Raw genomic sequence first — 144,179 nt, forward strand, 5'->3', positions numbered from 1 at the left:
AACACAACATGGTCCCTGTCCTCTTGAAGTCTAGAATGTTGTGTGGAAACACAGACTTAAACAGTAATCACAAATCTGATCATTGTGCCAAAAAGAGAAACACATTTTGTTTAGGTGATTGTCAGGAGCTTTTGCTAATTGCTCCAGAGCCAAAAAGACCAAAGAGAAACAAAGGTGACAATGTAATAATCTAAAACATGAGAAAAATATTGGTCTTTTTATAATTTTAAAATATAGGTGAAAAGAAACTCTTTGAAAGACAAAAGTAAGCAAGACCATTTAAAAATGCTTATATAGTATAGGAATTTGGAAGCATAAATTGGTTAATATAATGTTGGCTATTTTCATAAAATATTGAAAATGTAATTAAGATGCTAACATGAAGCTTTAATTTTTATGGATTTTAATAATTTTAGCTGACTATGTTATACCAGATTTTACACTTGGATGTCCAGGTTTTTCTGGAATGAAAAGGTTAATTGTTAATATAATAACAGTATTAAGTGATACACTGTACTGACAATGATGTTTTTCTTCTCTTATTTTCAGTAAACACCTTAGAGATTTGGGTTTATCATTATCATTTAAAATGAGTCAACATTAAGGATAATAAAGTAAGAGATTAAACATATTTGAGGGTATGATAATAGTTTATGATCGGATTATCTGCTCCTTAGCATTTAGTTCAGGACACTACACCTCTGTATGACATGCAAAATATGTTGGATGATGATGAAGTATTTACTTATTTAAATTTTATCAAGGAATGCAGCTTAGAAAATAACAATTTATACTATGTACAACAGATGGTTGTAATGCATTAAAAAATCTTTTGGGACTTAATTGGAAAGATGGGTTGCTCTATATTATATATTACATTAATAGATGTTCTTACTGTATTTAAAATGATATTCAACTTTTTTCTTTGTGTTTTTAACAACTTCTCTATTTTACATTTCTGACTTTAATCCATATGTAGGGGCAAATGCCAGCATAAAATTAGTATAAAATTAATGATAATCATAGAATCTTAATTGAGGGAAAACTGCTGCTACTTGAAGGCTGTTTTAGAGATTGTATTTATTATGTAGGAGAGAAACTAGAGTAAAAATGACATTTCACTTACAGACCTATAACTTGTTCATAAAATAGAACAAGCAGCCATACCGGGGTATAATGGGAAAAATATTACTGTAGAGACATTAATTTAAAATTAAATTAGATTGTTATACATTGGTTACGAAAAATAACAAATGAAATAGACATCTTTCTTTTGCTCCGCTCAAATATGGATTACAGGGCAATTTCAGATGAGAGGATTTTTCAATTCGAGGTCATTTTATATACTTTGTGTTTATTAATTCATTTTCTTTTCTTCCCCTTATGTATTTATTTAAACAAGGTCAACAATCTATCTATAGTGTTCAATAACCACCCATTTATTTTGAGGAACAAATCTTTGCAATTTGTAAGATACTATCTTGTCTTTCTTCTTCTTACCTGTTGTTGTTGTGTGTGCATCCAAATAACAGATGGCCTATTTCCTCCAACTCTTTCATGAGTCAGCAGGCTGGAATCAGTTAATTGATAAAGTATTATTTTTGACTTTCAAAATACATGCCTCATCTCTTCATTATTAGGTGGCTGATGCAACCATGAAAAGTGAATCCTGACCCAGGTTGAATAATTTACTGTTAGGTGGGTAATAATAAATGCAATATTTTCCTATTGCTAGGAATTTTTCTAAGTAATAAAACATTATAGAACATATAAAATTTCTATTGGATTTCAGCATCTTAAATAGGTTCATAAAGGAGGAAGAAGTAGATAATTTATCTGTGAATGAGAGGACAGGAAAAGAAAACTAAAAGTTTTGTGTGGAATAAAATAAAAACTGAAAATCTAATTGAAGTTTCATAGAAAGGAAAATATTCCAGAAATAAGTATGATACTGAAGAGATTGCTATGTGGCCAATTGTCTTTTTTTTTTTAATCTGTTGTATAAGGTACTTGTTTTGTAAAGAAAGATCTTCACAGAAATTTTGTCTCAAATACTCCTTTGATTCTAAATATTCTGATGCCAGCAATTGTAACTTATACCCCTTCAAGTCCTTTACACTGTTTAGCACTGTGTATATGCTGATAATATATGAATTGATTGGCATGATGTTTTATGCTGAGAAGTCCTCTAAAACACATATGCCAGGTTTCAGAGACACGTAACTTCTAAAAGCATTTTCTTTCCACAAAAAGTCCTGCTCCTCTGGATCTGTTCAGTAGCCAAAAAGCCATGTCTTTGTGATGTACTATAGGAAGTTTATACCAAGCACTGATCATTTGCCTACAGCAAAATCGTAGGAAAGCCAAAGGAAACGTGTCCAGGAGCAACATGTGTTTACAAAATGTAATTTCTGGATAAAAACGATTTCATAAGCCAAAAAATGCAGAAATGTGTAAATGACCCAGTCTATCCTTATTCTAACTCAACTGTCCCAAGTATAGGAGTGTCCTTTCAAAATCATAGCTCTGACCATATCATTTCTCTATATAAATCCTCTGATGACAAATTATTTCATTAAAGGTAAACCACAAATTCAAATCAATAAGCATTGGTGTATTTCAGGATTTTCCCCTCAGCATTTTACCCAACTACTCTTCATTTATGTTTCCTGCACAGTTATATCCTCTTTCATGCCAAGATATTTGTAGATATCTCTTATATACACTTCAGTGTTGTGAATCCAGCTCTCTAAATCTGATGCTTGCCAATATAGTCACAATGTTTACTTCCCCTGTCTATAATTAACCTATGATCTTCCCTGCAAATCCTTCTATTTCTAATTTAATTTTCACTATTATCTTACTGTCTTAGTATTAACAAGGTAATAGAAGAAGAAGAAGATGAAGGAGAAGGAGAAGGAGAAGGAGAAGAAGGAGAAGAAGAACTCAGTGGCTTACAGAAAAGTAAAGGAATTTGTTTCTTAATCATACAAGTCTGTGTAGTATGGCTGGAGATTTTGTTTTGCATAATCATCAGTAGAGAATCCAGATGGTTGGAGAAGCCACCATCCTGTACATTGCTGGCCACTGTGGTAAAGGGAAATGAAGAGTATGGATCACAGTCTAGTTTCTAAAGCTTACATTTGGAAGTAGATATATAACTGCTTGTATTTAATTAACTATAGCAAGTCATGTGACCACATCTTCCCATGTTCTTAGAGGATGGTCATAAACATCATGGTATAATAAAACAAATGGAGTGGCAGACTTGGCCCAGTGGTTAGGGCGTCTGTCTACCACATGGGAGGTCCGCAGTTCAAACCCCGGGCCTCCTTGACCCGTGTGGAGCTTGCCCACGCGCAGTGCTGATGCGCACAAGGAGTGGCATGCCACGCAGGGGTGTCCCCCGCATAGGGGAGCCCCACATGCAAGAAGTGCACCCCGTAAGGAGAGCTGCCCAGCGCGAAAGAAAGTGCAGCCTGCCCAGGAATGGCACTGCACACACGGAGAGTTGGCACAGCAAGATAACGCAACAAAAAGAAACACAGATTCCCGTGCCGCTGACAACAACAGAAAAAGACAAAGAAGAGGCAGCAAATAGACACAGAGAACAGACAACCAGGGGGAGAAATAAATAAATAAATCTTAAAAAAATAAAAAATAAAACAGATGACTAGTATTTCCAACTTCTTGCCCACGCAATAAGCTAGCTAGTCTTTTAATTTCTTCACTAGCTTTTATCATCCATAACCTATCTATCACCAAATCTTATTTCCAGTTTCTAAATATCACTAAAATCTGTTTCCTCATCTCTAAACCAACTGCTACTACTATATATTCAGAGCTCATCATTTTTTCCTGAGTATTGCATTAGCTTTCTTATTCTTTGACTCCAGTTTCCCACACTTTAATTTATTATCCTCCATACTGTAGCCAGAAGATATTCTAAAATGTGATTCTAATTTTATCTCTCCTGTTCTAAAAATCCCTCAGTACTTTGATTTTAATTCAAATTATAGGTTAAACTTTAAGTTTTCTAGCATTGAACACAAGGTGCTTCATTGTCAGATCTAGTCTACTTCTCTGTTCCTCAACACATGCCACTCTTTGCTGACACTTTTAGTGTTCCTAACATAATTCACTTGTTATTTCTCTCAATCCTTTCTCATATTTAAACATTGTATATACACATTCTTTTCCAAAATGTCCTTCTTCTCAAACCATACTTATAGTTCAAAATTAATTTCAAACATAAGTCCTTTCTTGGTGCTTCCTTTCAAATGGCAGAATTAATTTTCTGAGTCTCTATGTCTTAATGCATAGCTCTGTTAATCCATTTATCTAGTTACATTCAACTATGCATGTGTTTGTAAGTTCCGTCAGGACAGAGCTATACTTTATTTATGTGTCTATTTTCAGCACCTTTCACAGTCCATGGCAAGAAATAGGCACTCAATAAATATATATATTTTTAATTTAATTAAATACTTTTAATTTTTACTCCACTGGAGCCATTTTGCCAAGTGTTAGCTTAATATGTTTACCTCAGATAAAAAGAGAGGGAAGATCTTAGAAATTAAATTCAATTGTTTTCAATAATTTTTTTGGACTTATCTAAGTAGCTTTGTTTCAAAAATACTATAATGTGGGCAACATTTATGAACTATATATAAGAATTTCTCATTTATAAAATGGATTGGCTAAGTGATGTAGCTTAAACTGCAAATTTTAATGTTTAAATTACTAATCTGAATTTGAATTATAGTACTCTAGAGAATACCCTAGTCATATGGTCTTTTAGGTGGTGGTCCACTGAAATCTAAAACAATAGAACCTCCTTTTTCCTAAGTTATGTATACTACAAATAAAAGTGTTGGTGGAATATATACAAGTGGATAGACCTAAAAATTGTGTGCTTTAATACATCAACACTTTTTCCACCTAAGATAAATATATTTTTCTCAGCTAAATATTAATAAATGATACAAAAATAATTTTAAATTTGCCTGTAGACCATATTTACTCTCATTAAACTGAAGTTGTATATATGGCTTCTGGCTAAGAGTAATCTCTGCATATCTCTGAGAGATACAACTTTAAGATAAATCCTAGGCATTTGGAATTAGTCACCTGCAGAAAACAAGAAGAGAACATCAAAATGGAGAACCATTTCTGCAAAGGAAAGAAAAGGCACTAGTCACTCTACAGGAATATAATGTTGAGACTGATGGGGCCACACATAGACCAAGAGGGTATGAAAAGATTTATTATCACTTAATGAGACTTTCCAGGGAGATCAGGGTGACTGCCAACAGGTCTGAAAATGACTTGAGAGAGTAGTAGGTATAGAACACTAGCTGGGGCTTTATTTTGGTTTGGGGTGGGGCTTTTCCCAAATGTGATTTCAATTTCTAACCTGCACCCGAGGAGAGAGCATCTGACCTTTATTATCAGCTTGCACAGGTATTTATCAGAAGGGGAGGCTTAAAAGCTATCGGCAGGCTGAGCAAGTGTAGCTTAGTCTTTGAGGACATACTTCAAATGTATAGGTCCTGGGTTCAATACCCAGTACCTCCTTTAAAAAGAAAGAATGTGTGTGTGTGTGTGTGTGTGTGTGTGTGTGTGTGTATATATATATATATATATATATATATATATATATATATATAAAAGCAGGCAAACATCAGATGAAGGAATCATATCCTTTATTGCAGATACATTTTTCATTTTACCCTAGAATGTCATCCCTTTATAAGTTTAAGGCTACCTGATTTTCAGCCTACGTATTACAGAGTTAGAATTTTGTATCCAGACCAGCAACCCAAAGTTTAATGGGGAAAGTTAGATACAAGGCAAATTCATCTGGTTCCCATCTAAGAAGAATTAGAAAATGAAGTACTAAAGTAAATCAGTTTTCCAATTGCTAACAAGTAACTCATTGATCCTGAGAGCAGAGAGCACCATCATTTGCTTATGATGTACCTTTTCTTTTTCTAATTTTGAATCAAACATAATCCTTAGCATATTAACATTTAAGGATTTAGATTTATTAGCAATTTTCCTTATAGGTTTAACTATGCTAAATTACAGTATTGCTATATGTGATTATGAATTTAACTTATGATCTAATATGAGACATTTAAACATAACCACTGAAAGGACTTCTAAACAGTTCTTATCATTGCTTTCCCCGCCCCCATCAATGTGTAATTGGAGTGCCACTTAAAGAAAAGGAATAAGCTCAAATGAGTAATTCTATTTTGGAATTTTAAAAATATACTTTAGTTTTTTTGTATGTTGAAGGTTTGAAATTCTTCATAACTGAGAGTGGTAAAATCATAGCGAGGATGTAAATCAATGCATTGACAATAAATTCACTATATAATCAATTTTAAAGTTAATTGATTACCCTATTAATTGCTTTAAATTGGGGACATTCTTTTAATTTGTATTACATTAATTGCCATTTTAAATACTTGTCAATATGAGAACATACTTATAATCTATCTTTTATTTTCATTCCAACATTTGCTGTAACTTAAATTTAAAAGAAGGCTTTATATTGTTCTGGGGAAAAGTCTAATGAATTTTAGAGTGCAGTATATGTATGTATTTATAATAATAGTTCATTTCACATGAAAGTAAAGTAAATGAGTTTTTGGACATGAACCATTATTTTCATAAATTCAGAAAAATTATCTCCATTTGCATATTTCAATTAGAACTCATAGATTAAAATAAACTATGATTTAAAAATAACTCATAGAATGTATTATTTTAAAAACCTATTTTTTGGACCCAAATATGAATTTAATATAGAGTTACATTGATTTAGAAAACTTGTGCTCTGCCAACAAATTATATTAGGTTAAAATCACTGAAACCAGCTATAAGTCATTTAAACCAGCTAACCTACTTAATCCCAACATAAAATGTAGGTGGCTAGGTCTCTATTCTTTTGCTTATTTATTCCCTGAGATGTGGCCTTTAAAACATCTTGAGAAATACCTTAAAAATTTCTATGCCAGAATAGCTATTATCTGTCTTATTATTAATAATCAATAGTCCATTGTTCATTAGAGGAATCCAGTCATACAATGAAATATTTCATGAAGGTTGAACTTATAAAGATGATGAAACAGTAGAAATAGTTGCAGACTGAATTTTTATTTTTATTTTTAAAATTTTTACTCTTTTTGCCTGAAATCTCCTTCTTATATAGGACCATAGCACAAACCTCAGAAATAATGGTTACATAATGGAAGGATTTAAAACACTGATGCAAATATTTTCTTACTATTAAAAGTTTCTTCTGCTGGTTCTAATAAATCATACTCCAAAGTTTCTAACTTTATTCTCTTTGTGGTAATTTAAAGCCTTATAAAGGTATCTATGATCACTCTATTAATTTTCCTATCTCTGATGGATGATGCATGGTCCATGAGAATATACTATAATATATGAATGATCAGTACTGTACTTATTTTATGATCTATGATTAATTAAATCATATTAAGTAGCTTTCTGATACTGAAAGAAACTTCTCAGAATATATACAAGAAAAGTGATAACTAAATACATTTAGTAAAGATTTGCCTCCAAAGATTTAGATTTTCTCCAAAAAACCACAATTGGCCTTTGCAATTTTCAAAGTAATTTTACATCCACTATCTTATTTGATTTTCACTAAATCTCAGTGGGGTAGATATTGCCGTCATTATACTAGTTTCGCAATTATGAAAACCAAGCCTTAGAGGGGTTAAGTATCTTTTTGAACATATGGATTTAAATATTCATCCTTGCAATAGTTATTTATTGAGCAATCACCATATGCTGGGCATGCTCCGAGCACAAAGGATGTAGACATAAACAGATTTAATTCTTTAGACCTAATGGAGTAGAAAAGGCAGCCACATAATACATAAATAAACATATAGCATTATGTATTGGTAAAGATGGTGTAGAAAAGGAATCTGGAATGGAGAACAGAGGATAATATGGGGAAGGGTATAATTTATTTAGGATGAATAGGGAAAGCCTCAAAGAGAAGGTGGAATTTGAGCAAATAACCTAATTTAGGGATGTGAGACTTGAACATATGGGAGAAGAGTAATCATATCAAAGGAAAAACAAAGGCTAAAGGGATTGAATTTGGAGAATGTTTAGTTTAAGCATCAGTATCTCATAGGCTGTAGAAATGGGTCTAGATTTTATTCTCAGTGAGAAGGGAAGTCTAATGTATTTTATATTTTAAAATTTAGGTAGAGAGTTTGCATAGACAAACATCTCTGAATTGACTTCATGCAACTGTCTTCCCTTAACTTAATGTTTCTAATTATTTGACTAGGAGTGGAAACAAAATTTTCATTTACATTTACTAAAATGTATTAGTGTCTCTATCAATTTAGAGTTTAGAGTTTTAGGTTTTATGCCAATTATTTTCACAGAATATATGTTTAATATTATCTTGCCTCAACAATTTCTCAATGACACAACGTTTTCTCCTTTTAAAGTCATATATTTAAATTTTGCCTATCAACTCTTGAAGTACTTAATTTAAAATAAGGATGTATCTAATAAAACATATAAACAAATGGAGAATAAAATATAAGTAGATTTTATATTTATAAATAGAGTTAATTTCTTTAACTTTAAAATTCATGAATGTATGTATATAATTCCAAAGAAATGTAATAAATGAATGCGCTTTTGATCTTACAAGTAAGCATGAATCTATCAAGATTTATTTCTGATAATTTCATTCTTTAACATTTCTGATGCCATAAAATATAGATCATCATGAAATACTCAAATACCATAGCATAAAATTTCTTTATAATAGAATACTTTTAGACAGAATTAATAAGCAATGGGCAAGTTATAAGGTTAATGTAGCCTTTAAGGTATTTTGAAAAGAGAATTCCTCATAAACAAGTTACCTCAAAATGAATTATTACTTTTAACTCTGCATATCCACATAATTACTCTGTTAAATTTCATAAAATGTAAATAATTTGATAGTCCCTAAAACTTAACATCATGCCTATAAATTTCTAAAGCTCCTATAGTAGCTTAATTCTTTGATGGACTCCAAAGATATAAGAAATCCTGTATATTCATGGAATTTGGGAAAGAGATAAACAATGTAAAAAATGCCTGTTATGGGTCAATTTTGACTATTTCATAGAAATAAATTTGTCACTTTTGTTTAACACTGTTTTAAGTGAGATTATACAAGGAAATATAATTGTATGCTTAACACTAATGAGAAAAAGTTGTATTATGGAAATATATCAGAGAAAGGGTGAAGGACAATGGACAATTAGAGATAAAAAGGTATAGAAAAAAATACTTTGTGCAGATTGAGGAGAAAACATAGAATTGAGAAGGCCAAAAATCAACAGTAAAACAGCTTAACTTCTCTCCACCTCCCCTCTCTCTTCAGAAATCAGGAAAAGATTAATAACTATGAGCCACAGGTTTTCAAGAAGCCTGCAAGTGACCAAGACAATGTCCAGAGTCTCTGAAAGCAGAAAAGTAACAAAGAATAGCTGGCAGCTTCATGAATTAGACTTGATATAATTATTGTTTCTGTCTTGCACCTGTATCTCTGTCTACACCCAACTTCCAATAATGGAATCCTCCCTTTTGTTTATCTCAATGAGCATGGGACATTGGGCATTGGGGGCAATGATTGTGTGCATGACCCAAATAGGGTCAATCTGAGGAACTTTTCTATGTGGAGTTGATAGGAAAACATCTTTTCTTTAGACTAGTTATGCTGGAATGACTTGAGGGCTAGCCTTTCGGCCCAGAAAAAAAGGAGGTCAATTGCAGAAAATGAGAAAGATATGCTTTAAAGAGAAAGAGAGGTTTCTGTTTAAGTTCAAGTCTTAGATTCCAAATCCTCAAGTTCTCAACTTCATGTCCATATTTCCAAGGGCTGAGTCAATGAACAGATAGGCAAACTGTGAACTCTTAAAGATCCCAAGACTTAACTATGCATAGCTTTAGGGTGGGAACAGAGATTGAAAGGTTAAGGTGGTTGGAGTTGTCCTGGGTGGTGCTGCAGGGACAGTTACTGGACATTGTATGCCCTCCCATGGCCCACTGGGTGGACTGTGGGAGAGTGTGGGCTATGGTGTGGACCATTGACCATGAGGTGCAGCGGTGCTCAGAGATGTATTCACCAAATGCAATGAATGTCTCATGATGATGGAGGAGGTTGTTGTTACGGGTGGAGGAGTGGGGTGAGGGGTTTGGGCGGTATATGGGAACCTCATTTTTTTTAATTTAACATTAAAAAAATAAAGACAAAAAAAAAAAGCCCAGTAGATAAAAATAAGCTGATACTTAACAAGTAAGAAGGGACATAAAAATGGGTAAACTCTGTTCTGGATTTGTTCCTGGTATCCTAGAGTGCATTTATTATTTGAATATTCATGTGATTATTACCAGTGCAGGTAAACTGATGTTTAATGATCCCTTTATGTTCTTCATGGTTACACTTGCAGTACTTGTCATCCTTTACAAAAACATATTGTGTCCTGGTCATGGCTCTGCTTAGAATATTTCCTTTTAACCTCAGTATAGAAGGAACTTTTATATAAAGCTGTGCACAAAGTCCAAAAATACTCTTCTACATTTTGATTAGCAAAAACAGTAGACAAGGGGTACACATTATATCTAAGAACCACTGGGAAGGATTTTGCAATGAGATTTTTGCAGCTATTGTGGGAGAATAGACGAATACATAAAGAAAGTGATGATTGCATCTATACAAAAATCTTACAGTGTCCAGGTATGCTATTCCTAGTGATTACATTGTAGTAGAAAGACAATTAGAGAGGGCAAACATAAGTTACATATATGAAGCAATGAGGAATGAACATTAAAACACTGAAAACTGATTTGAAAAAAATAATTTATAAGTGCTACTACCAATTTTATAGCATTATTGTAAAATCTGCTCTTTTATTCATATAATGACTGATTTATTCCAGGAAAGCAGACACAATGAGCTTATTAGTGGAACCAAACATGAAAGTGAAACAATCCATTCCCAAATAAGTTAGAGAAACTGTTAAAAATAGCTAAGAGGTAATAAATAGAATTTCTACAATAGAGAAGGTATCATTTCAGAAACAAATCCCCAGCACATTTTCTATTATTTTTCCTTTAAACGTTGATCTACAGTTCTTCCAGCTACAGTGCTTGGAGGTATTTACCCTCTACAGTTGTTCTAATTATATCTATCAAATGTGATGCATGTTTAATTGGATTTTAATAGGACTGTAGCTCCTAGTTTAGCAGCAAATTTAACAGGAGAGTAATTTATTGCTGATAAGGTATGGGATCTTCAGTTCTTCCTACTAAGTAAGAATTGGAAATGCATTTGAAAACCACTGTCTTGGGCGAGGTTCCTGTTCTGAAAGCAAATCTTATAAATCAAAGCAGGTGATTATTTTGTCCATGTTCTGAAAGAGTCGAGAACAGATATTATAAAGTTTAATAGCCCTGCCTATAAAAATATTGCTTAAGGAAGTGCTGCCTAAAATTTTCTTCAACTTAATCAGATACTGGGTACACAATTTTTATGATAATATTATAACAACAGGTACATTTCTGGCTTGAGGGAAGTATAATACAATAACAAATTCTGTGAAAACATGAACATGCCAGCTGACCAAAAGTTGTATTCATCAAAAGAAATAACATTGACAGACATGTAAAGAAGGTATAGAATTTTAAAATAGCAGTTGCAAGGCAATTGAATCCATTACTGCATGAAATTTTTTTCCCTTTATGTTCTAGGGGTTCTTATGTATTATTTTTTTATTAGACTGTATTAAAGGTATTTATACTAACACAGCATTGGTACTTCGTGAGCTGAAACTTAATCATAATCCCTACTCACATATTTTATCTATCTCGGGTGAGTTGGTTTCCATTTTGATAGTGATGACAGTACAATAAGTAGGTGCTAATCGTTACACTGTCAGAAGAGTCCCCTGAATGTTTGAATAGTAATTTAAGGCATATTTGGAAAAGGAGAGACACTTTAGGAAACAAGAGGGAATATGGCTTCAGTAATAATGTGCCTTTATCATTAATGAATTTATAATGCCTCTCAGGAATCATCATGCTCATCCTTTCAAAATTCAGGATAATGGAAAGTGACTAAAGTTAAGGCACATTTAGATAAGTTGATGAAATGAACTTTGAATATTTCAGTTGAATCACAGAATCATTATATATGTCTATTTGTTACTAACAACTTATTTCTCATACTGTTTATTCCACAAAATATGTAAAGCTACTTTGCAAATACCTCATTAATCCTTATCAACCTTCTGTGCTAACCTGTATGGAGGAGGGAAATAATGGTACATTCTATCATGAAAACAAAATTCATTATATGAGGTGAAGGTGCAGGCAAACTAAGAAAAACCAGGGCTCTCAAAAATATCAATTATCAAGACATTTAAAACTATCTGTTCTAGAACTTTATATAAAAAATCATCAGGATCAGTTCATATCTATCCAGTTAGATTTTGAATAGAGGTATGAAAATATATTCACTCTATATGACAGCTGGCTACACCTTGAGTTTCACCATGATTCTGAGGCCAGCAAAGCATGAGTACCTGGCATTCATCTTTTCTCAGAGTGTTTATGTCTAGGGCATGGCATGAACTAATTTCTGTAACCTCCTGTATCAATAGTGTAAATCAAGGAGCTACATGGTAGGATGCAAAAACGAATGAATGAACCCTGTCCTTAATCAGACCAGCTGCTACTTGCAAAGAAAGATTCTATACATAAAACATAACTCTATGAGATAGAATATGAAAATGTCAGTTGAATTTGGATCTACTTTTAAGCTCTGCAGGGAACAGATTTCTAGCCAAATTCTATATTCGTAATTTTTTACAGGAAAATTTTCACTGTTTTGCCATTCACCTTCACTTGTGCTTATAAATTCCCAGCACTCCCAGTATCTCCAGTGAAACCTATCTTTTTCCATCTGTGCATGAAACCATCCAGAACTCACATCATTTATAAAAGTGTGTGTACATGGCATGGTAAACACAAGAATATATTTGAATTCAGGAGCTTTGGATTTCAGCTGAGCTCTGCCAATTGCAAGTTGTGTGACTTGAATAAGTAACTCAATACTTCTAAGACTTGCTATCCACACCACAAAATGTGGATTATAATGGTGCCTAACAGTGTTGCTGTATTAAATGAGGTAAAATAGTCAAGGCACTTAACACATTGCCTGCCTCATAGAAATTGTCCAAATTTTGGTTGGTGATGGCAGTAGTGGATAGGTAGTTATATATCTAAACGATTTTGCTTTGAGCTGAATCTGGGGTCAGTGTACACCTAACACCTCTAACAGATTAAGCCCGAGTTGTAACCATGGATTTTCTTGGGCAGATACACTCTTGCAGAATTGCTGACTGCACTTTGAAGGTAGGATGGTTTGATAAGAGAACATAATGAAAACCATACACTTTTAATGTTCAATATTTTTTCTCAGTAATTGTAAATATGGAGTTGAAAAGGATAACAGTACAGATGCTTTTACTTAGGATTATGGCAGATATTAATTCGGTCTCCTTTGCAATGTGTTCTATGGTCAAATAATATAAGCTGGTGTATCTTTGTTAACTATTAATGAGAAACAAGTATTAGCATCTTATTTTTATTTTTTATTTTACTAAGTAGACTATCAAATTTATATTTAAAAAGCAAAATATATATAACCTATCACAATTCTAAAAGAATAGCATTAATTTTGCTATGTTTTGTTTAAATATAATTGAGTACTTTAGTATGGCAGTTGTGAAGGTGTGCTCAGAAGTCAAATGTCCTAAATTCAAATATTATCCTTCCATTTACTGGTCATGTAATCTTGGTGATTAACCTCTTTGTACCTCAGTTTACTCATTTTTAAAAAGGGAAAATTTATTGTACATCCCTTAAAATATTATTGTGCAGTTTAAATAAGATTATTTGTAAAGCACCTAGCATGGCACTTGGCAAATGGTAAGAGCTCAATAAATGTCTGCTGATGTTATTTATTTATTTTTGATTCAAATAGATTCTGTTAGAAGAGTACTATGTAGGACAAAAGAGGGTGCTAACAGAATGCATAACAGAAGTCTAAACTTGTTGGGGTAGTTAGCTAGGTGAAAACACAGTGGGCACAGTATTAGTGATCCAGGTTAAAGAAATAGCATGAACAAGTTCCCCAAGACAGGAAAAGAACACGGTGCTTTTGAGCAAATGAAAGGACAATGTGGTTGGATAGTTGAGAATGACAAGGAGCATGGTAGGATATGAGGCTGCAGAATTACAGAATTATACCTATTCTTTTAAATCATGCATAAGTTTTGAGTCTTAAGTGCAGAGGATTAAGCATAGGTCTTACATGATCAGATATGCTTTTAAAAAATTCCTGCTGAAATAAGAAGAAACAAGAGTGAAAGGGAGATGCCTCCTTAAGATGCTATTACTGTCATCCAATCATCCAATTAAAATGATGATTTTAATTTGGATTAAGGTGTGAATATTGGAATATACAGAACAAAGTGAATTATAGAGGTGGTTCTAAATAACAATGGTTACATAGTAGAATTTCCTGAGTATTTAATATTAATTTTATTAATCCATTACCTGGGATCTATAAAAGACCAACTGTATCAGAATTGGTTAGGGACTAAGGCAAATGTATTTTACTGAAGCACTTCCCAGCCTCTTCCAATATGCAGACAGAGGTAGAAACCACTAGATTAGAAAAATTTCTAGAACACTAGACAAAACTTGATTGATACAATGTGGAGAGTTAGAAGAGGTAGTAGTAAAGGATAAATTACCAGGTTTCTTATTTTTTTATGATGGTGAGGAAGGTGGTTGCATTTATGGAGGCAGGGATGTAGATAGACAGCAAGTTTTTGGGAATAAGATCAATCAGGTTGGAAATCATGAGTTCATGAGATCTTATTCAGCCAAATGCAGATGCATGGCAGGCAGTTGGATTTGAGATCTGGGACTCAGAAGAAATATTTCATATGGAGGTGTGAATCTGGGAAATACTGAATATAGATGAATGGTACCTGATTTTATGGCACCATTTATGGAAGTGGATATATTCCACAGAAATAGTTTACAGGGAAAAGAGTATATAGGTTTAAATCATGAAGAATTCCAACATCTAATATTTGGATAGAGTAAAGAGAGCTAGGAAGGATGAACACCACATTGTTTTCAAAGCCAAGTGTTTTCAAAGGCAAGGGAACAGATTGTACAGAGAAGGTACGTTTGGTTAAATATATTGACTAGACAAAATATATAGTAAGGGAGTACTGAATGTGTTTGTTGAACTTAACAACAAAATATGTTTTGGTGACTATTAGAAGAACACTTAAATTGGAGCGTTTTGAAGATTATGTGAGATGTGGGGTAATGGTGGCAACCAGTGCAAACAATTACTTAAAGATTTGTGACAGGGCACTTTCTATCCTGCTTCCTGCCCTCACATAGTTTTCAGCAAGAGGTAAGGAAGCCTAGAGATATCATGTGCTCTTTGTCAAATCCACCCCTTCCTCAACCAGCATCCTATTTGCTTCAACATTGCAATCTGCCTAAAGAAGGGAAATAAAGAGGATTCAAATAGAACTAGTAGATTAGTTTTTTCCCAAGTCCCTGTTGGAAGTAATCGCATTGTACTTTAAACCCCTGACTATCTCCATGACCTTAACAGTGGGACACTTACCTGCGATTGACACTGTACTTTCTCTCTCTTTTTTTTTTCTTTTTTTTTTGAGTTAGTTCAGTAATTTATTCAGGTAGGGAGAAATGAGAAATGGGAGATCAGGTGTTGCAGGTAGAGAGGAAGGGGTACTTCCTCTTGTCCCAGCTCCCTTCTCCTGTGCTACCTAAAATTCTTCCTCTTGGACTTTGGGTTACACTGTGTGTCATCAAGGAAAAACCTATATTTTCTAAACATTCTCAGAATGTTCCTTTCACTGTTTAGTGCTAACTGAAAACCTGCCTCTTCTCTGAGGCGTGCTGCTTCCCCCATGACTCTGTCATTGGTGGCTATTTCTTTTCCCTCACTCCCTGTTCCTAGAGCCTGCCTTTGCTTATTCTGTGCACTCTACTGACAATTAGAAAAAGCAAGCTCAGGCCAGAGCTGAAGGCTTGGCGATCAGAGCATACTGGATTCATCTTCATTTCAAACATCTCACTCCCTAGTCAGCTCTATCAATAGATTCAGCCCTAGTAACCCATTCTAACAGTTAAACAATGCTATAAGAAAGTCTAATCCATCAACTTTACAATGTCCTGTGTACCAAGTGGACAACACTACGAGGTGGCTCAGCATTTACCATAAGGGTGAGGGTGTATGAGGAGGGGGAGTGGAGAATTTTCCTTCCTGATACTTGTTGCTATATACAGAATATGTATCCCTCCACCCTAAAAGATTCCAGTTGTTGTAAAACTTGTATTATTTGAAATATGTCACTTTTGTCATCCCTTGTATAGTCATTTCCTAACTTTTTCTTTATTTGCCTCAATCATTGAAGTACCTGCTTTATTCTCTCCCTCTGTACTTCAATGTCTACATTGATATTCTATTCAACACCCTGACTTCTCAGTTACTTGAATTCTTCACTTACAAAAACCTTTTCCTTTATCTTAGCTCATGTCATATTGTAGGTTTTGTAATCATGATTTTTGTACCACGTCCAAAATCTTGATTTCAAACACAGTACTCTGATTAACTCTATTGATAGTTTCAGTTCTAACAATCCCTTCCAACAGTTCCCCAATGCTATAAGAAACTAGTTCATGAACTCTATCATGTTTTAACTCTTCATTCCTTCCCTCATTTTTTATTCTTCTTCATTATCCATTTAATCTTGTTATTTACTTGATTCAACAGTACAGTTACTCCATTGTCTAAATCCCTTATTCTCTTAATTCTCTGGTCACATTTTTACCTGCAAAAAAATCCAACTCTGGTGCAATTCAACCTTCCCTGGTTCTTATCTATTTAAAATGTTTTTTTTTTTAAGAAAGAAAAGAAAGAAAGAAAGAAAGAAAGAAAGAAAGAAAGAAAGAAAGAAAGAAAGAAAGAAAGAAAGAAAGAAAGAAAATATAATCCTACCAAATTTACTTTATAATTTTAATTTCTTACACTTTCATACAACTATTTCATATCTTCTCCTTACCTCACATTCTGCCAACATTAATTTCTCACTTGTTTTTCTCTGCTGATGGACTGATTCATTTTTACTAAGAAAATAGAAGTGTTTTTACTCACAGCTGCACCCTTACAATCTTTTCTCTTATGTTACCACAGAGAACAGTCAATATTTCTGTCTTATGCTAACCTCCTCCAGTTTTGAACTGAATCCTAACCTATCTCATCAAGCAAGGGCTTTATTATTACTATTGAATCCTCCCAATCCTACAACACCATTTCTTCCTCTCAGTTGTACTAGTCACTTTGATAAACCAATAAGCAAACAAATCTCCCATATTAAAAAGCAACATCTGTTTGGGTCCAAGCTGCCTTTATAAATGCTTCTTTTTCCCTCTGTTTTGGCAGTTTGAGATTATTTTATGAATCTCCAAAAGAGAAAGATTGTGTTTGTAAACTAATCTATTCCTCTGGGTGTGATACCCTTTGATTGCATTAAATTCAGCTGCAGTGTCTTTGATTAGATTGCCTGCTAAGATTTGGGCTTTTGACTCAACTACATCAGTAAGGCATGACTCAGGTTGAGTCCCTGCTCCCTTGATGGGTCTGATATAAAGGGATACTCACGAAGACATACAGAAAGAGAGAGCTTTTTCATTTTTGATCCGGCCATGTGACATAAAGAAAAAGGCTCAGGCAGCTGAGGCCCCAGGGACAGATAGCTTAAAGCTGACCTTGGGACGAGAGTAAGGCAGTCAAGACTGATAGAGGAAGCCCTACGAGATAAGCCCTATGCCAGCTTGCAGGTGAAATTGGAAAGAAGCAGAGCATCTGCACCTGAGAGAGGAAGAGGCCACAGAGATGAGTAGCCATCTTGCTTTACCTAGTGATAACACACTGGGACCAACAGTAGCTGACTTTGTTGAGACAGCATCTCTGCTGATTCCTTGATTTGGCCTTGGAACTGTGAGCTTTAACTACCAAATAAACCCCCATTACAAAAGCCAACAGATTTCTGGTACTTTGCACCAGCATCTCTGTGGCAGACTAATTCACGCCCTCATTGTCATCTATCAGCACCCAATTAGCAACCATTTGTGATTAATATGTGTCTCTAATTTGAAGGTATGTTCTCAAAAACTTGTGATTTTTATGAAAAAAAAATCATTAAATACAGTACACTTAATGGAACTCATGTATTTCTCATTTTTTCATTACTGTAAGTTATTAACATTTATCCATATTACTGTTACACATTTAGGCTTTAGTAGAAATTGCTATGTGATATTCCATATCACTTTTTTCTACCTCACATTATTTATCCATCCCCCAGTGATGCACACCTATATTTCCCTTATCTTATAAGATTGTTCTCTCGTGTACAAAAATAGCACTAAGAATTATATCTTCATATATGTTTTCTTTTGAATCAGTGTGAGAATTTCCCTGGGCTCTATGTCCACAGGGTTTATTGGAACAAAAGGCTTTATAATTATCTAAATAATTTACTAACACACTAAGTAACAGAAAGGCACACACACACATACATGCACATGCACATGTTTACAAATTACAAGTGCTGCCAGTTTTTCTCTCCCAAATAATTGCTAGTCTATATTTTACCTACCAGTGCATAAGACATTCTTTGTTTTCACATCTATGCCAGTACACTTTACTGCTTACATAGCCTGATTTTTAAGTGATACCTCCCCTTTAAAACAAATAATACCCTTTTTATTTTGAAATACTTATAGGTTTATAGAAGAGTTGCAAATAAAATAGAGTTTGTGTATACCCTTCATTCAACTATTCCCCCTTTTTATATTGAGTATTTCTCCAGTCATTAATGATACTGAGCATTTCTCCATTTGCCTGTTATTCACTAGAGTTCATACTTTTGTGAATGGCTCATTCATTTTCTTTGTTCATTTTCTGCTTGGTTTCCTTTCTCTTTTCTTGTATCTCTGCAAAACATGTATATTCTAGTCATTTTTAAACATTTCCATGATCTAGTCTCAATAATTCATTTTTATTAACTTTGTGAAATCCTTCATAGAACAAAGTCTAAAAGTTAAAAAAAGTTTTGCCATATGATTAATGTTTTTAAATTTTGAAGATATTCTGTTTTACTCTTATGTAAAAAGATAGTTCTCTCTTTTTATGCTAATATTTTTACCTTATACATTGAAAATTTTAGTCTGTCTGGAGATCATTTTTATAGTGTTAGATAGGGATTCAATTTTATTTTTAATCCATATACCGATGCAGTTTTCCCATGATCATACATTACATAATTTGCGGCATGTAAGTTGCCCTATATACAAAACTCTATATCTGAATTTTCCCTAATTTTCCTATTTATCTGGTGTTACAGCACTATTACATTATTTTTATTGCTATGATTTTTGGTATAACTGAAGATATGTATGGACAGTTCCCCTTTTGTTCTTGCTGTTTTCAAATTTTAATTTTTTCCTTTTCTCTTGCATTTTTAACAGCTTTATTGAAGTATAATAGACATATAATTGGCTAATGCACATGTTTAAAGTATAAAATTAGGTAACATTTAACATATATATAATACCATGAAACCATCAAGGCAATCAAGATAAATAATTTAATCATCTCCCTCAAAATTTCCTTTTGTCCTTTTGTGATCTCTCCCTCATACACTTCCCCCTTTTCCCCATCCTGATCCTCAGGCAACCATGGATATGATTTTTGTCAATATAGATTTTGTCTCTTCAAGAATATATAAATCATTTAATACAGTATGAGTTCTTTTTTGCCTAATTATCTCCTTAAGCCTACTGATTTTGAAATTTATGCTTGTGGTTGCATGCATCAATAGTTCTTTTAAAAATCCATTTTATTGCTTTGTATATATATATACCAAAAATCGTCTATGTGCCTGTTAATGTACTTTTGCGTATTTCTTCAGTTTTTAGCTATTAAAAATAGAGTTGCTATAAAGATTCTGTATATGTCTTTGTATGGTTATTTCATTTTATTTCTCTTGGTAAAATACTTAGGAGTGAATTACTAGATTATATGTTAGGTGTGTGTTTAATTTTTAAAGAAATTGCCACACTGTCCTGCAAATAGTTGCACCATTTTACATTCTTGCTAGCAGTATTTGAGAATTCCAATTGAGATACAGCCTCACAAACATTTTGTATGGTTTTTAATTTGCATTTCACTAATGGTTAATGATGTTGAATATCTTTTCATGTGATCATTGGCCATTTGTGTATCTTCTTTGGAGAAATTTCTATTAAAGTTTCTGCCCATTAAAAAAATTTTTTTTCTGCCATTTTTGTTGAGTTGTAGGATTTCTTAATGTATTCTGTACTTTAAAACCATGTCACTTACGTGGTTTGCAAATATTTTATCCCATTTTGTTGGTCATCTTTTATTTTCATGATAAAGTCCTCTGGTGCACAAAAGTTATTAATTTTGATGTTGTCCCATTTGCCTATTTTTCCTATTATTGCTTATGATTTTGGGGTAAAATCTAAGAAATTGTCTAAAACAAGTTATTGAAGATGCTTTTTTTTTTTAAAAGATTTAATCTTTTTTTATTTCTCTCCCTACCCCCCACCCCACCCCTTTTGCCTGCTGTCTGTATCCAATTGCTATGTGTTCTGTGTCTGTTTGTATTCTTGTCAGTGGCACTGGGAATCTGTGTCTCTTTTTGTTGCATCATCTTGCTGTGACATCTCTCTGTCTCTGTGTTGCCACTCCGGGCAGGCTGCACTTTTTTCACACGGGGCAGCTCTCCTTGAGGGGCACACTCCTTGCGTGTGGGGCATCCCTATATGGGGCATACCCCTGCGTGGCACAGCACTCCTTGCATGCATCAGCACTGCACGTGAGCCATCTCATCACACGGGTCAGGAGACCCTGGGTTAGAACCCTGGATCTCCCATGTGGAAGGCAGACTCTCTGTCAGTTGAGCCAATCTTCTTCCCAGAAGATGCTTTTTCATGTATTCTTCAGTTCTGATTGTCATATTTAGGGCTGTGATCCATTTTGAGTTAATTTTTAGAGATGGTGTGAGGTAGGGGGTCTACCTGCATTCTTTTGCATGTGGATATACACTATTTCCAGCACCATTTGTGAAGAAACTATATGTCCCTCATTGAAGGTCCTGGGAAAACTTGTCAAAAATTGGCAATAATGTAATTCTCAATCTAATTCCACTGTTGCATGTGTCTGTCTTTGTGCCAATACCACAGTTTTTTAAAATTATTGTATAAAAATAACATATAATATAATATATAATATAATAATACATTCAATAAGTTTGAATATAAGGAAGTGTGAGTCTTCCAATTTCTTTGTAATTTTTCAAGGTGTTTTTTGGCTATTCAAGGCCCCTTTCCCTTTCATATAAATTTTATGATTGGCTTTTTCAGTTCTGTAGAGAAGGTTGTTGGATGTTGTGTTGTATATAGATCTATTCATTCTAGTTTACAGCATCATGTAAGTCTTCTATTTCCTTATTGATCTTTTGTCTAGATATTCTATTATTAAAAATGCTATATTTAAATCTCCTACTATGAATGTAGAACCGTGTATTTTTCCCTTTAAATCTGTTTGTATTTGCTTCATATACTGCAGGGCTCTGCTGTTAGTGCATATATATTTATAATTGTTATGCCTTCTTGTGGAATTGACCCCATTGTCAGTAAACAGCGCCCTTCTTTGTCATTTTAACAGTAACATTAGTCAGGCAAAAGAGATACTGATGCAAAATACCAGAAACTGGATAGCTTTTATAAAGGGCATTTATTTGGGGTAGAAGCTTATAGTCACAAGGCCCTAAAGGGTCCCACTCAAAGTTAATTCCTCACCAAGCTCTGTTGCCACATGTTGAAGCAAGATGGCGGGTGATATCTGTGAGGGTTCAACCTTTCTCTTAAGGCTCCATGGGCCCAGCTTCCTCCAATCTCAGCTGTAGGCTGGCATAAGGCTCATCTCTCTCCCTGGGGCTTGTTTCTCTCCAGGCTTAACTGCCCTAGTCTCTTCATAAGGTCAGCTGTAGGCTATCAGGCTCATCTCTCTTCCCAGGGGAGAAGCTGTTTCTCTTCCTCTGTGTTCTTCTTGGTGTATCTATTTCCATGTTAGGATCTGTTTTATCAATCCACCAAGGGGACTGAGACTCACTGTTGAGTCACACTCTAATGACATGGTTGAATCAAAGCCCTGATCTCAACATAATTAAATCAGACATCTAAGCTGGATTTAATACAATCAAAGGGTTCTCACATCCAGAGGAACAAACTGGTTTACATCTCTTTTTGGAATTCATCAAACTGCCAGACAGTTTTCACTTGAAAGATATTTCTACCTGATAATAATAAAGTTACCCAGCTCTCATTTGGCTACTATTTTCATGGAATATTTTTTTCATCCTTTCATTTTCAACATACTATATCTTTGAATTTACAAAAACATTTCTTGTAAACAAGATAGAATTATGTCATGCTTCTTTATCCATTCTGCCAATCTCTGCCATTAGACTGGAGAGTTCAAAATTTACAGTAACTACTGATAAAGCAGGACTTTCTTCTGTCATTTTTATATTCGATCTTTGTAAATCTTACAATCTCTTTGTCCCTCAATACTTCTGTTAATGCCTACTTTCATTTTTATTTGATTTTTGTATTGTACCATTTGAGTCCCTTCTTATTTCATTTTGTCTATATCTTTCATATATTTTCTTTGTTGTTACCATGTGATTTAAATTTAGCATCCCAAATCCATAACAATCACATTTCATTTCATACCAACTTAACTTCAGTAGCATACACAATTACTGTTCCTAAAACTCTTCATCCCTCTACCTTTTTGTTGTACTTATTACAATTTATATTTTTATATTGTGTGCCTCAACCCATAGATTTATCATTACTTTTATGCATTTGAAGTTTAGAACCTGTCCAAAGTAGTTATGTACCAAAAAATAAAATATAACAATACTGACTGTGACAGTTTTGAAGCATTTTGTGTATACCAGAAAAGTTCATGTTCTAAAAGCTAATCCATTACTGTGGGTGAGAGACCCTTTGATTAGATTGGATTGAGTTGGGGGACTTTGATTGAATTACTTCTGTGAGGCATGACCCAGAGTAGGATTTGGTCCTCTTGCTGGAGTAATTTATAAACAGAGGACTGAAAGCAGCAGACACGGAATAAGGTGCCAGAGACAGAGGAATCCTGAGAGGCTGAGCAAGAGGTCCCAGAAGCCCAAGACTAGAGAGGCCCCTGAGAGGCTCAAAGAGTGGAAGCCAAGAGGAGAGGGGAGAGACAAGCCATATGTCTGATCACCCTCAGCTGAACTCAGGAAGATAGTAAACCCAGAGAGAAGGCAGAGACCCAGGCAAGCAGATGCCTCCATGTGCCTTTCCACATGTAAGGAGTCCAGGATTGCCAACAGTCAACCTTCAATGAGATAGCATTTCTGACGATGCCTTGATTTGGACATTTTCACAGGCTCAGAGCTAAGCTTTTAGCACAATAAATTACCATTATAAAATCCATCCCCTTTCTTGTCTATTGTTCTCAGTAGCTTTTAAAAAACTAAATTACCCATATGGTTAACTTTGCCAGTGATCTTTATTTCTTTATGCTTATTTGATCCACTGTCTAGTGTTCTTTCCTTTCAGTCTGAAAATCTCCCTTTAGCATTGTTGGCAGAGCAGGTCTAGTGGTGACTAAATCCTTCAGCTTTTGTTTACTGGGAATGTCTTAATATTGCCCTCATTTTAAAATTTTTGTGAGCGATTGCTTTCTTTTAGCTGTTTAAATTTTTATTCCCACATCCTTTTTGCCTTCATGGGTTCCAATATGAAATTGTCCCAATCTTATTGGCTCTCTTGTAAATACCACATGTTTTTTCTCTTGCAGTTCAGAACTCTCTTTATCCTATCATCAGTTTAACTAACATCTGCCTGCCTGGGCATTATGCTATTTGAGTTTATACTCTTTGGGTTTCATTGTATTTTTTCCTATCTTAAATTTTTATAGTTTCTTTTTGCCATTATATCTTTGAGTGTTCTTTCAGCCTCTTTCTTTCTTCTTCTTTAATGTGTATATTGGTATGCTGGATGATGTCTCACAGTTTTCAAGATCTTTGTGCTTTTTTGTTGTTGTTGTTCTTTTTTATTTCTGCCCCTTAGCCTCAATTGTTTCAATTTTCTTGGAGTTCACTGACAAGCAAAAACACCTATCACAGTCTTTGCAAATCTGATCTGTGTTGGCTGGTGTTTTCCTTCAGAATCTAGCCCTCTTAACAAGAATTTCACCCTGAGACAAAATTGAAGTCCAGCATCCTCTCTCTCTTTTCTGATGCTGCATCTTGTCTTGGGTTTGTGTTAGTTAATGGCCTTATGAACTCCCTTGTTTACAGGAATCTGAATTTCCTCTCTACTATCTATAAAATAGATTTCAATTTTCCTGGGGTGTTCTATTGTATGTCTTAAAGCCAGTAATATTTTGTCCCAGGACAGTTTGATTTATTTGTTTCTTACTCCAATTTAGCTGACCTCAATAAGCTATGCAGCAGAACAAGTTCAAGGAGGTTCAAACCAGAGGTGAATGTCCTGGATCAGTATTTCTTGTTGGCACCCAATTGATTGGCACCAAGATATAGGCAGCTCATTTGTGCATAGGAGTTACTCTGCTTCCTCCACAACAGGGTCAGCAACTCACAATGGGAATGCAGCCGGACCCCACACTGGGTGGGGAATAGCAAGGGGACCAGAAGCTTTTCTTGATTCGACATTTGCCCAGGTATTAAACTCTTACCTGTTTTCTGGAGTTTTGAGAAAGATGGCTTAACCAGTGTTTGCTAATTGCATCTCCTTACATGTAACTTTCTCAGAGATGTCTTTCCTGAAAACCGTATTTGAAATAGCCCATCTGTCAGTTCTTCTCTGTAACACTTAACAAATCTTATTCTCTTAATACCATTTTCACTGCCTAAAGTGAAATTATGTACTGGTTTATTTCTTTATTTTCTCTGTCATTAAAATGTAAATATAATGAAACAGGGGCTTTTTAACTTGATTACTAGGATCAGTGCCTAGAAAATAGGACTTATACAAATTGATTGAAAAAATACATGCTGAAATGGAAGGCTAGACGTATGAGGATTGATGGAAAGTAACAAAGGGGGGAAAATGTAGGTATGTTTGAATGTAAGTAGCAATAAACCAGAAGAAGAGACAAATGAGGTACCTAAATGTGTGTAATTCCTGTTATTTGAACTGTCCACTGAAGCTCAGTGTGAGTGGTAGGCATCAAGGTAGGGCATGGAAAATTCCTGCTAAACAATTTCAATTTGGTAGATATGGTGTCTTATATTGAGAGTGCAGAGATTTGAAGAACATGTTAGACAAATGAGAAATTTTTTAAAAATCATGAATTGGATCAGAAATAAGATCTTTAGGGTCTGAGTTATTTAAAGGACCACTTAACACTCAATTTTCTGTTGTAAATAATCCTGAAAGTTCTATTTAGTTCCAGAGAAGCTTCAAAAGTGATATATTTGGCAAAATAATATCCAGAGTTCAGAGTCATGAGTCTTAGGTATGGATCCCATCTCCCCTGACTCTGGCTTATTCATTAACCTCTGCTATCCAATGTACCATATCTGCATAAATGAAGATAGTGATGTTAAAGTTGATTCTAAGGTTGACTGAGATGATTTGTACAAATGGTAATTCTCCTTCCCCTCCTAACCAATGTTTAACCCTGAACCATTCCTTGTAAGTCTGGCTGCATGTTCTAAATAATAACAACATAGAAAAATGATTTTCTATGTATAAAATGACAGCACTGAACAACCTTTGGAAATTTCAAAGGATTTTTGAGGAAATTAGTATACATGCCTCGATGATTTTGAGGAGTCTTTTCAGTAACAAGGCCAGATTCTATTTTGAAAAGGTACATCCATGTCATGGCATAGCGATTATTGTTTGTTCTTGTTCATGTATTGTCATGTCAAGTGTGTTTTCTTAACTAATAATATTGGGTTTGCTGTCAAGTTTGATTGCGCTTCTTAAAACTTATTTTTTATTAAATGTCTGTATAGAGCAGATAGCTTGAGCAAAGCATATTTGTTATGCAGATAGAATTAGAAACATTAATGTCAATGGCAAATTCAAATGTCTTTGCAATTTAAAAAAATAATAAAGTTGTTCCCATAAAATATGCATCACACCATAATTAGATGCCAGTTTATAATTTGCAAGCGATGGTGAGAGGAGTCTCAGGGTATTTCACATGGGCTTTTGCTTCAAAATTGGGCTGTATTAAATGGGAGCTTTTGAACTTTCAGCAAAGCAGTTAAGCACCTAGGTGACTTTAGGGTCAAATGCATGGTTTGTTATACCAGTTTCACCAATTATTAATTATGTGATATTGGACAAATTATTCAAACTTTCTGAAACTATTTTCCCATCTTTAAAACAAATGTAACCAGGATAATTACAGTACTAAACCCACATATTTTATACAAGAATTAAAAGGGTGTAGTACATATATAGTATGTAGAACAACTAGCATTTAATAACTATGCAGTAGAAGGTAGTTGTCAATATTATTATTATTTTATTAGCAATTTAGCTTACTTCTCTTTGACACATATACTGAAGTCAACTCTCTTTAAGCAATCAGGATTATTCAATTCCATTGCAAAGTCATTGCACTTAGCAACTTGTTTTTCATTCTGTTTACATGACTGTCTCCTTCATGGACTTTGGGTTCCTTGAGGACTGTGAATTTGTTTCTTATTGGAGTTTCCAGTGTCTAGAACCAGCGTTTATAAGCTTTTTTGTTCCAGGAACCCCTTTGCCACCCAGGTGAAAACCATGGACCCCTTACTAAGTCTACACTTTACTGTGTATTATTTAATAAATATATCACACTTGCACCAACACATCCACACAAGAATAATGTTTGTTTGTAATTAAATTTAAGCTCATGGACCACTGGCTAAGAACCCTGGTGAGGACTGGATCAGGGGTTCTTAACCCTGGTTAACAGTTCAGGGAGTCTGTGAGTTTGCATTGAAAAAAAATTAACTTATTATCTCTACTTTCTCCAACCTCAAACTGAAATCTAGCATTTCCTTCACTTATGAATGCATGCAATAAATAAATTACAGTAGTATTCATTTCACCTGACTGGCAATGGGGTCCATGGAACAAAAAAGATTAAGAACCCCTGGTCTAGATGTATTCTAAAATACATAGTAGTCCTGCATTCCATATTGGTTAAATAAATTTGATGACTCTTCTTAATCTAAAATGGCACTACCTAAGATATTTTAATTATCGAGAAAAATTGCTTGTTGGGTCAGCAATTTAAATAATTTTCTTATTTATAGTAATCCTTGTTTTCATAAAACATGTATGTTAAATTCATGCATGTTTTCCACCATTTTAGGAAGTGGCTAAATGCTGGGATAATTGAAATTCACTTCCTGATAATATCTGTATGAGGACTTCATGGATAACAATTGCAGATATTATATCACATTAAAAAAATTTTTTTTAAATTTTAAATAAGCTTAAAATTACATAAATGTTACATAAAAATACAGTGGAATCCCAAATGCCGCACCCCCTCCCACTCCTACACTTCCCCACATTAACAAATCTTTCATTAGTGTGGTACATTCATTAGAATTGATGAGGACATATTGAAGCATTGCTACTAACCACGTACTATAGCTTACATTAAAGTATGCACTGTGCTCCCCAAAGTTTTATAGGTCATGACAAAATGTATAATAGTTTTCATCCGTCATTGCAAAATCATTCAGTACAATTCCAATGTCCCGAACATGCCCCCATGTTACACCTATTCTTCCCTCTCCCTCCCCTTAAAACCTCATTTTTATGTCACATATTTATGATTCTTTGCAATCTCCTTTCAAATCAGTTAAAGAGCATGTAGAAATAAATCACAGTGACCCTTTGAAAACTTACCAAAGTGACTAGGTCATACAGAGAGTAAATATCCTATTAACATTTTCTAAAACTGAGCTTTTCTCTTTCTGTAGGAAAGACCCAGTGTACTATTTTTCAAGGTTTTTTCCCCCTACATGATACATGGTTAATTTCATTTTGAAAATTGATTAGACTACCTGACTGATTGCAGTGATTGCTTTTCTTGTCTTGAGCAGTGATATAGCATTTGTAATTCTTATTAAAAGTTGATTAGTATTTAATGCTGTTAGTCTTGTTGAATGTTGCATAATAAATTTCAAAACTGAAACCTGCATGGCAAATGACTACATATAAATACAAAGTAAATCACATCTTCGAGGAGTATAAAAAATTCAGAGGCATAATCTTCAATGCTAAAACAAACCTGGAAAAAAAATCTCATTAAAGATAGTAGTCCTAACGTCTTAAGGAAGGTTGAGTTGTCTTCTCTGTGGGCATATTTTGTGATATTTAACCTGGGAATGAATACAATCTGCCTAAACACTAATACATTTAGAATTTGGGTAATATAAAACTGTATGGCTATCCAATTGGTTTTATTTTCTAAGGATAGGATCTGTGATTAAAGAATACCCTGGATTAATGTGTTTATAGCTTCTATGTATAGATTTAAATATATACATGTAAATCCTTGTTATACTTTGACAGAAATGTTTACCTGTATTTTAAAAAGACTTCACTAGTAAATGGAATCCAAATTGCTGTAACATTATACAAATGTCATCACACTTGAAAGAACAGCTACTTCCTCCACCTGTTGAACAGTTCTCAGTTGGAATAAGATCTCATATGGAGGTTGATGAAATGGCTTCTGGAAAGAGTGGTAGAAAAAAAGAGAGCATTGGCTAATGTGGTATTAAAAAGAAAGCATTGTGACCTTAAGGTGGCTGATATTTTATGACTCTTGGCACTGTGATATCAACTGCAGTCAGAGAGATCAGGACATTATTTACTCCTTGGGGACCACACACATTGCATACCTTCAAATTGAATATAAAGGAAACAAACAAAAAACACGAACAGAAGAACTGGCTGCACAGTACAAATGAATCTGTTGAGTACACTCTGTTTAAGTGTTATGCAGTGGCTGTCTGAGCCACCAACCCTGAAAACTTGCAGCTGATTGTGCATAAAGAAATCGCTCTGTTGACAGTAGACAATTGAGATTAGTGAAAGTGACATGCATATGTAGAGGAGTGCCTAGTAGGCAGAAGAAATGAGCAAAAGGGAAATGAAGTGACCTCCTAGCAACAGATGAATAGGACTCAATCAGGAATAGAAATCAATGAGCTGAAAGAAACTGACAGGAAAAATCAATGAGGGAATAATGCACTGACCAGTGAATTTCGTCCCATTTTGTATTCTTGTCTGGCTGTAGCAACCTAAATATCCAAGTTAGCTCTTCCAGATCATTCTGTTCTTTCTATCACAATTTTCATTATTGCTCTGGCTCTCATGGTACTATATTCTAGGCGCTGTGCACAATCCAAAGCATCCAAAGATGCTCAGGTGTCATCCCCCCCACCCACCATAGGAAAATCCCCTACTGTAAGACTTCTTCTGAGAACATGACTATCCAAAACTTGGCAGAATGGGGATTAGGAAAAAGAGGTTAGACTGGACAGCAGGTGCCTGCAGCAAGTTTCACCTTTACCATTAAGTTATCTTTGTGTCAACTGGCTAAACTTTAAGGCTTAATTATATTGAATGTGTATAGACAGGTCAAACACTGTGTTGGAAACTGAATTTTGTGTAGCTCTGCACTAAATTTCTAAGTTATACACCATTAGTGCAAATGGTATCATTGGGTGAAGGAGCATCATTTCACTTCATAAGCAGGTAAGGATTGTGAAGTAATTGAGTATTTACAAGGTTTGAGGGTTTGTTATTGAAAACATGTGGTAATAATGAGTAATTTATGGGAGGGAACCATGTTACAGATTCAACTAATGACCATGAAAATAAATTCTATGATTTGGCATTTCATATTCTGCTTTATACAATGTGGCCTTCTACAATGATGAATTATCTGTTCTTCTGCTTTCTAATATAAATCATGGTTGCCCATGTACCCCAGGATTCTTGTGAGAGTATAGTAAGGAAAATTTCTTAACATTGCCTCAAAATCTATAAAGTTCAAAATCAAATGTGAGGTACTATGTTTGGAAAGATAGTAGCAATCTGTACATACAGATGATGTGGGCTATGGGTGGAAGGCTCTTTGTCTCTTCAGAGATAACTAAGTTGTTTGACTTGTGGGTGTGAAACGGTAAGAGGCTGCAGTCCTGCTCTTAGGGACCAGCAGGCTCCAGTCCCAGGAAATGTTTAACAAAGCAAGGGCTATAAACTTTAAGTATTTAGGGGAAATGCAAAAACCAAGGCTTATCTAAAATGTCTGGAGTCCTTGCTAAAAGCTTACCTAAGATGTGAAAGAGATATATGCAAATTGAAGCCTATTGAGAACTGAAACAAAGGGACCATTTGGCCTTTCCTCTCTGTATAAAAGACGTTTGAAAATCTTGTTCCGGGCTCGGGATTCAAACAGAAAGCTCCCGAGTCCGGCCGGCCGTCAATAAACCATTTTTCCTTCTCAAAATCATTCCTGAGTCCTGGCCTCTCTATACTCAAATAATTGAACTTCTCTTAAATTCCACAACACAGATAGTGTTAATAGGGAGAGAAAATAGAGCCAGCTTTTTTCAGACTAAAATAAAATTTGCCAAATTTGTGGCCAGACCCAATACTTTGTTACATTTTGTGATTCTAGTTGAGTTGTTTTCCTATCATTTATCAGCAGGAGTGAGTTTTTTCCTGGGTAATAATGCTGTGGTCATTGATTAAATGTTTCAGCCTGTAACTATTTCTATTTGTTTATTTTCTGGCTTATTTCCTCACATCAATTTTATATACCTGAATGGTCTGCTTATGCCTCCATCAAATAAAAAATAAGTGACTAATAGTGAATGTTTAAAATGTTTTTGCTGTTAATTTTGCTAATAAATTGCCTAATTCTATTAACCACTTATCAATAATATTTTTTAACATTTTATTTGTATGTAAATTATTTTATTCTTTGCAGAATGCTGTGAGTGATCTTTCAATTTTACACATAGGAAGTTCTAGACACAGTGAGAAAGTAAATTGTCTTAGATTGCAAGGCTGAATTGAAAGGACCAGAGCTTTTCAACTTTTCTATGCTGCTGCTTCTTCAGTCAAGATAATCTTAAATACAGAGTTCCCATTGTAATAAAGGTCCTGGTTGGTGAAGCTTTCTTGGAATAATTCCTTCCACAGCCTGGGGAGCCTCATCAGGTGGTTTGAGGTCCTTTCTTTAGATAAGGGGACCCCTCTGGCCATATTGCTAGTAGAGTTCATTTCCTTCCTTGATTTGTGCTAAGGATGAGTACTTCCAGAAACAATTCTTGCAGAACTCAAAGTCTGTTCTTTCTGGCATAATTTAGTTGTTTTCAAACTTTTCAAAGGGTTGTGGTTTATGCTTTTTTTGGTATCAGAATACAATTTTTTTCAAATACCACTTATATAGAGCGTCAAAACATAAAATATAAAACAGGCAGTTCAGTCTCTCAACTTGAAGTTGTGGGATGAAGGACTAGGAGTCCTGCCCACTCAAAACTATGTCCTTGGGCCACTTTTCCTTTGGGTTACAGTATTTTGCAAACCATTAATCTATGCAAATTGAAAGTATTTTTTTTTATTCCCATGAAACACATTTATAAAAAAACACTTTGAATTTTAAGGACCTTGTTCTAATTAGAGAGCCAACTGGAGTTAATCTGAAGTCCAAGTAAGGGTCGCTTTTCTTTTTAAAGTATATGTTATATTATGTAGTCTTTTAAATGTACTTCAGCTTCCCATTTTTAAAGTATGGTGTAGGGCATAAGCTAAGTATGAAGGCTGGATTCAGATGTAATTAGGTTCAAGTCTACTACTTACGAAATTTATGATCTTGAATAAACTCTTTAATCTGAGTATTAATTATATTTAACAGAAGCAATGGTAAAACAAACTAGAGATGCTCTGTGCATGTAAGTAATAAAATGTAAGTAAAATATCTAGTGTAAAGTTGGTATGAATAATGGTTAATCACTATCATTTTTCTTATAAATTGTACAAGATGATAGTACATTATTAAATATATATATATAGGTATTATTCTTATAAAAACAACTATCAAATGAACCACCTTTTCAGCTCATATTCATTCATTCCTTAATTCAGTCACCATTTCTGAATCCTGATCATAAAACATGGAGGAGAAATACAATGTAAACAAAGACATTAAGAAATTGCACCATTATGAAGATGACAGTGAGGGGAAATGGACTTGGATCAAATAATCAGGCATATGAAGGAAAAAATTATAACTGTGAGAAGTGCTCCTCAGACAACATAGACTGCTTTGAGGAAATGACAGATCAGGAGGATGAATAGAAGCTAACCACTAAGGAGAAAACAATTGGACCTGAAATGAAATGAATCACACATTTAAAACAGGTGCAGAAGAAATAAGAATGTAGAGCTTTAAGATAAATGAGCACCTGAGCAGGCATTCTACCCAAGACTGAAGCAACAAAGTAACATGGAGCCCAGGAAATAGCATCAAGCAAGTAAAGTAAAGAAGACTGTGGGTTATATATGTAGTCTATTGCCTTAGGAAAGCATACAATCAATTAGTTATTAGGACAAAAACACTTCAAAGATGTTGTTCTGTGGTTAGTCTTGATGGGGACAAGTGTGAAATGCCTGGCTAGGGCACTTGTCAGACAGAACTAGAGGGATATTTAAGAAGGAGTCCCTGAGGATAGCATTGTGTTGGTTTCTGACCTGGGGCTATTGGCCAGATTCAGACACTGCCAGTGATTGAAGAAAAGAACATCCCTGGGAGTAAACACATCAGAGCTGGGAGCTGACAGAACAGAGGTTCGTGGTTAATTGGAACTATACTTTTGGGGAATGATGAGCTGTTAAGGCATGATTGCAATATCCAATTGTGCATCCTTTTCAAAACTAAGGCAACTCACTATCTAGCATACAATGTAATCCAGGTGGTAAATAGCTATGGCTATATGTTGGGAAGGAGAATGAAAAACAAACAAAAAACCCCAGAAACCTTTTCTTTTCTCTCTTCTCCATAGACTATTAATATTATTGCCATTGAGTGAAAATAATTTTGGTGGGTAAGAGTTGAAAAGTATGAGGAAATCATGTTATAAGGTCTTTAAAATTTTTAAGAGCATGCACGCCTTTTTTTTCTATTGTAAAGCTAGCTTTTAATAAAATGAACATTAAATTGTATATGCAGTCTGAACTTATCTATCCAAAATTTATATACAAAAATATATGAAGAATTTATGAAGAGAGGCAATAGTCAGTTGCCTCTCTGTGATTGCTATATGTGTGCAAGTGTATACTTTTTCTTTTTAAAATATTTTATGGCAGTTTTTTCCGTGGCATGTGATACTACTATAATCAGAATAAAAGTAATAAAAATAATGGAAAAAAAGATTCAGGTTATTATTACAGAATACTTAGTTTTCTAGCAGAAATTAAAACATTTAGAAAATGTTAATTGATTTTCTTACTGAAAATTTAGTTAGACGACTAATTTAGTAGAAACAAGAAACTCATCACACTTTCAACATTTTCAAATAAATGTAAAAAAGCAATGGCATTTATGAAGATGATATTGAAATTTTGTATAGTTATAACTAGCTTGTTCAAAGTGAACATGTTTTCAAATATCCCTAAAATTCTTTGAGTTTTTGTTCAGTCATTTGACAAAATTCAAAATGCAGCCTATATCTGTAAAGATTATCTACTATCTACATTTGCATTTTGCATGCTCTAAAAATATAAGATCTTTAAAGAAGAAAATATATATGTTCCTATTACACTTAGTAATAGAAAACCCATGATTATTTACCCTACATGTAAGTAATTGCCAAATTTATTAGTTAAATATAATATAAAACAAATATAATTTTATTAAAATATAAATAAAGTAGAGGTAAATATTGATCAGAATTTTAGAATCTGGAGGATTTTCCAAATTCAAGAATGATATGTCATCAGAAAATGTTAATGAAACTTTAAGGTATGTCTATAGGGAAATATCCAATTTAGTATGACTGAAATATGTGTAAGAAGAAGAAAAAAGAAATGCTATAAAGTCAACTGCGAAAATACATAAAGCAGATATGATACCAAAATATTTAATATCCTTAGTAGATAATTAATACACCTAAAATTCTTTAAACACTATGTGTTGGGTATTGTTCTGAGTTTCTTGAATGTTAACCGATTTAAACTTCACAATATTATTATTCTCAATTTTCAGATGAGATAAATGGAGGTAACAGAGAGGTTAATATCTGAGATCAAAGAAACAGTGAGGACTGTTAGGGAGGGACTAATGGACCCAGGTGGTCTGGCTTCACAGCCCATGTGCTATCTCGCCACTTCGGTATTTATCAGGAGCCAGACAGGCTACATAATTTGCAGGGCCTAATGTAAAATACAAATACGGGGTCCTCTGTTCAAACAGCAGGAAAGAAGCACCATTAAAGGTACTAACATAAAAAGCATTTTCTTTTCATCTGATGTTTTTCTCTCTTCATAATGATTTTTATTAGCTGTTCAATACCATTTAAAGTAGATAAAAAACTCTCAGTTAACATTAGTTTTATCATTCATCTTCACACTTTTCAATTCCAGTTTTAGATGCAAATATCAGAGCATTTAAGTCATATTTGGACTCATCAATATTACACAATTTGTATTTTGTGACTCAAACATGGAGGGTGCCTCAAGCTTGCCAGAAGAGAAAAATACAAACCAGACTCAGGAACATTGGAAGGAGGACAAGAGAATCTCTTGAGGAATATAATGGAATCAGGGGGTACTGCATCAGATGTCAGGGTACTGATACACAAGGGCAGATGATATTTTATTAAACTTATTATTGAAAGAGTAAACAGGCAGAGAAAAGTTATAAGTTGAAACACATCAATCTAAGTCCAAAGACTGAGCTCTCATATACAAATGATAATGCCTCTCAAGATGAAATGAAGTGGACAATAAAATAAGGAAGATATTTGGTAGGAGGATAAATGAAAAATAAACTCCTTAAAGGACAATTTAGAAATAATAGTTGGCAAAAGTCTACACCTTTCACACTCATTTACCTCTTTTATTCATTAAAAATTTTATTGAAATATATCATTCATACATGAACATACATAAACAATAAGTGTATAGTAAAAATTGTGAACTTACAAAACAAACATGCATATTATCATACAGGGATCCCATATATCACCCTACCATCAACATCTTGTGGTGTTGTAAAACATTTGTTACAAACTGTGTAAGAGTATCATGGAAATATTACTACTACCTACAGTCCATGTCTTACATTTTGTGTATTTTTCCTCCAACCTGCCGATTATTAACACCCTGTACTAGTATGATATATTTGTGATAGTTCATATTTTTCTGTTAACCACAGTCCATCTTCCACCACAGGATTCACTGCATTATACAGTCCCATGCCTTGTACAATCCATTCAAAGTGTACATTCAGTCGTTCTCATTTTCATCACAGAGATGTGCTGTCATCACCTCAGTCAATTTTAAAATAGTTTCATTACACCAAAAGGAAAAATTCCATATCCCCTTGTTCCTCCATTTTTGTCCCTTAGAATATTACTGTGAACTATCATCTGTAAGTTTTATTAGTTGTAATTTTCTTGTGTATCAACACATTCTTAACACTTTGTAAAAGAAGAAAATTCTTATATTTGTACTATTAATGACAATTTTCATCCACCACTGAAATCACTGAATACAGTTCCTAGATTGTTCTCTAGCTTCCTTTCAATTAACATTTACATTCTCAGACTATCCTTTTCGGGCACAATCACATTTCTAAACTAGCAATGTTATACCCACTATAAAATGATACTATCAATGCTATTCATTTCTACATTTTACAATAAACCTTATTAAAAATTCAGCATACATTAAGCATCGGCTCCCATTGTCAACTCACATTCTATCTTCTAGTAATCAATATTCTAGAGTTTACCTCTGTGAGTTGATCATATTTAGTTCATATTCATGAGGCCATACAATATTTGTCCTTTTGTGTCTGACATCCACTCAACACAGTGTACTCAAAGATCATTTGTATTGTCATATGCATACCAATTTCATTTCTTCTTATAGATGAATAGTATTCTACTCTATGTATATACCACATTTTGTTAATCCATTCATCACTTGATTAGTCTATTTCCATATTTTAGAAATTGTGAATAATGTTGCTATGAACACTGAGGTGCAAATGTCAGGTCACATCCTTGCTTTCAGTTCTTCTGAATATTTCTAGTAATGGGATTACTGGATCATAATGCAGTTCTATATTCAGCTTCCTGAGGTACAGTCAATCTGTTTTCCACAGCAGTTGCAACATTCTACATTCCCACCAACAGCGAAATGTTCCTTTTTCTTCACATCCATTCCAGCCATTTGTAATTTTCTGCTTTTTTAGCAATGGCAATTCTATAAGGTGTGAAATGGTATCTCATTGTAGTATTAATCTGCATTTCCCTAATAAGCTAGTGATATTGACTATATTTTCATGTACTTTTTGACCATTTGTATTTCCTCTTTGGAAAAATGGAAAAATGTTTACTCAAGTATTTTGCCCATTTTAAATTGGGTTGCTTGTCCTTTTATTGCTATGTTCTGTGATCTCATTATATAACATGGATATCAAATCCTTATTGGATATGTGGCTTCCAAATATTTTCTCCCATTGAGTAGGCTGCATTTTTCCTTTTTAAATTAACAATTTTATTTTAAATTCACAAAAATAAAAAAAAGGAAAAGGCAGCACAACCGTCATGGAAACATTACTTCTAAAAAGTTCTTTTTCAGGTTCTTTTATTTCATCTAATTCCAACTGCTAACTCAATTCTTCTTCTAGTGTTCAGAAAAATACACAGATGAATGCAGATTAGTGTAATGACATAGCCAATTTTTCCTTATTAATGAAAAACAATGAAGAGAAACAAATGCTTAAGTCTATTCATACCTCAAAAAACCAAACCCCAAATTCTATTTTTTATCTTAAGAATTAAGATAGTACCAATTTTACTACAAAAACATTACAATGTTGATAAATATAGTCCAGAAATACATTAGCTATATTTTCCCATGTATCATCATACTCTCAACACCCTATAGTTGAAGAACATTCCTGTATTTATATTAACCACAATCCTTATCTACTTCCAAATTCATTGTTATACATTCCCAATATTATCCTCCAGCTGGTTTCCAACTAATGCTAATCTTCCTAGACTGCTCTTTTCAGCCACAATCACATCCTTAAATAAACAGTGTTCGTTACATTCATTATAATATGTTACCATCAAGTTCAGCCATGACCACATACATTTGACCTTATTAAACATTTTACATACACCCAGTGCCTTCTCCCCCTTCTCATCTGACATTCCATCTTCCACCAACCTATACTTCATAGCCTCTTTAAGTCTACTCATTGTATTTAGTTCAAATCAGTGAGACCATGCAATATTTGCCCTTTTGGGCCCGACTTATTTCACTCAACATGATATCCTCAAGTTTCTTCCATGTTGTCATGTGTTTTCCCAACTGCTGTCTTACAGTTGGATAATATTCCATCGTATTAATATATCATACCTTGTTTATCCATTCCTTATTTCATAGACACTTAGGTTGTTTCTGTCTTTTAGCAGTTGTGAATATGCCTCTATGATCTTTTGTGTGCAAATGTCTGCTTGTGTCCTTGCATTCAGTTCTTTGAATATATTCCTAGTAGTAGAACTGCTGAATTATATGGCAGTTATATATTTACTTTACTGAGGAACCACCAGATGAACTTCCATAGAGATTGTGCCATTTTACATTCCCACCAACAGTGAAGGAGTATTCCTATTTCTCCATATCCACTCCAGCATGTGAAATTTACTATTCTTTTATTAATAGTCATTTTGTGTGGTGTGAGATGATATCTCATTGTAGTTTTGATCTGCATTTTTCTAATAACTAGTGATGTTGAACATCTTTTCAAGTGTCTTTTGCTTATTTGTATTTCCACTTCAGAAAAATGTCTGTTCAATTCTTTTGTCCATTTTTAATGGAGATGCTTGCCATTTTGTTGTTAAATTGTGTCATCTTTTATATAACATGGAGCTCAATCCCTTATCAGATCTATTGAGTAGGGTGCCTTTTTAGTTTCTTTTGAAGTATTTGAAGAACAAAAGTATTTAATTTTGAAGCAGTGCCATTTATTTATTTTTTTCTTTTGTTGCTTGTGCTTTAGGTATGAGGTTCAAGAACACCACTAAGCACAAGTTCTTGAAGATGTTTCCCTACCTTTTCTTCTAAGAGTTTTATGGTTCTAGTTTTTATATTTAGGTCCTTGGTTCATTTTTAATTAATTTTTTATAAGGTGTGAGATAAGGGCACTTTTTCTTTCTTTTAGAAATGAATATCTAGGTTTCCCAGCACCATTTGTTGAATACACCAGCTGAGTGTGTTTAACAGCCTTGTAAAAAATCACTGGACCATAGATATGAGGGTCTATTTCCAAAGTCTTGATTTGATTCCATTGGTCAATGTATCTATCTTTATGCCACTACCATGCTATTTTTACCACGGTATCTAAATGCTATGCTTTAAATGCCTGGAAGTGAGAGTCCTCCAACTTTGTTCCTTTTAAAAATATTTTTTGGGTATTTGGAGGCCCTTTCCCTTCCAGATAAATTTTGTAATTGGCTTTTACAGTTCTACAAAGGATATTGGAATTTTTATCAGGATTGTTTTAAATATGTAAATCAATTGGATAGAATTGACATCTTAATGGTATTTAGTTTTCCAACCAGTGAGCACGGAATATCCTCTCATTTGTTTAGATCATCATTGGTTTCTTTTAGCAATGATTCGTAATTTTCTGAATACAGATCCTTTATGTCCTTGGTTAAATTTATTCTTAATATTTGATTATTTTAGTTGCTATTGTAAATGAAATTTTTTTCTGACTGTCTCCTCAGATTGCTCGTTAGTAGTGTATGGAATTGCTATTCATTATTTGCATATTAAACTTGTATCCTGCCACTTTCCTGAAATCATATAAACTCCAATAGTTTGTTTTGAAATTTTGGGGATTTTCTAAGGATAGGATTATATCACCAGTGAAAAATTAAAGTGATACTTCTTCCTTTTGTATTTAGGTGATTTTATTTCTTTTTCTTGCCTAATTCATCTAACTAGAACTTCTAGCACAGTATTCAATCTCAGTGGGAAAGCTTTCAGTCTTTCATCATTAAGTACAATGTTAGCAGTGTGTTTTACATATATGCCGTTTATCATGTTGAGAAACTTTCCTTCTATTCCTATCTTTTGTACTATTTTTATCGAGAAAGGATGTTGTATTTTGTCAAATGCATATTCTGCATTAATTGAAATTACCATGTGATTTTTCTTCTTCAATTTATTAAAATGGTGTATTATATTGATTTTCATATGTTGAATCACACTTGTCTACCTGGTATAAAGCCCTCTTGATTGTGATGTATAAAATTTTTTGATGTGTTTTTTTTAATGGGTATTAACATCTTATTTTATTATCAATGGATGCATTTGATGTCAAAGAAATTAATTTTCCAAACTCAAAACTTTCACAACTCTATGAAATTTCCATTTTACTCTTAGGGTAATGTAACACTAGTTTAAATGCATTTCTCTAAAACTACTCTAGCATTGTTCCTTTGGAATGATTTTACTCATTCATAACATGTGACTATACCAAAGAGCTTGAATCTAAACAAACAACATTTCAAATGGTTTTTAGCTGAAAGAAGAAATATTAATCCCCAAGAAGACACGTTGTTAAAATGTGTCTTCTGAAACAGCTGTTGTTATAAATTAGAACCTTCAAAAGAACAAGGGCAAAACAAAAGTACAAGAACAGAAGCCCCTTTAGCATCTCATAGGACTAAGCTTTTGACAGATGCAAGGCAAAGCATCTGTCCTCCAAATTAAATGGTCTCCAGTACTTCCATGTACTTGAGCTTTAAGAGCCAGAGGCCCAAAACGTATCATTATTATACATATACCATCTTGGCTCTGGTTGCCTTATGTCTGAAGAGTTTAATTTCCATCCATGTCCAAGGTAGAAGAACGCATAAACTGCAATGGTGATTGGCAAGAGCAGACTGTAAAAACAGGCTGGTTGTGCTAGCGCAGTCCTGTGGGAAGTTTTCTTCAACAGAGGTTGAGTGGAACAAGAGACCTGGTTCTGCTAGAGACCAGAGGAATAAGGACAGTCAGTGTAGGAAAGACAGAAACATTCTTCTTCCCCACTTATGACCCGCCACCCTGACTTTTAAAAGGTATACAGAATTAACAGAATTTAATTGCAGTGTGTGTTTTCTTTAAATCATGACCTAGTGCTGCTCCATTTCTTCTTGCTTCCTGTTTTGATGTGGCATCCTAGCTGCCTGAGGAATCACATTAGGCATGCCATCAATGGTTGGATATGCTTTCCCCAACTCTTCATTCATCTGTTCATGTGTCGATGCTTCATACCTGAGAGGGCTTCTTGGACAGCGGGCACACCAGGAATTTCGGCAGCGCCAGGCTGAAGTCCCGGGGCGACTCCTCAGCCCCCTGCTCCCGTCCACCGACGGCCACGGTCCGATCGCGTGCAGCCCCCGTGGGCCGCGGCGCTGGGCGAGCCTCCGCGCGGGCTCAGCAGGTTCCGCCGCCGGCGACGCCCGGGCCTCGGCCGCCCGCGCCGCGCTGCCCGCCCTCTGCCCTCTGTCGGGTCCAGTCGAGCAGGCCAGACCCCGCCCCGGTGATGCTCTGGTAAATGCCTTAATATGTTTTTGATTTAGTTAACAAGTATTTTGTTGAGATTTTTGCCTCCATATTCATTAAAGAATTGTTCTGTAATTTTCTTTTTTCATAACATCTTTATTTGACTTTGGCATTAGCGTGATGTTGGCTTCATAGAATGAGTTTGGTAATGTTCTTTTCTGTTCAATTTTTTGGAAAAATTTGTGCAAGACTGGTATTAGATCATTTTTGAATGGTTGGCAGAGTTCAACTTTTAAGCCGTCTGGTCCTTGGCTTTTCATTTTTGGGAGGTTTTTGATGACTGTTTCAATCTCTATATTCATGATTGGTTTGTGGAAGTCTTGTTTCTTTTCGCATCATAGTAGGTTTTTCCAGCATTTCTAGGAATTTGTCCATTTCATCTACGTTGTCTGGTTTCTTGGTGTACAGGTGTTCATACTGTCCTCTTATGATCTCGCCTATTTCTGTGGGATCAGTGAAAACGACCTCTCTCATTACTAAGTTTACTTATTTGCATCTTCTCTTCTCTTTTCTTTATCAGTGTAGATAAGCGTTTGTTGATTTTCATCAAGAGCCAAGTTTTGGTTTTGTTGACTCTCTATATTATTTGTTTGTTTTTTGTTCTCAATTTCATTTATTTCTGCTCTGATCTTTATTATTCTTTCCTTCGGCTTGGTTTGGGAATACTTTGATATTTTATTTCTAGTTACTCCAGGTGTGCAATATAGTCTTTGATTTTCCCGTTTCTTCTTTTGTGATACAAACACTGAAGGCTCTAAATTTCCCTTTCAGAACTTCCTTTGCTGTATCCCCTAGATTTTAATATGTTGTTTACTTATTCTCATTTGTCCTGAGATATTTAATAATTTTGCTTGTGATTTCTTCTTTGACCCACTGATTATTTAAGAATGCATAGTTTAATTTCATATGTTTTTGAATTTTTTCCTTTTATGCCTGTTAATGATTTCCAGTTTCATTCCAATATGATCAGAGAAAGAAAGTGCAGTGTATAATTTTAACCTTTTATTCAGTCTTTTTCAATTTATTGAGACCTGTCTTGTTACCCAACATATGGTCTATCCTGGATAAGGATTAATGAGTACTTGAAAAGACTATATACCATGCTCTCTTGGGATGTAATACCCTAAAAATGTATTTTAGTTCTAGTTCATTTATCATATTATTCAGGATCTCTGTTTCCTTATTTATCTTCTCTCTAGATGTTCTTTCCAACGCTGAGAGTGGTGTATTGAAGTCTCCAATTGTTACAGTAGAGACATCTATTTCTCCCTTCAGTTTGTCAGTGTGTGCCTCATGTACCTTGGGGCACTTGGTTTAGGTAAATAAATATTTGTTATAGTAATTTCTTTTTGGTGAATTGCTGTTTTTATTAATATATAATGACCTTATTCTCTTATAATGTTTTTTTATTCAAAATCTGTTTGTCTGGTGTTAGTATTGTTACTCCATGTCTTTTCCGGTTACCATTTGCATGGAATATATTTTTCCATCTTTTCACTTTCAATCTCATTGTGTCCTTGTATCTGAAGTGAGTCTCTGCTAACAGCATGCAGATGGCTAGCATTGTTTTATATTTTCTATGTCATTTGTGAATTAAATCCATTAACATTAAATTTAAATACTATAATACTATAAAGGTATTGCTTAGTGCATTATATCCTTTGGCTTTTGTTGTCATATTTTACTATTGTCTCCCTTTTAACCCTTTTGCTATTCTTACTAATGATCTGCATTCCTGCACTCTTCTTCAAGTCTCTTGCCCTTGTCTTTTCCTTTTGGGCTTCAGAACTTCCTTTAGTATCTCTTGAAAATCTAGTCTTTTGGTAACAAACTTTCTATTTTTGTTAGCCTGTGAAGATTTTAAACTCATCCTCATTTTTTTTTTTTTAAAGATTTATTTATTTAATTTCCCCCCCCTCCCCTGGTTGTCTGTTCTTGGTGTCTGTTTGCTGCGTCTTGTTTCTTTGTCCGCTTCCGTTGTCGTCAGCGGCACGGGAAGTGTGGGCAGCTCCATTCCTGGGCAGGCTGCTCTTTCTTTTCACGCTGGGCGGCTCTCCTCACGGGCGCACTCCTTGCACGTGGGGCTCCCCCACGCGGGGGACACCCTTGCGTGGCACGGCACTCCTTGCGCGCATCAGCACTGCGCATGGCCAGCTCCACGCGGGTCAAGGAGGCCCGGGGTTTGAACCGCGGACCTCCCATAGGGTAGACGGACGCCCTAACCACTGGGCCAAAGTCCGTTTCCCTCATCCTCATTTTTGAAAAACAGTTTTGCCAGGGAAACAATTCTTGGCTGACAGTTTTTCTTTTCAGAACCTTAAATACTTCATACACTGCCCATGGTTTTTCATGAGAGATTGGCACTTAGTCTTATTGAGCTTCCCTTCTATATGATGTATTGTTTTTCTCTTGCAGCTTTCAGAATCCTCTCTTTACCTTTGGCATTTGTCATTCTGAATAGTAGGTGTCTCAGAGTAGGTCTATTTGCATTTATTCTATTTGGGGTGCACTATCCTTTTTGGATATTGGTATTTATGTCTTTTGTAAGGGTTGGGACCCAAGGGGTCTGGGATGAGAAAGTCCAAAATATATTTTTCCCCTTGCAGTTTCCCCGCCGACCAGTAGATGGTGCTCGCCATCAAATCTTTCCACAGACAGGTCTCTTTCAAACTATCATTGCCAGTTAGTCTGGTCTGCTCAGAGCCAAAATTCTAAGCATAACTAAGATAAACTACTCTCCTCTGTTTGCCACGTCCTCCCTTTTCCCAGGGAGGAAACTATTTGCTCACTTCTTAGTTGGCTGCTGTGAAGTGTGGTTTTTATCCAGGCTGCTTGCCTTGAGGGTGGAGGATGGGTGCTGTTCCTATCCATGGGGCTAGTATATTAGTTTTCATTAGGCTTCTTCATCTCTCTGTCCCTTGCCCTCCTGGAGAATGTGCAGTTCTCTACCAATCTGCAGATTTCCAAAGCAGCTCCTTTGGACAGGCTTTTTCCCTTTTCCATTGTTTTTGTGAGAGAGTTGAACCATGCCTTCCTACACTAACACCATCTTCTCAGAAGTCCCACTCACATTTATGTCTTATAATACTATTTTTAGAAATTTATTATTTAAAAAAATCAAGGATGCTATTTCAGTTCTCTTACTATGCTGCATGAAAAACCATCTCAAAAGTTAGAGGTCAAATACCAACATTTCCTTTTTTTTGGTCTGTGTTAGAATTACTTTCAAAATATTTTGCTTGTAGTTTGTTGAGTTTATGGATCTCTGGATGCATGCTTTTCATCAAATTTGGGACAACTTTGGTCATTATTTCTTCAAACATTTTTCTGCTCCCCTCCTTTTCAGTGACTCCAATTATAATTATATTAAGCTTGTTGAAGATATCTCACAGCACTCTGGTGCTCTTTTAATTTTTGTCAGTCTTTTTGTGCTTCATTTTGGATAGTTTCAATTGTTGTGTCTTAACATGCACTTTTAAAAAATATTCTGCAATGTCTTATATGCTTAAAATGACAGTGTATTTTTCATCATAGAAATTAAGGTTTTCAGTTTTAGCATGTGTCCTCTTATATCTTCCATTCTCTACTTAATATCCTCTTTATTTTCTCAAACATATTCAATACAATTACTACAAATTTTTAAATATAGTCTCCTACAAATTAACCAACTCTGTCCTTTTTGGGTCAGTTGCAATTGATTGGATACTTGAATTATGGTACAGAGTTTCCTGCTTTATTGTGTGTTTTGCAATTCTTGATTAGATACCAAATATTGTATTTTCAACTTTTTGGATGCTGGATACTTTTGTATTTCCATACATATTATTTCACCTTGTTCGGGGTATGGTTAAGTTATTTGTAAAGAGTTTGTTACTTTACAATCTTACTTTTAAACATATTAGGATATGTCAGAGTAGGTATTAGTCTATAGCTAATTCCTGCCCCACTCCCCTCTACTGAGGCAAAATCTGACAATACTAATAATAACAATACTTTATTAATTGTGAGGTTTTCCAATCTGGTAGATGGGATCTGGAACTTTACCAAATCCTATATGAACTCTTTCCAGTCTTTCATGGGGTCCTTCCCCAGCCTAAGGTTGTATCCTCACATGTAGACACTTGGGTACTATACAGCAGAAGAACTGAAGGTAATCCTCTGTAGATATCTAGAATTATCTTTCTTGCATCTCTCTATTTTCTCATATTTTGTCCAGCAGGCTACAGCTGCCTTAGCCTTCTGGATTCCAAGCTTCATTCCCTCAACTCAGGGAGACTGCTGTCCTCTAAATTAGTTCTGCCTTCCTTTGTCAAGAACTGAGAACTCTGCCCAGGCTGTGAACTAGGGCAATGATTGGACTTGTCTTATTTTTTTCCCTTCTCTTAGGGATAATTTCCTGATGTCCAATGCTAGAAAATGATTATTTCATATTTTATCCATTTTTTACATTTTCTTCAGGAACTTGGTTGAATCATCACCTCAATCATTTAATTTTGTCAAAATGTTATGAATTGGGAATTTAAAAGTGGTCAGATAGGCAGTTCATCTCTGCTGACTAGGTGTCATTTGAGAGTGATGGCTTAGTGGAGCTGAAGCCACGGTGACTTATTTACCAATGTATCTGAACTTCAGTGTTCTTTGGTCTCTTTCCCTATGTGGCATCTAAACTTTTAGTGCATTGCTATATGGCTCAAGCTTCTCAGGTCATGGTGGTCTGAGAATAGTAGATCTGCTTATAAGATGGCTCAAAGCTCTAAGAGTGAATGTTCCAGGAGATCAAAATAGAACCTGCAAGGCTTCTTCTGACTAGGCTTTGGAATTTACACAGTATTTTTCTGCCACATTCTGATTTTTTCCAACTGAGTCACAGGACCAGCCAAAATTCAAGTGAATATGACAACTGGGAGATGTGGTCTATTGTGACTGGGAGAGGTCATTTGTAACACCAGTTATTGCAGATGCAATAAAAGATATATCTCCCAAGGTATTTACTGTACTACTGTTCATATTACGAGAAAATAAAAAAGAAAAAACATTCACTAAGAGGGACCTATTTTCTGAATTTTGTGTTATATCCAAAGCATTATTTGTAATAGTTACATGATTTATTAATATGATCTAATAGATGATGATATAGATTTAATATTTGAACATGTGGAAGAATACTTACATATTTCTCAATAAAGAAATGTAGGTAGAATATCAAAATATTTTAATTTTTTTCTGTACTTTTTTCTTTTGTTTAGTTTCCAAATTTTGTGGGTGTATAGAAAATAATTTAAAATGGTGTTTTGCATTTGAATATTTCTATTGTTATTTTTTGTCTACAATAAGAATTTAAAAGCTTCAAATTTTATTTATTTCATTCAAAGAGATACACTACAGTATTTATGTAAAGGCATTGCCTAATGCAGTGTCTAGCACATCTTTATTGCTCAATAAATGTTTGACGAATGAATGAATAAAGGGCAGTAATGAAAGCATTCTTATACATTTGCCTATTTGTTTTGTTTCTGTGATGTCAGAAATAAATTTATCTTTGATCACAGTAGAATTAAGCTAGGTGGTTGGAGTAGTTTTTCCTATAAAGGTCTCCTTTAAATTAATTTTTTAAAATATAGTTTTAGTATCTAATTTCCTATTAAATTGAACTAATTGCAGTCTCAAAGTTTTTTAGGGGAGATAGGCAGTGAATACATTTTAAAAGTTGAAGAAAGCGCATCCTTTAGGAAAAAATACTCCATTTAACTTGGAGGATGATTATTATATAGAGAATTCAGGCTGCACATAAAATAATTTAGATAATACAAAAGCAAATAGTCACCTTTTACATAATTTCTATTGATTTTCTGATGCCTGCTCCCTAGGTAAATTTTTCGTTTGACTTGGGAGTCAGTTTAATGTTTCTTAAAATATGTCACTCCATGATTAGATCAAGTACAAACAAGAGTAGCTTAAATTTGTAGATAGTCACTTAGTATGGTGTTAACCCTCTCACCTGCCAATACATGATTTGATGGTCCTTCTGGACCACATTGCTAATACTTTCACAGACCTCAATGGTGTTGTTTATATGGTTTCAATATAACAAGTTATATAGGGATTTATATTCAGTATATGAAAGGATATTTATAAATGCTAAGAAAGAATGACTAAAAGTTTTGTAGCTTTGCTGAAACTTTGCAGTAATTGAAGAAATAGGATTTATTGGTCTAAATGGCAGCTATCAAAAGAAAACATAATTATAAATACGGACAATAGACAATGTCACTCTTTTATTTATTTATTTATTTATTTATTTTTTTTTTTTAATTTTTTTATTTTTTATTGACTTTGTAATAATATTACATTAAAAATATATATGTGAGGTCCCATTCAACCCCACCCCCCCCCCTCCCCCCCCCCCAACAACACTCGTTCCCATCATCATGACACATCCATTGGATTTGGTAAGTACATCTTTGGGCACCTCTGCACCTCATATACATTGGTTCACATCATGGCCCATACTCTCCTCTATTCCATCATGTAGGCCCTGTGAGGATTTACAATGTCCGGTGATTACCTCTGAAGCACCATCCAGGGCAGCTCCATGTCCCGAAGACGCCTCCACCTCTCATCTCTTCCTGCCTTTCCCCATACACTTTGTCCATTATGTCCACTTTTCCCAATCCAATGCCACCTCTTCTATGTGGACACTGGATTGGTTGTGTCCATTGCACCTTTATGTCAAGAGGAGGCTCAGATTCCACCTGGATGCTGGATGCAATCCTCCCATTTTCAGTTGTAATCACTCTAGGCTCCATGGTGTGGTGGTTGTCCTTCTTCACCTCCATCTTAGCTGAGTGTGGTAAGTCCAATAAATCAGATTGTAGGTGCTGGAGTCTGTTGAGGCTCAGGATCTGGCTATCACATTGTCAGTCCAGAGATTCAAATCCCCTAAATATATCTTAAACCCCAACATTAACTGCACCTCCAGCACATTAGCATGAAAGTCTTATGAAGGGAGATCCCATCTGAGTCCAGATTCATCACACATAAACACCATTTCCAAAGAGGGGCCATCTGCCCTGGTAGTTAACCCCATCGGCCATGACCATAACTCCCATGGGTCTCTTTAGCCCTCAAAGGAACCAATATCTGGGGGTTGTATCTGCTTTATCTGTCTCTCTGACTCTGCTCAGTTGTGCATGAGGGCAAACTTTCTGCAGCCTCCAGACTCTTTTTTAGAAACTCGTAGCCATATAAACTCAATTCTCCTTTCCATTTCCCCCTTACTTTAGGTCAAACAGCATTTTAAAGTCATGGTATTTTATGTAGACATGGATATTCTGCTGATCCGCATTGAACCTTCCGTATAAGGTCATTTTCCAGTTGCATCATCAGTTGGTAGTTGATAGTGGTCCCCTCGTTGCCAGGGAGGCTCATCCCCGGGTGTCATGTCCACGCTGGGGGGAAGGCATTGCATTTACATGCTGAGTTTGGCTTCGAGACTGGCCACATTTGAGTAACATGAAGGCTGACAGAAGGAAATTCCCAGGCACAAAGTTGCTCTAGGCCTTGTTATTATTTTGGGTTTATCAGCTCACAAGCATAGTCATTAGTATCAGGGGCTCACTGTTGAACCCTCACTCCCTCCCGGTCCCCACCACTGTACCTGGGAGACTGTCGCTGCTCCCCTAGGGACCACGACAGAGCACCACTGGCCAGGAACCCAGTACCCCCCCTACTGTGGTTTTTAATTGTTGCCACTATGAGTATATCCAAACATTACCATGCACCCTGGACATATGTTCTGTACAGCTCCCTGTCAGTCATATATCACCTGTCATTGGTATCCCATAGCAGTATCCCTCCATTGCCATTGTTGAAACACTCTGTGATCCAGAACTCCCCGAAATTTGAAGCCCAATATAATGTCATGGTCCCTTACTAGGGAATGGCATATAGCGATGAGTTTAAAGGACAGATAAAGAACTTGGATAAAGTTAGATAAAGAACTTAGATAAAGAATGTTGACTTGAAAAAATTCCACATCCTATTTTTTTCTTTTTTTTTTTTTTTTTTCCCCCCCCCCCCCTAATTATTCAGCTTTTCTTCACAGGAGTCCTAGACCACAGCAATGTATATATATAATATACAGCACTCCCACACATCCACCAGAAAACCTTTTCCCTTCCACAGTGATACTCTTACGCCCTATTCATATCATATTTACTTAAAGTGATGTACAGAGTCTGAGACATTAGCTTTCTAACAAGGTGACATCTGTGTTTACATTATGGTGCATACTTTAGGATACACAGTTCTTTACATTTTTAGTTATCCTATGTTTTACATTATGGTTTACATTATCAGTCTGTCATCTCCTATATGTTATAGTGTAATATTACATGTTTTATATCCATCCTTGTGTACTCTCAAGAAACTCCTCTCTTACCCCCCATTTACTTTGGTTCCACACATTTAACGTCCATTTTCCCTTCCACCTTGGTGCCCACAGTGACAGCCAACCTCCGTTTCCTGAGGAGCCACTTCCAGAGATAGATGGAATAGTGTTCAGGGCCTAACTTGCTCAACTGCCCCAATGCCCTGGGAGCCACCCTTTCTCTCGAGGGATACAGTTCCCTCTATTGGATGGCATTAGTCCTCCCCAGGATGTGGGTCCACCCCCACTCTCACTACTTGGGTTTCTACCCCATGGTGTCACCCACTCTGGCAGAATGAGCATTTAGACATTCCCCAGGAGCCCGTCCTGCATCAGACCCTCCCCTCCGAGCATTCTAAACAGGTAACCCTCTTTATTATATTTTGATATGATTTTCTCGGCATTTTACTCTCCACCAACACCTGACCCTCTCCTGGTTCGTATGCTACCCCTCCCTCCCCCCACTTTTGGGCAACGTTACCCACCCGTCCCTCCCCAGCCACCCTCAAACCCGCAAAGCCCCAAGCAAAGGCAACCCCTTGCCCCCCTTTTATCTCTTCTTTGTGTTCATACTTACCACCATCTCGTCTTAAATTCCACCCCTGCAGACATCGGCTCATATCCTTCCTCCACCCTCCGATTTCCTGCAAGCCTATCGTTCAGTCTCTTGCTATCTAGGGCAGCTTGTTTATTTCATATCATTGAGGTCATGTAGTATTTGTCCTTCAATGTCTGGGTTGCTTCACTCAACATAAGGTTCTCAAGATTCATCCATGTTATCACATGTGTTTGTAGTGTGTTTGTTCTTACAGCCGAGTAGTATTCCATTGTGTGTATATACCACATTTTATTGATCCACTCGTCTGTTGATGGGCATTTGGGTTGATTCCAACTTTTGGCAATAGTGAACAATGCTGCTATGAACATTGGTGTACATATATTGGTTTGTGTTCTTGTTTTCAGTTCTGCTGGGTATATTCCCAGCAGTGGTATTGCTGGGTCATATGGCAAATCTATGGCTAGTTTTTTGAGAAACCGCCATACTGTTCTCCAGAATGGTTGGATCCTTCTGCATTCCCACCAGCAGTGGATGAGTGTTCCCCTTCCTTCACATCCTCTCCAGCACTTGTATTCTTCTGTTTTTTTCATAGCTGCCAATCTTATGGGTGTAAGATGGTATCTCATTGTGGTTTTCATTTGCATTTCCCTGATAGCTAGAGATTTGGAACATTTTTTCATGTGCTTTCTTGCCATTTGTATTTCTTCTTCGGAGAAGTGTCTGTTTAAGTCTTTTTCCCATTTTTTAAATGGATTGTTTATCTTTTTATTTTCAAGATGTAGGAGTTCTTTATATATGCAAGTTATAAGTTTCTTATCAGATATATGATTGCCAAATATTTTCTCCCACTGTGTGGGCTCCCTTTTTACTTTCTTGACAAACTCCTTTGAGGTGCAGAAGGCTTTAATTTTGAGGAAGTCCCATTTATCTATTAGTTCTTTTGCTGCTCGTGCTTTTGGTGAGATATTCATAAATCCATTACCTATTACAAGGTCCTGTAGATGTTTCCCTACACTGCTTTCTAAGGTTTTTATGGTCTTGGCTCTTATATTTAGGTCTTTGATCCATCTTGAGTTGATCTTTGTATAAGGTGTGAGATGGTAATCCTCTTTCATTCTTCTACATATGGCTATCCAGTTCTCCAGACACCATTTGTTGAATAGGCCACTCTCTCCCAGTTGAGAGGGTTTGGTGGCTTTATCAAATATTATGTGGTTGTATATGTGAGGTTCTATATCAGAGCTTTCAATTCGATTCCATTGGTCTATATGTCTCTCCTTATGCCAATACCATGCTGTTTTCACCACCGTAGCTTTATAGTATGTTTTGAAGTCAGGTAGTGTGATTCCTCCAATTTCGTTTTTCTTTTTCAGTATGTCTTTGGCTATTCGGGGTCTCTTTCCTTTCCAAATAAATTTCATAGTTAGTTTTTCTAGTTCCTTAAAGAAGGCTGCATTGATTTTTATTGGGATTGCATTGAATGTGTAGATCAATTTTGGTAGGATAGACATCTTAATAATGTTCAGTCTTCCTATCCATGAACAAGGAATAGTCTTCCATTTATTTAGGTCTTCTTTGATTTCCTTGAACAATCTTGTATAGTTCTCAGTGTATAAGTTCTTTACCTCTTTAGTTAAATTTATTCCTAAGTATTTGATTTTTTTATTTACTATTGTGAATGGTATTTGTTTCTTGATTTCCTCCTGATCTTGCTCATTATTGGTGTACAGAAATGCTACTGATTTTTGCGCATTGATCTTATAACCTGCGACTTTACTAAACTCATTTATGAGTTCTAGAATCTTCATTGTAGATCTCTCAGGGTTTTCTATGTATAGGATCATGTCATCTGCAAATAATGAAATTTTGACTTCTTCCTTTCCAATTTGAATGCCTTTTATTTCTGGTTCTTGCCTCAGTGCTCGAGCAAGTACTTCTAAGACAATGTTAAATAGGAGCGGCGACAGTGGGCATCCTTGTCTTGTTCCTGAGTTTAGAGGGAAGGAGTCTAGGATTTCTCCATTGTAAACAATATTGGCTTTAGGTTTTTCATATATACTCTTTATCATGTTCAAAAAATTTCCTTGTATTCCAATCATTTGGAGTGTTTTTATCAAGAAAGGGTGCTGTATTTTGTCAAATGCTTTTTCTGCATCAATAGATATAATCATGTGATTTTTTTCCTTCAATCTGTTTATATGGTGTATTACGTTGATTGATTTTCTTATGTTGAACCATCCTTGCATACCTGGGATGAATCCCACTTGGTCATGGTGTATAATTCGTTTAATGTGTTGTTGAATACGATTAGCAAGTATTTTGTTAAGTATTTTTGCGTCTAGGTTCATTAGAGAAATTGGTCTGTAATTTTCCTTTCTTGTGATGTCTTTGTTTGGCTTTGGTACTAGGGTAATGTTGGCATCATAGAAGGAGTTGGGTAATGTTCTTTCTGTTTCGATGTTTTGGAATAGTTTCAGCAGGATTGGTGTCAGTTCTTTCCGGAATGTTTTGTAGAATTCACCTGTGAAGCCATCTGGCCCTGGGCTCTTCTTAGTTGGGAGATTTTTAATAACTGATTCTATCTCTCTGCTTGTGATTGGTTTGTTAAGATCATCAATTTCTTCTTTTGTCAATATGGGCTGTTTATGTGTTTCTAGGAATTTGTCCATTTCCTCTAGATTGTCATTTTTGTTGGAATATAGTTTTTCAAAATATCCTCTTATGATAGTCTTTATTTCTGTGGGGTCAGTGGTGATATCGCCTTTCTCATTTCTTATTTTGTGTATTTGCATCTTCTCTCTTTTTTTCTTTGTTAGTGTTGCTAAAGGTTTGTCAATTTTGTTAATCTTCTCAAAAAACCAGCTCTTGGTCTTGTTTATCTGTTCAAGTGCTTTCTTATTTTCTATTTCATTTAGTTCTGCTCTTATCTTTGTTATTTCCTTCCTTCTTCTTCCTGTTGGGTTACTTTGTTGTTGTTTTTCTAATTCCTTCAAATGTGCAGTTAGTTCTTCAATTTTTGCTCTTTCTTCTTTTTTGATATATGAATTTATGGCTATAAACTTCCCTCTCAGTACTGCTTTTGCTGCATCCCATAAATTTTGGTATGTTGTGTTATCATTATCATTTGTTTCAAGGTAGTCATTGATTTCTTTTGAGATTTCCTCTTTGACCCACTGTTTTTCTAAGAGTGTGTTGTTTAATTTCCAAATCGTGGTGTGAAATCTGGGCTTCTTTCCCTTGCAAATCTCCAGCTTGACTCCACTGTGGTCAGAGATAATGTTTTGTATGATTTCAATCTTTCTGAATTCGTTCAGCCTTTCTTTGTGGCCTAGCATATGATCTATCTTGGAGAATGATCCATGTGCGCTTGAGAAAAATGTATATCCTGCTGTGTTTGGGTGTAGCGATCTATATATGTCTATTAGATCGAGCTCCTCTAATATACTATTCAGATGTTTTGTTTCTTTGGTGATTCTCTTTTGAGATGTTCTGTCCAGAGTTGATAGTGGTGTATTAAAATCCCCCACTATAATTGTAGATGTATCTATTCTTTCACTTAGTTTTTCCAGCGTTTGCCTGATGTATTTAGAGGCACCCTTGTTAGGGGCATAGATATTTATGATTGTTCGATCTTCTTGACAGATTTTCCCTTTGACTAAAATGTAGTATCCTTCTTTGTCTCTCACAATTATTTCACATTTAAAGTCTATTTTGTCTGATATTAATATAGCTACTCCTGCCTTTTTTTGGTTATTGTTAGCTTGTATGATTGTTTTCCAGCCTTTCACTTTCAATCTCCATGCGTCTCTGGGTCTAAGATGTGTCTCTTGTAGACAGCATATGGATGGGTCATATTTCCTTATCCAGTGTCCCAGTCTGAATCTTTTGATAGGTGAGTTTAATCCATTGACATTCAGTGTTATTACTATCAAGGAATTATTTGTGTTAGCCATATTTTGATTGGATTTGTGTTTGTCATATTTTGTTTGTATATTTTTTTTTGTCTTTTTTGTTGTTGTTGTTGGTCTTATACTCTCCTCCAACTTTGCCTTTCCTGTTTTTTCCTTTCTTCCTGCAGAACTCCCTTTAGAATTTCTTGAAGGGGAGGTTTCTTGTTGGTATACTCTTTCAGTTTCTGTTTGTCTGTGAATATTTTGAACTCTCCATCATGTTTGAATGCTAGTTTAGCTGGATAGAGTATTCTTGGTTGGAAATTTTTTTCCTTTAGTACCTTGACTATATCATACCACTGTCTTCTTGCCTCCATGGTTTCAGAAGAGAAATCAGCACTTAATCTAATTGAGCTTCCCTTGTATGTGATGGTTTTCTTTTCTCTTGCTGCTTTTAGGATTTTCTCTTTGTCTTGAGCATTGGATAATTTGACAAGTATATGTCTTGGGGTGGGCCTGTTGGGGTTTATGACTTGTGGAGTGCGCTGTGCTTCTTGGATATGTACATCTGTCTCTTTCAGTAGATTTGGGAAGTTTTCAGCCATTATTTCCTGCAACACTCTTTCTGACCCCTTTCCCTTCTCTTCACCTTCTGGAATGCCTATAATACGTATGTTTGAGCGTTTTGCATTGTCATTCAGGTCCCTAAATCCTAATTGGATTTTTTCTATCTTCTTATTGACCCCTTCTACTATCTGTTTGATTTCTGATGTACTGTCTTCCACATCACTAATTCTCTGCTCTGTCTCTTCTAGTCTGCTGATATTTGCTGCAAGTGTATTTTTGATTTCTTGAACTGTGGTGTTCATTCCCATCATATCTGTTATGTTTTTGCGTATGTCTGCAATTTCCCCTCCAAGTGATGTCTTCATGTTGTTAACCTCTTTCATTACTGCATCAAATTTGTCGGTGATAAATGTTCTGAGATCTTTCATTGCTTGTGCCAAGTTTTGCTCCCCTTCGTGATTATTGGTTTGTTGATTGGATTCAGCCATGTTTTCCTGATTATTGGTTTGGTTCGTAGATTTTTGTTGCTTTCTGGTCATCTCTTTATTTTGACGAATTTAATCAGTTCCTTAGCTTCTTTGTCTGCTCTTGGAGGTTAATTAGTTGTTATTTTTGCACAGGTGTTATATCTTCTCTTTGTCACTTTTTTCTTCTTATTCTAGTTACTTGTTGTTGGTTAAGTTCACTTTAGAGGAAAGTATTAGTGTTGGGGAAAGGCAATTGTGTAAGCAAGGGAAAAGTGTAAAGTTGTATTGGTGATGTATGTTAATAAAGCAGGAATATGAGATCTGGAAGGATGGAGGTTAGATTCATGTAGATTGTATAGAGTTATAGCTGTAGGTAGAGTACCTTTTATGAAGTTGATGACTGAATTTGGGAGGAATATGGTATGAACTACACAGCTATTGTTTTCATGAGAGAGGGAAAAAGAAAAGAAAGGTAATAGTTTCAAGAGTGGATAATAGACAGAAAACAGAACAAGGGTATTAGAAATTAAGAGTTAGACACTTTGTGGATCAAAGAACGGGAGGTGGGGGGTGGAATATAGGAGAGACAGTAGATGATAGTGGATATCAAGATGCAGGGGAAGGGGGATAGTGTAGGTAGCCTAAATCAGTTCACACAGAAATGAGGCAGTGGAGGATGGGAAAATCCAGCAAATGTGAGGTGTTCCCTGTAGCACCTATTGTATACTTGAATTAAAGTAAAAATAAGTGGAAGATGAGGGACAAGAGGGAAAGAGAAAACCGGAAAAAAAAAAAAAACAAACTAATTATAATAAAGAAAAAAGAAAGGCAAGAAGAAAGGAAGAAAGAAAAAGAGGATGGGCAAACGGTGGGGAACGGATAGGGAGAAGAGAGATACAGGTACACACGTGTCACAATTGCAACACTATCTAAAACAACAACTTCCCCCCGCTTTGCCCTAAAACCCCCCCGTCTGTCTGCCCAAATGGGTCTGCAAGCACCTCCCTTCCCACAAACCCCCAATAGGCCGCCCAGGGCCCACGAACTCCCCAGTACTGCAGATGCTCAAAAAAAAAAAAAAAAAAAAAAATTAAGTAAAATTAAAAAAAAAACACAAACAAACAAACAAACAAACAAACAAACAAACAAAAAAAAAACAGAAACCCCTCCGCAGGCCTGGCTCCTCACGCCGCCTTGGCCTGGCCTGGCTCCGCCCAGCTCCGGCGTCCACCTCCCGCCACCGCGGCCTGGATCAGCCCTGACCGGCTCCGTACCCGCCGCGGCCTGACCCGGGCCCGCCCGGCTCCAAACGCTACCGCGGCCCGCAGCCGGGGCCTGAACTGGCCCCGCCCGGCTCCAAGCGCTACCGCGGCCCGCAGCCGGGGCCTGCACCGGCCCCGCCCGGCTCCAAGCGCTACCGCGGCCCGCAGCCGGGGCCTGCACCGGCCCCGCCCGGCTCCAAGCGCTACCGCGGCCCGCAGCCGGGGCCTGAACCGGCCCCGCCCGGCTCCAAACGCTACCGCGGCCCGGCTCGGCCTGGCTCGGCCCCGCCCGGCCCCGCTCACCGCCGGCGCAGCGCGGCTGGGATCTCCGTGTATATTTCACAGACGAATCCTCTCTGTTACCTTCCCTCCAAATCGATGTCCAGACACTTCCGGACCAGCAAAAATCCCGAAACAATCCGGTCCCAAAGAGTCTCCAACGCCGCCCAGCCGATTCCCTGCAGAAGACTCTAACAGGGATGTTCACTCAGCCGCCATCTTGCCCCCTCTCCTGTCACTCTTTTAGAATAGAGAATCACTCATTTTAGAATTGGCTTGGCGAGTTCAAATAATGCAAAAGAAAGAGAATGAAGGAAAGAAAGAAAACTCACATATACAAACTCATTTTAATTTTGTTTCAATGATAAATTTAGAGAAAATCACAAGCAAAAAAAAAACTACACATAATTTTCTAAGTATGGCCGAAGTTGGCACTTAATTTCTACTCTAATATCATTAGCACCACTAGCTGATATTCCACCTCTATGAAGTCACGGGAACTTAGACAAGTCACAGAAAGTTTATTTCAAGTTTGTATTATTATTTTCTTTAAAAAGTGAGGTTTGGAGTAGATGAGCTGATTAAAATCCTAAAACTTCTATGATTTCTAGAATTCATTGTTTCAATCAATCCTGTCATTCCTCCTTACTTTTTAATGCATTATATTACAACTTGAAGCATAAGTAAGAGGAATTTCAACAGGATTTCTTGTCTACCTCCATTCAAATAAAACTTTAATGGGAATTCTATTTAAGAATAAGTTTAGGGTTTGGGAAAGAAAGAAGTGTTTTTACTTTTCCAGTGCCATTCGGTCTAGGAAAAGTTTCAGTAAATGAGTAACATATCTAATTTGTACGTGTGTGTGTGAGAGAGAGAGAGAGAAAGAAAAAGAGGAGGAGATCTGCTAAATAAAAACAATACCTTAAAAGAATTTTTCTTCAAGTTCATGATTATACTCTTAAATATTTTATTTTCCAGATGCAAAATTGGCATTAATAACATTTAATGAACAGGTCACTCTATTGAAACTGGCATTGAAATTATATGCAATATACATATATATTTATTATATATAGGATGGTTGTCTCACTCCTTCACAGAATAAAACAAGAGGGTATTTTCCAATGTCTTCTCTAACTTTTATTCCATTTATAGTTTCTCATATTTCTAAAAATATGCTTTTTTTGGCTATTGCCGTCTTTCCTTATTATTTTTTTTTCTACTAAGCAGTATACTGTTTGCTCATATTTGATTGTCTATGACTAGCTTACTCATGTTCAAATCTCTCTTATATAGCCAGCAGAGCATAAAATTATTACAGCTTTTTGTCCCTTAATTGGCCAAAGCTGCAACATCTGTCATTTTTGTGGGAATCAAATTTCAGTTTCAAAGGCAGCATGAGCAGTCTGGCACAGTCACATAGGTATCATTTTAGTTTAATCTGCTTGCCCATCCTCCTCCTTTTTGCTAGTCACTTCCCCTCCTTCAAAGTTTCCTCTCTTTACAAAGCTCCCTTTTCCCTTATTGGAGCTACTACCAAATTCTGTCTGCTGTTGATTCTGCAGAGTGTGCCAGCTTACTATTGCAAGGTCGCTGATAATTACACCTAGAATTTTTATTTTATCACCCGCTCTAGCAATTCTCCCCCTCTTCAAAAAGTAAAATGTTCTTTTGAGTGGCCAGGCTGGTACATTTGGAACTAGACTTTTATCAGTAGTAAGTGGATTATGACCGTTTTAAAGAATTTCATGGTAGGAACCACACAGAACCTTTCTGCAGCTATGGTTTCTTTGCATTTCTGCCTCTCTGAGTTCATTCAGGATGCTCTTTCTAGAGGTAAATCTGACCAGATAGATGAGGTATGAGGTGAAACAAACAAAGGCAAGATAGTATAGAAGTATGAACTTAAAATGTCTTTCCTGCTTACTAAAAGTCCCATAGGGTATTGCAGTTTAACTATTATTTTTCTCCCCTTTTCGTTTATCAGCTGGGAAAGGGAGTTTTATTATCTGCTATTGTAGCACCATACCCGCTAGTTATACTGACATTAGAATAGCAAAAAACAGACACTATGCCCCTTTTTTGTGCTTATCCTTTGAGAAAGTTCACCAATAAACATATCTATCAACTGAAAGAAAATGAAAGGAACAATTCCCTATTTCTGCATTTCTGCTTTTTCTGAGAGTCACAGCATTATGAGCCAAATTGTCTACACTATTGAACAAAGGATGATGCAAAAATGATACTGTTTTACTGTTGGAAAATATATGGAGTTTACTCAGATATATAGGAGACAGGAACAGGGAAAAGGAGAGAAGTTAATTTTGGATTAGTGTAAATAGCTCATAGAAAACCTGTTTTACCATAATACCTTCATTATTTATTTACTTAGTTTGATTTAATAGTCAAGACCATTCATTTTTCTGAGCCATAGTCTTCTTACTTACATATTGGGGGATTTTAAGATAAAAATAGAGTAATGTATGTGAAAGCCTTTTGGCAATGTATATACTATAAAATATTGGTTGTAAAAATCAGCTGGGACTATAGAAATCAGTATAGAAAATTAATTATTATAGAAAATTAGAAGACATTAACTGGTAGAGTAAAGGCATGCTAGCTTTTTGCATGTCAATTTCCCACTGGGAATAACTATAGACAACCACAAGCATATATCTGAAGATATCAGTGTTACACCAAGACATCCTGGACTTGAAGGTGAAGATTATTGAAACTGATTTAACTCATGCAATGCTTTCCCTCTCAAGGCATTTACCATTTTGAAAGCAGCAACCAAACAGGAAGCTAATAATTCAAACAAAAAGTGATGCTATAGCTGGGAAACAGACTTTAACTTCCCAGAGTCTCATAGAACAGGAAAACAAAATTAGAAGTTCTGGGCTATGAAGTCAGTCATGATGTGAAGGCCTAATACGCTAGAATGAATGGAAGCAATTTGGAGTGAGCCTAACAGTTGATAGTACTTTTAAAACTCAAGACATTTACTCTTTAGTAAGGGATGCTGCAATGATAGACTTACAACCAAGGATAAAATGATGGCTAACAGTTTCGGAAGCTGGAGAGAGCTTTCAGGAGTTACACAATGCTGAGGAGAAAAAACTGTACTTCACAGTCCAGCAAGAACAGGGGTCTTGATAAACACTTCTGTACCTATTTAAGACTCCAGAGTGCTACAAAATAAGAGTGAGAGCATACTGGAAATAGTCTAACCCTCACAAAAGATCTAATCACAGTCCTGACCAAGCTCAATACTAGATAAGAATAAACCAATATACTCCTGTTCTAACAGCATGCCAGAAAGCAAAAGTAACCTTTCTTCAAGAGAAAGATAACTGTATTTGGAAACCCAGTTTATCTCCCATTTCTTTTCATATAAAATAATAAGCAATACTTTTTAAAAAAACATGGATGGTAAAGAGACAAAATCAATTGAACAAAAATGGGAAAACTAACATGTAATAGACTCAGACATGGAGGTGATCTAAAACTTGTAGTTATAAGAGAAAAAAATAGGGAACAACAGGTATATTTTCACTTAAAAAGGTGGCAACTATAAAATAAAATTATCAATAGGAAATTATAAAATTGAAGAATACAACAACTGCTATGCAGAAAACACTAGCGGACTTAGCATATTATAAAAAAACGAATGTAGAGAATAAAGGTTGAAATGTATTTAAAAGCGCATAATTTATATAAGAAAAAATGATAAAAAGGTCTGACATAGTGTAATTGGAGTCCTTGAGGAAGAAAGGAAAAATGAAGAATAAACACTATTGGAAAAGATAATGGCCAAGAATTTTCTAATTGATGAAAAACAACCACCTCTAATTTCAAGGAGCTCTATAAATGCTAGGCAAGGTTAATCCAAAGAAATCACAGTGAGAAACTTCGGAGTGAAGCTGTTGAAAGTAAAGACAAAAAGAAAAAAATTGCAGCTAGGGTGGGGATGGGGGAAAGAGATGCATTACCTTCAAAGAAGCAAAAGTAATTATGGTAGCTGAATTCTCACCAAAAATGGTGGAAACCTGAAGAAAATAGGTGATATCAAAGTGCTGAGATAAAATAACCACCAGGTTAGAATTCTACATGAGTTGAAATTGTCCTTTCAAATTAAAAAGTAATAAAAAAACTAATAGATTATATTTGAAGCAGTTATGAGAGGAAAGAAATCTTTAGTGGGACTTTCTGGGGGAAAATTAACAAGAAAGGACGTGGAGAAAGGAATCAAAAGCTTAGGAAAGGGATACATATGTAAATAAATCTAGATGAACATTTGCTGTATAAAATAGCAATAATGTCCTGTCAAGTTTAAAATATGACTAGGGTAAGGTTAAAATAAATGAAATTGTTATACAATAGGCAAAAGGAAATAAAAGGAATAGTATGAGTTGCCAATATAATGCCTGAATTGGTAAAAATAATATTTTACATATAAGGCAAATAAAGAACAGAAGGAATTTACAGTCTCTAAGATAATGATTAAAAGAGAATAAATTAAACAAATTTGTAACTGATAGAGAAGAAACTAGCAATGATAAAAAAAAGGTATGCCCAAAATAGGCAATTAAAGTAAGTGTAAAAGGCTGTAGATAGGTGAGGCAAGTAGATTACATATTTAAACAAAATGAATCCTTAAATACATCAAATAGAAATAGAATAATCTAGTTAAATGGAAATTTTTATTAGACTAGATTGAAAAAGAAACTTTCTGATGCTTAAAAGGGAAACACCTTAAAAGTAATGACAGAACATTTGAAAGAAAAATTGTCAAACAATACCACATATAAACTAACAAAACATAGCTTATGGAACTATATCATATATCGACGTATTAAACATTAAAGCAAAAAGCATTACATAAAAATTCTTTTTAATGTAAAGATTAAAAGAACATTTTGACAAATATATAACAACTTAAAATGTGTATACTTCTTTTAACATACCATTAAATTCATAAAGAAAAACTTTATAGGACCAGAAGAAATAAGAAACTCAATCAATAACAATAATATGAGTTTTTAGCACAGTTTTCTTGGTAACTTATGGAAAATTTATCAAAAAATCAGTAAAAACATAGAAGATTTGAAAACCAAGACTATTTTTAACAATTGAATTGACATTTAGAGAACACTTAACACACTAATTGCAGCAAACACTTATTTTCAAGTGAATAAGAAAGATATTATTTTTTATTTTCTTTCACGTTTTTGGTCTTAATTTATATATTTTTTAATGTTACATTAAAAAAAAAATGAGGTCCCCATATACCCCCCACCCATCTCACCCCACTCCTCCTATAACAGCAACCTCCTCCATCATCATGGGACATTCATTGCACTTGGTGAATATATCTCTGAGCACTGTTGCACCACATGGTCAATGGTCCACATTATAGTTTATACTCTCCCCCAGTCCACCCAGTGGGCCATGGGAGGATATACAATGTCTAGTAACTGTCCCTGCAGTACCACCCAGGACAACTCCAAGTCCTGAAAATGCCCCCACATCACATCTCTTCTTCCCACTCCCTACCCTCAGCAGCTACCGTGGCCACTTTCTCCACATTAATGCTACATTTACTTCCATTACTAATCACAACAGTTCCAAAGCAGAATATCAGCAATGCCATTCTAATCCATACTCTATTCCTCCATTCTGTGGACCCTGGGATGGTTATGTCCACTCCACCTCTATATTGAGAGGGTGCTTAGATTCCACTTGGATGGTGGATGCAATTCTCCTGCTTGCAGTTGTAGGCACTCTTGGCTCCCTGATGTGGTGGTTGACCTTCTTCACCTCCCTGTTAACTGGCTGGGGTAACTCCAATAAACCAGAGGGTAGAAGTTGCAAGTCTGTTGAGACTTAGGGCCTGGCAATCACATGGACAATCCAGAGATTCAGGTCCCCTAACTAAACCCCAGTGCCAACCACAGGTCTGGTAAAAGTAACAGGAGAGGCTTTTGAACAAAGATCACATCTGAGTACAACTCTATCACACTCAGGAACACAGTCTCCAAAATAAGGCCAACTGACATGGCACTGAACTCCATTTGCCATGATCATAGAACCTGTGGGTCTCTGTCACCCTCAGAAAAACTAATACCTGGGGTTGTATCTCTTTTAGCTGTCTCTGGGACTCTGGTGAGGTGTGTGTAAGGGCAACCCCTCTGATGACCTCCCGGCTCTTTTTAGGAGACTCATAGCCATATACACTCATTTGTCCTTTCTATTTCCCCCTTTCATTCAAGGTCAAAATGCATTTTTAACTCCTGATATTACATGTAGGCTGAGATATTCTGCTGGTCTGAGTTGACCCTTTTATTCAAGGTGATTTTCTAGTTATATCATCAGCTGGTACTTGATAGTAATCACTCAGTGCCAAGGAGGCTCATCCCTGGGAGTTTTGTCCCATGCTGGGGGGAAGGCATTCCCCAGTGTGGGACATGACTCCCAGGGATGAGCCTCCCTGGCAGTGTAAATGCAAGAAACATATTTTTAAATGCACCGTGTTCTAGGATATAAAGCCAATCTCAGTTTCTATGGATTGAAAAAATACAGAGAATGGTTTCTGTCTACTCTTGAGCTAAAAGTTAAATGAGTGAGAAATAATAAGAAAATCTCCAGTATGTAGGAGAATTCAGCAATACACTTAACCCATAAATTGAAGTACCAGTAACAACTGCAATTAGAAAATATTTTAATTGAATTTTAGTGGAAATATGTTAAATCAATACATTTTTGTAGTACCCCAAAAACTATCATTAGAGAGAAATTTATATCCTTAAATTAAATTTATAATAAAAAGATAACTGAAAACCAATGATTTGAGCTCACTCAAGAACATAAAATATAAAGTTAATGGAATTAGAATATATTAAGGAACAAATAAAAGAGCATACAATAGTAGAACAAAAAAAATCATACAGGTATCAACAAATCCAAAAGTTGGCTCTTCAAAGAGACTAATAAAAGTGATAAATCAGTGGCAAATATGATCTAGAAAGAAAGGCAAAAATATCAGGGAAGAGAAAAGTATCATTATAGTACTATGTTCAAGAAGGAAACAGAAAATTGGAGTATATTCGGAATAAATATTTTCTAATCTGAGAGAACTTAAACGAGGTAAATATGTTTTTAGAAAAATGCAAAACAAAATCCATTTAAAAGTATTATATGAGGGAATAGTTTTGTATTTATTAAGTAAATTATATATTTAATGAAAAATGTTTCCAAAAAGAAACATCCAGGTACAGAAGATAATATCACTGATTTCCACCAAACACTTGAAGAAGAAATAACTTACACCAATTTACACAAACTATTTTAGTGAATATAAGGGAGAAGACTTTTCAACTTACTTCATTAGACTAGAATAAGCTACATCCTACAACCTGAGAAGAACAAATTACAAAGGAAAATTTCAGGAAAACCCTTTTTATTATAATTAGTAAAATGAGTGATTTTTAAAAAATTTAAATCCATCAGAACCAAGTTTTTTTTTTAAATTCCAGAAATGTGAGGTAGATTTAATATTTGAATGTAAGTCACTGCAGTAACTTACTAAAATTGATAAAATATCATATGATATTCACAAAATATATACAGGCAAATAATTTGATTATTGTATTTATTAAATTTAATGATAGCAAACTGTGACTAGAGAAACAGATTTCTGGAACCTAATAAAAGGTATATATAAATACCTAAAAAAAATCCTGAAATGGGGATAAGATAAAGGTGTTTACTTTCACCATTTTTAATCAACATTTTACTAAAATTCCTAATATGGTGAATAAAGCTACACAAATTATAATTTTTAAAAAGTTATTAAGTAGTTCGAAGACATAGAAAGCTGAAAAGTGCATTATTCCACCTTTACAACAGAAATCTGAAAAAATTGCTAATGAGTAACTTTCCTTGAATCTCTCAAAGAATTGGTATTACAGGGCAAACAACTAAAAACTAGAAAGAGACAGGTACCTGCGATGTGAAAAAGAACCTGAATAGTTATTTAATTAGGGCAGACTCTACTTAATGCCATATAAGCTGACAAAAAAATTAAGCAAGGATTTTTAAAAACAATATCCTCTCCAAATATAAAACCTTGGGTTTGGCAGTTTGAGATTATTTATGAATACTCAAAATAGAAAGATTTAGTTTGTATACTAATCTTTTCCTCTGGGTGAGATAACCTTTGATTATATTAAGTTCAGTGAGGGGTTTCTGATTAGGTTTACTTGATAAAATCAATTTAGGACTACTATTTGGGCTACAATAGTAAGGCTTAATTCAGGTTGAGTCCCTGCCCTCTTGGTGAGCTGATATAAAATGGACATTCACTCAAGAAGGGACATGGAAAGACAGAAAGCACTGTCATGTTTGATCCTGGGGCCCTGGAAGAGATGAGCCATTCGCCTGAGAGTTTGAAACTGACCTTGTGAGGAGAACAGAGCAGCTGAGCAGCTGAGAAGGCCCAGAAAGAAATGAGCCTTATGCCAGAGACTGTTATAGGAAGTCCTGAGAGGCAAGCCCTATGCCAGCCTACAGCTGAGACTGGGAAGAAGCTAGGCCAGGGCCTCAAAAGTAAGAGGAAGCCCAGCGGAAACTGAAGGCTGAAACCCTTGCTGAGATCAGCAACCATGTTGCTTCAACACGTGGCTGCTCACTTTGGTGAGAAAGCAACCTTGAGTTGGACTCTTTGTGGCCTTGTAAGTGTAAGCTTTACTCCAAATAAATGCCCTTTATAAGAGTCAATAGATTTCTGGTACTTTGCATCAGCACCCCTTTGGCAGACTAATATAATAAGTAGGTTAAAAATAAAAGAATGTGAAAAACTGTACCAAGCAAACTCTAGCCAAAGGAGCTGGAGAAGCTATATTAATTTCAGCAAAGAACACTTCAGAAAAAGGAAGGTTATTAGGGATAGGAAAAGATATTACATAATGATAAAGGGATCAATTTTCCAAGATATAATCCTAATTGTGTACTTATCTAAAACAGTGCTTCAAAATAGATGCAATAAAAATTTATAAATCTAAAAAGAAAAGTAGATAAATCCACAATTATACTTGGAAGCTGTAACACTTTTTTATACTAGTTGATATGATAAGTGGGTAGATAACAAGCGAGGATAAAGGAAACCTGAATAACACTAGCAACCAAATTTAACTAATTCACATTTAGAGAAGGTTTTGCCCAATCACAGCAGAATGTACATTCTTTTCAAGTGTGCAAAGAACATCCACTAATGTATACCATATACAATGACATAAAATCAACCTTAAAATGTTTAAAAGCATAGAGATCATTGCAAGTTTGTACTCAGATCACTATGGCATTGAAGTAGAAATCAACAATAGGACTCTACTCAGAAATTTTCAAATAGGTTGGAAATTAAACCAAATAGTTCTAAACCCACAATGTCAAAAGAGAAGTCTCAAGGGAAGTTAAGAAAATAGTTTGACCTAAAATGAAAATACAACATAATGAAATTTGAGAGTTGCAGCTAACTCAGTACTTAGAGGAAAATTTATAGCAACAAATATCTATATTAGAAAAGAGAACTACGATAACCTATGCTATCACCTTGAAACAATAAAGAACAAATTATATACAAGGAAGAAAAAGAATATAAATATTACAAAAATAGTGGAGAAATCAATGAAATGTTCAAAGAAAAATAATAGAGAAACTCAATGGAATTTAAATCTTTTTCTTTGAAATGATCAATAAAACTGATAAATCTTTAGGCAGGCTGATCTAAACAAAATAAAATAAAAATTATATCAGGATGAACAAAGGGATATCACTACTGATTGATCCTATAGTCATTCAAAGTATTATAAAGGAAAATGATAAAAACACTATAGAAAATTTAAAAAAAGAAAAACTCTAATAGCCATACATTTCACAAAGTAAATATAATGTACAAATTACTTGCAAACAAACTACCCAAATTCAGTTAAAAAGATAACACAAATACTCATATCTATTAATAAAAATAAATTTGAATTTTAAAAAACTACCAAAATAATAATTTAAAAAACACACCCCAGTTAGGGGTGGAGTAGGCGTACTTATGAAAACCGCCATGTTGCTGGAGACCGCAAATGCACATAGCTCCGGGCAGCTCCCCACACATTACAGTTATGATCACTGGAGAATTCTACCAAACATTTAAGGAAGAAGTGATACCAATTATACAGAATATCTGTCAGAAAATAGGAAGGCAGGGAACATTTACACATCCGTTGAGTCCATAATTAACCTGATGCAAAAATAGACAAAGCCAGTACAATAAAAAAAAAGTACAGAACAATACCCATTATGAATATCTACGCAAAAATCTTCAGCAAAAGACAACAAAGCAAACCCAACAATATATGAAAAAATAGCATACTCCCACCAAGTGAGGTTCATTTCAGGAACACAAGGCTAGATTAACATTTGAAAAGCAACGAATGTAATTCAATATTTTAACTGATTAAATCTGAAAAATTCTTTGTTCTATGTAATACTATACTTTGAAAACTAAGTTACAAAATATGCCAAATGTAAGGCTTGGACCACAGTTAGTAGTAATATTTTGATGATGTTCTTTCATAATTTGAACAAATGTTCCACAACAGTGCAAGGTATTGGTGGTGGGGTGATATATGGAAATTCTGCATGTTATACATGTTTTGTAAGTTCACAACCTCTCTAATAAGAATTTAAAGAACAGGACAAACAAGCTTATAACGAAGTCTGAGTTGTGTTGGTACATGGTTTTTCTTACATAGGGATTCATGGAGAAAAGCTAAGGAAAAAAAAAGTTTTAAAATACAGATTTCTACATTCTTCCCTATCATTCCATACAATATGGAAGAAGAGGTTTTTCTAAAAAAATAGAACAAGCTCCATTGAAGTCTAGAGCCTTTAATGTAAGACTGATTGTGTCATTATAAGAAAATTCATATTCCCAGGGAGATATATTTATAAGTATTATATATAAACATGCTTTCTTATATATACCCACATGTAAAAATATATACTGCATAAGCTGGTTATATATGCTTTAAAAACATTGAAAAAGTTCAATTTTTAACCAATTAGATAGTTAAAATTTTTACAACTAATAATTGGTGAAGTTGGGAAATTATGGGAAATTATTTATTATGATCTCTGTTCCACCAAAAACTACCAGACTCCTATATACCCACCCCCAATTTCCCTGTGAAATACCCATGAATATTCAGAATGAGATTAAAAAAAAACTGAACTGACATATCAGTCACCAATTTCCTAGAGAGAGAAATATTTTCAAAAAGTAAAGCTGGTATGATATCCCAAAGGCATAATTTAGTTAGGAAGGAAGGAATCAGATAACTTCCTTTTCCCTCTGTGCATTTTTTCCTCTGTGATGCTATTACTTCACTTTCCAGATATCAGTAGTTATTTCTATAATCTACATATATGCAAAAAATTGCTTTCCAAGGCATCCAGAGATTTTTCTTCCCGTTCTTCTCATCAGTATCCCTTCCTCTCCTGTCTATGAGATAATGTTTCCTATGTTTCTATAAGACATAGAGAAGAAAGGAAAGACAGTGATGCTGTTCCTGATATAAAAAAATCAATTAACAGGAATGTCAGAACTCCAGAAGACATATGGGAAATGTGCCCTCAGTGGAAATTTGTGTTCTTTGTGTACCATTTCTGATGTAGGGAGCATTATATACTTCTTCAAATTATTTAATTACAAATTCTATTCTATTTGGTGAGATAATCAAGCAGCAGGTATACGAAAGTCATTCCATTAAATTAGCACCTCTAAAGTGACAACTATATAAACACACTCTCCACACTAGCTCTACAATTTAAGATCTGAAAGAATCTTTTGACAGGATACAAAGGTAGAATGTAAGTGATAACACAGAGTATATACCTCTCATGTCTTTCGTCAAACACAAGGTCTGAATGGACCTCTTCATATTAAGGAAGAAAACACAGAAAATAAGCAATTCACAAGAGGATGATGAAAAGGGATTAAAAGTAAAAGGAAGGAGAATATTGGCCTCTAGATGCTGTGGAAATGTTCTTATTTAATAATTACCATAGGAAACAAACAGCAGTAACAACAAAGAATTTTTTTGTGAGATAGGAAAAAAGTTATTTAAATTAATAACTGATAGCACAGACACTCTTCCACTTCATTTTACACATATACACCCATACATATATAATTAAAAACATAAATGTTTTGTATATTTTAAAATTATATTACAACATTAACCATTGTATTTTTGAGAACTTGCAGATCTCAATTTATTAAAATCTTGATTTATTAAATTCTTTATGACACCTTTCAATATATCAATATACATGTCATTTTTAATTCCTGGATAGTATTCTATTTTGTGGATATACTAAGTTAATTTTTTCTTGTTTCATCGACACAAATTTCATTAGATTTGATTTTCCTTCTTAAAATAAATTCTTCAAAACATATTTTCCTATTTATGTATATGTGCTATCAAAATCATTAATTAAAATTGTAAATACTTTTTATACAAATCACTGTGTTCTACATCCTGCTGTGGTAAGCAGAATAATGGCTACCCAAAGATGTTCCTGTCTTAATCCCTGGTACTTGTGGATATCTTACATTACATGAAAAAGTGAGGATTAAAGTTACAGATGAAATTAAGGTTGCTAGCCAGCAGATAGCCATTTTATCCTGGAGGGTCTGGGTGGCCCAATTTAATCACAAGGGTACTGAAAAAAAAAGGAAGATGGAGGCAGAAGAGCAAGAGAAAAAGATGTGACAATGGATGAAAGGTCAAAGTGATTCTATGTGAGAACAGCTCAACGTGCCATAAGTACCGTTGAATCTGGAGGAGTAAGGGGCCACAAGCCAAAGTACATGAATGCCTTCTGGAAACTAGAAACTGCAAGGAAATAGATTCTCCCCTAGAGGTTCAGAAGAGAATACAGTCTGCTGACACCTTGATTTTAGACCAGTGAAACCTATGTTGGACTTCTGGCCTACACTGTTAAATAATACATTTGTATTGTTTTACACTTCTAGATGTATAATAATTTGTTGCTGCAATTATAGTAGCAATAAGTAACCAACATACTTATCTTTAGGGGCTTAGATTAATCTTTGTTTTAAAGTGTTGTAGATGGAATAGACCTGAAAAGCAGCCAATAATGGAGGAAAATGAATCTACAAAGGAATTTTGTTCAAATTTTTGTTATAGATATCCTTGAATAATGTTAGTGCCAATTTTGAATCATAGTATCCCCTGCCATACATATAACATTTCATTAAAATATTGATCGCTCCCATAAATGAACAAATAAAGTACGTTTTCTGAAGGACACAATGTGTTTTGCAAAATAGTTTTGAGTAAATTGACACTCTCACAAAGCTCTGTCAGAGAGGTAGAAAGCATCTTAAAAATATTAATAGGTAAACGAGACTACAAGAGGTAAGAGATAAATATTGAGTGATGTACAACAATGACTATTGATATATATTTGCCATTTTTGCTCAGATATGGTTTTTAAAAATGAAGTCTCTACTGTTATCATACCAACCATGAAAGAAGATGATTTCTAAGCAATAGAATTTGAACAGGTTAGAGATAAGGGAGGTCAAATATTAGGAATCTACAAAAAGAGCTTACTTTAATAAAAAAAGGGTTTTAGCCTCGATTTCTGCAGTAGATTGAAAAATGAGCTAACCCCTTGCACCTTAGTGAAGGCAAAAGCAAAAGTTTGTAATAAAAAAGCAGATGTCAAAAATCAAGAGTGAGTAGAGTCAGAGATATAGTTATAAACTAGATGTCCAGCAAAATAATGGAGTTTTCAGTGAAGAGAGTGGAGGCTTTTAGAAAAAAGTGAAAATGTCCAGGTATTTGTATCAACTACCCAGACCACTTGAGTTGGTAGGATTTTCTGCAAATCCTTTAAGAACAGATACTTTGACATTCACTTCAGGTCAAAAATGAAATCACACAATATGTGTAGTGTTGAAAAAGTAACTCACAAAGAAGACAAATGTATACAGGTTTAGAAGTTTTACCAAGTATCAATTTTCTCTTTACCAGTCCCACCCCACCTCAATGAATATGTTTTGATAGTAGAATGTTTTTACTAGAAAACATAAGACAAAATAGTATTTTATTAAAAAAAAATACATACATAATGAACATTTTTCATTTTATCAATAAAATGATTATATTAATGTCCATTCACAATATCCAGCATAGCAAAAGATTGGAAAAGAGACATTTTAACATTGCTTTTTTTCAATAAAATATTTTATCTTATAATTATTTGCTTTGATATGTTACATCACTTTTTAAAAGACATTTTATTCCCTTCCCCCTTGTTGTTTTGCACTCACTGTCTCCTCTGTGTCCATTCATTGTATGTTCTGTGTCTGTCTATCTTCTCTTTAGGAGGCACTGGGAACAAAACCTGGGACCTGCATATGTATTATACAGGTAATATACATAACACTACATATATTTTATGCATTTATGAGTTACTAAACTTTTAAAGATACCTCATCTGTTGACTTTCATGTTCTTTTTGCAAACTTTAACTTTTTATTTCTTTTAACATTAAAAAGAAATTGCTTATATTTATAGTATTAAAAGAAATACGTTGATATTATACAATATTATACATATATTTTATGCATTTCTGAGTTTCTAAATGTATTCTGGGTCATTTCCTGGCATTCACATATTGTCTGAAGCCTTTGCAAAACTCCCCCAAATTCCCATGTAATTTCTTATGCCAACACATGATACAAACAAAATTTCAGTGGGGAAAGTTGCAATGCAGAAGGAATAACTCTATTCATATTTTTTGGTGAGACAACTTGCCAGTGTCTTCTCTGCCATCAAGAGAATTCCAAACCTCTCAAGTAGATAAGTTATCCTTTTGATTAATGATATCAAGCATCTCTTCATGTGCTTGTATATCATCTGTAATAAAGCATCTGTTCACAGTTTTTGCCTAGTTTTAGTCATAAGAGTTCTTTATACACTTTGGATAAAAATGTATTGTCAGGTCTTTGGATTTTTAATATATCTCTCAATCTGTGATATGCTTTTCCTTTTCTAAATAGTATGCCTCAGAAAGAAAACTTTAATTCTAAGTCTGACATAAAATATTTTCTTTTAGAGTTTTTGTTTTTTGACCTATCAAAATGTATTTCCTTATGCAAGAATGCAACTATATTATTCTGTACTTTCCTCTAGAAATTTTAGAGTTTTAACATTTACAATCAGATCAAATCTTCAGCTCCAAGTTAATTTTGTATATGAGATAACTGTTGATGTTTATTTTTCCACATTGATATCCATTTGTTTTGGAACAATATTTTGAAAACACTGTCCATTGTGCATTGCATTAACTTGTAACTTTATTGACAATCAACTATTTTGGGATATTTAGTCTACTCCTTTAATCTAAGATCAACCATGATGTTGATTACTGTAGTGTTACAGAAATTTTCGAAATTGGGTAGTAGATACCCTTTGTGGTATTCTTTTTCAAAGTTGTTTATGCTATTTCAGATTCTTTACATTCCTGTAAATATTTTAGAGCAGAATTTCCTGCTCAGATTTTGAAATTTCATTGAATTAATATATAATCAGTAAAGTCATTTGGTTGTGGTGAAACACGACATGTAACACTTTATTTGTAATTTCTTTTTGCACTGTTTTTGCATCATTCACAATACATCTATTGAACCAATTTTCATACTTTTATCACTTAGCATTTGACATTTTGATGCTATTACATACGTTTTTCCTATCTAATTTTAAATTCATTTATAACCTATACAAATATTTTTAATATCATCTTTGTGTCCTACAACCTTATAAAACTCATATAGGGAAGCGGACTTAGCCCAGTGGTTAGGGCATCCATCTACCACATGGGAGGTCCGCGGTTCAAACCCCCGGCCTCCTTGACCTGTTGGAGCTGGCCAGTGCGCAGTGCAGATGTGCACAAGGAGTGCCCTGCCACGCATCAGTGTCCCCGTGTAAGGGAGCCCCACGTGCAAGAAGTGTGCCCCGTAAGGAGAGCCGCCCAGTGCAAAAGAAAGTGCAGCCTGTCCAGGAATGGCACCGCACACATGGAGAGCTGACACACAAGATGACGCAACAAAAAGAAACACAGATTCCCATGCCGCTGACAACAACAACAGAAGCGGACAAAGAAGAAGGCACAGCAAATAGACATAGAGGACAGACAACTGGCGGGGGGGTGGAGGGGAGGAAAAAAAAGACTTATCTTGACTTCCATATGATATCCATGGCAGATTGAGTTATGTAGCCCAGAAAAAAAAACACATTTTCTTAATCTTAACCCACATTCTTATGGTTGTGAACCCATTATAAATAAGGACTTTTGAAGATCTTTTTTTTAGTAGAGGTGTGGCCAACAATATCAAGATGTGTCTTAATCCTAACACTGATGGTTGTAGGAAGAGAAAGTCACAGGGTCTAGACGTAAGCCGGAAGTCAAGGAAACCCAGAAGAGAAAGGAGAGGACAACATCATGTAAAAGGAAAGCCAGGGAACCACCATTATTGCTAGTCAGCCGTAATGCTACTGACACTAGGAGGAAGCAAGCCTTCTAGCCTCTGAAATCATGAGCCAATAAATTCCTGTTGTGCAGTCCCAATTTTGTGGTATGTTTTCATAGCAGGTAGGAAATTAAGAAAGTATCTTATAGCCAAGACAGTCTATCTGGCACATAACAAGAAATAGAGAATTACTATTTTTATCATTCTCCCAACCATAACATATTTTTTGCCTGTGCCCTGACAGGGAAGGAAAGAAAGGGAACATTTTTTCTGCCCTTTTGCCAGTGACTCACGACTTTTGTTTTCTAAGAGCTAAAGTTCAGATAATGAATATGTGCCTTTCCCAGAACTGCTCATCGACTCCTTTGAGAAAATTGTTGTTGCTACCTCAAGAATGTAAGGCTTTTTCTTCTTACAAATAAGGGCCTCAGGAAATCATCGATTTTTGACCCCACACTGATTAATCACCTCATGCCCATGTGGCCTATTTCCCAAGTTCAACTTAACTGTTTCTTTTTTTTTAAGATTTATTTTTATTTATTTTTCTCCCCTTCCCCCCTCCCACCCCAGTTGTCTGTTCTCTGTGTCTATTTTCTGCATGTTCTTTGTCCGCTTCTGTTGTCAGCAGCATGGGAATCTGTGTTTCCTTTTTTTTTTTTTTTTTTTTAAAGATTTATTTATTTATTTAATTTCCCCCCCTCCCCTGGTTGTCTGTTCTCTGTGTCTATTTGCTGCGTCTTGTTTCTTTGTCGGCTTCTGTTGTCGTCAGCGGCACGGGAAGTGTGGGCGGCGCCATTCCTGGGCAGGCTGCACTTTCTTTCGCGCTGGGCGGCTCTCCTTATGGGCGCACTCCTTGCGCGTGGGGCTCCCCTACGCGGGGGACACCCCTGTGTGGCACGGCACTCCTTGCACGCATTAGCACTGCTCATGGCCAGCTCCACACGGGTCAAGGTCAAGGATGTCCGGGGTTTGAACCGCGGACCTCCCATGTGGTAGACGGACGCCCTAACCACTGGGCCAAAGTCCGTTTCCCTCTGTGTTTCCTTTTGTTGCGTCATCTTGTTGTGTTAGATCTTCATGTGTTCGGGTGCCATTTCTGGGCAGGCTGCACTTTCTTTCGCACTGGGTGGCTCTCCTTACCAGGTGCACTTCTTGCACTTGGGGCTCCCCTAGGCAGGGGACACCCCTATGTGGCACAGTACTCCTTGCACGCATCAGCACTGTGCATGAGCCAGCTCCGCACGGGTCATGGAGGTCTGGGGTTTGAACCGCAGACCTCTCATGTAGTAGACGGACGCCCTAACCACTGGGCCAAGTCTGCTTCCCACTTAACTGTTTCTTACACTTACTTAACTGTCCTCAAGCTGCTTGTGCCTCCAAGGCAAGTTCTGGGAGGGTTAGTCAGTGACTAGTTCGTGGTTCAAATTTTCAGGTTGTCTCCAGGCACCCCAATATGTGCATAGTGGCTGCTGTGCTCTATCAGGAAAGGGCCCGGGACCCACAACGGGAGCCCAGACTAGCTCCATAACTCACCAAGGAGAGAGTAGGCAAGGATCAGCTAGGTTGCCACAAGTATATACTACCATCTTAACTGCATTTTCTTGATTCAGTAGTTGCTCACTTACTGCTTTTAACTGGTTTCCAGAGTTTTGAGGAAAACGGCTCTGTCAATTTTTGCTGATTGTTCAAGGATTCTATGGGGGAATGATACCCTGGAGCTTCTTATATCATTATCTTGTTTGACAGATGTCTTGTTTGACATTATCTTGTTTGATATCATTATCTTGTTTGCTGTTTTAATATTATTTTTAATTTTATCAAACATATTTTTGTTACCTAATTCAATGATAATGGCTTATACTTTACAATTTTGAACTGTAAGTGCAATGGATTTTCTTAATAGATTATCTACTGCTAAATTTCTTTTATGCTTTTGGATTAAAGCCTACTTGTTTAATTAAAGATAATTATTTAAATAAATGCTGTATAAATTTGACAAACATTATTGAGAATTTATATCTATCTTCATTACTGAGATTCACCTAAAATTCGTGTGGGATTTTTCCTAGGCCTTTTTCTTCATTAGTGTTTCGATCATTGTTATTAGTATTGTTTTCTCTATAAAATGGGTTGGGCTAATTTCTGCCTATAATTTTCTGTGGAAATTTTTAAATAATTTATATTCTTTGGATATTCTGAGAACTGGCCAGCTTGAGAGTTTTCAAAGTATGGTGTGCTGACCCTTAGGGTCCATAAGAACCTTTCATGGTTACAGAAGCTTTCCAAAGGACCTATCTGTATGAGGCCAGATATTCTTCACATATTCGAATCAAAGTCACAAACCACAATGTTTCAGATGAAGAAGGAGATGTAAAAATCCAGCTTCTCCTATTAGGATAGATATTTTTAAAAACTGAAAAATATTAATCAATGCTAAAATTCTCAATTTATCTTTTGAAAAATAGAGTTATTTTCAATAAAATATGGTATTTTAGTTAATACTTAATCCATTAATTAATTATTGTATTTTTAAAATCAAATAACAAGTATGTTTATAAAACTCAGTTATAATTTCTTATATAGCAAATATTTACAAATTCAACCAGCATAGAAAGAAACTTTTCTGAGTCCTCAAAAAATGTGTGGTGTAATAACTGGGTTCTTGGACCAAAATATTTAGGGGCAAATGTGCTAGCCCATTAATCAATTCAACTTTATTTCTTTTATTTCTTTATATATTTATTTGTTTGTTTATATTACAGAGGCACAATCCCAGAACCAGCACGGCAGCAGCAAATTTTTGATTGGACCCATTCCTGATTATGGCAGGGCAGCAAATTCTAGATTATCTGCTGTGTCTCTGGGAGTTGTCTCTAGAAGCTCAACCATGTACCTATTTTTAACATGTTTTTAACAGTCCTATAATTCTGTATATTAAGTCAACAATTCTCTAATATTATAATTTCTTATCCCATACAAAATAGGCTGCACAGATTCTGTTCTCTGCAACTGAATTCATCAGATAGATACTGTTTCTCTGTTTCTATTCTTTGAAGCATCCTGTCCTTTTCTTAAGTCTTTCAACCCTTTTGAATAAATTGAGGAATAAATTGTGCAAACAATTTCACTGATTTCTTGCTATCTATTTTATACTTCTTCTCATCACTTTTGAAATGTTCATTTCTAGAAACTTGCCTCACGCTATGAAATTTTGAAATCTATAAGAAGAGAAGGGAGCAAAAATTTTGTTTCTGTGATTAAACCCCTCATTAATATTGCTGCCCATTGTTTGCTTGCTTTTTATTTGTATTTGAGACATTCCAGAAAGTTCTCTTCTATTGGCCAGATCATCAAATTATCTCTTAAAATTACCAGTTCTAAATTTATTGGTTGTTTTCAAATTCACTTATTTCTGTTTACACTTGTCTTTCTCAAGAATATTATGAGCAGACTCCTTATTTCAAAATTAATTCATGGATTTTTATGAGTTCTTCTGAAATAAACTTGATTAAATTATTCTTATTTAAAAAGATATATCTATATTTTCCTTGATCAAATGATGACTAAATACATTATGTCAGTGAGCAATTATTGCTTGGCTATCAATTTATTCTGAAACTCGTTTTATATATTTTCATATAGTGCCTTAATGCACAGATATTCACAACAAATATAACTTTGCTGTGAAAAGTTTGCTGGCAATAGAAATTACTTTTAATTTCTTTCAAATGTTTTTTTTTCCTGTATTTGTTTCTATCTGTCTATATCTACCCACCTACCTACCTATCTACCTATCTGTCTAGCTAGCTAGCTAGCTAGATAGCTATCATCTATTTCTATCTATCCATCCACCTATCCATATGTCCATGCATGCATAATCTTGTTTATGTTTTGTGTCATCTACTTAGATGTGCCTCCTGTTGTAAAATATGTAAAACAAAATAAAGTAAAATCTAATGTACTTTATCAAATCTTAAAATCTTCAATTTAACCTGGAATTTATCCCCTTATAGTTTCTTTATGACCTGTGTTTTGTTATGTTTTCTTAGCACACAGAGGCTTAACAATGAGAGTGTTTGTTTGTTTTTTTTAATTTACAATACAATCTATATTTATCTGTCAGAATTTAAAAAAAACACTATATTTTGGGGCATGATTTGAAAGTGAATATATTTTTCCTTACTAGCACTTATCCTTCCTTGAGTAAAATTTTTGATGTTTGGTTATATATTTTATACTTAGAATCAGATTCGTGATATTGCATTTCTATTTTAAGAGAATGTATTTTATTTTTAAAATAATATTGGTAACTTCTTTATAAATAATAATGTTATTCGTATTGATATAAAATTAAATTAAATAAATTAAAATTATATTAATATCAAATACTGTTTATTATTTATAAATAATTTAAAATTTTTACTAATAGAATATATGTCATATAACTATATAAAAATTACAATAATAATTTTATTATGTTGCCAAATATGTTATTCAGAACCACAATTTTTAAACTTTTATTTATTTATTTATATTTGGTATTTATAAATTCTTAATTTTATTTTTTAGTTGAAATAATTGATCTAATCAGTCTTTGTAGATATGAAAATATTTTATGTCATCATAATTAATGAAAGACTATCTAGTACATTATTGACTTTTGCAGTTCAAACTCTTTGATTTAATGGACTAAAGTAGAATTTTTATTATTCTAGTAATGGAAGAACTTGTAACATTGTTCTGAGGCAGTGGTCACCAGAGGTTCTGAGGCAGGGGAGAGGGAAGAATAGGGGAGAGGCATTTTTGGACATTAGAATTGTCCTGCATGACATCATATTAACATATATGGGCCAGTATACATTTTTTAAAAATTTATTGAAATATATCACTCGTATATAAACATATATAAACAATAAGTGTATAATAGTTGTGAACTTACCCCAAAGCACATATAACATCAAACAAACATATATAACATCTCACCTTACCACCAATAACTTGCATTGTTTTTAAACTTCTTAAACTAATGATTAAAGAACCTTGTCAAAATATTACTACTAAGCAAAATAATTTTTCCCTAACCAATCCAATTGTTATTATCTTTATATCATTTATATATGAACATACATAAACAATTGTGTACAGTAAAAATTGTGAACTTACAAAGCAAACATGCATAACATCATACAGGGGTCCCATACATCAACCCTCCACCAACACCTTGCATTGTTATGAGATGTTTGTTACAAACTATGAAAGAACGCTGTCAAAATCTTATTACTAATCATAGTCCTTATCTTACATTTGGTGTGTTTCTCCCCCAACCCACCCAATTATTATTTTTTAAATATATTTTTTATGGCAGAAGTAGTAAACTTATAAAACAATCATGCACATGTGCAGAATTCCCAAGTAACACAAAATGTGGTGTGTCATTTGCTACAGATAAAATAATATCTGGTTGTTACCATGTCCATAGTGCACATTTGGCTCACATTTTGCATACTGCCTCAGTATCAACACGGTACATCTTTTGCATAGATGCACGAATATTATATTATTATGACTAAAAACAGCCCATAGGTCATTCCAGCTGTTTTCTTCCCATGCTTCTCCACATTCCCATCACCCAGCAGCAGTGATATACATTTCTTCTAGCTGACAAAGGACACTCTTGCATCTGTACCATCAACGACAATTCTCACCCACCTCTTGGTTTACTGTGCTTCCTAGATTATTCTCAAGCATTCTGTCAATTGGCATTTACATAACTAGACTACCATTTTCAGCCACATCCTCATTTAAAAACTAGCTGTTGCTCACTGTGTGTTACCATCCACTCTATATGTTTCCACACTTCTTGCAGTAAAGCTTATTAAAATGTCGGTATACATTAAACATCAGTAGTCCCCTCAGTCCTCCTCTTACTTCCTTAAGAAAGTACCACCTACCACCAGGTATTGAAGATATTTTCCAGTAATTTCTTCTAGAAGTTTTATGGTCCTTGCTTTTATTTTTAGTTGTTTTTTTTTTTTTTAATCCATTTTGAGTTAGTTTTTGGATAAGGTGTGAGATAGGGGTCCTCTTTCCTTCTTTCAGCTATGGATGTCCAATTCTTTCAGCTCCATTTGTTGAATGGATTGTTCTGCCCGAGCTGTGTGACTTTGACAGGCTAGTCAGAAATCACTTGACCATACCTGTGAGGGTCTGTTTCTGAACCATACATTTGGTTCCGTTGGTCTATTGTGTCTGTCTTTAGGCCAGTACCATGCTGTTTTTACCACTATAGGTATGTATTATGATTTAAAGTCTAGAGAGGAGAGTTCATGTTTCCTTTTTTTGATGTTTTTGGCTCTTCAGGATTCCTTAAACTTTCAAATAAATTTAATGATCATGTTTTTAATTTTTCTTTAATGCTGATGTTATTTTCATCAGGGTTGCATTAAATCTGTATATCAATTTGAGTAGAATTGGCATCTTAATGATATTTAGTCTTCCAATCCATGAGCATGGAATGTTCTTCAAGTTATTAGGGCTTTTTTGATTTGTTTCAATATTGAGTTGCAGTTTTCTGAATACAAGTGCTTTAGTGCTTTACATCATTGGTTAAGTTTATTCCTATTTGAGTTTTATCTGTCATATTTTATTTTCACCACTCTTTTGACACTTTTAGTTACGTTTATTGATATAATCTTCATTTCTAGACTCTCTTCCAGTCCCCTCTCCCCTGTCTTTTATTTTCAGGCTCTTGCACACCCTTTAGTATTTCCTGATATTATAGTCTCTTGCTTACAAATTCTCTCAGTTTCTGATTATCTTTGAATATTCTAATTTCAACCTCATTTTTGAAAGACAGTCTTGCTGGAAATAAGATTCTTGGCTGGAAGTTTTTCTCTTGTAGTATCTTAAGTATATCAGACCACTGTCTTCTTGCCTCCATGGTTTCTGTTGAGAAATCAGCAGTCAATCTTATTGGATATCCCTTATATGTTATGCATTACTTTTCTCTTGCTGCTCTCGGGATTCTCTCTTTGTCTTTGGCCTTTGATATTCTGATGAGTATGTGTGTTGGAGTTGTTCTATTTGGATTTTTCAGATGGGAGTATGTTGTGCTTCTTGGACATGGATATTTATGTCTTTAGATAGGGTTGGGAAATTCTACCATTATTTCTTCAAATATTTCTTCTGCCCCTTTTCCCTTCTCTTCTCTTTCTGAGATATCCATGACATATAAGTTTGCATGCCTTTTGCTGTCATTTAGTTCCCTGACTAAATTTTTTCCATTCTTTTCTTCATCTCTTCTTTTGTATGTTCACTTTCAGTGGCCATTTCTTCAAGCTCACCAATCCTTTCTTCTGCCTCCTCAAATCTGCTATTATATAATCCCAATGTTTTTGAAATTTAATTGATTGTACCTTTCATTCCCATAAGATCTGCTATTTTTCTATATATGCCCTCAAATTCTTCTTTGTGCTCATCCAATGTCTTCTTAATATCCTTAATATCTTTATCCATGTCATTGAATTTATTAAGATTTGTTTGAACATCTATAATTAACTGCCTCCCCATGATGTCATCTGGAGACTTATCTTCTTCCTTTAACGGGCCATAGCTTCCTGTTTCTTGGTGTGGTTTGTAATTTTTTGTTGGTGACTTCACATCTGGTTTACTAGAGTATTTATTCTGGGTGCAGTTTTTCTCTTAGGTTTACAGTTTCCTACTATTTCTCCCTTGCTAGTTGTGCAGTAGGAGCCAAGCATGTAATTAGTGCTGTAAGCTGTGGAGGCTCAAACTGCCCTCATTGCACTAGGGACCAGTGATGCTTCTTCCACCTTTCTCCTTTGCCAGGGGTAGGGACAAAGTCACAGCTTTGTGGAATAACCCGTGTGCAGGCCTAGACTGTAGTTGCCCAGAAGACAGATGAAGCTTCATATCCCTTTCTCCCCTGCTTGGGGCAGGGATGGAGTTGCAGGTGTGGACAGCAGTCTGTGCATTACAGGTCCAAGATGGCCACAGTTGCCCTGGTAGACTTCTGATTTTCAGTCCGTGCCAGCCAAAGTTCTCTGCAGTTATCTGTATAGGCTGGTGTAGGGCTCCTCAGCCTCCTCCCTACCAGACGTGGGGCTGAAGCCTAGGCTAGGGCTATAGGTTGATCTGCATGAACGAAACTGATTCTTGCTGACACTAAGAGTTTCAGTCAGCCCAGCTTCCCCTCAGACTGACGACAGGGTCAGAATGGTGGCTACTGGCCTCTTTCTGACTTGGGCTCATTCTCACCATAGCTGTTCCCAGGGTTATCTCTTAGTTAGCTGAGTCTTCCAATCAGTACCTGAAATTGGCAGCCAACCATCTCCTCTTCCTTCCCCTCTTTCTGGGAAATGGAACTTCCAATTCCTGTAACAGAGCAGCTCTCTGGATGACCCATGCTGCCAGAATAGGATAATCACTGGCCTCTGCGGCTTGGCCGGTAATTTCCTGGAGAGGCTGGCACAGGTCCCCGCAGCTTCCTCCCTGCTGGAGGTGGCACTGGGGCCTAGACTAGACCTGCAATATGATCTGGATGGAAAGAAGCCAGTCCCCACCAGCACCGGGATTCTCAGTCCACCCTGTTTCGCCTCATGCCAGGTGCAGAGTTAAGATGACAGCTCCCAGCCTCTTTCTAACCTTGACAGCCTCAACCCTTAGCTGTTCTCAGGATCATACTGTAGCCCATTGAATTTCCTCATAATAGTTGAAATTTGTACCCAGCCGTCTCTTCCTCCCCCGTTTTGGGGAAGCGGAGCTTTCAATTCCAGCCATGGAACAGCTCCCAAGGCAGCTTGTGCCCCCAGTGGAGGATGGGCACCAGCCTCCGTGGCGTGGAGTGCTCTACTTAGAGTCTTCTCTGCAGTCAGGCTTCTCCTCCTTCCACTCCTTCAAGTATTTTTCAGGATACTCTTCTGGCCTCCTGGAGCCCCCAAAACAGGTGCTTCAGCTAGCTCCAGAGAGCTCTGGGTGTTTGCTAACTGCCCTGTAGCAGGAGCTGACTCTAGGAGCTCCCTCCTCTGCCGCCATCTTGCTGGTTCTTCTCTAATTTAATTTTGTTATTTTAAAAGCACATTCTAAGTAGTGTTGTAATTCTTTTCAAAACATTGAGACTTGTCTTATGGCCCAATGTATTACCTATTTGGCTCAATGTTCAATATTAACTTAAGTATCATATTTATTCTCCCATTTTGTGTGGAGTGATCTGTAAATGACACTCATACCAAATTTAAGATAGTGTTTTTTCTTCTATATCCTTACTGATATATAGCCTTACTCATTTTATGAGTACTGCTATAAATTTATTTTAGGAAAGTAAAAGTTTCCTTTTAGTTGGTCATATTATTATTTTAGTTCTGTATTCATGAGTATACACATTTAATGTTCTACTTCCTTCTTGATGAATTGACTCTTCTATCAATATAAAATTCCTTTCTTTTACCCTGTTAAGAGATCTTGTTCTGAATGCTATTTGTTCTGATATCAATTTGGCCATTGCAGCTTTATTTTTATTATTGTTAGCATAGTGAATCGTTCTTCTTCCTTTCATTATAACCTACATGTAATTTGAATTGGTTAGACAATATAGATTTGTCCCTTTTTTTCCTATTTCATACTCTCTGCCCTCTAATTGGCATGTTTAGAACAGTTACATAAAATTACATATAATTAAATTACTGATGGCTGTGTTTCTAGCTACAATTTTGCTATTTGTTTCTATTTTTCTTGTTGTTTTTGTTGTAGAGGTTATTTTTAACCTCAAGGGTATATTCTTAGGAAGTCACAATAATGCTCAGTTGCCCTCTACTAGCCCCTGCTTACTCCCTTCACCCTTCCCTCTTCTTGCTTATTTACATGCAAGTGGTTGGCATATTTCCATTTCACAAGAAACTGCAAGCAGCCTAGGGTAGAAGTCAGATGACAACTGTGAAAAACAAGCAACCCAGAAATGGAACAGTATAACCAATCTTGAAGTTAAAACTGAGAACAAGCAGTCTCACCTCCTTGCCTGGATGGAAAGCATACACTAAGATTGCTTGAGATATGCTGTTTGCTAAGTGGTAGGGTCTCCTTACACTGGGTTGTATAAAAACTCAACATTAGGGCAGTATATGTGCAGGGGATGAGAAGCCACCATCCACTACCCCTGACCTGAGCAGTTGGCCTCCCTGGAGGACAGCCACAAAGGGATCACATCTCCTACTTCTTTGGACACTTTGTGCTGTGTAACTAATAAAGAGGTCACTTGCTGACAGTATCTACTGTGTCTGAGCTATTGTTGCCACAATGCACCATGTAGTAACTTGCTCCAATGTATACTATTTAACCTTTTACTTATAATTGGTCTTCCAACATTACTTATATGTAAAGATCTTTATAATAATATAATTCAATTTTCCCTCTCCCAAACTTTGTTCTCTTGTCATACATTTTAGTTCTACCCATTTTATAGTCTCCTTATTTCATCATTAATGTTTTGCTTTAAGCATTCAATTATATTGAATAAAATTTAAAAATTAGAGGAAAATGCCCATTTTACTCATATATTTACCATTTGTAGAATGAATTCATTCCTTTGTGTAGATCCAAGGTTTCATCCAGTATCATTTTCCTTATTCATGCCACATTCTTGATGAATTTATTATCTCTAGAATAATAATTATTAATCCTAAAAATGCATATTTGATTATCATATTATCCATGTATTACATTTAACATTATTTTTAACTCCATATGCTAATACAAAAGGTAAAATATTGAAAGTAGAATCAAGAAAGTTCTTTAAATTCTTTGTGGCAAGAATCTGATCTGATTGATTTTATTCTCCACTGTATTTAATGAAGTATCTGAATAGATTAGTATTACAGGGTGGCCTTGTTGAGATAAAGTGTTAAGAGAAATGTTTCATTTTCAAATAGCCAAAATGGTTATATTAAAATCTTCCAGAATAGAACTATCTAGAGTACTTCATGTTTTTATATTTAAACTTTCTTCTTTTACTGCCAATAAAAGCAGAAATGTTGCGAAGAAAGTGTGAGCCCATAAGCCAAATGTTGACAAGAATGACATTTTTACTCTGATTTTATTTTTATTACTTAAATGGATTCTCCCAAAATGTCATGAAAAAGCATTGTGATTCATATTTATGACTGATTCTTAATCTATAGCAATGAAATAAATTTGCCATTTTCTACAAATTTAGAACTGAAAAATTTTTTGAATATTTTTTGCAAGTATGATACATAGAACATTTTGTTTGTTATTTTAAAAATGCATTCTAATTTGACTAAATATAAAAAATCCAGAGAATTAATTTGATCACTTTGAATATTCTAATCAGAAATTCTGAACAACATATCATGCCATCTAAAGCAGTCAAGTAGTAATGTCTATTTGTTAAACTTTCGCAATACATATTCTTTTAATTTAGGGCCTTTTGATTACTGAAAACTATATATGACATGAATTGCAATTTTAAGAATTAGTTGAAACCTATGAGTTTGAATTTTTTCCTTTACTTATAGTAGTTTTTGGTTGTTTCTGAAAACAATTATTTGCTTTTATTCATTTAGCAGATTTAATCAACTGTCACGCGAGTAATATTTGATTCATATTGCATTGGTCTGATAGACTGGAGTTCTGCTTAGCAATTCACAGTAAGCAATGATCACAGACATCAAGAAGACATTTAGTAATACTTCAATACCTTCTACAGTGATGGGATATGGTGATGGCCTATAATTCTTATGAAGTGGGGCCAATGAGTTTCTGGGCTGGGTTCATTCACTTGGCATGGAAGAATACAAAGACACACAGATCTAGGTTAGGAAGAAAAGGCGGCTTTATTTGCCAGCAGGAGACCGGAGATGTATAATCTCAAATCAACCTCCTCATTAAGGGATTTTCAAACATCTTTTATACTGGTTGAAACAAAGAAAGGTAATCATCAGGGTGACATTTCTAAGAAGGGTCTGGAATAAAAGTAGTTTTTGCTTTCTTAGTTAATCTTAAAATATGCCTAATACCTGATGCTGGGTAATCTTGTGGTCATAAGGATGGGAGGGGATGGTATGGATTTGAAGGTACAGATAATGATGGATGTGAAGACACAAGTAAGGATGGACGTGAGAAAAGATACAGAGTGAAGAAGTGCATTGTTACCCATTTTTGGTAGAGCTACGTCTGGTTAATGTAAAATCTGTAGCTCTGTGTGCCTTCTGACATGTGACCAATAATTATATTGATTTTTCTAACTATATAAGGTATAATACAATGCCTAAATATTTAAGCTCTCCTGGGTTTTTTTAGTACTACAGTTACATAGTTTTACTATCTATCAATACATCAGTAGACCATCTTCCAAACTGTTTATAAGGAGCTTCCAGGTAAAAGAGTATGGTAAAAGAGTCTGAAACCGTCCACATAAATAATTTTTTAGTCATTATATGCACTTTTCAACCTTAGTTTTCTTTAATTCAGAGATTTGCACATCAGTTCTTGAACATACTTTTAAGTAAATTTGGTCAGGAAAATCTTATCACCTTCAGGAAATCAAAGTATGGTCAATGGGTTTAGGAAAAGTTTAATGTTAACAAACTAATCGGTACATCAGTGACTTTAATTCAGTTTAAAGTATTGCAAGTACAGTCTCTGTTAATGTCTTTTTATATTTAAATCAAAGCAGTTATTTCACATACTAAATAAGAAATGTTAATTGCTAAAGCATTTAAGAGAAATAAAATGTAATTATTTCCTGCCCTACTGCACAAAGATTTGTTAAACGAAAGGTTCTGTTAATTTGAAAGCTATTACAAGTTATGATTAATCTTAATAGTTATAATACTTACTGAGAATATGTATTCCTTAAACCTTTAATTAAAAAGTTGAATAATCATTAAAACTACGTAATTTGGAAAGAAAAAGTTCTTGGTTTCAAATACTTTTCTAATTTATTACTAAATCTAGTTAAAATTTAGTCATACTATAATATCTTTTAGACTTCTGGTTTTGAACCAACAGTTTGAAAGTTGTTTGCATGCTATGCTGTTTTCTACTTTAATCCTAAAAGTTAGCACAGCATATTTTACTTTATTCAAATGATAACATCACTGTCTTCCATGAAGTGTGCTCTTTTAAAACAGAAATTGCCAAAGCATACTTCCATTGGAATTAGAGACAATGCCTGGTATTTTTTTCTTTTTTTCTTTTTAAGGAGGTACTAGGGATTGAACATGGGATGTCATACATGTGGAGCACACGCTCAACCACTGAGCTACACCTGCTCCAACAACGCCTGATTCCTGATGTATTCTTAAATATGCTGTCTTTGGACAGGTTACAAGTGATGAAGAAACAATCATACATTTTACAAATATATGATCCATAAAGAGACCAGTAATTATGATATAGGAACATATTACAAAGAATGCAGTATCAATTAGAACTTCAAAGTAAATGTGTACAATTAATTCTGTATATTTTGTTTTCATTTTATGTTCTCTTTGATCACTCTACAGAAAAATAAAGAAATATTCTTTCTTTGGGTTATGGATTCTGAATCACATGGGCAAAATAGAGGAGAGAAGGACGGGGTACACCTTTCATTGAGGATAAAGTAAGATATAATAAAGAGGAGTATGTCAAGCTGTGCTTTTCTCAGAATGTTTAAAATTCACTTTGTAAATTTGACTACAATTTACTTTAACTACAGAAATTTATGAGAAATTTCTATCTGCAGTAGAAATACAACATTCAAATAATAAATGAGTTTACAATTGTGTTCCTGTTTAATTTGCATAAAAATAGTGTTCCAAAAGAAAAAACAGGACTTCACCTGTGGCTTCCTTAAGTTCAATTTACCAAGTAAAAAATTGTTTGATTATTGTTTTATTTTATTATTAGGTATGTACCTATTGGGTGTCCCTATTACTGACCTCACTCTTTTATTTGATAAGCTATTATCAGTTTGGAAGGTTTTGTAACTTCTTGCAATATGTAGACAGACATTCTAATGAATTAAGTTCATTATTCTAAATTAAGTGACATTATTCTAAAGTTAGAATGAGTAAATTTACATATTTTATTTATTTCTGTTCATTGTTTTGTAAACCTGACAAAGTGGAAAGTGTAAATTCTTTGTAGTTTGAAATTATAGCTCAACTCATTTCTAATGGAAAAGCTTATAAAGTTATGTATTCTTGTTGAGCCTCGATTTTCTTTTTTGGTGGAATTAGTATCACCGAGATCAGAGGTGGTAGTCAAGACTAAATGAGTTAAGAATGTATTGCATAATGCTTAATCCAAATCTTGACTGAGGTTAGTGACAGCTTAGTTAGTTTACTCTGGGCAAGCTACTTAACCTCTCTAACATGCAGCTTCCTCATCAATAAAATGGGGTGGAAATAATCATCTTGGATGAGATGATCATATGAGAAAATGTCTGTAAAGCATTCTGTACCATTCCCTGCACATATTAGATGCTGATTAAATGCCAATTGTTGTGCCTGTAAATTGCTTTGTGCTGCCTGTGGCAGGGCATATACAAAACAAACTGAAACCTAAATGCTAAGAGCCTCCAAGGTTAGGCCTCATTGACTCTTAGGCCTCTTCCTTCTCCTCCTCAACAGCTTCATCCTCACGGGTATCAATATCATCCATGAGTGAATAGGCATCCATTTTAAATGCAAAAATTTCATACATGAGAAATTAGGGGTTAAATAGTTCTGTATATCTCTCAATTTTATATGTTCCTCATTGAAAATGCTAGAAAATTCAATATAAAAATATTGAAATTATTTCAGAAACTCTGCAGTTATGTATCATAACCTGATTCTAATTCTAGGTCGTCACACAGAAAAAGGCCTAATTCAAGAAAGCTTAGGTACTAACGTACTTATTTCCTCATTGTATTCACTATGCCAATAAATCTGTTCTCTTTAATTCAGGATATTCCATTTTTAATTCTGGGAAATATTCTTAGAAGAATGGTCTTGTGACCAATTTTTTTTTTTAATTAAAAACATATTAAAGTCTCTCTTTCCTGACCATTTTCAGAAAAGTGGGATGGAGGCACACATATTTGGTAGATGAAACAAGATTGAAACCTTACTTTCAGTTCAGTGACAGCAGTGGATTTATTCATGCATGGCTTAAAAATGTAGAAGAAACTGTACCTTTTCTTTTTTAAAATTAGAGAATCAATAACAAAGTAGTACGTTAAAGTATTTGAAAATTCAATACAGTAAGAAGCTTGAGTATGATTATTTAGAAAATGAAAGAATCATGAATAATATGTTGAGTAATGAAGGGGGATGATACTGCTTTTTTCCTCCAGAAATATTTAGAAAGATTTAAATCCTTTTATTTTATGGGGTAAAATAAAACAACAACAACACTTTAAAAGTCGGGGATTTAAGATAACATTCAAAGAGAGGTGATATACACATATGGTGACTAGCAGGAGTGTGAGATGTGAGATGGATTCCGATATGTGTTAATTCTGTGTAATACACAAACATATACACATTTGTATGTATGTGTGTATATGTATGTATATTTATACTAGAAAGCACAGAAAACATAAAACAGCTTGCAGAAAATATGCAGGCCCTTGGCTTTAAATTTTACAGTGACAGCAGCCAGGAAGGAGAATAAGTTAACAATTATGGAAATATCATTCACATTGACTGTCCACTTTGACCTGAAACTGAAAATTTTTCTTCATAAGAAAATAGTGCATTAGTATTTTCTACACACACACAGAGCATTTTTTTTTTCCTACACTCCTTAAAACTTAGTTGTAACACTTGGCTCATGAGAAATAAACATGAAATGCAAGTGAACATTTCAGCAAGAGGCTTCCATTTTACCTGCTAAAGTATTTTACTGGAGGCTGTGCACAACTATGTAGTATTTTTGAAACAGTGAAGGACTCTAGTTGAAACCTGTAATACCTGAAGCATTTGAAATAACCAACCACTCAAGTACTCATGTGCAAAACTTATTTCAGTTGACCATGTTTCAGTGATTAGGAATGTTTAACGATCCAGTATATGCCACCTCTTAGGTTCAAAATGAAAGGCATAGTCCAAAACCATTATTGACAACTTAAGCATATTCAAGTAACTGAGAATTAAGCCCTGCATATCTGCACACTTTTCCATCTCCTGGCTTCAGATCACTGTTCTTTCTTGTGTGACTGAAATAAAGCATTCTATTCACAAACTTGTTCTTGACCTCTGTAAATACTAATTTGAGAATTTATACATTTCTTTATGGCATTCTATATGAAGACTGTGTTGTCCAGTAAAGGTTTTTAAGGATAAGATGCAATTGAGCAAATAAAATGCTGGCAAATTCCAAAATTAAAAAACATGTATTGTGCTTTCAAACATGATCTGTAGCTAAATTTATTAAATCTTGGAAGGAATATCACTACTGATGACATTTATTAATGCTAACTAGATTACAAAATTCACCACATTAAAAGGCCATTTTAACACCAAATGTGATGGAAATAGTAAGTTACTTCCCAGATGCCTTTCAGTTCATAGTCTTAGCTCATCTTGTTTCTGAATTATCCACTCCAGAGGAAAGTCGGTAATGAAAAAAACCATAGCCAACTAACAAAAAAAAAATTGCAGTAGTGCACAGGTTCTGGAAGCTTCCTTCAGGGGTAGGTGAGAGGGAAAACGTAGAAGCAGAGGATTGTTGGGAGGAAGGGTGATGAGGAAAATAGATATTCTGAAAAGGTCTTGGTGGGAAAGGAGTCACTAACATGCTTTTCAGATGGTCAATAACATTTGAATATGAGTATATTATCTCTTAAGAGCACCTTTAAATTAACTTTACTTCTTGCTATGTCAAACCAAATAACAGCTTTTATTATATGAGGCCCTATGCTAGAGATTTTGAAATACATGTTAGAGCAGAAACCAAATCTGCCTCAGCGTGACTTACAATAAAAGTGCTATGAAAATTTAAAATTTTGTCAAAACCTAAGAAGTGTACTATCTAAAATGCACATTATAATGTAAACCTTTGGCCATGGTTAATAGCAATGCTTCAATATTTGTACATCAATTATAGCAAATGTATCATCCATCCACATGTAAAATGTTAATAGGGGAGAATGAAAGAGGGGTAAGTCATGGGCATATGGTAATCCCCTCTATTTTCTATGTGACTTTTCTGTAACCTAAAGCTTCTTTGAAGATAAAGCAAAAAAAACACACAAAAACCCAAAAAGACCACTGAGAGGACATATGGAAAAAATTGTTTCTGTACTTAAAAAAGAACAGACCTTATGGTGATGAAAGACACATTGAGGAGGCAGGACAAGATGGCGTCAGAGTAAGAGTACCCATATCATCGCTCCTACAAAAAAACGGCTTAGTGGGGACAAAATCCTACCTGAGTGGGCTGTTTTAGGAACCCACAAAGCAGGAAGCTTCTGGATGTGGATCCTGAGAGAGCCCAACAATAAGTGATAGCTCAAGGTAAAACCATGTGTTTCCACCCATCCCCCAGGGCAGCTTTCCCTGAACCTTGGGTCACACAGCAAAGGAGAAAAACTCCAAGAGTGGGAGGGTTCTGGTGAAGGGTGCAGAGGAATCTTATGAGTGTGGGTTCAATTGTCTGGACCCCTTTTTTGAGCTTGGATTGAATTGGATTGAAGAGAAACCAGGAAGAGGAGAGAGGCAAATCTGCCAAGGCAGCATGATTTACCTAACATCTGTCGGTTAGTCTGGGAGAAGGTGGAGCCAGACAATTAACTAATCCTGTGCAACACACCTAAGGGAGGGGGGCAGTAGGAAGTTTCTGGTAGGCTTCCAAGAGCATATTTAGGGTCCCAGTAAGGTGTGGGTGCTCTCTCTCAGACTGAGAGTCATTATTTTCTATGGTGATTTGGTTCACCAGGGTCCCATTTGAATCTTGGAGGGGAGCTCTCACAAGCCCTGGGAGAGAGGGAATGTGAAATGGAGATAGGGGGAAGGGCATATTCCCAATCTGTTTATTCAATTGCAAAGAGTCCATCCTGCCCCTGGAAGGGGACTTTTTCTGAGGAGCAAGCTAATCCTGAAGGAGGGTTTGTTTCAGTGGAGGAGTTTCAGCCTAGAATTTGCAAGACCTCTGGCTCAGCTCACAGCTCCTCTTAGAGTAGTGATCCGCTGGGATATTAGCTGATACTTTGAGACAAGGAAAACACATAATTTTCTTGTATTAGCTTCCCTTGGGTCTCTTATTTTCCCTATATAAGAGCTTAAGAGGGAAATCTGTTTTGTTTTTGTTTTTTTTTTATTGTTGGTTGACTCCTTGATTTGAGGACTTGTGCTTTTTTTTTTCCTTTTTTAAAAGATTTATTTATTTATTTTATTTCTCTCCCCTCCCCGCTTCCCCTCCCCCTTCTCCACCCACCCCAGTTGTCTGTTCTCTGTGTCTATTTGCCGTGTGTTCTTCTTTTTGTCCGCTTCTGTTGTCAGCAGCACGGGAATCTGTGTTTCTTTTTGTTGTGTCATCTTGTTGTGTCAGCTCTGCGTGTGTGGTACCATTCTTGGGCAGGCTGAACTTTCTTTCACTCTGCGTGGCTCTCCTTATGGGGCCCACTCCTTGCATGTGGGGTTCCCCTATACGACAGGGCACTCCTTGCGCGCATCAGCGCCACCCGTGGGCCAGCTCCACACGGGTCAAGGAGGCCTAAGGTTTGAACTATGGACCTCCCATGTGGTAGACGGACGCCAAAACCACTGGGCCAAGACTGCTTCCCTTTTTTTTCTTGTTATCTTGTCTTTCCATCCTCTTTATCCCCCCGTGCTTCTTTTTTTTTTTTTTCTTTTTTTTCCCTCTTTTTCTCAATTAGGTGCTGCTGGCTTGTTTGTTGCTTCCTGTACTTCTTCATATTCAACCTCCTCTTTCTGTGTATACTGATTTTGGCTACCAACACTATCTCCTTTCCTTCCTACATCTTTCTACATTCCACCTTTTGTTGTTGTTCTTACATTCCCTCTCTGTTTAGTCCCCAATTTTTCTGAATTTTTATATCTAACACTTCTATTTTGTTTTCTATCTTTTATTAACTATTTATCTTAGCGTCTTTTTTTTTCTTTCCCTCTCTCCTGATCATGCTAGCTTTTAAATTCATACTGTATTTTTCTCCATACTCAGATTCCCATTTCATTGTAGGTACTCCATTTCCCTATTCCTATAACTATCACTGCATACATGAGTTTAATATATATTCTCCTAGGTCATATATGGTTCTTCTGTTAACATTTACTACCAATACTGTTATTATGTTTTTTCTTTTATTACCTCTTTTGCTTTCCCTGGTCCAAATCTTTTTCCTTCAAGGTAAATTAGACAACAATAAGGTAATAGAATAAGAAGAACAAAGTGTCAAAGAGAAAAATTAACACACACACAAAAGAGAACTTAAAAAAAAACTGAGACTAGAGGGAGAAGCTAATCAACTGAATGAACCCACAAGATAAAATGATAACCAGACAGCAACAAAAAAGTGAAAATCAAACAAATAATAGGGAAGACATGGCCCAATCCAATGAACAAATTAAAAACCAGGAAGAGGAGCAGAACATCCAACAACTAATCAAAGTTGTCCAATCAAATATCATGGACCAATTTAATGAAGTTAAGGAAGAGACTAAGGATATTAAGAAAACACTTGGAGAGCATACTGAAGAAATTGTAAACATATGCAAAAAGATAACATATATGATGGTGATGAATGGCACCATTCAAGAAATAAAAAATACACTCTCAGCAAATAATAGTAGATTTGAAGAAATAGAGGAAAAAATAGATGATGGGGGAGATAGTACATCTGAAATCAAACAGATTGTAGAACTGATAGGTAAAAAGAAGAATAAATCCAGTAGGGACTTAGGGATTTAAATGACAACACAGAATGGACAAACATACACATTATTGGCACCCCAGAGGGAGAAGAGAAGGAAAGGGGACAGAAGGGATGTTGGAGGAAATAAAGGCTGAAAACTTCCCAGATCTATTGAGGGAGATAGATGTACATGTCCAGGAAGTGCAATGCACCCCAACTGGCCTACTCCAAGACATATACTTGTCAAATTATCCAATGCTCAAGACAAAGAAAAAATACTGAAGACAGCAAGAGAAAAGAAAACTATCACATACAAGGGAAGCTCAATAAGATTAAGTGCTGATTTTTTATCTGAAATAAAGGAGACAAGAAGGCAATGGTATAACATAGTCAAGGTACTAAAAGAAAAAGATTTCCAGCTAAGAATACTGTATCCAGCAAAGCTGGCATTCCAACATGATGGAGACTTCTAAATATTCACAGATAAACAGAAACTCAGAGAGTATGGCAATAAGAAACCTGCCGTTCAAGAAATAAAAAAGGGAGTTCTGCAGGAGGGAAAAAAAAAAAACCCCAGGAGAGACAGAGTTGCAGGAGAGTGTAAGAACAATCAAAAGGACAAAAAAAGAAATTAAAACAACATATGACATACACAAATCCAAAAAAAATATGGCTAATGTAAGGAATTCCTTGAGAATAATAACACTGAATGTTAATGGATTAAACTCACCTGTCAAGAGACACAGATTGGCAGAATGGATAAGGAAATATGACCCATCTGTATGCTGTCTACAAGCTGTGCTGAGACTTCTTCAAAAATGAAGCCTAATATATTGCCAAGTTCAATTAACTGGAAAATGAAATAGTAGTGGTAGGTTTAAAGATTAGAAATAGAATACATACTAATTTAGAAAAACTAAAATAAAATAGAAATGAATTGGGGTATTAAAAAATGAAAAATATCATAAAACTTTGTTTCTGACGTTTTGTCTTTCATCACTGTAATAGGTTGCCGTGCATGTAGAGTGGCAAGGCAATTTCTTTCAGTACTTCCATAGTGGCTACATCCTTTTTTTTTTTTTCTAATTTTTAATTTTGTCTTCAAAAAGTTTTAGATCACAGTAAACTGATGTATACAATATAGGGGACTCCTCATTTTTTAAGAAGTTTGGACAACAGATGGGCTAAACTATGACAGGGGAGGAACACTGGTGTGGGGTGTTATTGATGGGGGACACATGGTTGGGAGTTCTCCAGGACATTTACATAGGGTACATAAAAATGTTTGGATACATGTTGGGTATTTTCATAATAGTTACAGTTACAAATGACAACTGAGGGAGTGCTGAGTTCCCAACCTGGGGAGCTCTGTCATATTTCTCAATGGAACAGCAAAATCCTCCAAGAGCAAGGGCAAAGACCAGTAAAGAAGGATGCTCCAATGATGAGTCCTTGATACTGATGACTATGCTTATGAGCTTGTGTGCCTGAAATTTGAACTAGGTCTAGAACTGCAGGGTGCCTAAAAGTCACCTCCTGAGACCCTCCATATAGCTCAAATGTGGCCACTCTCTAAGCCTAACTCAGTATGTGAACACATTATCTTCCCCAATCATGGGACATGACTCCTGAAGATGAGCTTCCCTGGCGCTGAGGGATTACAACCAATCACTAATTGGTGATGCATCTAGAAAATGACCTTGAATAAAAGGGTCAACTCAGACCAGCAGAATATCTCAGTCTACATGTAGGATCAGGTGTTAAAAACTGCTTTTTAACTTTGAGTAAAAGGGGGAAATGGAAAAGACAAATGAGTTTATATGGCTATGAGTCTCCAAAAAAAGAGTTGGGAAGTCATCAGAGGGGTCACACTTATGCAAGTCTCAGCAGGATCCCAGAGAAGGCCAAAGTAGATACAACCTCAGGTACTGGTGTCCCTGAGGGCAATGGAGACACACAGGTTCTACAATCATGGCAGTTGGCTCTGGAGTTCATTGCCTTGTCAGCGGGCCCTACTTTGGAATTTGTGTTCCTGAGTGTGATGGTGTTGGCCTCAGATATGACCTCTCTACACATGCCTCTTCTGTCATTTTTACTGAACCTGTGGTTGGTGCTGCTGTTGAAGTATACTCAGGGGACTTCAATCTCTGGACTGGCCATGTACCAGCTGGGCCCTAAAACTCAGCAGAGTTGCAGCTCCTGATCTCCAGTTTGTTGAAACTTGCACAGGTCCGCTAACTGGGAGGTGAAGGTGGTCAACCATTACACCTGGGAACCAAGTGTGCCTGCAACTCCAAACAGGAGAATCACATTGATCAACCATGTGGGATCTAAGTCCTTGCTCAGTATAGAGGTGGAGTGGACATCACCATCCCAGGGTCCACAGGATGGAGGAATAAAATATGGATTAGAGTGAGCTTCTTGGTATTCTACTATAAAAATATTATGACTAGTAATGGAAGAAATTTTAGCACTGATCTGGAGAAAGTGGCCTCAGTAGTTGCTGAGGGGAAGAAAAGAGAAGAATAGATGAGATTTGGGACTTGGAGTTGTCTTAAATGATATTGTAGGGACAGATGCTGGACATTAAATATCCTGCCATAACCCACTGAATGTACTGGGGGAGAGTGTAAACTATAATGTAAACTATAATCCATGTGGTGCAGCAGTGCTCCAGAATGTATTCACCAAATGCAATGAATGTGCCACAATGATGAAAAGGTTGTTGATGGGGGAGGAGTGAGGGTGTGGTGTGCGGGGTATGTGGGAACCTCTTATATTTTTAATGTGACATTTTTTGTGATCTACATACCTTATAAAAAAGACAATTTAATAAAAAAAATTAAAAACAAAAAAACAAATAAAATGCTGTACTGAGAGGGAAATTCATAGCCTTAAATTCATAATCAAAAAAGAAGAAAGAGCTAAAATTGAAGACCTAATTGCACACTTGGAGGAATTAGTAAAAAAACAACAAACTAATCACAAAGGAAGAAGAAAGAAAGAACAAAGATTAGAACAGAGCTAAATGAAAAAAAAAATAAAGTATTAGAAAAAATAAACAAAACAAAGAGCTGGTTCTTTGAGAAGATCAATAAAATTGACCAACCCTTTGCTAGACCAAAAAAGAAAAAAATAAAAAGAAGATGCAAATGCACAAGATAAGAAATGAGAAAGGGGATATCACCACTGACCCCCTAGAAATAAAGACTATCGTAAGAGGATACTTTGAAAAACTACATGCCAACAAGATGAACAATTTAAAGGAAATGGACAAATTCCTAGAAACACATAAGCAGCCTACATTGATGAAAAAAAATATTGATGATCTCAACAAATCAGTCCCAAGTAAAGAAATAGAAAAGGTCATTAAAAACTTCTCAACTAAGAAGAGCTCTGTGTCAGATGGATTCATGGATGAATTCTACAAAATATTCCAGAAAGAACTAACATCAATCTTGGTTAATCTCTTTCAAAAAATTGAAATAGATTGAACATTGCCTAACTTATTCCATGATGCTAACATTACCCTAATACCAAAGCCAAACAAAGAATACACAAGAAAGGAAAATTACAGACCAATCTTTCTAATGATTGTAGATGCTAAAATCTTCAACAAAATACTTGCTAATTGTATTCAACAACACATCAAATGAATTATACACCATGTCCAAGTGGGTTTCATCCCTGGTACACGAGGTGGCTCAACACAAGAAAATCAATGTAATACACCATGTGCATTAGTCAGCCAAGGGGGTGCTGATCCAAAATACCAGAAATTTGTTGGTTTTTATAAAGGATATTTATTTGAAGTAGGAGCTTACAGATAAAGCATAAGTTAACTTCCTTCACCAAAGTCTATTTTCTTGTGTTGGAGCAAGATGGCTAACAGACATCTGTGAGGGTTCAGGCTTATTGGGTTCCTCTCTTTCCAGGGCTTGCTTCTCTCCAGGCTTAAGATCCCTCTCTTCCTGGGGCTCCAGCTTAAGTTTCCAATATCAAACTCCAACATCAAAAAACCTTTAACTCTGTCCTTTGCCATGCCTTTTATTTGTGAGTCCCCACCCACCAAATGGTGGGGACTCAACATCCTACTGGCACAAGAGGTTTACATAATTACTTAATCAAGTAAACCTATGAATCTAATATAATCTAATATGCCCAGAGGAAAAGATCAGTTTAAAAACATAATCCAATATTTCTTTTTGGAATTCATCAATAATATCAAACTGCTACACACATAAACATATTTTAAAAATCACATGATCACTTCTATAGATGCAGAAAAAGCAATTGACAAAATACAGCACCTGTTCCTGATAAAAACACTGCAAAAGATAGGAATGTAAGGAAACTTTCTGAATACAATCATGGGTATGTATGAAAAACCCACACCTAACATCATTTACAATGGTGAAATTCTAAAATCCTTCCCTCTAAGATCAGGAATGAGACGAGGATGCCCACTATCACTGCTCCTATTTAACACTGTGTTAGAAGTACTTGCTTGAGCACTGAGGCAAAAAACAGATATAAAAGGCATCCAAATTGGAAAGGAAAAAGTCAAAATTTTGCTATGTGCAGACAACATGATCCTGTACCTAGAAAGCCTTGAGAAATTTATAACAAAGCTTTCAGAACTTATAAATTAGTTCAGTAAAGTCACAGATTATAAGATCAACATGCAAAAATCAGTAGCATTTCTATACACCAATAATGAGCAATCTGAGGAGGAACTCAAGAAAAAACACCATTTACCATAGTAAATAAAGAAATCAAACACCTAGGAATAAATTTAATTAAAGATGTAAAAGATTTATACAGAAAAAACTACACAACACTGTTAAAGGAAGTCAAAGAAGACTCAAATAAATGGAAGAATATTCCCTGTTCATGGCAAGGAAGACTAAATACCATTAGGATGTCTATCCTACCAAAACTGATAAACAGATTTAATGCAATCCCAATAAAAATCAACACAGCATATTTTACTGAACTGGAAATATTAACTATGAAATTTATTTGGAAGGGAAAGAGACCCTGAATAGCCAAAGACATATTGAAAAAGAATAATGAAATCAGAGGAATCATACTACCAGACTTTAAAACATACCACAAAGCAATCGTGGTCAAAATAAAGAAAGCGGCCATGGTGGCTGCTGGGGGTAGGGAGTGGGAGGAAGAGATGTGATGTGGGGGCATTTTCAGGGGTTGGAGTTGTCCTGGGTGGTGCTGCAGGGACAGTTACCAGACACTGTATGTCCTCCCATGGCCCACTGGGTAGACTGTGGGAGAGTGTGGGCTATGATGTGGACCATTGACCATGAGGTGCAGCGGTGGTCAGAGATGTATTCACCAAATGCAATGAATGTCTCATGAGGAGGTTGTTGTTATGGGGGGAGGAGTGAGGTGAGGGGGGTGGGGGGTGTATATATAAAATGGCATGGTATTGGTGCAAGGATAGACATACTAAACAATGTAACCAAACTGAGAGTTTGGGTATAGATCCTTGCACATACCATCACCTGATATTTGACAAGGCCACAAAGCCAACTTACCTGGGAGAGAATGGCCTCTTCAACAAATTGTGCTTAGATAAATGGATACCCAAATGCAAAAGTATGAGAGAGGATTATTATCCCACACCTTATACAAAAGTCAACTCAAGATGGATCAAAGATCTAAATATAAGAGCCAAACCCTTAAAGGCCAGAGAAGACAATGTAGGAAAACATTTACAGGACCTTGTAATAGGAAATGGCTTGATGAACTTCACACCCAAACTTGAGCAGTGAAAGAAAACAGATAAATGGGACGTCCTCATAATTAAAGCCATTTGCACCTCACAGGAGTTTTTCAAGAAAGTGAAAAGACAGCCTACCAAATGTGAGAAAATACTTGGTAACCATATATCTGATAGGAGCCTAATATCCAACATATATAAAGAAATCCTATATCTCAAAAATAAAAAGATAAACAACCCATTCAAAAAATGGGCAAGAGATTTAAACAGATGCTTCTCCAAAGAAGAAATACAAATGACTGAAAAGCACATGAAAAGATGCCCAACATCACTATCTATTAGGGAAATGCAAATCAAAACTACAATGAGATACCACCTTACACCCATTAGACTGGCGACTATTAAAAAATAGAGGACTCAAGTGTTGGAGAGGATGTGGAGGAATGGGAACACTCATCCACTGCTGGTGAGAATATAGAAGGATCCAGATATTCTGGTTGACAGTTTGGCAGTTCCTAAAAATACTAGCTACAGATTTGCCATATGACTCAGCAATTCTACTGCTGGATATATACCCAGAAGAACTGAAAACAATAATACAAACAGATATATGCACAACAATGTTCATAGCAGCATTATTCACTATTGCCAAAAGTTAGAATCAACCCAAATGCCCATCAACAGATGAATGGATAAACAAAATGTGGTATATACACACAATAGAATACTACTCAGCTCTAAGAAGGAATACAGTGCTAACACATGGGAAAACATGGATGAATCTGGAGGACCGCATGTTGAGTGAAGCAAGCCAGGCATTGAAGGACAAATATTACGTGACATCTCTGATATGAATTAAGCAAATCAAGCTGTCTCAGAGAGTTGGAGACTGGACGATGTACTTACAGGAAATAGGGGGGCAGAGGTAGGTTGTGAGCTGATGCTTACATGGGTGAAATCTATGATAAAGTGGAGGTAAGTAGTTGTGCAGTGAAAGGATAAGACGGGAGCATAGGGATACCACTGGATGGGGCTTTTCAGGCTTGAGGGGGCCTAGGGTTGGGAGGATAGGTCAGATGGTCCATGGACTTGGGGGAAGGGTTTGGAGTGAGTGGTTGAACATGGGACTTTGTCAGGTACATGGTTGAAACCATAATGTTGAAAAAACACTTCAGAAATTATAATAAGGAAGGGTTACTTGTTTGGGGTGTTTGACAGGGGGCATCTGGCACAGGGTATAACTGGGACAGTCTTCTAGGGAATGTGTGAGTGCTCATCTTGTCATACTTTGTTATATCAGTGAGCTGAGACACATAGAGTGTGTGGGAAAGTGTTGTACTCCCATTCTGGGGCAGTCTAATGTTTTCAAACTGAGGAGAGGTTGTCTTTCAAGAACATTGATGCCTCCCAATGGGGGAGGACAGACTAAAGTGTCAAGCTCTCAGCATTGCTGTAAGTATTTATGAATCTTGTCCTTCAAGCAGTGAGGCTTGTTGGTCAGAATGGGCCCTGAATGTAGGGCTAGAGAGAAATAGAATGGGTGGAAGTGGGGATAAATGGGGGACAATGGAAGTGTTCCACAAGTTCATTCAATGATGGATATAAGCCATGTTAAATTTCATCACATTTTATAAAAGTGTATAGTCTAAATTGTAAATCATAATGTAATAAAATATTCATAAAAAAATGACCTTGAATTAAAGGTTCAATGCGGATCAGCAGAATATCCCTGTCTACATATAATAACATGACTTTAAAATGCTGTTTGACCTAATGTGAGGGGGAAATGGAAAGGAGAAATGAGTTTATATGGCTACGAGTCTCTAAAAAAGAGTCTAGAGGTTGTCAGAAGGATTGCCCTTATGCACACCTGTCTCAGAGACAGATAAAGTAGATACAACCCCAGGTATTGGTTCTTTTGAGGGATAAAGAGACCCGAGGGTTCTATGGTCATGGCAGATGGGGTTCACTGCCATGTCAGATGGCCCTTCTTTGGAGCTGGTGTTTCTGCGTGATGGAACTGGACTGAGATGGGATCTCTTTTCATAAGACTTTCATGCTACTTTACTGGAATTGTAGTTGGTGTTGGGGTTTAAGATATATTTAGGGGATTTGAATCTCTGGACTGACAATATGATAGCCAGGCCCTGAGCCTCAACAGACTTCAGCTCCTACACTCTGATTTATTGGACTTACCCCGCTCAGCTAACATGGAGTTGAAGAAGGTCAACCACCACACCATGGAGCCTAGAGTGCCTACAACTGAAAGCAGGAGGATTGCATCCAGTATCCATGTGGAATCTAAGCCCCCACTTGATATAGATGTGCAGTGGACACAACCAATCCAATGTTCACAGAGAAAATGTGGCATTGGTGTGGGAAGGGTGGCCATGGTGGCTGCTGGATGTGGGGAATGGGAGGAAGAGATGAGATGGGGAGGCGTTTTCAGGACTTGGAGTTGTCCTGGGTGGTGCTTCACAGACAACTACGGGACATTGTAGATCCCCCCAGGGCCCACTGGATGGAACGTGGGAGAGTGTGGGCTATGATGTGGACCATTGACTATGGGGTGCAGCGATGCCCAGAGATGTACTTACCAGGTGCAATGGATGTGTCATGATGATGGGAGAGAGTGTTGCTGTGGGGGGAGTGGGGGATGGGGGTGGTGGGGTTGAATGGGACCTCATGTTTTTTAATGTAATATTTTTTAAAAAAATGAATTAAATAAAAAATTTTTAAAAAAAGAGTACAGTCTAAAATATAAACCATAATGTAAGCCATAATGGAACCATGGTTAGTAGCTATATTTCAATATCTGTACATCAGCTGTACCAAATGTCATGTAAAACGATCATTGCTGGGGAAGTGGGCAGAGGGTTTGATGTTGTGTATATATAGAGTCTTGTATATTATATATGTGACTTTACTGTGATCTAAAACTTTTTAGAAGACAAAATTAAAAATAAAATAAAAAGGTTGTAGACACTGAGAAAGGAATGGAGGAGATTGCCTTGCCACTGTACATGCAGGGCAACACCTATTGTGATGAAATGCAAAATGCCAAAAACAAAGTTTTATGATATTTTTCATTTTTTTAAATACCCCAATTAATTTTTTATTTTATTTTTTCTAATTATTATGTATTCTTTTTTCTGATCTTTTTCTAATACAATTTCATTTTCCTATTAATTGAATTTGGAAATATATTAGGCTTCATTTTTTTAAAAGTTTTGGATCACAGATGGGTTCAACTATGGCATGGGAGGAGCATTTGTGTGGGGTGTCATTGTTGGGGAATGCATGGGTGGGAGGGCATCCAGGGCATGCATATAGGGTATATATTTTCAAATTTTCATTGGGTATTGTCATAGTGGATAGTTACACATGACAACTGAAGGAATGCTGAGTTCCCATCCTGGGGAGCTCTGTTGCATTCCCCAATGAAGCAGCAACAAGCCCCCAAGTGCAAAGGCAAAGACCAGTGAAGAAGGATGGTTCAATGATGGGCCCTTTGTACTGATGACTATGCTTATGAGCCTGTGTGCTTCACATTTCAACTAGGCCTAGAGTTGCAGGGTGCCTAAGAGTTACCTCCTTAGACCCTTCATGTTGTCAAATGTGGCCCCTCTCTGAGCCAAACTCAGCATGTAAATGCATTACCTTCCTCCCAGCATGGGACATGATTCCTGGGGATGAGCCTCCCTGGTGCCAAGGGATTACTGCGAAGCACCAACTGGTGATGCAACTGGAAAAAGACCTTGAATAAAAGGGGAAAATGGTAAAGACAAATGAGTTTATATGGCTAAGAGACTTCAAAATGAGTTGGGAGGTCATCAGATGGGTTGTGCTTACTTATGTCTCAGCAGGATCTCAGAGACAGCAAAAGTAGATACAACTCCAGGTACTGGTGCTCCTGAGGGCTACAGAGTCACACAGGTTTTATTGCCATGAGTAATGACTCTGGAGTTCACTGCATTGCCAGTGGGCCCTACTTTGGAATTTGTGCTCCTGATTGTGATGGAATTGGACTAGATGTGACCTCTGTACATATGCCTCTTCTGTCACTTTCACTGAACTTGTGATTGGTGCTGGGGTTTGTGTATGCTCAGGAGATTAGAATCTCTGGACTGCCCATGGGCCTGCTGGGCCCTGTGCCTCAGCCGAGTTGCAACACCTACTCTCTGGTTCATTGAATGCACCCAGGTCTGATGATGGGGAGATGACTTTGGTCACCCACCATACCAGGGAACCAAGAGCGTTTACAACTACAAGCAGGATAATCACATCCATCAGCCATGTGGGATCTAAGCTTCCTCCTGATTTAGAGGTGGAGTGGACATCACCATCCCAGGTCCACAGGATGGAGGAATATAATATGGATTGGAGTGAACTTGCTGGTATTCTACTATAGAACTGTTGTGACTCTAGCAATGGAAGAAATTGTATAATTGATGTGGAGATACTGGCTATGGGAGATGCTGAGGGCAGGAAGAGGGAGGTAGAATTGTTATTTGGGGCATTTTTGGGACTTGGAGCTGTCATGAATGATATTGCTGGGACAGATGCAGGACATTGTTTATCCTGCCATAACCCACTGGATTGACTCGGGGATAGTGGGAACTACAATGTGTACTGTGGTCCATGCAGTGTGGCAGTACTCCAGGGTGTATTCACCAAATGCAATGAATGTGCCTTATTGATGAAAGGGGATGTTGATGTGGGAAGAGCATGGTGTGGTGGGGAGTGGGGTATATGGGAACCTCTTATGTTTTTTAATGTAACATTTTGTGTGATCTATTTATCTTTTTTAAAAAGACAATAAAAATTAAAAATAAAGATACCATAAGAGAAAAAAACACACTTTGAAAAAATTTTATTTTGCTTTACTTAAAATTTATTTAATTTTGTATTTTCATTGTTATTTATTATCATTTTATTTTATTATTTTCATTTGCTTAACTTTTGGCTTTGTTTTGGAGAGGTTTGGATTTGCAGAAGCATCACAACTATGACATGGGTGGATCACTGGTGTGGGGTGTTTGTGATGGGGGGCTGTGTGGTGAGGGGTTCAGCTGGGGAATGCCTCTAAGGCATAAGAATATGTTCAAGTGTTCAAAGTGTGTTGTCTCGGTAGGTGGAAACCCCACACAGTAATGGACAGAATATTGAATTCCCATCCTGGGAAGTCCTGCTACGTTCTCTAATAGTGTGGCAAGATTCCCCTGAGTACATGAGTAGTGACTAGTGAAGAAGGACAAACCATTATGCCAGACCCTTGACACTGATGATTGTAAATATGAAATTTTCCTTGTGAAAGTGAAAATTACTTTAACTTTTATATGTTGCCTAAGAGTTATCTCCTGAAAGCCTCCTTGGTGCTCAAATGTGGTCTCTGTCTAAGACAACTTCAGCATTTAGATTCACTACCTTCCCCCTGCATGGGAAAAGTCTCATGGGGATGAGCCTCCTTGGCAATGAGTGATTATTAACAAGCACTGACTAGTGATTCATTTGGAAAAAGACTTTGACCAAAAGGGGGAAATATTAAATACAAATGGGTTTTTATGGCTAAGAGATTTCAAAGTGAGTTGGAGGTCATTCCAGATGTTACATTTATGCATGTCTCAGAAGGAATTCATTGACTGCCAAAGTAAATACTTCCTCAAACAATGGGGCTCCTGAGGGCTCAGAGACATCTAGACACAATAGGAAGGGCAGACAATCCCAGGAATTTGGCATCCATTCAGTGAGCCTTATTTTGGAATATGTGCTCCCCAATATAACAGTTATACTCATTTATATTATAATTTTCCTACATGTGGCTCTTCTGTCTCTTTTATTTGAACCTATGATTAGCACTATAATTATTAAATATATGTCCCAGAGACTTAAGTCTTTGGTCTGTTCATATGCTGGTTGAGCCCTGAATATAAGCATAGTTGCAACACCTACTCTACAGTTCATTGCAATCACACAGGACAACTAACAAAAAGATTATGATGGAAAGTGTCCATCCCAAAACACAGTGAGTATCTACAACTGCAAGCAAGATAGTTACATCCATCTACCCCATGGGATCGAAGCCCTCTCTCAATCAGAGGTAATTTGGGTGACACCATCCCCAAATCCTCAAGATTGAGGAAGAAGCAAATACAAGGGGGGAGTGACGTGGTTTAGTGGTTGAATGCCTGCTTCCCATGTATAAGGTCTGGGAACAAAACAGAGCAAATCAAAACAAAACGAACCAAAATAACAAAAAACATAGGGGGATGCAACTATGAAATAAAGTAGGCTTATTATTCTGGCAATGGAAGAAATTGTATCATTGATACAAAGGAAATGGCCACCAGAGGTTCTGTGGAGAGGGAGAGAGAAGAAAAGGTATATCATGGAGGCATTTTTGGGATACTGGAATTGTCCTGCATGACATTGCAATGGTGGATACAGGCCATTATACATTTTGTCAAAATCTATAAAATTGTGTGGGGCAAAGTGTAAACTATAATCCATGGTTAGTAGCAATACTTGATTATGTTTTCATTAATTTTAACAAATGTACTATACTAATGAAAGATGTTGATGTGGGAAAGTCTGGGAAGGGGAGGAGCTGGGGTATATGGGAATCCCCTATATTTTTGAAATACCATTTATATAATCTAAATTTTTAAATTAAAAAATATATATATTGTAGCAGTTTGGCATTGTTTATGAATTCCAAAATTAGATATTGAATTATGTTTGTAAATTGGTCTGTTCCTCTGGGCATGTTCCCCTTAGATTGTATTAAACTTAGAGGTTTCTCTTTTACTTGATTAAATTATGATTAAGGCTTGATTTGGCCATATCTGTAGGATGTTGAGTCCCTACCCTTTTGGTGGGTAGGGAGTCACAGAGAAAATCACAAGTCAGAGGAGAGAGTTGAAGTTTTGATGCTGGTGCCCTAGGAAGTAAATACAGAGGAGAAGAACATAAAGGAATAAAGATGACTCCATAGATCTGGCAGAGGCCCCAGGAAGAGAGAGAGCCTAATAGTCTACAGCTGACTTTGTGGAAAAAGCAGAGCAGTTGAACTCAGGAAGAAATGCACCTTAGGGAGAGAGATGAGCCTTATACCAACCTACAGGTGAGACCAGAAGAAGCTGGGACCACAGAGCCCAAAGGGGAAGGCTGAGCCTTTATAGACTGGCATCCTTATTTCTCCAACACTTGGCAACAGACTTTGGTGAGGGAAGTAATTTACTCTATATGGCCTTGTAACTGTAAGCTTATAACTCACCCACCCCCAATACCCTTTATAAAAACCATCTGATTTCTTGTTTTTTGTATCAGCACCCCTTTGGCTGACCAATACAGAATTTGGTACCAGGAGTGGGGCTGTGCTTTTGCAATTACCAAAATGCTGGAAAAGTTTTATAAATGGGTAAGGGGTATTTTTGGAAGGAATTGTAAGATACTTGATGGAAAAGGCCTAGATTGCTTTAAAGAAACTGTTGGTAATAATATGGAGCCTAAACTTAGCTTTGATATGGCCTTAGGAGGAAATAATTCTGAGATGTTTGATAGAAAATGCCTAGAGTGGTTTGAAGAGACTTTTGGTAGGGATATGGACAATAAAGAGACTTTTTATGAGGCTTTAGAAATAAATGATGAAACTATTATTGGAAACGGGAGGGAAGGCCATCTGTGTTCTAAAGTTACAGAGAACTTAGCAAGATTAATTCCTGATTTTTTCTGGAAGACAGAATTTGAAAATGGCAAGCCTGAACATTTAGCTGAGGAACATTATAAAGCAAATGCAGAGAATATAGGTTGGCTTCTCCTTATAGCTTATGGTAAAATGTTTGATGAGAGAGAAAAGCTGAGAATTGAATTGTTGGGCAAAAAAAAACCCAGCAACTGATTCCAGAAGTTCCAAGCCTCTGGAAATCAAGCCTCTAGATGAAAGCATCCTATTTGAGGAATTGACTAAACATGGACCTTGTAAATCAGTACAGAAAATGCAGTTATTTAGGAAAGACTCATGGAAAGTTTTACTGTCTGGTGGCTTGGAACCTTGCTTCTTGCATGCTAAACCAACAAGTTTTTTGAGAGGGCTATATGAACAAAACCACTGTCAGCTTGGACTAAATGAGACATGTAGGGGAAAGATGGAAGGGGAAATGGCTTTAAGAGGGAAACCATGGAAGCCAAGATCTAGAATTAAGATATCCTCTTAGGCCAAGAGAGGAACCCCACCCATGTATACAGAGAGGGTGAGTTTGCCCTGGCAGTTGAAGAGAGTAGATGTTCCTGCTTGCTGTTCAGGGTGAGTTTTAACACCTCAGGGTACAGAGAGGGCAGAATATATTCCCCAAGGATAAGAAAGGGTAAGATTGACACCCCACAGGTCTGAGAGTGGTAGGCATGCCCCCATGGATTAGGGAAGGCAAGATCACCAACTTGTTGCTGTGAGAGAGTTGGGTCTGTATGCCAAAGGTTAGGGGAGGTCCTATCTTCAGGGGCATTAAGACTTTAGCCAGAGCTCAGGGAAGGTGTGGCCATCACCTTAAGGTACTTGGAGGGTGAAATCTGGAGCTCTGTTGCCACCCAGATGCTTGATGAGAGTGGAATCAAGAAAATTGCTGTTGGGCAAGCCTATGGAAAGGGTATGCCTATATGAGGTCCCAGGGAGAAGAAACCATCATCTTGAGAATGACAATTAGAGTTTAAAATCTAATGAAGTATGCCCTGTAGGTTTTCTAAAGTTTTCTAGACCTTTGACTCATGTTTCGCTCCCTATTTCTTCTTATGGTAATGCAAATGTTTGTCCCTTATTGTTCATTTGTATATTGGAAGCCTATAAATGGTATTGTAAGTTTCAGAGGTCTACAAGGAGATGGGACTTTGTCCCAAGACAAATTGTATTCCTTTAAATTGATTTTGATATGATATTGTATTTAGCATTGCTATTAAAAGAATGTTTTTTTAAAAAAATATCGTAATATCTTTTTGTAACTCAGAGAGTGGAGTATAGCAGTTTGGCATTGTATATGAATTTCAAAAATAATATTGGATTATGTTTGTGAATTGCTCTGTTCCTCTGGGCATGTTCCCCTTAGATTGTATTAAATTCAGAGGTGTTATGTTTACTTGGTTAAATTATGATTAAGGCTTTGATTCTGTTACATCTGTAGGACATTGAGTCTCCACCACCTTTTTGGGTGAAAATCACATGGCAGGGGAGAGAGTTGGAATTTTGAAGCTGCAGCCCCAAGAAGTAAATGCACAGGAGAAAAACAGAGAAGAATAAAGACAGATCCATAGACCTGGCTGAGGGCTCAGATATGTAGAAAGCCTGATAAACTATAGCTGACCTTGTGGTGATAACAGAGCAGCTGAGCCCAGGAAGAAATGAGTCCAGGGAAGAGAGATGAGACTTATACCAACCTATGACTGAGACCAAAAGAAGCTGGGATCACAGAGCCTGAAGGGGAAGGCTGAACCATCAAAGAGACTGGCAGTCATCTTGCTCTAACACATGACAACAGACTTTGGTGAGGGAAAGTAATTGCTTTCTATAGTCTTATAACTGTAAACTTCTACCCCCCAAAATTAATAGGGTATCCACTATAAAAACCAACCAATTTCTGGTATTTTGCACCAGCACCCCTTTGGCTAACTAATACATATATATTTTTAAAGTATGTAAAATGTCATTTACTTGAGAGAAAATCAATGAACTTGAAAGTAGAGATATAGCTTTTTTAAAGCTAAGAAAGCTAAGAAAATAAATAAACAGAAGTTGATACACAGTGGGAGTTTATTACAGACCTCAAAGCTGGTTATGGAAATAAATTATACCTTTTGAATGCAGCTTATAAAAATGATAAAGGACTGGATCGTAAACAATTACATCAACTGAAAAAAAAAAAGAAATGTGCCATGAATTTACAATGATTTGTATAGAGAGTTTTATTCTACAGATGAATTGTGATTAGGTAATTCTTGTTAATTTGAGAAATGTTGATAATATAGACACTGTAAATGGTATGTTGGAATCATTGTGTTTAATATCTATAGGCAGATTTTTGGTTAATTTTTGGAAGTTTCTACTAGAAAACTGTTGCTCCTTTTTGATATCGCTTGAACTCAGAAAGCCACACATAGCCTTAATAGTGTAGCTGCTGTACAGCTTGTCGGACTAATTTCTCAGTATATTTGGTGTATATACATTTTCTTTCAGCTATATTCATCCTTTCTACTGTTTTTTTTTTTTTTTTTTTTTCCCAAATACAGCACATTTACACACCCTTCAGTGCCTTTGTCAAGCTCTTCTCCCCCTTGGGGTGCCTCTTCCCTTTCATTTCTACCACTCCTGCCATTATTGTTTGTTTGTTTGTTTGTTTGAGGTACTGGGCTCTAGATTGAACTGAGGACCTTGTATGTGGGAAGCTGGTGCTCAAGCACTGAGGTATGCTGGCTTCCCTACTCCTGTCACTGTCTTTTCAATTTTTTCTTCCATGTAGCTAATTTTTGTTTGACCTCCTCAAGTGACATCTATTCTTTCCTATGTTTACCTGTTTTCCATACCTAGTGAATGTTGCTCATTTAAATATCCAAGGCAATCAATTACCTATCTTTATTGCACCACTTGCAACACTAAATTGCATGGTTTATATTAAAAAACTCATAGCCCATTGGGGCAGATGTGGCTCAGTGATTGAGTGCCAGCTTTCCACACACAAGGTCATTGGTTCATTCCTTGGGCTTGGTACTTCAAAACCAAACCAAATAAATCAAAACAAAACAAAACAAAAAAAAATGCATAATCCAGTTGTGTGGCTGGACATAGTAGGTCATCAGTAATTGCCCAATTGAATAAATAAATGAAAAGAATCCCTAGTTAAAAGGAACCAATAAATGTCTCCATTTTATGATCATGTTCACCCTTCTTCCCTATATCTTTGCTATCACTACTGAAATATCAAATTCTACAATCTCCAGATTTTAACAGATCTCTCTCCATTCCTACAAGCTTCCTAAATACATGATGACACTTCATAGAGAATGTGTATGTGCATGTTAGGAGTAGGTTCTATTGGCTGGGATAAGTGCTAAGAGTGCTGTTAATTATGTTATTTTATTTAAAATGGGATAAACTCAAGCTTCTATAACCCTATTTAAATGGTTATATATCACCATCTCAATCATTTCAGCAAAGGAAATAATTTCGTAAAGAATCTGAACACATAAGTTATATGAACAAATGAGCAAAAGATGATATGATATTGTTATATATAAATGGAAAATTATATTTTCTGCTGGTAAGTTATTATAGGAATATCAATTTGACCTACCATGAGTCTTCCGTGACACTCATGAAGGTTCTTTTCATCATGACCGTCAAGACCCTGAATGATTCACAAAAGGAATAAGTGAATAGCATCTTACTTCAGCTGTATCTTCTCAATACATACATAAGTAATAAGAGTAGAGTTTCTGGAAACAGCATAGTCTATAAATGTGGTCAACAAAAACAGAGGTACCACCAATAGAGTTTCTCCCAAACTGAGCTGATTTTCTAAAATAATTAGGTATAGATTCATAGTTTGAAGGAAAAGGCAGAAATTTCAAAAGTGAAAACAATTCCTAATGCTCTTTGATACCTCTTTAGTTCTTACCATCTAAAAATGCTTCAGATATTCTTCTTCCTCCCCTTTCTCAGAGAAAGGAATTTCTTTCTCCTTCAAAAGGCCAAACTCTTCCTCTAAGCATGTATTCTTCCTTTTAAAATCATATCCCAATATCTTATATCTAATTTCTTAACTGCTTTCTATTTCTTCCTAGCTACCTAAAATCTTAAAACATTTTAATTGAAAAAATTGTAAAAAATTAAGAAAATAAAGAACTGCCACCTTTTCCTTTTTAGAATTACCATTTACCTTGGCAATCTTACTGTTCACTGGATTTCCAAGCCCTGTGCTTTCTGACCATAATTTCTTACAGATTCAAAAATGATCATTGAAATGAAGCTTATCTTTCCAATATGGAAATCTTGATTAAGAGTAAATATGGATATATGTAATATTTAACAATGAATACACACACATGCATACTATTCATTCTTCTTGGCATTTTTGTCATTCTTTTTGTCTGCTGATTATCTACAGTCTCTTGAAATGCTTGGGAGGCAGATCTTTCGAGTCTCTCTCATAATGTCTTATTTTTCATTTTGACCTCTGAAGCCTATCAATATATGCTGTTGCCTGGCTCGGTATGTGCCGCCTACCTCTTACAGATGGCTGTATTTCAAGTCTTCTGCATTCTTGGTCATTCACTACAATAAATCCAACCATAACTTTTTATTTAAGTGTCTTCCAAATGCCCAAATTTCTTATTTTTATCTTCAATGTCCAACAGTAACCTAGCATCCACAGTGGATTATATGAATCTAGTACCATTCACCAAGCTTGTATCTTCCATTTATATACCCAACCCATCCACTACAATCCTTCTCTACCCTGGACTATGATGATATGCCAAAAATGATTCCCTGATTTCCTCTGTCAAATCCGTAATAAAGCATGTGTCTTTGTTTCACTTTCTCCCATTTGGTGCTCCATATTTTGCCATCACAGATCTTTATCTCTCATAGCTAAAATACTGCAAATATTCTGAACTATTTTTTGGTTACAAATTTCATCATACAGTTTTTTCACTTAAAGAATTTATTCAACTATATCACTCATACAGGAACATACATAAACAATAAGTGCACAGTAAGAGTTGAGAACTTACAAAACAAACACGCATGACTATCATACAGGGCTCCTATATATCACCTCACCAATAATACCTTGCATTGTTGCACAATGTTTGTTACAAATGATGAAAGGACATTATCAAAATATTACTAACTATAGTCCGTATCTTACATTTGGTATATCCGCCCCCCCTCCAAACTATCCTATTATTAACACCCTGTATTAGGTTTATATAACTGTTAAGGAATTGATTTATAAATTAATAGCCATTATGGTCTGGTTATTTCTCTAGTCCTGGACACAGAGAAGACTTTTCTTTCCAACACTCATGGGCAGGGTCCTATTCCTAGTTTATCCAGGGACATATGTGGGCATAAATGATATGCTATGTCTCTGTTAAGACAGAGAAAGATTGATTGTAATATTTCAGTCTCTGTCTTTTCAAAGTGATCAGGGAAGAACTCTAGTGTTACACATGATTTAAATGTAAGATGATATGGCCTCTGTCAGTTCGGATGAATATTTGTAGTAGAGGTAACCACCTACCCACATGGGACAGCTAACAGGGAGGTGAAGATGGTCAACCACCACAACAGGGAACTGAGAGTGCTTACAACTCTAAGCAGGAGAATCACATCCATCAACCATGTGGGATCTAAGCTCCCTCCAGATGTAGAGGTGGAGTGGACATCACCAACCCAGGGTCCACAGGATGGAGGAATAAAATATGGATTAGAGTGAGCTTACTGGTATTCTACTATAGAACTATTGTGATTAGTAATGGAAGAAAACTGTAGCACTAATTTGGAGAAAATTGTTATGGTAGTTACTGAGGGCAGGGAGAGGGAAAAAGAAATGAGATGTAAGGGTATTTTCAGGACTTGGAGTTGTCTTAAATGATATTGCAGGGACAGATGCTGGACATTAAATATCCTGCCATAACCCACTGAATGTACTGGGGGAGAATGTAAACTACAATGTAAAATATAATCCATGTGGTGCAGCAGTACTCCAAAATGTATTCACCAAATGCAATGAATGTGCCACAATGATGAAAGAGGTTGTTGATGTGGGAGGAAAGAGGGGTGGGGTGTCGGGTATGTGGGAACCTCTTATACTTTTTATTGTAACATTTTTTTGTGATCTTTGTATCTTTTTAAAAAAAGGCAAATTAATAAAAATAAAATAAAATATATATATATATAAGAAATTAACTGTTGAATAAAATCACTGAAATTTGTATTTGAATTTTTCCACAATATAACCTATACTGTCTTGTCTAATACACTATCTCCCACCAAAAGAAGTAAACACATGCTTGGATAAAAAATTTCACACCAACTTGGAATTCATGGATGACATCTAGGTTAAGTTCTCCTGTGCTAATAGGTTCCTTTAGCTGCATGTTATTTTACCAACCATCTAGGCAAATAATTACTATTACATTAAAATTTATTTTTGCAAGTAACTTTCCCCTCACTCTAAACTTTGACCCTTTATTCCACATAACATCAAAAAAGCCTTAGTGGTTCTAGCTTTTGAGTTATTTCTATTTAGATTAAATGGTTTTTGCTTAGGAATATCAACCTCAGATCTCTGCATTTTATGAAAGCTTATAGTATTTCTGATTTCTAGCTGGTTATAGAGCCACTTATTTAGAGATTAAGGCTGAACATTTCACACAGCTCCCAAGGTTCTCAACATTCTAATCCATGACTGTATCTCTGAACTTGCTTCCACTAACTAATTAAATTTTTGGTAGATTGTGGACTCGTTTGCCACAACCTAACATGGATATTCCTGTTGTCATGCCTTTATTCATGCCATCACACATTCCTCTGCCTTTCTTTAAAAGTCCAATTTTAGTCTCTCTCTACAACTAAATCTTTAATTATAACACTCACCTCTGAACTATTATGTTATATATTATTTACTTTCCTAAACTTGTTTGCATATCATAATATTCTGGTTTAATTGATCTGCAGTGGAGCACAGATACCATATTTTTAAAAGCTCCATGGATGTTTGCAATAGGCAATCAGGGTTGAAAACCCTCTCCAATTTGGTTGGCATTTAACTCTTATTCCAGAAAGCACTAATTGGAGATGATCCTCAAATTCTTTACGCTGTTTTGTTGTTTTTGTAGTTGATGTAAAAACGGAGTGTATATATGTTGACCTTGCTCTGAGCTATCAAGTTTTTTGAGAGTCCAAGAACAAAATGAACCCCATCACTGTAGGCAAAAAGAAGAGAATGACTATTTCTCCAGAAGGCTGTAATGAATTCTTCTGACATAGAGAACCATATTTATCTACATAAATTCTATGGTCTTTGTCACTATCAAAGTTACCTTCCATTTTCTAATAATATTTATCTAACTAGAGTACAAGCTCATTTTTATATATCTAGTGCTTTGTTCATCATAAATTCTCAACATATACTTGCTATTGCTTTTTTCCAATTTTTCAGTTTAAAATGCATTTTATTCAATTTTTAATTTAGGTAGTGTGCATATATATAGATGGCTTCTCATTTGTGTGAACTCTAAATTCCTGAAAGAGTTCCTGATGGTGGAGCATCTGATACTGTCTGGAAATCTGTCTATTGTTAGCTCCACCTTTTCTCTTTTACTTTGGCATACACATTCATGGTTCCCTGGCCAGATGCTCCTGTCACGATGGTTTGGTTCAGTGGGAAAAGTATAGACTTTGGTGCATAGAAACACGGGTAAGTAATTTGGTTCTGCAGTGCAATATACTGAAGGTTCCTCACCTTGGTTTCCTAACCTCAAATTCTTATCTCCCTGGATAGTTCTAGAACATAAATAAGACTATTTTCAACTGCTCCACACAGTGGCCAGAAACACATAGCTGACCCTATGCATGAGGATGTGAGTGAATAGCAAGCCCCTGGACAGAGTCCAGAGTAGCTGTTTGTCACTTTTTGTTTTTCATTTTAGAAACAATTTTTTGAAGTATATTGTTCATACCTGAACATACATAGACAATAAGTGTATAGTAAAAGCTGTGAATTTACAAAACAGACATTCATAGCATCATACAGGGCTCCCATATAGTACCCCACCACCAATACCGTGCATTGTTGTCAAACATTTGTAACAAATTATGAAACAGCATCAACAAAGTGTTACTAACACTAGTCTGTATGTTATATTTGGTGTATTTAACCCCAACCCACCCTATTTTTTTTGTTGATAAACCATAAAACATATCTAAAGTGTACAATCAATGGCATTTGGTATAGCCACCACATTGTGCATTCATCACTTGAAACAATATTAGAGTATTTTCATTAATCAAAACAACAACGACAACAACAAAAAAAACCACTATCATACCCTTATGTTGGCACTACTAATTACAAATCCTATATATGCTTTGACCATTTCTATTTATTTCCAAATATTTACAAACAACTTTTTACCAATTCTGCACAAATTAAACCTCACCTTTCAATTCTCTAACTGTATTCTAATCTCTTGTGACTTATAGTCTAGTTATTAATTCCATGAGTTTCCTCATTATATACACTTGCATGACTTCATTTTTTCATCTTTCTTACTATTCCATCTTGTGAATATACCATAGTTTGCTTATCCAGTCATCAGTTGATGGACACCTGGGTTTTTCCATTTTCTGGCAATTGTGAATGATGTCACTATGAACATTGCTGTACAGATATCTGTTCATGTCAGATATCTGTTCTCAGTTATTTTGGATATATCCCTAGTAGTGGTATGTCTGGGTCACATGTAAAATCTATATCTAACTTCCATAGGAACCGCCAGCTAGACTTTTACTTTGGCTGTACCATTCTACACTCCCAGCAACGTGAAAAAGAATTCCTATCTCTCCACACCCCCTCCAACACTTGTAGCTTTCCGTTTTTTTTTTTTTTTAAGTAATGGCTATTCTAGTAGGTGTGAAATGATATCTTGCTATAACATTGATTTGCATTTCCCCAATAGCCTGTGCTGTTGAAAATTTTTTCATGTACTTTTTCACCATTTGCAGTTCTTCTTTAGAAAATCCTTGACTGGCAGTTTTTCTCTTTCAATACCTTAACTATATCATTCCACTATTCTTGCCTCCATGGCTTCTGAAGAGATGTCCACAGTCTTATTGGATGTCCCTTCTATGTGATGATTGCTTCTCCCTTGCTGCTTTCAGAAATTTCTCTTTATCTTTGGCATTGGCATTCTGAATATTATGTGTCTTGGGCCAGCTGCATTTGGATTTATTCTAATTGGAATATGCTGTGCTTACTACACATGTATGTTCATGTCAGTCATGACAGGTTGGAATTTTTCAGCTATTATTTCCTCAAATCCTCTTTCTACCCAATTCCCTTCTCTCGTAACATGTATTTTGGTTCACTTTGTGCTATTGTTAGGCCTCAAGGCAGGACCATTATGGATAACCAGAGATGACACGAAGAAAACTTCAACACGAGAATTAGGCAAACTCATATTTATTATGTCTGCAGAGGTAAGGAGCCAAGAGGTAATGCTAGAGGTAATGCTAGTCCAAAGTGACTCAGACCTGACTCCCTGTGCTGCAGTTTCACTCTTGCTTAAATACCCGAGTTATTACTTAGCATTTGCTTTGATTATGCATTAGTTTTTATGCATATAGATGAACACACATAGCTGGTTATATAATTGTATGATTAATATTTCAGGAAATCATACGTACACATACATTGCATGATCAAGAAAGTGGCAGACAACTCCACCCGTGGGTAGGAATTTTACTATGTTAATTAAGTCAGTTGAAGTGAGGACAGCAAGGGGCTGTTTCTGTGCAGGTCGGGTCAACAAGTTGAAGCTGGTTTTCATACTTCATTGCTTCAACAGGATATCCTTGACCACCAAAAGTGTAATTTGGCACAAAGAGAGGGTTGCATCTCATTACCTTCTGATTTACATACAATTTTTTTCTTTGTATCCTAGCAACAGGAAGAGAAACAAGTTACTTTCAGGTATTCGGTCATCCTACATCCATCACTATCTTTTAAAATCCCCGAGTTCCAGCTTATTTTTTCCATTTTTTTCTCTCTCTCTCCTCTCTTTTCAATTTCAACTGTTCTATCTTCTACATTACTGATTCTCTCATGATTTCAAAACTGCTGTTGTGTGCCTTTATTATATTTTTAATCTCACTTATTGCATCTTCCATTCCCATTAGCACTTTTACTTTTATATCCAAGTTTTCAAATTTTTCTTTGTGCTCACCCATTGCCTTTTTAATTTCTTTTATTTCTTTAGCCATGTTGTCCTTCAACTCCGTGATTTGGTTTAGTAGATTTGTATGACTCTCATTGTTTAGTTGTCTCTAGTCCTGTGTCTTTTATGGAACTTTGATGTGCTCCTTTTCCCAAATCAGACCGATTTTTAAAAATCAAGCAAATGTTATCTTTAAAGAGATTTTAGATTACAGGAAAGTTACCTCAAAAGTATAAGGAATCCCCATACACCCCACATCTTTCCCCTCCCACATCTTCCTCTATTAATAATATCCTACAATAGTGTGGTACATTAGTTATAATTGATGAATAAATATTGAAGCATTGCTAATAACCAAACACTATAGGTTACATTGTGGTTTTATACTTAATTCCAATGCTCTAAAAAGTGTCCTTTGTTCCACCTATTATCTCCTCCTTCCTGCATCAAAACCTCTGGTAAACATTATCTTTATATCAATATTACATGCTCTTCCTTTACTACATTTACTTTGTCCATAGTTGCACCCCTCTCTTGTGTTTGTTCATTCCTCATCCTTGAGAATTTTGGGATGGTGATGCCCACCCTACCTCAGATTGAGAGGGGCCTTTAATCTTATGGGGCAGATGGCAGGAACTGTTTTGTTTGCAGTTGTTGATACTCTGTTTTATGGGGGAGGACGGTGAGGGTTGTCCATCATCATCATTTTGTTATTTGTCCTGGGTGAGTCCAATCACCTGGAGATAAGGGGTTAGCAGCAACTCTTCTGAGAATCACAGCTCAACTGATATATAAACAGACTGAAGATTTAAGTCTTTGAGGCATATATTTAATGAACAGTGCTAATTATAGGCTCAAAAAGAAGGGGTAGTATAATCATGTATAAGGAAATTACAAATGAGTCTAACTCTGTTACATTGGGAAATAGTTTGTCATATATTCCAAGGTAAGGTCCACAGACAGGGTATTGATTTCAACAGATCGTGTGACTTGCTTAGTGTCTGGATAGTTCTAGAGCTCTCAGGAGCAGCCCTGAGGCTTTGTTCACAGTGGCAGTGAGATATGCCCAAAACATGTAATGACCTCTCAATTAATTTTGAAATATCTTAGCTGTAAAAACTCTTTTGAATTTAATTTTTTCCCAATTTCATCAAGGTCTTTTTCCAAATGCATCAATATTCCATGCTTGATATTACTCCATTGGTGCCAGGGAGGCTCATCCCTGAAAGTCATGTCCCATGCTAGTTACAGGGGAGGAAGGTATTTAGTTGTGTACTTATTTGCTGTATTTGGCTTAAAGAGATGCCACATTTGAGTAAAAAGGAGATTTTCAGGAGATTACCTCAGGCAATGGCTATTATTAGACTAAGTTTCAATTTTATAAGAATAAGTTTCATATACTCATGCATTAATATTGAGAGCTTGGCATATTAATCTGTTCTCTTTTATTAGGCACTGCCTATGTACTAGAAAGATTCTTGCCCCAAACTTTCTCAGAAGTTGTTCTCCTCTCTTGGCCAGCCACACCTTCCCTTCCTCTGCCTCCTCAGCAACCAGTCCAATGCATTAGGGAGGGTGTTTGAGAGGGAAAATTATCTTTAGTTCCCTTCACCTGGCCTGGAAGTGTGTGAAACCTCTAATTTTTAAATATAAGCCAGTCTAATAGGTGTAAGATCATACCTCATTGAATTTTTGATTTGCATTTCCTTAATTGCTTGTGACATTTAGCATATTTTCACATGCCTCTTAGCCACTTGTGTTTCCTTTTTGGAAAAGTGTATTCAAATCTCTTCCCTATTTTATTCTCAAGATGTAGGATTTCTTTATATATATTGTATTTTAGACTCTTATCAGATAAATGATTCCCAAATATTTTCTCCCATTGTGTAGGCTGCTGTGGCAGTTTGATATTACTGATGAATTCCAAAAAGAAATACTGATTATGTTTGTAAACTGATCTGCTCCTCTGAGCAAGTGGTATCCTTAGATTGTATTGAATTTAGAGGTTTCACTCTTATTTGATTGAATTGTGATTAGGGCTTTGATTGAGCCATGTCAGTTAAGAAAATGACACAGCACAAGAGTTAGTTGGAGTTTTTGATCCTGGAGCCTGGGAAGTAAACACATAGAGAAGCAGATATGTAAGGAAGGAGAGAAGTCTCCATTAAACTCAGGCAGAGACCTCAGGAAGAGAAATGAGCCATTTGCCTGATGGTCTACAGCTGGCCTGGTGCAGAAAGCAGAGCAGCTGAGCCTGGAAGGAAATGAATCCTGGAGAGAGAGGAACCCAGGAAAGCTGAACCTTGCAAAGTTCAGCAGCTGTCTTGTTCCAACACATGGCAACAGACTTTGGTGAGGGAAGTAACTTACGCTTAATAGCATAAGTGTAAGTGTCTACCCCAAATAAATACCCTTTGTAAAAGCCAACAGATTTCTGGTATTTTGCATCAGCACTCCTTTAGATGACTAATATAGTTGACTTTTCACTTTATTGACAAACTCCTTTGAAGCAGAAAAGTTTTTAATTTTGAGGTAATCTCAGTTATCTATTTTTTCTTCTATTGCTTATGCTTTGAATGTAAAATTTATGAATCTGTTTCCTACTATAAGAAAATTCATAATTTCATAATGCATCCCTATATTATCTTTTAGGAACTTCATGGTCTTGGCTCCTATATTTAGTTCTTTGATCCATCATGATTCATCGAGTTAATTTTTGTATAGTTTGTGATAGATAGATGGTGATCTCATTTTTTTGGATAAGGATATCCTGTTCTCCCAGTACCTTTTGCTGAAGAGGCTATTCTGTCCCATTTGAGTGGGCTTGGTGGCATTGTCAAATATCAGTTGGCCATATATGCACGGTTCTATATTGGAACTCTCAATTTGGTTCTGTTGGTCAGTATTTCTATTCTTGTGCCAATTTTGATCACTGTAGTTTTGTAGTATGTAGCTTTGAAGCTTACACTTACAGTTTTGACCACTCTAGTTTTGTAGTAAGCTTTAAAGTCTGTAGCATGATTTATTATCCAATTTAATTTTTCTTTTCAACATATTTTTGCCTATTTGGGGCCCTTCCAAATAAAGTTCATGATTGGCTTTTTCAGTTCAGTAAAAAATGCTATGGTAGTTTTTATTGGGATTGGGTTATATCTGTAAATCAATTTGGGTTGGACGGACATTTTAATGATATTTAGTCTCCCAATCCATGAGCATGGAATATTCTTCCATTTATTCAGGTCTTCTTTGATTCCCTTTAACAATATCGTGTAACTTTCCATGTACAAGACCTTTACATCCTTAGTCATTTATTCCTAGATATTTGATTCTTTTAGTTGTCATTGAAAATGGAATTTTTCTCTTTATTTCCTCCTCAGATTGCACCACATAATTCCGTAACAATACAACACAATAGAGAATTTTGTTGCAAAAAATCTTGATAGGAAAACTAACTTGAATTAAAAAAATTTTAAGAGAAACAACCAACTTAAATTTGTGATTGGAAGTATTTCTTTGTACTATTTCTATTAAGAATGTTTAGTATTTTTTTCATGTGAAAGTCTTATGCATGTTTTGTTAAATTTATCCCTATGTATTTCATTTCTTTTGATATGTTAAACATTTTAAAATTAATTTTCAATCTTTTTGCTACCATAAATTGATTATTATATATTAACCTCTTATCTACTGACCTTATTAATTCTCATGGAGTATTTTTTAGATTTGATAGAATTGTATATTACAAATCGTCCTCTGTACAAACAAAAACAGTTTTAATTCTTCATTTCCAGTATGAATTTTTTTTTATTTTTCTTGCCTTCTTTTGTTTACTCTATGATTCATGACTATGTTACAAGGTTGAAGTGGTTGCCTTTACTTCAAATGTTAATTCTTTCACTAAATATGATGTTTTGTTTAGTTTTTTTTTGTAGATACATTCAATCAGATTTATTCCTTCTATTTTTCAGGATCTCTTTCTTTGGTTTCGTTACATCTTATGCCATATAGAAGTGCAATTCTGCAGGTCATCTATGAAAGAAAATTATGCTTGGAGGTGGGGAACAGCCACCATTGGGTTCCTGGGAGACACAGATTCAAGTTTTAGCTTGTTCCTTGTGAGTTCCACTTATTGCTCTCTCTTCATACCCATCTTTCTTTCTCTTTTTTCTATTTTCTTTTTTTATCTCCTTATTTTTTAAAATGTTACATTAAAAAATATAAGAGGTCCCCATAATTCTCCACCCCTCACCCCACTCCTCCCACATCACAACCTCTTTCATCATCATGGGACATTCATTGCATTTGGTGAATACATTTTGGAGCACTGCTGCACCACACGGATAATGGTTTACATTGTAGTTTACACTCCGTCCCCCCGCCCCAGTCCACGCAGTGGGCCATGGCAGAACATACAATGCCCAGCATCTGTCCCTGTAGTACCATCCAGGACAATTCCAAGTCCTGAAAATGCCCCCACATCATATCTCTTCTTCCCTCTCCCTACCCTCAGCAGTTACTGTGGCCACTATCTCCACATCACTGCCACAATTTCTTCCATTACTAATCACAGTAGCTCCATAGTAGAATATCAGTAAGTCCACTCTAATCCGTACTCTATTCCTCCATCCTGTGGACCCTGGGACAGTTATGTCCACTCCACCTCTATATCAAGAGGGACTTAGATTCCACATGGATAATGGATGCAATTCTTCTGCTTGCAGTTTTAAGCACTCTTGGCTCCCTTGTGTGATGGTTGACCTTCTTCGCCTCCCTGTTAGCTGGCCGGGTAAGTCCAATAAACCAGAGGGTAGGAGTTGCAAGCCTTCTGAGGCTCAGGGCCTGGCTGTCACATGGACTGTCCAGAGATTCAGGTGTCCTGAGTATATACCAACCCCAGTGCTAACCACATGTCCTTCTTTCAATCCCAGCTGCCTGCTCTTTGATTTTGGGCTCCACATCAGGCACAGAACAATTAGCCAAAGCACCCACACCTGCTTGTCTTCAAATCTGTAAATGCCTATTCTACATTATTTCTGGTGATTCTGCTTATCTGATTGAACACTGACTGAAACATAAAATTAGTTTCTCAAACAGTTCATTTGCTTAGTCAGCAAGTTGGATGCAGTATGTCCTAGAGCAAGTTTATGTGGCTTATGTAGATGTACAACTAGAAATAAACAAAATTAGTTGAGAAAAAGAAGTAATTTGAACAGGAAAGATTAAACCAAGACAAAGAATAGTGGGCAAAATTTATATTGTGTATATACTGTATGTGGGCCTGTGATTTGTTTGGAAGGCTTCTAGGAGTCAACACAGAAATATAATAATATTTAATTACATGGGCATGCAAAATAGTAAAAACTCAATATTTGTTGATTAATTCAGTTGTTAAATATGATTCACAGAGACAAAAATATAAAAATAAAAACGATATGAAGATACCCAATCCTTTAAAACATTGAGTCCATATAGATGATTTTTTACAGGAGTATTAACTTCTAACAAAAAATAGTTTGGTGGGAAGCGGACTTGGCCCAGTGGTTAGGGCGTCTGTCTACCACATGGGAGTGCCATGGTTCAAACCTTGGGCCTCATTGACCCCTGTGGAGCTGGCCCATGCACAGTGCTGATGCGCACAAGGAGTGCCCTGCTACGCAGGGGTGTCCCCGCGTAGGGGAGCCCCATGCGCAAGGAATGCGCCCCGTAAGGAGAGCTGCCCAGCATGAAAGAAAGTGCAGCCTGCCCAAGAATGGTGCCATACACACAGAGAGCTGACACAACAAGATGACGCAACAACAACAACAAAAACACAGATTCCTGTGCCGCTGTCAACAACAGAAGCGGACAAAGAAGAACACGTAGCCAATAAACACAGAGAACAGACAACTGGGGCAGGGGGGAAGGGGAGAGAAATAAACAACAACAAAAAAATAGTTTGGTTTCTTCTTAACCTTATTTCATTTAGGTTATATAAAGCCAATAATTTTGACTAAGTTCTCCAGGAACTTTGGATACATTCATAACACCTTCTTAAAGAAGATAAAATGTTTTAGGCTTAAATTTCTAATAGTCTGCACTAGTTAGTTTGAGCATATATTCTTAGGATATATGATATGATACCCTTTCTTTCATCTTTTTTTTTTTTTAATTAGAGAATTTGTGAGTTTACAAAACCATCATGTATAACATGGATTTCCATCATCACCCTGCCACCAATATGTTGCATTGTTCTGGAACATTACTTACAAATGATGAAAAAATCATGAAAATATTACTGCTAAGTATAGTTTATAGCTTACATTTGGTGTATTTTCCCATAAACTACCCTATTGTTAAAACCATATATTGGTATGGTTCATGAAAGGCCATTCTCATATTTGTATTTTTAACCACAATCCATTTTCCACCTTGGGGTTCACTGTGTCATATGGTCCCATGCCTTGTACAATCCATGCAAAGTGTATACTCAGTGACTCAGTTTCATCACAGAGTTGTGCTGTTTACTAATAGTCCATTAAGTTACATTAATTGTATTTTTCCCATGTATCACTACAGTGATCTCGGTGGTGAATGAGAATTTTTAATAGTAACAAATACAAGAATGTTCTGCTATGAACTAGGGCAAATAAACATCACTATGACAAGGTGTCACTATTACAGGATCTCCCTTTCTTTTTAAATTCCATGACACTCAGTAATCCCAAGTTTGAGTGACTACAACATTGTTAGTTTTGAATTTTGCCTCTTTTCTACGAATTTAATCTTGCAAGTCAATGTGTTTAGAAACTTTCTGCAGAGTTCATGATTGTAAGCTTTCTGAAACTCTGTGTGGAAGGACTGTGTATGCTGTTAACAAGAACTGTCCAGACAGCAGAAAATGACACGAACACTCAATCCAGGAAATTGTTCACAGTTTTTTAGGAGATTTATTTGGTCAGTTCACAAATGCTGTAGGAAGAATGTAGGTGTAGAATACAGAACAGTCATAAGCACTTTATTTAGGAGAAAATTATTCCAATAACTTCTATCTCTATCAGTTGGAAATATATCACTGCTTCTTGCATACTTGTAATGTATACATTCATTAACAAGTTGTTTTAAGAAACATTAAAAACGATGTTGGAAGCCCATTTTCTCTGTAGTAAACAATACAGTATTACACAATATACTACTAAATTTTCAGCATATAGATTTATTTTATGTAAATATATTATGTATTTATGAAAATGCATATATTTTTTCATATTATATGGTATGATTAATAGATTGTAGTTGAAAAGTCTTTGAAAAATTCCATTAACTTCTATAGCCTAAGACCATGATGTTATTGTAAATAATGGCTAACCTAAACCGTCAATAGTTGCACCATTGTCTTCAGCCTGTGTAAATCATGGCATGTGTTTAACAAAATCCAGGAAATGAACAATCCCAGTCTCATATCTGCGGAAAAAGTATTATTTCCAAACAACAATCCTAAATCATACCCTGTATAGCATCTGGACGAGGAAAATACATGCTTAGGTATAAGGTGAAAAGTTCAATGATTTCAGTGCATATTTGTGCAATGGCCCTGAACTATTCCTGATATCTCCTGAATGTCCAGATTAGGCTGTCAATTATTTACAGATGGGACTGTATTCCCATTGTTGTTAATGAGGGTGAAAATCTATTTAGGTTTATTAGCATCAGGTTGTTTCTTACTGTGGAGACCTAAACTACCAGATAATTCTAAAAATACTTGCAGTATTAAGAGTTCAGAAAAATAGATATTATTATAGAGAATACACTTGTATCCTATTGTCTTGAGATACAAGAGAGTCACTTCAAGAAAAAGGTATGTCTTTAGAACTGTCCAATAAACTTTGTAAAGACATCAGACTCAATTTCTTAATAAGTTGCTCAGTGATAAAAATCTAAATAAAGAAGATACAGTGACAGTTATCATTTGAAATGGGAAAAAATTAACACAATTTCTTAAAAAATTATGGAGGTATATTTGAAGTAAATTAAACTGCATATATTTAAGGTGCATAACTTGATAAGTTTTGACAATATGACTATACTTGAGAAATTAATCATAATCAAGATGACAATTCACTTACCTGCAAAATTTTCTTAAGTCCCTTTATAATCAATACATTTTCTCCTCCATCCCTGTCTTCAGGTAAACACTGACTTAGTTTTCAAAGTTTGTGTGATTTAGAATTTTATATTAATTAAATTGTAGAATGTCCTTTTTTGTTTTTTAGTGGCTTCCTTTACTTTAGCTAATGATTTTGAGATTCGTCTATTTTATTGTGTTTATCTATAGATAATTTCTTTTTTTTGCTCAGTAATATTCTGTTGTGGACTTCTGTGTTGTTCACATTCTTTGGTTATTACTGAAATAGTTGCTATAAGCATTCATGATCTAGCTATTGTTTGGAAAATAGTGTTTGTTTCTCTTAGGTTAACCTAATCAAACAAAGAAAGTTCATTCTGCACCAAAAGTGCCTCTTGACCCCCAACCCTTCACTACCACTGACCTTTATAACTGGAAAAGTCATACCCCATCATACTCAGAGAAACCTCAGGCCATGACAGACCTCTTCCAGTCCATCATACAAAACCACAGACCCACCCTGACTGACTGCAAACAACTCCTCATGACCTTACTCAACTTTGAGGAGAGAACAAGAGTAACACAAGGAGCCCTAACCTGGCTCAAAGAGCACCCACCCGTGGGAACCCTGGGCAGTGACCAATATGCCTGCACACAGTTCCCAGATGAAGATTCCCAATGGGAACCCAATGACTTGACAAAACTCAACCAACTAGGAACCTTCCACAGGACTTTATTTAAAGGGTTCAAAGCTGGAAGTTGCAGAATCTCAATGGAAGTCCTGCTCAGGTCTATGAGTGACTGTGTGAAATGTTTTGCATATACACCCCCCTTAACCTGGATGTACCCAAAAGGCAAACAACGGTCACTGTAACATTTGTCATTCAATTACAGGCTGACATCTGAAAAAATCTACAGAAGTTAGATGGGTTCAATGGGATGAATATTTCCTAGCTCATGGTGGTAGCCATCAAGGTGTATATGAACTGCGATGTAGAAACCAAGAGGGAAGAAAATTGGAAAATGAAAAATAAAAGCAGACCTTTTCACAGCAGCAATAGTCGAAAAAAGCAACACTGTGTCAAAGAGAGCAAACTGGGATGGCCCTGCCCCAAGGAGGGGCTGCCCACCCCTAGGACAAAATCAATGTGCATTCTGCAAGGAGGAAGGGCACTGGAAGCAGGAGTGCCCCAACAGACCGCTCAACCCCATCACCTCCAAAAAGGTGGCAAAAATATTAGCCAGGAGAGCATGTACAGCACTTCAAACTAAACCCTGAGTTCACAAAATTTTGGGAGGAAAACATGCAAATCAGCTCACTGGACTTGCAGGAATAGAGGGCTCTGATGAGGATCATTAGGTCAGACCCGGCTCCTAGTCTCTCAGCAGAGCCTATGGTCAGAGTCTGAACTGGGGGTTGCACCAAACATATATGATGGTTGACACTGGGCCTCAACACTCTGTAATGACCAGGCCAGTCAGGCCATTATCAAAAAGACAAGCCACTATCATAGGGGCAACTGATAAAAGCAGCCAGTGGCTCTTCCTCCAATCTAGAAACTGTAACATTGGAGGTAAAGAAGTCCTTCATGAGTTTCTGTGTCTCCTGGAATGCCCAGTGTTCCTCCTGTGTCAGGACTTGCTGTCTAAACTACAGGCTCAGTATACCTTTAACACCACAGGCCAATCCACACTAACACTTGGGCCACAAAAGCCTCCAATGGTGGCATTAGCCCTCCCTCTGCAGGAAGAATGGAGACTCTTCCACCTCAGCAAAGTCAGCCAATCTATGGCTACACAGGTCCCCTTTAAAGATGTACCTGAAATTTGGTCAGAAGGCAAACTAATGGGGATGGCACACACTGTTCCCCCAATTAATGTTGAAATAAAGCCCACAGCCAGCCCAGTGAGCATAAAGGAATATCCCATTCCATATGAAGTGCAGGAAAGAATCAGGTTACATATTCAGAGATTGCTGAATGAAGGCATGCTAAAGCTGTGCCAGTCTCCATGGAATACCTCACTCTTCCCGATGGGGATTACCACCAAGTCCAGACTTGCGAGCCGTCATCTCAGTGGTAGTGACCCTACAACTGGCAGTCCCCAACCTTTACAGTCTCCTCAGCTTGATACCCTCATTGGCAGTCTGCTTTTCATGCCTGAATCTCAAAGACTCCTTCTTCTGCATCCGAATAGCACCCTGGACTCACCTGATCTTCACCTTTACATGGGACAATCTGAGCTCTGGCAAAAAGCAACAACTCACCTGGACATGGCTTCCTCAGTGATTCAAAAATGTACCTACCACTTTTGGACAAGCCCTGGCCAGTGATCTTAAGTCCTTTAAACTGAAAAACCATAATTGTTTCCTACTCCAATATGTAGATGACCTCATCTTCAGAAGTCCCAAATACCAAGATTGTGCTAGTGGAACCCATGCTCTCTTAAAACATGTGCAGCAAAAGGGTTATTGAGTGTCTAAAAATAACTGCGAATTAGGACCTGAAAGAAAAGAAGCAATCTGCAGCTTCCCTGAGCCCAGCATGTAGCAAAAGCTGTTAGAACTCCTTGGAGCAGCTGGATTTTGCTGCATTTGGATCCCCAATTTTGGAGTCCTCATGGGTCGTTTGTATGAAGCCACAAAAGGGGGAGATAGTGAAACCCAGCTCTGGGAGAACCCACAGTAAAATGCTTTATGGCTCTCAAGTGGACCCTGATGGAAGCACTGAGTCTCAGGATTACAGATCTCAGTAAACTGTTCTACCTCTACATCCATAATTGTCAGGGCATCACTGTAAGAGTACTCACTCAGTACCTGGGTTCTTGGCAAAGACCTGTAGACTACCTATCCAAACAACTGGATACTGTAGCCCAAGGATGGCCCTTGTGTCTATAATCTGTAGCTGCTGCAGCAATGCTTACCCTAGAAGCCATGAAATTAATTATTGGGCAACTTATGATTGTTCAGGTTCCACATGTGATACTCACAAACTTAGAAGCCAAAGGAACACACTGGCTTACTAACAACCACCTGGTTAAATATCAGACCCTATTATGTGAAAATCAGTCCATCCAAGTGGAACTCATAAAAACTCTGAATCCTGGTCCTGTGCTACCTGTCAAGGCAGGGGTTCCAACCCATAACTGCCTTGAGACATTGCAAGAAGTGGATTCCAGCAGGCTGAACCTCCAAGACCAGCCACTACCAAATCCCAACATGGAGTTCTTCACATATGGGAGTAGCTTCATTCAGGGGAGTGGCTGGCAAGTGGAATATGCACTAGTAACTTCTGAAACCACAGTAGATGCTCAGCGTCTTCTGGATAACACCTCAGCACAGAAAGCCGAACTCATTGCCCACATCTGAGCCCTACAACTTGCAGCTAGGGCCAAGGTTAACATCTACACAGATTCCAAATAGGCCTTCCTCACCCTGCACACACATGGAGACTTATACAAACAAAAGGGGCTCATTAACTTGGGAGGTAAGGGCATTAAATATAGCACACAGATTCTGGAGCTACTAGAAGCAGTTTGGAGCCCACCAAAATGGCCATGATGCACTGCAAGGGAGACCAGGCAGGCCACAGCCCCAATGCTCAAGAAAATTGGAGTGCTGATGCTGAAGTGAAAAGAGTTTCATGGTGAGGGATCCCTATCTGATGACCTGGTTGCTGCCCTCAATCCTCAACCTCTTAATTATCAGAAACTCCAGTACATGCAGCCTGCTCTCATCGCCCAGTCTCTGAATCACTGGGAACTGCAATATACTTATGCTGAGAGGGAATGGATACTCTCTGAGAGTGAAACACAAGGGGCAAATGGGTGGTGGACATTGCCCAATCACAGAATAGTCATGCCTTAAATATTAGCTGCAAGCATAGTATAGGACTACCACGAAAACACACATTTGGGAAAAACCCATCTTAAAGAAGTGTTAGAAAGATTCATCTACAACTCAAGTCTAGTGTTGTCACCCATGCTGTATGCCAGTGGTGTGTTACATGTACAAAAAATAACCCTAGCCAAGGACCCACAGGAGCCCCAGGATTCCAATGAATCAGCAACATGCCTCTCAAAGATCTAGTAGTTGATTTCATTGAAATGCCATGATCTGTAGGCTACAAATACCTCCTAGTCTGCATTTGCACCTTTTTGGCTGGGTGGAAGCCTTCCCCACTCAGATTGAAAAGGTTGAAGAAGTCATCCCTCCATTTGGACTCGCATTCATTTCCGAAATCACTCAAAAGATTGCCAAAGCACTGTGCATTCGATGGAAACTGCACACTGTTTACCATCCTCAAAGCTCAGGGAAAGTAGAGTGAATGAACCATACAATAAAGCCTTATATTGCCAATATTTGCCAAAAATCTGGGCTTACATGAGTGCAAGTATTACGATTGCCCTGATCCAAGTTCAAGCCAGTCCAAGCAAAAAGCTAAGCCTAACCCCTTATGAAATCCTCTTTGGGAGCTCCCGCCTTAAACTGAAACATAGAAGGGGAACTCAGAGAAAGAGGAAACCTATCAAAAGCTCAGCAAATGATGAGCTTAAGGAGAACCCCACAAAATCTGCATCATTGGGTCCAAGAAAGGGCCCCCATCAACTTAAACAGCTTCATACACACGTACCGACTCGAAGATGCAGTCTGGGTCAAAGACTGGAAATCAGCTCCACTAACCCCTCAATGACGAGGACCCTATCTTGTCATTTCAACCATCCCCATTGCAGTTAAAGTAGCTGAAATCACCCTGTGAATACACCAAAGCCAGGTCAAATGAGCTGCCCCAGAGTTCTGGACCTGTATTCCAGACACCCGCAACTCAACTACACTTATCTTGTAAAAGAACAAAATGCCAAGCCGTGCTCCATTCACACCCTGGAAACTGACTGGTCCATACACTGCCGAAGTTTGAGGACAGAACACCAAACTCTGTTCCAATCACACCCTGGGATCTGATTGGTCTATACACAGCCAAAGAGTAGGAATCTGGTTTAATCCTAGTTAAAATGTCTTTTTGGTTATTTTCCCTAATTCTAGCCCTAACCCTCCCTTGGTTCTGGGGGAATGCCGCAGAGTGTGGGCCATGTATCCAACAAGTGCAAAAGGGGGCCCATGTCAATATTGTGTTAATATATCATAGCCTTTACACCTGCAGGGGCCATACAACCACCTTCCAGTTTCAGGGAATCTCCTATAGTGTCTGTAGTGTAGCTGGCCAAATAACCTGCTTTGACTCCAAGACCCCAGGAGACTCCCATCAATGGGAAATAAGAGGATCTAATCAAGACAAGGAATTACTTAACTCCACCCCAGTCCCTAGCCAGAACCGAATGTCCCTAATATTTGCTGCATGTCTGGTCATAGACTGCAGGATACCATGGAATGTCAACTGTGGAGGGCTCACCTGGGAGGAGGAATATGCTCACAATGATAAGTATTTGTGCACTCCAGAAATGAAAAGTGCAGCCCAAGGAGAGGGGCTACTGGTTCAAATACCTAATACATACTATGCCCCTACTGGTGCTGTGTCACCTGGGCAACCTGGGACACAAACACAACTGGACAGACAACCATCCTCACCAAAGGAATGGCCCCAACTAGCTGTCCACTCTGTCATTGTAACCCCTTAAACCTCACCATCCTAAACTCTGAATCCTGGTACACCCAGGGAGTTCAAGTGGGCCTCTGCATTAATGGTAAAGGAATAGACCTAGGACTCTACATCTGGGTCAGACACTGGAAACACCTACACACAAGTAAAGCCCACTCTGTTTCACTCCTTCTATGAAGGAATGGAAAAACCCTTTTCCATTCTGCAAGTGGCAAAAATTCTCTATAAACCTAGCTGAAATAGTAGGGGCAGTCTTAAATATCTCCTCATGCTATGTATGTGGAGGTACTAATATGGGAGACCAATGACCCTGGGAAACTAAAGAATACAATTACAGCCAACCATATAATGAGACTGCCTTCCCAGCTGTCCCCCAAGTTGGTACATTGCCCTTACAAATTTCTGTCATAGGAAAATATTGCACTTCAAGGGTATGCCTAACCTCTGCTGTATTGGTTGGAAACCTAATGTCTATAGGGGGAAGGTTCCAAAATCATACCACCAATACAGTGGAGCTTTGGCGAATATGAAATGAATCTGACCTCATTCTCATAAATCACACTTTTCCCAAATTAATTGTAGTGTGTAATTCCACTGCATGGGCCCCTTTATTGTCCTAAATGGTCTTTACTGGATTTGTGGGAAAGTCACATTCTGACAGCTTCCCCAAAATTGGTGTGGCACTTGTATGCTCAGCACAATAAAACCTTTCCACCTCATTCCCTTAACAGAAGGGGAAGACCTGAGCCAACCAATATATCAAAACATGAGAGAAAATGGCTGTCACTACTTTGGCAGATGACGAATGACACCCTGAGTGTATAATCCAGTACTATGGGCCAACAACTTGGGTGGAAGATGGCATGTGGGTTTATTGAAACCTTATCTATATGCTAAACTGAATCATCTGCTTACAAGCCATTGTAGAAATAATAACTAATTAAACAGCCCATGCTCTAACCTTACTAGCCTAATAGCAAACCAAATTCAGAAACACTATCAAAACCGTCTTGTCCTAGACTATCTCCTGGCAGTTGAAGGGGGAGTTTGCAGAAAATTCAAACTTTCTATTGGCTGCCTTGAACTAGACACTACTGGAAAGGTTATTGATGAAATTACAAACAAAATGGTAAAAACTGCCTATGTTCCTGTGCAAACCTGGAATGGCTGGAATTTAAATAAACCCTTTGGAAATTGACAGTTAGTAGCAGAAAATTTCAAACTTCTAGTGGGAATAATTGCCTCCCTTGTAGGAGGATGCACCATAATCCCTTGCCTCCTCCCTTTCATCCTAAACAGGATTCATGCTCTAATTAATATTATAGTAAAAACACAGCTGCCCATCTCATGGTTCTATATACATACCAGTCAGTTCAGAAAGACCTCAACAGTAGCGATGCCAAAGCTTAACAAACTTAAGCAGGCATAAAAGGGGGGAATAATATGACCTGTACATGTATATGCATGTATTCAACTTATCTAATTCTGGATTCAAACTTGCCTAGACTTCTAAAAGCCAATTAAGTGATGTAGACTCTATAGGCTCTGTGTATTCAGGAAGGCTGTAGACTGCATGTATATTTGAACTTACATTCAGATGGAATGTGGGCATCATGCTAATTCAAGCTTATCTGGTGTCCAAACAAACCTCTAAACTCTAAGAAACTGAAACTTGATCTAACAAAGAAAGTTCTTTCCATGCCAAGTGTGCTACTTGACCTTCACACCTGGAAATCCTGTTCAGGGCTCAGTTTTTTGGACAGTAGTCTGCCAGGTCCAGTTGGCTGTTAATAAACATTCCTTCTCAGAAGACTCTCGCATCCTGGCCCTCAATACAGTGAACACCGACTTCTCTCTGCTGTCATAGCACTATTTCTTCTTTGACTGACAAAATTTATCATTAAATATATAGACTTGGTGATTTATTTTTTGGAATATTGTTGATAGCAAATTCAATTTCTGTATTAGAATTAGGGCTTTTCAAAATTTCTGTTTCTTCTAGTGTCAATTTTATTACATTGTATTTCTCAGAAATATAACCATTTCACCTAATTAATATGTTGGCAGAAAATTATTTATTGTGCTTTTTTATTGTCCTTTTAGTGTTGGTAGAATCCATGATAACAATATCTCTTTTATTTCTGATGGTGCTGATTTGATTCTCCCTTTTTTCTTAATTAAACAATTTTATTAACTATTAAAAAAACACTGAAACCAAGCAAAAGTGGGTTCCTTCTTCCTTATATATCTTTATAGCCAATTTATGAGACACCAAGGTTTCAAAGAAAGAAAGAATTTTATTTGTTGTGCATGCAATGGAGCACAGTGGCCTAATGAACCCAAACTGCCTCCTAGAGCTGAAGAAATTCTAGTATTTTATAACATTTGGATGATAATGAGTAATTGAGGCAGCATTTGCTCAGGTTCTTTCATTAAAGATTAAGGGACCAAAACAGGTTGGGGGTGGATAGTGATCAGGAGTGAGTCACAAAGTTTACAACTATTAATAGAGATCAAGGCATCTTGAAGAGGGGCCTACCAAAAACAGAGGTAAACTATAATGTTTTTCATATGGTATCAAATAGGACAGGAAGGTGGAGTGTTTACCCTTTCAGCAGAAATGTTCATATACAAGGTAATATCCATCTGTAGTACTCATTATAATAACAGGTACAAGTGGCCATTTACAAGGGTAAGATCTACCTGGAATAATCAATACAATGGCAGGTTTTTGGTCTAAAATGGCCACATACAAAGAGTGAAATTAGTCTAGCCAGTTACAGTAACTTCAGGTATTAACACTTTTGGCTAATTTAAAAAGCATCTATAAAATGTTTCAGTAATCATAATTATTTGTTAATTCTTGACCCTTGGTTACAAAACAGCATTTAACTTTGTTGATTTTCTTTATTATGTCTGTTTTCTATTTAATTCTTTTCCTTTATTAAATTTCTTATTTCCTTCCTTCTACTTATTTATGCTTACCTTGCTATACATTTTCTAGCTTCTTAAAGTGAAGCATTAGGTAATTAAGTTTAGATCTCTCTTTTTGAGATATGCATTTAAATTTTAAAAGTTCCTCTTTAAACTGTGTTTTAGCTGCAGCATTCACTTTTTAACATGTTGTATTTCTATGATCATTGGGTTCAAATCTGCCAATCTCTTCCCTTTATTTGGAATGTAAAGGCTATTAATATTCAATGTAATTATTACATTTGACTCAAAACTCCTACCATTTTGCTATTATTTTGAATTATTATTGGCTTGTTCCTTCTCTGTTTACTTTTGGTTCCCTTTCCTGATTTCATTTGGATATACAAGTATTTTTTTTTCATTTTTAGTGTTGTATTTAATTTTTATTAACTTTTTGGCTATATTGTTGCATTTTAAAAACTCATTCATAATATACAGGCCTCACTTTTCACAGTCTACTTAAAGTCAATAATGTTATTACTTAATGTAAAACATAGAAAATATCAACCTCCATTTACCCCCTCTCATCAAACTTCACATTACAGTTTGTATATATATTACATATCACACACTGAAAATTTAGAAAATAATTGTATTATTTGGTGCTGAGCAGTGATAAATATTTTAAAAGAAAACCTGGGTGGACAAAAGTTTTCTACCACATTTAGCATTTATGTTATTCTTCCTTCATTTCTGAAAATTCAGGGTTCCCTCTTGTATCATTTCCTTTCAGTCTGAAACATACCTTTAGCATTGCTTAAAGACTAGATCAGCAGGCAATAAATTGTCTTAGTTTCCCTTCTTCTGAAATGTCCTTATATTGCCTTTATCTATGAAGGGGATGCCTGTGGAAATAAAATTTTGGATTGATAATTCCTTTCCTTCAGTCTTTCACTGTTAAGATGTAATTCCTGTGTCCTGTTCTTCAGAATTTTCATGGGAAATAAGTGTTTATTCAAAGTATGACTTCTCCTTAAGTAATGTGTTATTATTTGATAGTTGCTTTCAAGATATTTTTCTTTTCTTTGGTTGTCAGTGCTTTGAATACAGGGTTTTATTCTGAGGTAAGTGCAGGGGTTTAAAATCTCAGTTCAGTACTCAAAAACATTGGTATTTTGCATTGTATCTTCTTTTGGATTGAATCATGTCCCCAACAAAGACATATTCAAGTCCAAACCCTTGGTTTTGTGGATGAGAGCCCATTTATAAATAGGAATTTTGAAGAAGTTATGAGATAAATTGAGGCCAAAATGAATCAGGGTGGGCTTGTATCCAAAATCACTAGAATCCTAATAAGCAGAGGAAATTTGGACACAGTCAGGAGTAGCAGAAAGAAGATCAATGGTCATGTGAGAGAGGTTGAGATTGAGTTATTGATTGCTAGCAAGCCACCACTAGATTGCTTTAGTTTTCGCAGAAAACATGACCCTTCTGACAACATGGTTTTGGATTTCTCACCTCCAAAACAGTGAAGTAATAAATTCCTGTTGCTTAAGTTGACCAGACTGTGATATTTGTTATAGTAGCCCTGTCAATATACAGTTCTATCTTGCACATATATCATTAGGAGTTGGTCTGAGATATGTGGGAATGGTTCAAATCTCAATTCAGTGCCAAAGGCCTTTTATACACGCATCTGTATCTGTCCTGAGTATACATAGATCAGGGGTTAGGCTGAGACTTGTCTCCCCAGAATTTGTAAATCCCCTTTCTCCAACTCTCTCCCTCTGGGATATCATCCACGTGCTCTGGCTCACAATAGTCTCTTCTTTTTGTTCTTTTGGCCACATATGTGGTATATTTATTGGCAATTTAGTTGCTCTCACTGCCGCTACCATATTGTCCTGTCACTAGAACCTGCACATGGGGCAAAGAAACAAACAAACAGGAAACTCACCCCATGTTGGTTGATCCTCCAAGTTTGATTCCTATCCACAATCTACCTGCTTTTATTATTTTTTATATAAGGGTACTGTCACAGTTTCTTTGGATCTTTTCAGAATTTTTGGTGGTAACCTATGAGGGTGAGTGGGCACATGTCACTATGCAAGATACATATACAATATTTGTAAGTGCAAAATAGTCAGACATTGGAATTCCTACGAAAATGTACTGTTGGGTTAAGGGCTTTCTTGAAGTATCTCACACCGATCACAACATAACGCAAAAATTAGAAAGCATCACAAAACTAGAATGCCTCTTGCAATGGTGGCCACAAGAGTTTTTAACTTCTTGGATGTGTCATAAGGGATTTTATAAGATCTTTTGTCTTAGAAAACATGCCAATATATCTCAAATAATGATCCCTGATTGCATAATAATTGCTTTCATCAAATTCTGAGACATCCTTCCAGAACTATTAAATTTCAGTTTTAGGGTCAGGAAGGCACAATACTTGGTCAAGGTGGGGTAATAAATAGTAATTTTCAAAAAAGGTGCAGGTTAATCTGCTCTATAGCCAAGGTTGGAAATTATTTCTCTAGGGTACTTTCTTGTCAGTGAATACCTTTTGTCATTTAGGGCCACAACAGCATAAATGTTGCTCAAAAGCTCTGGGATTCATCCAGGATGGCAAAGGACATTGCTTAAAATTATGTTAGTTAAATGCCTGTATGTCTGTATGCTTGAAAGTATACTATATAAATAGCTAGGAATACAATAATGAATGAAAACTTAAAGATGGTGAATTTCCAAAGGAAATCTTGGTGAGGCATAAATTTGGGCCTTATGGTTCTGTCCTTAGAAGAGATAGTTTCTGTCACAAAGTTTCCAAGCCAGTCCTGTTAAAGACGTTGCAATCTGGGGACATTATTTAAAAAAAGAAAAATTTTTTTTTCAACTGGGAGGTTTTCCAGAAATTACCTAGTTGCTGTTTGTTTCAATGAGAATCGTAAGATGTTAGTTAAAAATGCAAATCCACAAAGGCCAATAGTTAGTTTTTCTTCTGTAATGTTAGGCATGATTGAGTTAAAGTTGAAGCTTAAGCATATATCTTTAATTTACCCTCCTGTCAGGACATCACTAATACTCTGGCAAAGAAATACATATTTTTAAAAGTTGTATACCATCTAAAAGAATAAGGATGTGAAAAATCAATAGCACTGATTTTTAGGAGTTGAAAATAAGATAGATGAGGATTAGCTGTCTTGGAAAACCACCAAAGGCCAAAGCCAAATCCTAAGCCATGATTGAAGAAAACTTAATTTCAAAAGCCTCAGAAACTGACAGCTCCACTTACCTCTGGAACTAGAGAGTAAAGAGGGGAATGAAATACCAGGGATTGTGTGAAAGTTGTTGGGGAAGCTTGGTTGCCAGATACATTTCCCCAATTTATGCTCCAGAGCCTCTGCATTTCCTGACACCTACCCAGACAGATTTCTGGGCGCTGTATTCTGAAGTGCATCAAAAAGATAATACACCCAATAATAAATGCTGAATTCTAAGTAACCATTATCTCTACTTTCCCTTAGTTGCTAGAATGCTGGCAGTTAGACCATCATTCTGTAGGCAGTAGATTGGAAATTACTTTTCTATAGTATCTGAGTAGTCTAAGAGGAATGATAAAGGCATAATGGTTTCTCCATTGAAGTTTCTCCAACAAAGGATCTATAGAGAAATGGACTTGGTCCGGTGGATAGGGCATCCACCTACCACATGAGAGGTCCAGGGTTCAAATCCTGGGCCTCCTTGACCCGTGTGGAGCTGGCCCACGCGCAGTGCTGATGCGCGCAAGGAGTGCTGTGCCACGCAGGGGTGTCCCCGCGTAGGGGAGCCCCACGCGCAAGGAGTGCGCCCCGTAAGGAGAGCCGCCCAGCATGAAAGAAAGTGCAGCCTGCCCAGGAATGACGCCGCACACACGGAGAGCTGACACAAGATGACACAACAAAAAGAAACACAGATTCCCGTGCCGCTGACAACAACAGAAACGGACAAAGAACATGCAGCAAATAGACACAGAGAACAGACAACTGGGGTGGGGGTGGGGAAGGGGAGAGAAATAAAATAAAAATAAATCTTTAAAAAACAACCAAACAAAAAAACCCTGAAGGACCTACAAACTTTATTCAGAGTAAAACTCAAAGTCAACATTCTTCATCTAGTCATTCAGAGCTTCCATGAAGTTTTGTTAGTTCCACATTCTTAATTATAATCATAAGTAATATATGATTAAGAATTAGTATATTACTTAGCTGTTAATAATACTTGCATAGGCATAATGATATCAATATTAGATATGGATTAAACCAAAGATTTATTATAAATATAATATACTGGATGGTTGTAAGAAGGCAACAGAAGAAGTGGGCAGAGTTAGATAGTTGAATCCTCATTTTTAGTAATAGAAAGTCAATGGGTAGTATCTGGATAATATCCAAAATTACCAATTAAAATATAGAAATATTAACATATGTAGAAATATGTGGGTATATCAATGTCAGACAAAATAGCTACAATATTAGAACATGATTACTTCTGGAGAGGAGAACTGGGGAGAAAGCTGCACACTGAATTTTGTAGCAAGTCTTTTAATACTACTTGATGTTTAAAATTGTGTACATGACTTGCTTTCATTAAAATAAGTTTCATTTTAAAACATAATTTTAGATCCATTTGTCCTTATACGGGATTTGCTTGAATGATGTGAAAGCTGAATTTCAAGGTTAAGAGAACTTACTTTAACTACTTCCTTCACAACACTCATTTGCCTTCTCATTAAGAATTGGTAAGTATTGGTGAGTCAGAAATGATCCTTTCAGGACTTCAGCATTTTTAGTCTTTCCCTGCTGTTTTGAACCCTCCTGCTTTTCTGAATATTGTCAAATGATATTCCATAGTTCTTGATGCTCCATGTTGTATTGGAACATATATAGTCTTACTGCAAAATAGGACACTATAGCTGAATAATATTCCACTATATAGATGTGTCACATTTTGTTTATCATTTCATTTGTTGCTGGTCTCTTGATTTATTTCTACTTTTTGGTTGATAATGCTACTATGACTATTGATACACAAATATTTTTTCTATCACTGTTTTCAATTCTTTATGGTATACTAGAAGTGGAATTCCTGGGTCACATCGCAATTTTATGTTTAATTTCCTGGAGTACTGCCAAACTGTTTTCCATAGCAGGTGTATCATTTTGCACTACCAATAATGTACAAGGGTTCCAATTTGTCCATACTTGTCACACATTATTATTTTTTAATATAGCCATCCCTGTGGGGTGAAGTGATATTTCTTGTGGTTTGGATTTGCATTTCCCTAATGAGTAATGATTTTGAGCATCTTTTCATATGCCTATTTTTGAACATGATCTCCACGTACCTGTGAGCATGGGTAGGCATCAGGATGTCCAGGGCCACTCTGAAAATGAATGCAAATTACATGTGTTGAATGTACTTTTTTACTGGGAAGGTGGTCCCTAAGATTTTAAGGAGGGAAATGACCAAAATGTTATCAAGAAAACATAAACAGGGAAGTGGACTTGGCCCAATGGATAGGGTGTCCGCCTGCCTAGCACATGGGAGGTCCCAGTTCAAACCCCAGGCCTCCTTGACCCATGTGGAACTGACCCATGCACAGTGCTGATGCGTGCAAGGAGTGCTGTGCCATGCCGGGGTGTCTCCCGTGTAGGGGAGCCCCACACGCAAGGAGTATACCCCATAAGGAGAGCCACCCAGTGGGAAAGTGCAGCCTGCCCAAGAAAGGTGCTGCACACACGTAGAGCTGACGCAGCAAGATGACACAATAAAAAGAAACACAGATTCCTGGTGCCACTGATAAGGATAGAAGTGACCACAGAAGAACAGAGAGCGAATGGACACAGAGAACAGACAACTGGGCAGGGGGGGAAGGGGAGAGAAATAAATAAATAAATAATTTTTTAAAAAAAAGAAAACTTATACAATTTCTCTCGCATTTCCTTTTTGTTTCCTTCAAGCTTTCGTCTGCTCTCCTGGGCATGGCAAATGACCAGTGAAATGTTAGAATATCTTCTTTTGATTTCCAAACTTTCTCTATCTTCAGTTATAGAAAGATGAATTATTTCTGCCTAAGGAGGCCCATTCTACCATTCTACTGGCAGTAAAGTACCAACTTCTGCAGTGTCATAAGAGGGTGGAAAAACAATACACAAACACAAGCACAAACCTTAAGCATCTTGCACTTGCAGATTCCCTGGAACAGGAACTAGTAAGCTGCTTCACTTCCAAGTGTTCCTGGTTGCATCTATGTAATAAGAATGAAAAGTCTTCTGCTGTTTTCCAGTTGATTTAGAAGACAAAACTAAAATCTTACAAATTTTAAGCCACTACTGTAAGCTATCCAAAGAGGTCAAAATAACCAGGAGATATTTCCACTACAAGTAGTTTTTCCACTACAAGTTCTCTGAAATAGTCTATAATTATGATTATTTTCTCCTCTTTCTCTTTTCTCACAGAATTTTTTCTGGCTAGAGATTTTTCCTCAACATATTCTGGACCTAATCAACTACTATTAATTTATTAAAACTTAAATGCAATCTTTAGTATGAAATTTCCCTTATTCAAACGCATTCTCATGTCTCCTTTTCCCAAGTTCCTTCACAATGTATTACCATTGTTATGTGTGCCTTTTGGCCATGTCTAATTCATCTTTGTATGTCCCACTGTCTATAATTGCAGGCTGTTTGTAGGTACTTAGTAATGTATGTAGAATAAATAAATAGGTGAGTGAATGAATATATGAATTTTGAGCTAAAAGGAGAGTTTATTTAAATTTTAAATAAATATTAAAGCCAACTAATTCCTTTTATAAGCTGCATTATCTGAATTGTCTTATATAAATCAATTAAAAAATAATAGTGTTTTTAATTTTGTGCCATATCATAGTAAGAGGTATTTCTAGAAGAAACACAAAGACACACACAGTGCATTAAAAATTCTGATAATCCTTCAGTAACTGGATTTTGTCTAGGTTCTTGACTATGCTGCAGAAATGAATTTCAAGAGCACATCAGGTGAGTTAGGCCAGTAATTGATTAAGACAGAGAGGGAAGAAAAATGGGAGAAAATAACAGATCATGTGTCCCAGGTGGAGAGGAAGGGGCTGAAAAGTGGGCTGATTTACAGACTACAGTTCCCCATTATAGATTATAAATGCCCAGGATTTACTTGTTGTTGATCCATGCAGTGAACGCGGAGCGAGCAGCCTGCAGAAGGCAAGAATAGGCCCATGGACTGGCACCAGGAATGACATCCGGTCAGGGCAATGACAAGAGAGCAAAAGAGCTTGGCCCATACTTTTTAAACCATTAAATATTCTGCCCCTTTGCTAATAGCAGGGGAGGAGGTCCAGCTGTTTGCTGTTTTGATTGATTACTCCACCCATCAATCCCGCAGGGGGGACCAATTATAAAGTCCTTGGGGAATATCCGGGGCTTCTCCTGGCTTCCGAAGGAAATCTTTTTCTGAGTGGCATCATCTTGGGGGAGGGGGCTCAGCAATCTTGGGGTTTTTGATGTTCATATGGACTTCTTGCCAGATTCCAGATCCTTCTATTGATTCCCTGTCTTACTAGCCAGCTTCACTTCTGTAAAGAAACAGTTAACATAATTTAGCAGTTCCCATAGGCATTATTTTGGATGACACTTAGCATATTTTACTTCCTGCAGAAGATAATATTCCATAGAAACCATTTCGGGAAATCATGGACTAGATAATATTCTTTCTATTTTGTTTTGAATGATAGAGACAACATAAAATAAGAATATACATATGTGATCCTGGATATCATTTTGTTCAAATACCTACACTTTTATTTGACAACACAGAAAGCTCCAACTAATCAACTATAAAAAACTACAAAGCTAAAAACAAAAAAATGCAAAACAATAGCAAAACTCCCCATAAAATTCTGACAAAAAAATAGATAACGGTAATAGAAATTTTTTCTTGTAATCATTTACATTTAAAGTGGTTAGTAGAGAGCAGCCATGTTTCCTCTTTCATTTGAAAGGTTTATCTTGACTCCAAGCTGTTAAGTTGAATAGTTAATATATAAAGAATAAAAGTGATTTAGGAAAGAAAAGTTATTCTCCCTATGGTATTTGTGGAAAGCTAAATGTCCTTAGAAAAAAACATTTGACTGAATTTAATAACTTGAGATATTAAATTAAAAAGGGAAAAGCAAAGGTATTCTATATTAGTATTGCCAAATTGTCACTCATTAATTCCATGGAAATTTGTCCTTGACCAGTAGAGAATTAGCTTCGTTCTGATATTTGAATTGATTTTGTTCATTCAAAAAGCACAATATGAAGATTTTTTTTTCCTTTGTAACTGTGCTATGAAACGGCAGCAACGTGGAAACCAAATATGCCACAAAATCATGTACAGAGTGGAAAAAGGAGATGCTCCAAAATCAGCCATCAAACTTGCCTCACCTATGATTTCACATTGCTTTCCGGTTTGACCTTATGAAACTCTATCTGCTTTTTGCTTCCAGCTATGGGCAAACTGCTGGCAAGGCATTATCAGTGTTCCTTCTGAAAAATCAACGATGACAGTTTTTCCCTAGTTTTCCCTGTGCTCATTACCCTTATCTCCAAACTAAACCACTAATACAAATAAGATGCCTTCTCATATTTAGAACATTAGAAAGTATATGTTAGCTATATGCTATTTATCCCCAGAGAAGATATTTTTTCCTTGCCGTATAGATATTTGCATGCAAAAAATGTAATACCTAATTAGGTGTTACTGACTTCTGCAGATTTTGAAAATGGGCATTACACTGCTCTTTCTTTGGACAGCAGTTAATTGAAAAAAACAGAGACTTTGGAGTTGTGGACTTTAGAGAACTGTTAAATACCTCCAAAATTTACTTGCCTCATTTGAAAAATCAAGATCTTTTTAGCTATCCCAAAGTAATCCTTTAAGGAGTATGCACATGTATACTTACAGGACATGCCACATGGCATGGAACTAAGTGTTAATAGGTTTAAAAACATGCTTTCATATTCTTTCCTTTTAAAATCTTTATCAGCACAAAAACAGTTTTTGTAGAAGTCTTTTACTTTTTGATCCTTGTAAACCAACTAGTCTGTTATTATTAAAATATTCCATAGAAAGTTAATCACACACAGGCACATGGCACCCCCTCCCTACCCCTCTCCTCTCCACACATCAGGCAATATGAAGTGCTGGTTCTCTGTAGTGTTAGAAGTGGTTAGCAATGTGCATATGATAGTTGGGATAAAAAAGTGCATGCTTTCTCTCAGACCCTAGCACGGATCTTCAGAAATATATTGCCACCATTACAATTGCACTATCTATCAGTCAAGGAAAAGGATGATGTTCAGCCTAGAAAATCACTAGCATAGATTAGTGTGACCAGGAGGTAAGCAGCCTCTAGAAACTTGACACATTGAACCATCTAATTCAATGAAAACTAAGTAGGATTTGTTTAATGAGAACACGAATCCCTGTCAGATACTTCTAAGCAATAAATTTTCTTCACTGAATCTAAAGATATGAGTATACTTGGGTCACTTTTCATTGCCTTTAGTGAAGACACCTGTCTAGAATCAGAAAACAGAAAGCACTGTTAAAACCATAATGGTATTATAGCAGAGGTACTAATTTGGAGGGATCTTGGGAAATTTTCTCTCAGGAATGTAACTGTAATGATCTCTCTCTCAGATACATGATTAATTTACCATATACATTTTTAAGTTACATTTTTAAAATGTAAAAATGTATGTCAATGTTAATCATGTATTTATTCTACCCACTGAATAGAGTAAAATGATAGGTTTGTTAGCATTGGTTTCTCAGAGTGGGTTTTGCCATAGAGTAGTAGTGAAGAGAAAAAGTTAGTATTTTTAATTTATTTTGGGTGATATATCCAAGCATTAATGTTTACTTCAGTATTAAATATAAGGTATTGCAGAGTACAAGAGTAGAAGAAAGACAATGTACAATTTTCTCATTCACAATGATGAAATACCAATTTTATGTGATATAGAAATTGTTGCATGGATATAAAAAGGATCTAAAATTAACTTCATCTCTAGCCATGGCTGCTAAACTGAGAGAAATTTTATGAAGGATTTATAAGACATAAAATAAGCTTAAAATGCTTTTATTGTTTATGGATGCAAAATATTGGGAAGAAAATATAATTTTATCATTTCAAATGTCATTACACCTTGATATTCTTGTTTTTCACAAACCAAAAATAATATCAGCATTTAAAGGAGAGAATGTTATGAATATTGTTTTGCTTTCCAAATATTGGGGATAACTTTAAGTAGATTGAAATATTGAAAATTATTAAAAATCCATAAATATAACTATTGACAACAAGTTGATTATAAAGTTATTTCTTATTTTCAGTCTAATACCTATTTTCTCTGTCTAAAATTCTAAGGCCAAGATTATAGCAACAGGTCTGAGAAAGAAAGATATTTGTAATACATTTTCAAATATGCATTTTACGGTTACACCATCAATTTTTAAGATGAACAATAAGCACAATCTGTGATACTTTTAGCAATGTTAGTAATATTTTCTATAATAATTATATAAATTAATTTTGTTCTATATAGGATTCAATCAGCAGTATAGGTCATAAAT

At 36.1% G+C, this 144,179-nt stretch overlaps 1 long non-coding RNA gene across 1 annotated transcript; it reads left to right on the top strand.

Moving 5' to 3' along the window:
• Positions 1-24,907: 24,907 nt before the first annotated feature.
• On the top strand, positions 24,908-77,564 carry LOC111764033 (uncharacterized). Its single transcript, XR_002796747.2, has 3 exons — positions 24,908-25,015; positions 71,114-71,158; positions 76,023-77,564. It is a non-coding gene; the product is annotated as an uncharacterized lncRNA (long non-coding RNA).
• Positions 77,565-144,179: the final 66,615 nt, after the last annotated feature.

The sequence above is a fragment of the Dasypus novemcinctus genome, chromosome 8 (assembly GCF_030445035.2).
Source record: "Dasypus novemcinctus isolate mDasNov1 chromosome 8, mDasNov1.1.hap2, whole genome shotgun sequence".
In the NCBI taxonomy this organism is placed as follows: Eukaryota; Metazoa; Chordata; class Mammalia; order Cingulata; family Dasypodidae; genus Dasypus; species Dasypus novemcinctus.